A 141,999-nucleotide genomic window follows, 5' to 3' on the forward strand; every position below is an offset into this window, starting at 1 on the left:
GTCGGGTCGCTTAGCGGGTGAAAATAAAAAAAGGTGACAAGGAAGACAGCAGGATGGAGGTTTCCAGAGAGAACAATCGGAGTCTCAGAGGAGTAATGAGGCCCTTAGGAAAATTAAGGAGGCCTAGAAGAAATTTTCCAAGAGGCTGTCATTTGGTCAGGCAAGCTGCCAGGCAGATACCCAATCAACACTGGATTAATTCTTTGCTGGTTCTAGGAATCAGGGCATGCTTGCAGTTATAACTCACATTTTGTTAAATGTAAAATATACTATTTTCCAGAAGATTTAATTATTTCATTTTCCAAGAGGAAGTGCCAAACCTGACTTTTGGAAGTTCTTCCCTTTGAAGTACTGGTCGCTGTTTGTTTGTTTGTTTGTTTGTTTGTATTTTTCTGAAGCTGGAAATGGGGAAGCAGTCAGACAGAGTCCTGCATGCGCCCGACCGGGATCCACCCGGCACGCCCACCAGGGGGCGATGCTCTGCCCATCTGGGGCTTCGCTCTGCCGCAATCAGAGCCATTCTAGCGCCTGAGGCAGAGGCCACAGAGCCATCCTCAGTGCCCGGGCAAACTTTGCTCCAGTGGAGCCTTGGCTGCGGGAGGGGAAGAGAGAGACAGAGAGGAAGGAGAGGGGGAGGGGTGGAGAAGCAGATGGGCGCTTCTCCTGTGTGCCCTGGCCGGGAATTGAACCTGGGACTCCCGCACGTCAGGCTGACGCTCTACCACTGAGCCAACCAGCCTATTCCTGTTACCCAGCATCCCTGCTAACCACGTGGAACTCCTCCTTTCACCTCAGTCGTCTTCATTGGAACTGATGTCCATGTGGGCAAGGACCACACTGTGCTCCGGTCACTAAGAAAGCTGCACTGCTGGGCACAGAGCAGGGAGTGATGGAGGGATGGATGGATGGATGGCCGGCTGGACAGATGGATGGACAGATAGAGAGATCGAGAAAGAATCCATACAAAAGGAGCCTTTATTTGGGTGAGCCGAGGATGTCAGCGTACAGGCTCTGGATGGTGCGCACAGAGCGCTTCCAGCTGTCCTTCCAGCGCTGGGCCTCCTTTACCTGCACCATGTTGAAGTCCTGGATCTCCTTTAACTTCTCTTCAAATGATGCTAAATATTTCTAGGAGCAAGGAGGCAGCAGGAACCCATATGAGGAAGGGTTTCTAGACTCTGTGCCCTCATAGAACACTGTAAACTGCTGACCGGTAGCTTTTAACTCACCCCAGGCACTGGCAAGAGTTCCACAAGTCATTTCTCATGTGTTTGCCCAACAACCAATTGGGCAGGTCTGATTGTTGATCTTGTTTTATAGATGGGGAAACTGAGGCTCAGACTGAGCCTTGTCTGGGGTCACCCAGCTAGAAAGAAACTAAGCAGGGACTAGGACCCCCATCTACTAGACTATGGACTTTGCATGTCCTCCTAACTGCTGCCCCCACTGTGGTCTCCCCAGGCTTAGGGGTCTTAGAGGTCCTGGCTTCCTTGGGTGCGGAACTCTCTAGGCCTCAATCCCTTGCTGAACTCAGCAGGCAGCGCCGTTCCCTCTGCCTGGGACTTGGCAATGGTGGCTGGGTGAGGGGAGGCCCTGGGCACTGTAGGCTTTCCCAAAATCAGGGTCAGCCTATATCTGGGCAGAAAAAGGTTACTCTCTGGGCCCCAGGACCAAAGGTCCACATATCTTCAGAGCTTACAGGTCCCACCAGTGGCCTTTGGGTATAACCTCTCGTTCAGGCAGACCCATGGGTGTTTAACAGGCACTTGGATTCTAAGCCTACCCCTGCTACTCCGTAGTGGCATAGAGGGGGCACTTTCTTTAAGCCTCAGTGTCCTCATCAGTAACAATGTAGAAGTAATTCTACCTTCACTATGGGATTGTCGCAGGGATTCAATGAGATGCCTCATGCTGAGAACAGAAACTGTCAACTGTTCCACCCACTGCACCCAGGGCCTCCATGCCTCTAACTCTGTCCCTTTGCTCTGACTCAGTTACTCCTCTGGAAAGCCTTTAGTCACCCCTCCCCCCCAATCTGGGTGAGGAGTCCCTCTGCTGGGCTCCCACAGCAATGGGGCTCATGCCATCAGACCCACACTGTCACTGCAACTGGACAGGATTAGTGGCTCACATGCTTGTGTACGAGGACACAGACTGTCCTGAGTGTCGACACTGTGCTCTGGGGCACCCTGACCTGTATCATCTGCTCCATGGCTAAATGTCAGGCCACCTGTGATGGGAAGCTCCCTCCTGCCCTGCGCTCCCTTGGACACGCCTATCCCAGCCCCCTCTCCACTCACCAGGTAGACAGCATCTCGGGCTTCCACAGCAGCCAGGTGGCCCAGCGTTGTTTTGCTGGTGATGAACGATGACGTTTTCCGGAGGAGAATCTTGGTTTGGATGGTTAGTTCAGTGGGTTTGATTCCAGGCCATGTCCTACAAATAAACTTGCATGTAAATGCCCCATAGGCTTGGCTTTATCATTAACAGTGCACCCACTAACCCTGGTGGAAAAGATTAGCATTTACTTAAATGTCTTAAAAGAAAAACCCTCTGAGCATTTAATGTTAAACTTCTTCAGTTCCTTTTTGTATTTTCATACTGTTTTGATCCACATGAATATACAGTCGTGGGTTCTGCGTGTGGAAGAGGAATGCCTCTAGTTGCTACTCATTTCTGGGCCTCCGTTTCCCCATCAGTTGGCCAGCCTGGTGGCAGTCACCGGTTCCTGCTCCATGTTTTCTAGTATGCTGTTAAAGCCACTGCTAAGAACTTAGCTGGGAAAACCGCTGCCTTACTTCTTCCAGGGTCACTTTCTTGGGACACAGGGACAAGCATTTTGATAGCTGTCATCACACATTCATGGTGCCACTAGCGACCCGAGAATATGCCTCATACTGGGACCGCCCTCCTTTCCTCTGTGGGCCCCTTTGTGGGTCCTAACAGCCACTGAGTTCTCAGTATATGCCAGGGGCACTCCAGTTTCATTTAACTTTCTCTTTATAACACCATGTAAGGTGGGCTGCCATGCCGATTTCCTAGATGAGGAAACTGAGGCATAGAACATAATGCCTTTTCCAGGGTACCAGGTGTGTTATTCGGCTGTACTACCCCCAGCAAATACAGCCATTCATGGTATGCCTGCTGGTCTTGGCTCTTACCTGCTCCCCCGTTCAGTCAGAGGCTTCTCACTCTCTTCTTCCAGGGAGAGCCCGGCGAGTTTCCTCCGAATGAGGATTGATAATTTCTGTTTGGGGGGCTCCATCTCTGGCAGGCAAGAGACAGGTTACTGACTGTGACCTCACCACAGCCTGAGATCAAGGGGCCCACCCCCTGACCTGACATATAGAGAAATGAGGGCTTATTCTCTTCTCCCCACTTGGAGTCCCCGGTAGGAGGCAGGGCCCCCTCTCACAGAGAAGCTGAATGCACCAGATATGAGGCTCTACTCGTAACTTTCTTTGTAATTCATATTGAATCTTTTATTTTACTATAACAAATCTTTATTGTCTTTGTAATAAAAATGTTAACAAAATAATTTAATTACTTAACAGGTTAGTGATAAATGGATAACATTTAAGATATGATTTGAGTCTTTCTATAGCTATAAAAGTAAGATGCACATTATAAAAACTTTAAGCATCACCTAACCTGGAGAAATAAAAGATTTTAGAAGTCTCTCATAATCCCAGCCACCAGAGGTGATCATTGTCAACAGTCTGGAACCTGTCTCTCTGTCTTTCTCTGCCTCTCTCGTGCAGATTCGGTTCCAAATATATGAGTATGCATGTTTATATTGTGCGTGTGGTTTTTGAAAATGGTATCATAGATAAGTATTGAGTATCAACTTGTGCTTTCACATACAGTATTCCTTCCTACCTTTCCACGTTAGCATAGAGACTTACTAACCCCACTTTAAAGCTGAACAGTATTCATTGTACTGTTTCGGCCAGAATTTAGTATTATTTCCAACTCTTTGCAATTTTAGTGCTGTGATGACTATGCTTTAAAATATATCCTTGAAAAACTGCGCAAATATTTCTGCTGGATAAATCCCTAGGGTAACAACTGCGAGGTCAAAGGTGTGCACATTAAGAATTTTAACAGGTACTGACAGAAGGTTCTCCAAGAGAGTAGCGTCGAACAGTACACTTCGCCAAGGTCTCTGTGGCCTTTGGGCTGGCTGCCTCACATTCTCACCAGGGCTGGTGGCCACTCTATTTAAAAGCTTTGCAAGGTGGTTGGTGAAAAGTGAAATCTTCATATTGTTCATATTAGCATTTTCATCACCAGTAAACTCAAGCACCTTTCATATTTACTGGCCACATAAATGACTTCTCTTTTGAAATGCATGTGCTTGTCCTTTGTCTCTCTGTACAGATTTAACCTGGCAGGGTTCTTTGTACCACAGGGATAGTAGGCCGCTCTGTGACCTTTAGGCTATTAGGAATATTGTTCTGCTTTGTGGTTTGTCTTTCTATCTCTCAGCGTTTTCCCTTGTTTTTGTTCTGGCCACGGAGAAGCACCAGCCATCTACTTCATGGATTCTGGCTGTCAGCTCAAACTTAGGAAAGCTGTTCCTAGCCCAGGTTTATAAAAATATTAACTAGCAGAGTTTCATTTTCTACATGTAATCTTTGACCCATTTGAGTTTTTTCTTTTTCTTTTTTTTTTTTTTCTAAGAGAAAGAGAGAGACAGACAGACAGGGACACACAGGAAGGGAGAAAGATGAGAAGCATCAATTCAGTTACGGCACTTCAGTTGTTCATTGATTGCTTTCTCATATGTACCTTGACCGTGGGGCTCCAGCCGAGCAAATGACCCCTTGCTTAAGCCAGCGACCTTGGAGACATGTCTATGATCCCACGCTCAAGCTGGCAACCCTGTGCTCAAGCTGGTGAGCCTGTGCTCAAGCCTCAGGGTTTTGAACCTGGGTCCTCAGCATCCCAAGCCACTGCTCTATTCCCTGTGCCACCTCCTGATCAGGCAGATTTTACTTTTTTAATTAAAAAAATAGTCACTTAGTGGAGAATCTGTTTTCATTCTGGTGAAGTTGGGGGGAAGCAAACGTCCCACCCAGGCCCATCAGCCTATGCCTCACCAACTCCCTGGGGCGAGGACACAAAGGGGTCATGCCACTTACTTGCAACCTGGACATCATCTATGGTAACCACTTCATCCAACTGCAGCAGGAACTTCTCAGTGAAGGTGGCCAAGCTGGCTATGAAAAGCCGGGCATACTTCCTGGTAGTTTCCTGGAGGAAACACGAGGAGCCCAGGGCTGGAGGCAGAGGAACTTGCCTCTGAAAGCAGGCTGAGGCCCTGGCTGGTTGGTTCAGTAGACAGAGCATCGGCTCAGTGTGCGGACATACCGGGTTTGATCCCCGGTCACAGCACACAAGGAGCGACCATTTTCTTTTCTTCTCTCCTCCTCCCTCACCCCCTTCTCCCCCTTTTCCTCTCTTGTAGCCAGTGGCTTAACTGGTTTGAGTACCAACCCCAATGGGGGGGTTGCCAGGTGGATCCCGCTCAGGGTTCATGTAGGAGTCTGTTTCTCTGTCACCCCTCCTCTCACTTAAAAAATAAAAAGCAGGCTGAGGGAGGATGTGAGGAGTCAGCCGGTAACACAAGACCAAAGCCATGTGTCAGCTGTATCCAAGTTAATTGGCATTGGCCCTCAACCAGGAGGCCTCTTCCAAGAGGTTACTTGGTTTGAAGATAGGAAATGATTCAGAAATGACCAAGGAACAATTCACCAAAGAACAAATAGAACTAGACATGGATCTTGAAATAAAGTTCTCATTAGTAATTTTATAATTACTGTAGAAATTAAAAAATGCAAGTTAAAACAGCCATAATGACCATCTTCACCTAGAAACCCTGCCCACTCCCGTCCCCCAGTTTGGCCAGGGAGCTGGCAGAAAGCCGTGCTCAGTGCTGTGGTGGGCTGTCAGTGGGAATCTCTCTGGAGGGCAGAGAGCCGTCAGCCCTGGACTTGGGAGTCAGTGGCACCACTGACCTCCAGCTTCTCCCTGGTTGCCTTGATCATGACATCCAAACCTTCCTGTCTTTTCTTTTCCACTAGACATAGAGATTCCATTTCTTGTAAATGTGCAGGGTGTCCAAGATTTGGGTGGAGGCTCTGGGCATTTTTATCCTTTAATTAAAAAAAAAAATTCAAGAATCAGCAGTGATTTCAACCACACAGTTTTGAGGTCAGGGTCAAAAAGTCATTGGCCCATGTCAGGAGTTGGGAAACTTTTTAGCTGAGAGAGCCATGAATGCCACATATATTAAAATGTAATTCCGTGAGAGCCATATAACGACCCGGGTACATTATGCATTATCCAATAAAAATTTGGTGTTGTCCCAGAGGACAGCTGAGATTGGCTCCAGCCACCCGCAACCATGAACATGAGTGGTAGGAAATGAATGGACTGTAATACATGAGAATGTTTTATTTTTTTAACATTATTTTTTTTATTAAAGATTTGTCTGCGAGCCAGATGCAGTCATCAAAAGAGCCACATCTGGCTCGTGACTTCCCGACTCCTGGCCTATGTTCTCTGTGAATTATAGCAATGGCCAGCCTGATGTGTGCTCTGACCAGGTGTATGAATGGCCATGCATGGGCAGAGAAGGCAAGATAGGGCACAGCTAGAGCCCACTCTGAGGGTAGGGAGAGGGCAAGCTGGGTATCTGTCCAGCACAGTCAGGGCTTTGGTCCAATGAAACGAACTGTATCCACATTCCATGGCTGCAAGGACCAGGTAGACAGTCATTGTTGATCTCAGTGACAATGGCCACACAGAACCCAGCTGACCCACCCATTAAATTCAACAAGGAGTTTACTGAATGCCTTCTGTGAAGAAGCCGTAGCCTCCACTCTATTTCTCTGATGCCCAGTGTCCCTCAGCCCCCATCCACAATCCCAAGCCCAGTCCAGTGCCTTCCTGGGACTCAGTTCTTCCTATGCCCTCCGTCCATTTCTGAACCCCCAGAGCCCCTGGTCCTGGAGAGGAAGGGCTGGTCCTTGGACCCACCTTCCCTTTCTCCAATTGCCGCTGACGATCCCAGTACTGTTCCTGGATCTCTTTGAAGGAGGTGCAAAATCTGTTCCAGTTCTGCTCCTTGAAATTTGCCATCACCAGCCAACACACCTGGGGCAGGAGCGCCTCAAAACTCTTTATCTGGGCTCGTAATTCTGTAGACATTGGGGGTGGGGGACCAGGGGAGAGGACAGAGCAGAGCCAAATTGCTTGAGGTGATTTTTCCACCCAAAAGCCAAAGCCATTTCCCAAAGAGAAAGGCTTGGTGTTCAATGTGGTAGTAGCTATTTCATCAAAAGGGGTGCTGTGATCCAACTAGTATAGAAAATACTGGATTAATCAAGTTCAAAGGCATTCTATACTCTGCAGGACTTTTCAGCTCATCTAAAATACATTGTGTCTTTAACAGTTATCTAATCCATTATCTCTTCGAGTATTGCCCTGACTCAGTCTCCTTCCTCTCTCTTTGGACCTCTAAATAGCTCCATGTTAGACCTGTTCTTTCCTCCACATCTCTTCACCTTTCTTCCTGATTTTCATCTGTTTTTCATGTTGCACTTTGGATATTTTCTTTGGATTTACCTTCCAGTTCACTGATTTCATCTCCACCAGAAAATAATGTTTGTAAAGCCATTTATAATTTTTAAATTTCAATTATTTATTTTTCCAATTAGGACTGTCCCCTAGTCCTCTCCCTCTTCTATCCATGTCGCCTTTCACTCAACACAGTAGGCCTGTAACGGGCCACCAAGTCCTCTGACTTACCAGAGGAGTAATTATGACGTATAACTGCATAAAACACACATGGCTGTGAACAAGATGCAGAGAAACACGGAGAAATGGACAAAAGGCGGGGGGGGGGGGCAATGGTCATGTTTTCACAGCTCCTTCACCTCCCTGTGTTCATGTCCCTATTCTCCTATTCTCCAGGAGGCGGAGTCTGTGTCTATCAAGTTCATCTAGCTCTGCACAGACCAGGCACACAGTAGGCACTGTGGAAGGATTCTTCAAATGACTAGACAAAGTTACCATGTGACCGAGCAATTCTATGCTTCATTATAGACCTCAAAGAGATTAATACATATGTCCACACTAAAATATAAACATGAATGTTCAGGGCAGCATTATTCACAGTAGCCAAAAGGTAAAAACAATTAAGTGTCCATCACTGAATAAATAGATAAACAAAATGTGGTACATGCAGAAAATGGGACATGATTCAGCCATTAAAAGGAATGAAGTGTTGATACACGCTGCAACACGGATGAACCTTTAAAACATCATGCAAAATGAAAGGACCCAGTCACAAAACACCACATACTAAACGATTCATTCATATGGAAGTCCAGAACAGGAAGCTCCGTAGAGACAGAAGGCGGATGAGTTGTGTAGGGCTCCAGAAGTGAGGGAGGGACAGGGGGTGCTGAACCTGACAGTGGTGATGGTGGCACAACCCTGAGACTATACTAAACCCATTGAATTGTGCACTTTAAATAAATGAATTGTGTGTGTGTGAATATCTCAATAAAGCTGTCAAAAATATCTATACAATGAACAAAAACATTTTTAGTTATAAAAATCACCATGTTTCTCAAGGAAAGGGGACCATTGGTGGGCGGAAGCATTGTCATTTCCTCTAGTTAAATCTGATCAAGGTTTTTACCTAATTCTAAGATGTTGACTTTTCATAGATAGGCTCTCTGCTTCACCTGGTGACTTCTGGATCAGAGAGGTAATATCCAGACCAGAAGGCCGAAGTCTAGTGCAATCAGTGGCCCCATGCCCCCCACCCCTGGGACCTGCCCGTGGCCGCCACACCCACCGATGAGGCAGGAATTGTGGTAGTCATCCGTCTGGCTCTGGTACTCCAGGATCTTCTTGCTGATGTTCTCCGCGCACTGCTCGAAGGTATCATACATGCAGTCAGGCCTGGTGACTGAGCGCTTCTCTTTACGGTAAAACTCCTTCAAGAGAGGGTTGACAGTGTGTGGGCATGGACCCTCACATGGGACTCTAGTCCATGCTCCTGGCATCCCCCACCCTGCTCTCAACACCTCCGAGCCTTCTCTCCTGCTGTCCCCTATGCTGGTGACGTTCTTCTTGCTTGTCTGTCCTCTTCACCACTGCCCATGTCACAGGGCTGTGCAAGGCACAAGTGAGTGACCAGCAAAATTCTATTTATCCTTCAGGACCAAAATGGATCTCCTTTCCATGACCAGATTGAAAGCATACTAGGGAGCCCCAAGCTGGATACAGACTGTGGCCACTAATATGGATGATCTGAAGCTCCTATTCTAAGAACTCACAGCTCAGAGGGAGGCAGACAGGAAAATGCACAGACACCCCTATGCAGAGTGTGCTGCAATAGTGTACTGAGTAGCTTTTATTGGAGGACCACCCATGTGCTGGCTCATACGGCCCCTCCTGTCTCCCTGTGGTGCCGCCATGTCTGTCACTCTCCTGCTGGGCACAGGTCTCAGGGACAGAGACAGGCTTGTTCCTCTGGACATACCCAGTACCTGACATACAATTAGTGTCCAAAAAATGTTTGATGGCTGGATAAATGGGTAAATGAATGACTGAGGTTTAGCTGGGTAGCCATGGTCACGGGGGTTGGAACCCCTCTTCCTCAGTTTCACCCACGGGGCCATGATCAGCAGAATGCAGGAGGCAGAGACAGCCTGGGACTTCTGGCCAGCGGCCAGCAGAGGGGCAGGCAGAGGTCTGGGGCTGCGCTCTCACCTCCACGATGTTCATCAGATGCTCGTTGGTCTCCCAGAGGAGGGTCAGGATGATCCCTTTGAAGTCCCTGCAAGATACACCAGACAAGTCCCTGGGAGGCAGAGTCTAATCACACTAAATGCTGTGGAGAAAACCAAACGGACAGAACATTCTGAGGATTCTCTCCTTGACCAAACTTTATAGACAGGCCCGGCTCTCCTGAGCCTGCTTTTCAACTAGGCCTCATCGGTGGGCATTGTCGCTTGCCTGCCGGGTCTGTTTCAGCAAGCATTCTGCTAAGTCAGTTTAGAGACAATCCCCTACCCTTGATCGCTGATCACCCTGGCCAGCCTACAGCTAGAATCCTGTTAAGTAGGGTTAGCAAGAATCCCAGTACCCTTGAATTTTCCATCCACTGCCCCTCCTCACTCTGCACATTGGCTATAAGTCCCCACTGTCCTTGTTATATTCTGATTTGAGCGCCATCACTCCCCTATTGCGACACTCTTGACACCTAATGCAATAGTCTGGAACAGGGGTCGGGAACCTTTTTGACTGAGAGAGCCATGAACGCCACATATTTTAAAATGTAATTCCATGAGAGCCATACCAACGACCCGTGTACCTTATGCATTATCCAATAAAAATTTGGTGTTGTCCCGGAGGACAGCTGTGATTGGCTCCAGCCACCCGCAATCATGAACATGAGTGGTAGGAAATGAATGGATTGTAATACATGAGAATGTTTTATATTTTTACCGTTACTATTTTTTTTATTAAAGATTTGTCTGTGAGCCAGATGCAGCCATCAAAAGAACCACATCTGGCTTGCAAGCCATAGGTTCCCAACCCCTGGTCTGGAACAAAGTCTTCCTGACTGTTTTAACAAGAGTCAGAATAATTTTTTCTTTAACATCTCCCGCCTTCAGTGCTCAGGAAGGACCATCTCCACCCCACCCCCCCCCTTGATAAACTGGGGACTTCCACTAAAATCTATCTCTACCTTGATTAAATTAAGCTCAGGCGAAATATGAATGACCCTGTTTCCCTTTCACTTCTTTGCATTCCAGTGAGTATTTTCTCCACGTGTTTGTTCCAATTTTATCTCCTCCTTTGGGCATGTTCTCTTCAAATCTCCTCTTACCCCACTGTGTTCTCAAAGGTTCCTTAGAAATTTGAGGGAGGAGGGAGCCAATTTTTATTTTATTTTATTTTTTTTTTTCATTTTTCTGAAGCTGGAAACAGGGAGAGACAGTCAGACAGACTCCCGCATGCGCCTGACCGGGATCCACCCGGCATGCCCACCATGGGGCGACGCTCTGCCCACCAGGGGGCGATGCTCTGCCCATCCTGGGCGTCGCCATGTTGCGACCAGAGCCACTCTAGCGCCTGAGGCAGAGGCCACAGAGCCATCCCCAGCACCCGGGCCATCCTTGCTCCAATGGAGCCTTGGCTGCGGGAGGGGAAGAGAGAGACAGAGAGGAAAGCGCGGCGAAGGGGTGGAGAAGCAAATGGGCGCTTCTCCTGTGTGCCCTGGCCGGGAATCGAACCCGGGTCCTCCGCACGCTAGGCCGACGCTCTACCGCTGAGCCAACCGGCCAGGGCTGGGAGCCAATTTTTAAAGGTGGTCTTTTTTCTTTGTTGTCCTTATTTACTGTTGTTGTCTCTTGGCTGGCGGTTATCTAATTTTTCATTGCACTTTAACCCACAGAACTTAAAAAATTTATTTGGAAACTTTAATAAATTTCCATCATTTTCATTGTGATTTCCTCTAGTGTTTCTCAGTGTAACAATCCTGTCTTACTATAAGGAGGCCCGTGGGTGACACATGGGAACTCTCTCGCTCCTTTCCACAGCTCTAAGAGGAGGGTTCTTTTCTACCCACTGTGCAGAGGGGAAGACTGAGGCTTGTGGAGAAGTCCCAATGTGGAGATCAAAACATGATCAGTCTGATTCTATTTTCTGAGCAATTAACCATTGTGTTTTGCCAGGAAAGTCTTCCTTTCAGCGATTTAATAAATTCTCAATTTATTTTTTTTGTTTAGCCTATGATTTTTTTAAATCACTAAAGAGCCATGGTGCCTCCACATCATGCATATCATCCATACCATTCAGCCACATGAAAGAATGAATAATGGACACACGTGACAACTTTGATAATTGATACATGTGACAGCTTCGATGGATCTCAAGAGCATTATATTAATTGCAAAAAGCCACTCTGAAAAGGTCATATACTGGATGAGAACATTTATATGACATTCTCTAAGTGACAAAATTATAGGGATGGAAAACAGATTAGTTGTTACTCAGGGTTATTGCTGGCGACGGAGGGGGTTGGATGTGACTATAGAGATGGAGCAGGAGGAGATTTTGATAATGACAAAAGTGTTCTGGTTTTGGATTGTGGTGATGGTTACATAAATCTACATATGGGATAACATGACAGAACTATATGAAACTGAGAGACAGTTAAGGTTTAACGAAGTGAAATGTCTTTGGATGTGTAGGGCGAGGAAGTGTCTTGCTGCTGATTTGGACACAACTTCTGGGCCACCTGATGGAAAAGCCACCCTTCTTTGTATGTTCACAAAGCCCAAGTGATAAGAACAGTGGGGCTGAAAGACTTGATATGGAGCCCTGCGATGGTGGGGCGTCTGATTAAGGGGAAGGGGAACCACTGGTAGACTTATTATTATTATTATTATTATTATTAAGTGAGAAGCAGGGAGGCAGAGGGACAGACTCCTGCATGTGCCCTGACCAGGATCCACTCAGCAACCCCTGTCTGGAGCCTCTGCCCATCTGGAGCGACTGCTCTGTTGCTCAGCAACTGAGCTATTTTAGCACCTGAGGCGAGGCCCATCCTCAGTGCCTGGGGCCAACTTGCTCAAACTATTTGAGCCATGGCTGCAGAAGGGAAAGAGAGAAAGAGAGAGAGAGAGAGAGAGAGAGAGGAGGGGGAGGGGTGGAGAAGCAGATAGTCACTTCTCCTATGTGCCCTGACCAGGAATCAAATCTGGGACTTCCACACGCCGGGCTGATGCTCTACTGCTGAGCCAACCAGCCAGTGCTAGACTCTCTCTTAGTGCTTTCAATTCTTTGAAGTTGAAATTTTGCTAGTTTGCTTGAAATATAGCTATATTAAGTAGAATATATTTTGTTTTAATAACTGAAATGAAAGGAAAAGAGGAATGGGGGCAAGGAGATGAAAGCATTTAAAAATAAAACAAAACCCAAACTCCAAGGGGTCTGCTGCCTGCTATGCCAAAATGCCTACTTTGAAAAATGTGAAATTTTGGTGAAAATACATCTCATCAAATTCAAGTAAAATGAGCTGAGACAAACTGACCTTGGCCCTTCCCTGTCCCTTCACCAATCCCTGCAGCTCTGCCCCTTCCATTTTCTCCTCAACTGACTCGGGTTTAGCTGCCCCGAGGTGGAGAACACAGGTTAAAATGGAGTTAAAGGAAGAAGTGTTGTCACTTACTCAGCATGAGGAGGTGGCTTGTCCCAGGGCAACTGGTACTTTTTGTCCATTCTGTTGGGCTTGGGGAACCGTGTGACGCTGTGAGACAGAGGCAGGCCAGTGTTCTGGGGGCTGAGGACAGACACGGGCATATGTGAACCTTTGGGAGCCCCACCTGAGTTGTTAGAGGCACTAGACCTGCCTGTGGGTAACTTGATTCCCATGTTTGGAGCTAAATCCTTCAAGATGCCTCTCTACTCCTCAACAGTTCTGGAGACAACCTTACTGTGGGGATGAAGCCCTACCGCTAAAACCTACCCGAGGCCACTGAGAAGGGGGAAAGGGAGAGGTGCTTGGGCCTAAAAATTTGTATCCTTGCTACCCTGTGGTGAGCCCCTCCCCCCCCAAAACCAGGTTAAGCCACAAGTGGGCTTGCCAGATTTTGAATAAAATTACAATATGCTCAGTTAAACTTGAATTTTATATAAGCAATGAATAATTTTTTAGTGTAAGTAAGTCTCATGCAATATTTGGGACAGAGTGGGGGTCTGAGAAGAGTAGATCCTGGGTAGCCCACCCCTACCTCCCTGCTGAGTCAGCATTGCCGCTGGACAAGGCCTTCATGGATTGTTCTCCCTGGTTCCGGTGTCGCTTCAAGCCTTTGGGTGACAATGGCCCAGAACAAGAGCAGAGGACCACGGTGAGGCTGGGCCAGACAGCACCACTGGCTTTCCCATCACTGCCCTGAGACCCGCAGGTTTATCTGCCTCTACCTGTCTGTGATCGAACTTTGTCACATGCGGGGACTGAGCATTTTGAGTCCTGAGGTCTGAAACCAAAGGAAAGGATGTGAGCTTTTCCCAGTGACCATGAAGACGGCTCAAGCCAAGCACCAGCACAGCCCGTTAGCACACAACACTACATGACCCCATCCTATTATGAGCCCCATTTTAGAGGAGAAGACTGAGGCTTTAAGAGGAGAGGTCCCCTGCTTAAGCTCGCAGGCTTTCAGGGGTGGGCTCACAGGGGAACCTCAGAGCCCGTTCTGGACTCCACTGTGCACCCCACAGCCACTCACGCCAGAATCTTCTTGACCACCTCTACAGCTGGGTCTTCGATCAGGGGCTTCCCCATGCGGCTTGGCTGGGCAAAGGACTCGGGAGCGCCCCTGTCTACCTTAGCCTCCTCTTCAAGAGCTTCTGAAGATACCTGGATGTCACTCTTTACCTCCACGTTGGTCAAGAGGCTGTTCTGCAGGCCAGAGAGAAGCACCCAAGTGAGTGGGCCTCGCCCAGGTGCCAGGGAAGCAGGCAGGCCAGGTGCACATTCTAGCACTGCTCTGCTCGGGTGCCGGGGCTGGAAGCCAGCCGCCTGACCTCTCCGAGCCTGTTTCCCTTCTATAAAATGGCAATGGTGCATGCCATATTCATATTCATGCGTGCATGCCAACCTTCAGAAATGTCCCCCGAGTGCCTGCTCTCTTCAAGGCTCTGCCTGGGTCCTGGGACAGGGGCTGAAGAGGTCACTTGTGACCCTTGGCCTCATGGACCTTAAAGTCTAGTCAGAGAGATAGACATTTCATATGCACATCTACCAATAAATGTTTGGTCACAATGGGACCAGTATTGTAAAGGAAAAGTTCCAGTGTCTTTTGTGAGGGTCATGGACCTATAAGGCTGGCCTATAATGTACCCAGGCAATGTTTTTGATCAGTGGACAAACGAATGACTGAATATGTGGGTGAGTGAGGAGCCAACTCTCCCTCGAGTTGGACCTCAGAGACAGGGTCGGAGTGCTGGTTCGTGGTGAGTGCTTAGTGAGGCTGCTCCCTGTTTTATCCTGAGCTGTGGCTCCACAGCGGACTATACGAGGGAGGGGCCGCAGCTGGACTCCTGAGACCCACCTCAGCAGGAGCAGTGGAGGTGGAACAGTGCGCGTGTGGTGTTGGGGGCACGGCAGGGCGAGCCTCCCCACAGAAGGAAGGACTGGTTCAAACCGTGGCAGTGAGAGCAGGGCCTGAGGGGGACCAGCAGAACTCGAGGGGTGTCTGTTTATGCTGCCATTGGTACTATGACCCTCCCTCCTACCACCACCACTTGAAGTTGGTTGAGAGCCTCTGGTGTTCAAACCCCGGTGTGAAGGAATAAGTGTGGGGGGAGGGAGATACAGGCTCTTCTGCCGTGGTAGGGCACACAGTCGGAGGGAGGTGGCCCTAACATAGAGACCTCACTGGATAGTCTGTGGGCTCACGGGGAAAACTGAGGGGCCACTGGGGCCAGGACACCCTGACCAGTCCAGGGGAACGAGAAGGCCTAGGGCAAAGTGACATCTTGAGACCAGAGAAATGAAGAGGCCACGGAGGGGGACTGCAGAGGCTGCTGCATAGGTCTGCTGAAAGGGTCCGGGTTCTACCCAGAGGGCAGGAGAGTGACACATTCAGATGGGCCTTGTCTAGTGTTTGGTCTGGCTGGGGCTCAGGGACTGGACCAGGTAAGGGAGTGAGAAGATAAGGGCAGCCAGGTGGGCGAGAGTCGAGGAGGGGTGAGTGGGGAGAAGCTGGCGACTGCTCATGGCAGGGTGGGAGAGGTAGGCTGAGCGGTCAGGCTGCTGAGAGCCGCTGGGTGAAGTGAGCTGAGGGACTTGATGGGGAAGAGAAGCTGGGGCCAGGAGGTGAGGGGTCTCTAACAGACCAACGCAGGGAAGCGGCCCAGCTCAGACTTGAACCCAGATCTGACTCCATAGCCTGTGGCCTTTCCCAGGCACCCCAGTAGGCTGATGTCCAGCAGGAGCCTGGGAACCCCTCTTCCCTCAGGCTCTGGGGAGCCCTGCAGGTATCCAGGAGCCCAGACCCAGGAGCTCGCCCGCCCTTCCCCGCCACCCCATTGCGTTCCTCACAGTAAAAACCATGGACACTCCGTCCAGCCCGCAGTTGAGGTACTGAATCCTCTGGCTCAGTTTTTCTTTCCAGGTTTGGACAAGGCCAAGGAGGTCTTCTGTAGTCACTACCTAGTGAGAACATGGAAGAAGAAAGCCACAGGAGGGTGAGCTAATTCCATCAGCATCTCAGGAATGGGGGCTGGCTGGAGAGGTTGCCTCTTGGTTGATGAAGGCCCCTCACTGGCAGGGCCCTGGGGGCATGGAGACTCTCTTAGGCCACTGACCACACACAGAAGTTTATTTCTAGTTTATGATTCTAGCAGGATGCATCTTTACTGAGCGCTTACCTTTCTATCTCCCTTTGAGTTTCGACACATTTCTACTTTGCTTTGGAGCTGTTCCAGGGAAGAATTTAATCCCTCCGTTTGCAAATTGGATTTTGCTACCTAGAAAAACCAGAGGTTCCAAGATTTGTTTTTAGAATACTTATTTTGATTAGGAAAATGTTCAGCAAAACATATTATCTGAGAGATGAATTAAATACTGGAAAGATGAAATGGGGGTGTGCATAATCTTATCAGAAACTTAATATAATTTTTTTATGAGGGAGAAGAGGCAGAGAGACAGATTCCTGCTTGCCCCCCAACCAGGATCTACCTGGCAAGCTCACTAGAGGGTGATGCTCTGCCCATCTGGGGACATTGCTCCATTGCTCAGCAACTGAGCCATTCTTTTAGTGCTTGAGGTGGAGGCCACAAAGCCACCCTGGGCGTCTGAGGCCACCTCGACTGACTGACCGAGCAAATAGAGCCATGGCTACTGGAGGGGAAGAGAGAGAGAAAAAGAGAGAGAGAGAGAAGTAGGAGGGGGGATGGAGAAGCAGATGGTCGCTCTGTGTGCTCTGACTAGGAATCAAACCAGGGATTTCCAGATAACCAGGCCGATGCTCTACCACTGTGTCAACCGGCCAGGGTCTGAAACTTAATGCAAATTTAAAAGATTTTTTAAAACTGTCAAATAGATAAGGTTATAAATAAAACTGATGACTCACAGAACTGGTTGAGGGCATAGGTATGTTTCTAGGAATTTATCCATTTCTTATAGGTTATCCAACTTGTCATATAATTGGTCATAGTAGTCTCTTATGATACTTTGTATTTCTGTGGGATCAGTTGCAATGTTTTCTCTTGTATTTATGATTTTATTTGAGTTTTTTCTCTTTTTCTTAGCCTAGGTAAAGGTTTGTCAATTTTGTTTATCTTCAAAAAACCAGCTCTTAGCTTCATTGATCTTTTCTGCTTTTTTCTAGAACCTGTTTCATTTATTTCTGATCAGACCTTTACTCTGACTTTTATTTCCTTCATTCTGCTAACTTTGGGTGTAGTTTGTTCTTCTTTTCCTAGTTGCTTGAGGTGTACAGCGAGGCTGTTTATTTTAGGTCTTTGACTTGGATTCACATTTCCACTACACCATTTAAGAGCTCTGTGTTCTTTTTTTTTTTTTTTTTTTTTTTTTTTTTTTGTATTTTTCTGAAGTTGGAAACGGGGAGGCAGTCAGACAGACTCCCGCATGTGCCTGACCAGACCCACCTGGCACGCCCACCAGAGGGCAATGCTCTGCCCATCTGGGGCGTCGCTCTGTTGCAACCAGAGCCATTCTAGCATAGGCCACAGAGCCATCCTCAGTCGCCCGGGCCAACTCTGCTCCAGTGGAGCCTTGGCTGCGGGAGGGGAAGAGAGAGACAGAGAGGAAGGAGAGGGGGAGGGGTGGAGAAGCAGATGGGCGCTTCTCCTGTGTGCCCTGGCCAGGAATCGAACCTGGGACTCCTGCACGCCAGGGCGACGCTCTACCACTGAGCCAACCAGCCAGGGCCGAGCTCTGTGTTCTTGACGAAGTCACTTACTTCCTATCTGCATGTTTCTTTAGCTCTAAAAATGAGGATTAAAAAGAGTACTCGCCTTCCACAGTTCTTGTGAGCACTAACATGGCTAATCAAAATAAGTCAGTTAGCAGGACACATGGTGCAGAAGAACTCAGTGAATGTTAGAAGCTATGACAATTTCATCTGTCTTCCCACCGGGCAGAAACTACACCGGTATGCCCCGTTTCTAGGCTGGTGCTGACGTCCGTCCGGGGGTGTTGTAGCCACCCTGCAGGTGGAGAATCAGTTGGCCTTACCTCACACTTGATACGCACTTGCAGGAATGTCAGAAACCGCTGGATTTTCTCTATGAAAATCAGGTCCGTAGACAGGTTATGGAATTTACTTTCAAACTTGTTGATGAAATCATTGGCCTGTAAAGAAATAGAAACAATAAAGGAGGGGGGTTAACTGGAACTTTTCGGTTTCGGAAGCAGAGGGGGCCAAGCTCGATTAATGGTCGGAAAGGGGGCTTGACTGGCCCTGCTGATCTTACAACCAGATGTCCTGGGAGCCTGGCTGGAGGCCAAGGGTGGGGTCCAGGTACTGGACCTACCTGGTCCAGGTACTCGCTCTCCATTTTCTCCATGTTGATCATGATTGAGTTTTCAACAGACTCTATCCGGGAGGCTTCCCTCTCTAGTCGATTACTTAGAAAGTCAATTTCTTCACAAGAAAAGTTGCCTCCCTCCGAAAACAATCTGAAAATAATTGGGGTGAAATTAAAGCCACTGGTCAGACCTGAAACTTTCCATTCATTTCAAATACTGTGGTTGACAAGGCTTTAGATTAAAAGCACAAGATCAAGGTAAAATGAACGCAAGTAGTGCAGGGACAGAAGCAGAAAAACAACCCAAATGTCCATCAAAGGATGAATGGATAAACAAAATGTAGTATATATCCACAATGGAATCATATGCAGCCTTAAGGAATAATGAATGACACTCTGACACATGCCACCACATGGATGAACGCTGCAGTCATTCTGTTAAGTGAAATAAGCCAGACACACAAAAGGAAAAACTTTCTGTGACTCCACTTATACTGAGATACCTGAAGTAGTCAAATTCGTACAGGTAGAAAATAGTGTGGTGGTGGCCAGCGGCTGGGGGAGAGGAGAGTGGGAGTTAGTGTTCAACGGGTGCAGAGTTTCAGTTTGGGAAGATGAAACAGTTCTGGAGACGGATGGTGGGAATGGCAGCCCAGCACTGTGAATGCTCTCACTGCCCCTGAACTGTACTCTTAAAAATGGTTAAGATGGCCTGACCAGGCGGTGGCGCAGTGGATAGAGCATCAGACTGGGATGAGGAAGGACCCAGGTTCGAGACCCTGAGGTCACCAGCTTGAGCACGGGCTCATCTGGTTTGAGCAAAAAGCTCACCAGCTTGAGCCCAAGGTCGCTGGCTCAAGCAAGGGGTTACTCGGTCTGCTGAAGGCCCACGGTCAAGGCACATATGAGAAAACAATCAATGAACAACTAAGGTGTTGCAATGCACAACGAAAAACTAATGATTGATGCTTCTCATCTCTCTCTGTTCCTGTCTGTCTGTCCCTGTCTATCCCTCTCTCTGACTCTCTCTGTCTCTGTAAAAAAAAAAAATGGTTAAGATGGATCATTTCATGTTATGTATATTTTGTCACGAATAAAATTTCAGGGGGAAGAAGTTGATGAACAGCTAAGGAGCTGCAACAAAGAATTGATGCTTCTCATTTCTTTCCCTTCCTGTCTGTCTGCTTCTATCTGTTTCTCTCTGTCTCTGTCAGAAAAAAAAAATGGGCGAGGGGGACGCGACCAACTCTCAACAGAGAAAGCCTGGTGGCCCAGAGAGGCCCCGGGTGTGGGTCCCACCTGCAGTGTTTGATGAACTCGATGTTGGTGTAGCGAAGCTTGCCCAGGCTCTCTTCCAGGTACTGGCGGAAGCTGCGCAGGGACACCTGGATGACATCGACGTAGCTAAACAGCTCCTGGTGCAGTGTGCTGCTGAGACTGGCCAGCCTGGGGGACAGAGGAGGGGCAGAGTGGTGACCCGGGCGTGGAGGGCGACCTGGAAGGCTGCTTGAGCTCCACTGCTGTGCCCAGTGGGACCACCAGAACCACTGCTTGCCTTCTCTGTGCAGAAAAAGAGCCATTAGAGGAAAGTTCAACATGCCGGTGTGTGCAGGACACTGTGGAACTCCGTGTGCTGGAGCAGAGGGCGTTTTCTCCTTCCCCGGCCCCTGCCACCAAATAGGGAAAAGAATCCCCAGATCCTCCAAGGCCTCATCTTCCCTGCAGCACGCTCTCTCTGACTCTCAACAACGGAGCTCCTGCTTCCTGCTCTTCTGAAAGAGTGCCCTGCAGGCTTTCTCCCCACACCCGAGTCCACCTGACCAGCTGCCTCCGGGGTGCCTGAGCACTGTACAGACACCTGTGAGGTCTCCCTGAGCACACAAGAGCGTCTGTTGCAAAGCCCCGAATGACCTTCCTCCTGGAACCGCTTGCTCTGCCCTGAGCATGGCCCTGCCTTGAGCTAGGCCAGTGCTCCTTCCTGTCAGGGGAATTCTTCCACCTCCCACCTTCCTGCATCCCAGCCCCGGGACTCCTGCGGGAACACTATTCCCACCTGTGCTGGATGGAAGCGGTCTTTCCCATCACGGACATTTTGGGTCATGTCGTTCGCATCCCTGCACTCTGACTGCAAATGCCCTTGTCTCTCTCTCGCTGCTCACCCACCCTCACCTGTACCCCTGCCTACAGCCCCCAGGCCCTAGAGCAGTGGTTCTCAAAGTGTGTGCCAGGGTGCACTGGTGCGCCCTAGAAGATTTCCAGGTGTGCCCTATGGTATTCCAGAGAAATATGTGCCTGTTGGGGACCAAAAACCAAACAGGGTTTTTGGAGTTTAGATTTTGGGGGACAGAAGTGTGGGGAATTGGCTGTAAGCTGACAGTCTGCCCAACCCTCCACCTCATTGCCTGAATTAGGTTGCAAAAGGCTGTTAAGCTGTGGTGCTGGATTGTTTACACTACCCCCCATGTTCCCCGGAAAGACTGGAGGCAAGTTTCTTCTATCCTTTGTTTGGTGTAAAGTTAAGATGATATGTATGGTGGGGGTTTTCTGCACTCAACACAATTAAGAGTAAAAAGAGAGGAATTCTTCAATATATTGATGAGGAAATGAGAGTTTGCCTTTCAAATATATACCCAAACACTGAAGAAATTGCTAGGACATATCAGGCTCATGTTTCTCATAAACACAAGAATGAAAAAACACATTCACGCCAGGACCTGCCAAATTTACTAAATCTTACTAAGAATGTGTGTGTGTGTATATATATATATAGATAGATATATATACATATCTATCTATATATATATATCTTTTTTGTCTTTTTTATTTTTAACCCCTCTTTTTTACGAATTCTAAAAAGCATAACTCAAAAAATGTAACATAAAAATGTTTTTTAATGTCAGAATAGCCTGACCACACGGTGGCGCAGTGGATAGAGCGTCTGACTGGGATGCCGAGGACCCAGGTCCGAGACCCCGAGGTTGCCAGCTTGAGCGCGGGTTCATCTGGTTTGAGCAAAGCTCACCAGCTTGGACCCAAGGTCACTGGCTCGAGCAAGGGGTTACTCGGTCTGCTAAAGGCCCGCAATGAAGGCACATATGAGAAAGCAATCAATGAACAACTAAGGTGTCGCAATGCGCAATGAAAAACTAATGATTGATGCTTCTCATCTCTCTGTCCCTGTCTATCCCTCTCTCTGACTCTGTCTCTGTAAAAAAAAAAAAGAAAAGAAAAAAAGCATATTGGGGCTTGAAGGGGCCCAATAAATGGTAATGTCAGAATAAATTTAATTTTGTCATATTTGTTTCATTTAATTACCATAAAAGCACACTTAGATTTTATATATATATTTTAAATATTTGACTTATTATAACATATTTCTCAGAAATTTGTATATATTGTGCCTACAGTTATTTGTAGGATTTTAAATGCGCCCGACTTAAAAAAGTTTGAGAACCACTGCCCTAGAGAAATGTTTCATGCAGCTGGATGCTGACTCTTGTGTAGAGAGGTGAACTGAAAAGGGAAGGCTGCTTTGGGGCCCAGAAGACATGACTCCCTTATCCACCAGGGAGGGACCACACCTCTGCCAGCAGCCACCTGGCTGGGTTCGAGGCCCACAGGCCAGGGTGGGGACTCCAGGGTCCTTACTTCTGGCTCCTGGTAGCATTCAGGAAGACGTGTTCCATGTCATAAATCTTGCGGCGGAAGTTTTTCGTCCTTGTGTTTTGCTCCTCCTCGAACTGAGAGAACATCAGCCTCTCCTTCCTCAGTGCCTCTGTCACCGCAGCACAGTGGCTGTCCAGCCGCTCCTGATGAAGCAGGAGCTCAGCTGGAAAGCAGGAGAGAAGCTGAGGTCTGCCGGGTCCTGTGTCACCTCGGGGCATTCCTTTCCTGGACAGTGACGCTGCCCTTCCCAGGCCACTTGGGGCAAGGCCCTGCTGCCCTTGCCAGAGCTTAGCCTGGGAATGGGTGCGAACCTCAGGGAGGCCACTCTGAGACTGCCCCAGGGTGTCTAACTGGAGAGAAGGTGCTGCCTGGCTGTGGGCAGGAAGGGCCCTGCTGGCGGAGACACCTGCCTGCAGCTGAAGGGAACAAGGCCCAGGAGATGGAGAGTCCCAGGGGAGCAAGCCGGGAGCTGGTAGGATGGGTGAGGAGTTAGAGAGGGCAGAGAACTTGGCGAGAGGGTCTAGGGGTAAACACCCAGCCCATAGCTGGGCAGTTGGCGGTTGTTTCTTTAGATCAGTGGCTACTCATTCCCAAAGAGCCTAAATTGCAACGGACTTCTAAGGTGCAGTAAAAAGAACCAGGATTTGGCTTCAAGAGCTCCATCAGAGGCCTTTAGAGTGAGCAGAAAGCCCCCGATTGCCCTATCTGAGCCCCCTGCTGCCAGGAGTGCGGAAATTGCTGTGGTCCCCCCTCTGTCAAAAATGAGTGCTGTGACTCTGAGACGATGCTTCTCTGGCTTTGACTTCCACATTGTGCACTGGGCCAGGGAGCCAGGGAAGGGGGAGGAAACCACCCTTCAGAAAGCATCTTTATTTCTAGTTATAGTTAATGCACATTGTTCAGATGAAGACAATTCAGTTCCAAAGTCAAGCAGGTCTCCTAAGGCCACAAGCATAAGACTGTCTACTCCACCGCCATCTCACTGCCTGGGCAAGAGGTTGGGATCCCGCGGGGCAGTCTGGGAGTTCTAAAGGCCTATAATGGAGCTTGGAGTGTGACGCAAGTGAAAACCTGACAGGGCTCCTTGAAGGAGCCAACCAAGAGTGTGCCCCCCACAAACGGAGCCCACTGCCTAAGAAAGAAAAGGCACCTCCTTTTAGGTGTTTATATTATTAAGCTGAAATTAATGGCTACCACATTTGGAGGCGGTGGCTTGTACAAGGTGCTCATGATTCCTCACTGTATCACTACCACCAACATCCCCTTGTGGTGGGATATGGATCAGAGAAGTCAGGTAACCTGTCAGTCACACAGCTGCAGTGTGATTCCTGACAGCTCTGATTCCTGAGCTACAGACTTGCTAGAGCATCTGCCATGTCGGTGTGTATCTGACAGGTGTGGACAGATCTGGAAGCCACATAGCTACAACAGGACAATACTTTTTATTTCAGTATCTAATGCCCCCCCCCATTTTTAGGTGAGAGAAGGGGAGATAGTGAGACAGATTCCCATACATATCCTGACCAGGATCCACCCAGCAACCCCCATCTTGGGCTGATGCTGAGTACCAAGCTATTTTTAGCACCTGAGGTTGACTTGCTAAAACCAACTGAGGTATCCTCAGTACTAAGAGCTGACGTTTGAACCAATGGAGCCACTGGCTGTGGGAAGGGAAGAGGGAAAGAAGGGGGAATAGGAGGGGAAGAGAGGTAAGTAGTCACTTCTCCTGTGTGCCTTGACCAGGAATTGAAACCAGGATATCCATACATGGGGCTGACCCTCTATTCACTGAGCCACCAGCCAGTGCCCTAATGTCCTTTTTAAAAAAACAATTTAAAAAAAATTCATGAGTAGAGCGTCGGCCTGGCGTGCAGGAGTCCCGGGTTTGATTCCCGGCCAGAGCACACAGGAGAAGCGCCCATCTGCTTCTCCACCCCTCCCCCTCTCCTTCCTCTCTGTCGCTCTCTTCCCCTCCCGCAGCCAAGGCTCCATTGGAGCAAAAGTTGGCCCGGCGCTGAGGATGGCTCTGTGGCCTCTGCCTCAGGTGCTAGAATGGCTCTGGTTGCAACAGAGCAATGCCCCCTGGTGGGCATGCTGGGTGGATCCCAGTTGGGCACATGCGGGAGTCTGTCTGACTGCCTCCCCGTTTCCAGCTTCAGAAAAATACAAAAAAGAAAAAATCATGAACAAGTATTCTGAGTACTATTTTCTCTGCCAGCCTGGGAGGTACAAACCCTCATACTCATCTTCCATGGTGTGACAACAACAAGATAAATGTTGTGTGGTGCTGTAAACTGGGGCCATTAGTGAATGTGGAGCTGTGGTGGTACAGACAGGGGTCTGGGGCCCGGCAGCCTTCCCAGGCAGGGTCTGTACCTGCCCTGACGTTGTGGACATCCTTTTCAACGTGCTGGGCTCTTGGCTGGTGCAGGTGCAGACGCAGCTCCAGTTCTGAATCCAGCTTATCAATCTTAGTGGCCACGATGACCCGGGCATCGAGAACACGTTGGTCAAACCACTTCTCTAAGTGCTCAAAAAAGCCAGCTCGAAGTCTGAGGAAGAGACCATGTGGGTCATCCCTGCCAGCAGTCGTGACCAGGGAGAGATCTTTCCATATTGATAAAGTACTTCACACTTCCACTCCTTCTTGCTTATTTTATTTCCCCACTACATTGTATTTTTTGATCGGGGTGGACAATTATTCTTTAACCATACCCCTGTTGGAGGATGCTGGGTGGTTTTCAACCATTTGTTCTTACAAAGAAGGTGACAATAAATAACCTTGTACGTGTGTAGAGTGTACAAGCATTTCTATAAGATAAATCCTCTGAACTGGAATTGTCAAATCAAAGGCTAAGCTACATGTGTGATTCTTGAAGATACAACCAAAGTGCTTCCATTGTAAGGCGACTTGAACTCCCATTAGCAGTGAGGAATAGTTCCCACTTCTCCATAGCCTCGGTGCGTATTGTCAAACTTTTAAATTTGACAATTTTGTCATATAATGACTGAGACTGAGCGTATTTTCATTTGTTTAAGACTATTTAATTTCTTTTTATGCATGCTATGTATTAATATCTTTTGCCTAGTATGTAGCTGGTTGTTTTTTTTTTTCTTTTCTTATCAGTCTCTTTATACAGAAGCTCCTTATATATTGGGAACATGAGGTCCTTTGACTATGACATGAATTGCAAATATTTTTTCCAGCTTATCATTTCTTCTCTTTATACAGAAGCTCCTTATATATTGGGAACATGAGGTCCTTTGACTATGACATGAATTGCAAATATTTTTTCCAGCTTATCATTTCTTCCTTTTTAAAATGTATGTACTGTTAAGATAGCTACGTGTTGTTAAGATGTCAGTTCTCCCTGAATGTATCTATGGATTCAATGAGATAATAAAGAAAATTTCAGGAGATATCTTTTTATGGAAACTGATGAGCTGATTTTAAATTTATATAGAAATACCAATGGTTAAGGACAGCCAAGACTATCTTGGAGAAGAACAGATTTGGAGGACTTACACTTTGAGATATTAAGACCCAGCATAAAAAATATAGTAATCAACCAAGGTGAGGTGGTGATGCAAGGCTAGCCACACAGAGCAGCAGAAATAGTCACAGCAGAGCAGTGGGGAGAGGAGAGTTTTCCCAGATGGCGTGGGGCCAGCTGGTTCTCCATCGGGGGAAGAAGTTAATGTTGACTCCTACCTCACATCATAAACAAAAATCAGTTCCAGGCAGATTTTACAACCAAATGTGGAAGTTTAAAACAGTAATATTTGTAGCAGATAACATAGGACGATATTTTCATTACCTTGGGGCAAGCAAAGATTTCTTAGATAGGACACAAATTCCACTAACCCTAATGAAAAAACCCCTGCTTATTACAAATTAGAATTTCTCTTCATCAAAAGATACCTTTTAAAAGACAATCCACATGGGCAAAACATGGGCAAAAGATTTGAAGATAAAATAACCAAATGGCCAATAAGTATATGAAAAGGTGCACAACATCATTACTCATCAGAAAAATACAAAGGAAAACCACAATAAAGCACCACCAACAGACACCAGAATGGCTAAGATAAAAACCACTGACAGCATCAAGTATCAGGGAGGATGTGGAGCAGGGGGAACTCTCACATGCTGTGTCAACTGTTAAAACCACTTTTGAAAACTCTTAGTAGTATCTTTTGGTTGTATCTCCTCAAGATGAACACACATATAACTCTATGCCCCAATGTCCCAACAATCCCACTCTTACTATATATATCTAACAGAAATGTATATATATGCCTACCAAAGGATGTATACATCAAAAATGTTCAGAGCAGGCCCTGGCCGGTTGGCTCAGCGGTAGAGCATCGGCCTGGCGTGCGGGGGACCCGGGTTCGATTCCCGGCCAGGACACATGGGAGAGGTGCCCATTTGCTTCTCCACTCCCCCCCCCTTCCTCTCTGTCTCTCTCTTCCCCTCCCGCAGCCGAGGCTCCATTGGAGCAGGGATGGCCCGGGCGCTGGGGATGGCTCCTAGGCCTCTGCCCCAGGCGCTGGAGTGGCTCTGGTCTCGGCAGAGCGACCCCCCGGAGGGGCAGAGCATCGCCCCTGGTGGGAAGAGCGTTACCCCTGGTGGGCGTGCCAGGTGGATCCCAGTCGGGCGCATGCGGGAGTCTGTCTGACTGTCTCTCCCCGTTTCCAGCTTCGGAAAAATACACACACACACACACACACACACACACACACACAAATGTTCAGAGCAGCATGGCTGGCATATTCCCAAATGGGAAATAAATGTGTATCAGTAGTAGAATGAATAAATAAAATGGGTTATGATGGAATACTATACAGAAATAAAAAATAAGCTTCAGTCACATTAGAAAATAGATATGAATCTTAGAAACATAATGGAAAAGGCTGAAATAAAACAGTACATTCTGTATGATTCCATTTAAATAAAGTTCAAAAACAAGAAAAACTAATTCAGTAGTTAGAATATTTATTATCCTTGGGAAGAGAGGGCAGTGACTTGGGACAGGTGCATGAGGGGGACTTCTGGAGAACTGATAATGTTGCACTTCTTGTGGGTACTAGTTACCAGGTGTATTCCCTTTGGGTAATTCATTGAGCTATATGCTCATGATTTCCATATTTTTTGGTACATATGCTATCCTGCAACATGGCAAATCCAATCATTTAAACACAGAACTATTTTTCTGGTTAGTTGCAAGCCCAGATGGCATAGTGTTTAAAATTTAAATCATGGATCTAACTACTTTGTATCTCAGAGATCTTATTCAAGTTACTAAGTCTCTGAGCTTCAGTTCCTTCATCTGTAAAATGGGCTAATTACTGTAACCTTGTTATACTAATTGGAAGTATTAAATTCTCTCAATAAGTATTAGCTCTTGTGGTGGTCCTGGCTCTTCTTTATTCTATATATATACATATCCGTCTGGGGTGTGCAGAGGATAGACAAAGGCCTGTGATAGAAGAAGAAGAGGATGAGGTTCAAGTCAAAAAGACATAGGAAGATTCTGAGATAAAAAGAGTAAAAAGGCTTGATTTTACTCCTTCTATCCCCTGCCCATGTATAAACATGGGAGTTAGACTAACCAGGTGATCTTCAGCTGGTTAGTCCTAGCTACGACAGTGTGCAGTCAGGAGGGCAAAGGAAATGCTATCCTAAAACCAAATGCAAATATCCGCCTTTGGTACAAATTCAAACATGAAGGCCAAGAAGTTTGGGAGTTAGGGGAGGTAAATTCTCAGTGATAGAATTATGAATAATTTCTATAATCTTCATTGTACTTTTTTCAATTTTCTAATTTTCCCCAATACATGTGTCACACAATCAGAGCCAAAGACCATACCAATATACATGTACCTATGGTCTATATCTATAAAAATTTTTTAAAGTAAGAAACCCTGAAGATTACTGATAGGCCATGATATAGAAGCCATAAACATCTTGCAGAGAAAACATTATGTCTTAGGGACAAGGCCGAAGACAGCAAGGCACCCTGGAACAGGCAGACGGGTCATTCTTACAGAGGTATCTGTGACTGCAAATTAATTCCTGAACACTGGCTATTTTTTTTATCGTATTTCTCATCTATACCCTCAGTGATACATTACCTTCTTCCAGCTGAAATTGGTCTACTTTTTGATAAAATAGTTTACCTTGTTAATAAAACTCAGGACATAAGAGAATGAGAATAAAAGGGTTTCCTACTCACTGTTTCTTAATTTCTGAAACTAGTGTGGATGAAATTATTACTTGTTCTAGGAACTTGGCGTTGGAAGTGTCGTTGATGAGAATGGCAGAGAAGTTGGAAGGGGGCCTCTTGTGTTCCTCCTCTTCTTGTTCCAGGGGTAGGAAGACGAAATAAGTGTTCCCACTGGAAACTGTGAAGGACTCCATGTCTTCCTGGGATTCAGCCCCCAGACTCTCTTCCTGGGCATCGGACTAAGCAGAAAACAAGACTTTAGACGTGACATCATCAAACAGACTTGGGGATCCCAACCACAGCTTCCTTGACTGAGGCTGTAAATCTGTGAGCTGGATCTTATCTATAGTTGTTTTTCCCCACATAGTGCTTTAAAAATTGGGAAATTCCACATAGAGTCTGGATTTTGGATTTCTCTTAAGAATCAGACAGTGTAGCAATTCTGAGCCTACATCCTCACACAGCAGTGTAGGCTTGGAGCTGAGCTGCCATAAACAGTATGTTGGATGTCCTTCCAAAACTCGTATCCCTCATTGTGTTGGTATTTGGAGGTGAGTGTTTAGAAGGTGATTAGGTCATGAAGGCAGAGCACTCATGAATGGGATGACTATCCTTATAAAATAAACCCAGAGAGCTCCCTTGCGCCTTCCACCATGCAAGGACACAGTGAGAAGATGGCTGTCTATGAACCAGCAAGTGGGCCCTCACCAGACACCAAATCTGCTGGTGCCTTGCACTTAGATTTACCAGCATTTAGAACTGTGGGGAAAAAATGTCCTTTGCTCTAAGCTGCCCAGTCTATGCTGCTCTGTTACAGCCCAAATGGACCAAGACAATGCTCTCCAGCACTTGTCACCACTTTACACTTGGTCTCCAGCTCTCTTTTCTATTACATGCCGGTGGGCGTTTGAATTTGAGACCCCTGCTCAGAAAGAAGTATCATATGCCAAATATCCCACAGAAATACAGGAAAAGAGTCTTTTGCAATTTCATCACTATGAAATTCAAGTTACTGTTCTGTGAGTTTGAATGTGTTGGATAAGATTTAATAACATGAGAGTTACTTGTCTGCACTCTAAGCAGAGCTCTGTCTGCCAACTTGGAGGTGGATCCTTTGTTTCACACACCAGAGAATGGGAAGGGTGAAGGAACAGAGAGGCCAGGTTCACCTAGACAATAAAGAAGAGCCAGGAAAGAGTGAGGTCCAAGGAAGGAGGAAAGCCCTATGATTCAGAGTCGGTTGTAGGATGGGATGTGAGGAAAGGAAGGTGACTTTTATAAAGCATTGCTGCAAGATAAGAATTGGATCCCTGCTGACAAAAATAAAAGGTGTGCATACCTTTATAATTCTTCATATGAACCCTAAGGGAGACGCAAGCTTGTGCCACTGGGAACTCAAGCTTGTAGTAATGATACACAGTGACCATAACCCACTTTCCCTATGCCAAAGGGTAAATCCATGCTGACCTACCTCGACCACAAATAAATTCTCATGCTCTTCCTCTTCCTCCTCCCCCTTGTCTTCTTCCTCTTCCTTCTCTTCCCCTTCCTCCTCCTCTTCCTTCTTTTCCTGTTTCTCCTCTTCCTTCTCTTCCCCTTCCTCCTCCTCTTCCTTCTTTTCCTGTCTCTCCTCTTCCTTCTCTTCTTCCTCTTCTTTCTTCTCTCCCTTCTCCTTTTCTTGAACCATCACATTTTCCTGGTTCAGGGATGGGTTTAAGGAGCTGTCTCTTTCAACCTGCATTTCTTCTAATCCCTGAGGAGAGTCCTCTCTCAATTCATCCATCTCTTCGCTCTGTACAGATACATCCTGCTGGCTCACTGCCACCTCTTCAGTGACGAAGAACTTGGTGCCTGGATATTTTATTTCTTCCATCTCCTTTGCTGGCCCGGAGGAACTTGTGCCTCCACTTATGCTTTCCTCACTTTTGCTCATTTCCACTTTAGCGCTTTGCTTCCTCTTCCATTTTCTCATTTTCTCCTGGAAATGCTTTTCATGTGCTTCTGTTGAGGCCCAACCCCAAAGCACAGGGAAAGACAGGTTATCAATGTCGCCTGAATTGGGTGTCCCCAACCCAAAAAGATACAAGAGTAGAGTCAGAAAGAATTAGACTTGACTTGTGAAAGGTTTACCTGGTTCCCTGAGTCTGAGAAAGACCTCCCCATCCAAGTTCTATAAGGAAAAAACACAGGACATTGAATGGGCTGTCTGCTTCCTCCACGGTGCCACTTTAAAGGCATCTCTTTTCTTTTAAGTAAAAGGATCATTCTCCCTCACCGCCACATCTAATGCAGGCATTTCACTGGGGTCATCAGGGTGTTCCCAATCCTGGGAAACAGTTTTCCTTAATCCCAAACAGACTAGCAAACCCTTTCATCACACAGTGGGCATTAGTAGAATCAAATCTCAATCTGACGCATTTTTGGTAATGATCCAGGGCAAAGAGCCAGAAAGTATAAACTGAAGGATTTAAACAAAGGGGCAGGAATCTGCCGTGTCCAGTTCATTCTGGGTTCACCGACATACAGAATGAATGTGACATATAAGATCTGGGAGCCCTCTAATTAACACTACCAATTCCCTGGATGAAGTGACAGATACAACGTGTCATAGAGAACAGTGTGAGCTGTGCAGTTTGTAAGTCTGGATTCAAATCCCAGCTCCTTACAAGTTGGGTCACCTTGGGCAATCCCTTTAAGCCCTATGGGGCTCAGTGTCCTCCTTCACGACATGGAGACCATGACAATGCTCACTCTTTAAGCCAGGCAACCAGACTGATCTCAAAGGGCAGATGAGAGCTCAACCCTCCTATAGCTTGAGCTTCACCCCTTCCTAGGTGCCATGGGGAGTAATTATGAGCAATTGGAACAGTGATCCCTGCCTAGAGGAGGATTCTCTGAAGACTCAGGGGCTCCATACATATATAGTAAAGCCTCGGCCAGATTCAGTGTCAACCACAAATATTTTAGCTCTGACCATGCAGGACTCTAGCTGGGTCTGTGGGAAAGAGCCAAACTTTGGGAGAGTCAGACCAGAACATGGCAGGTATTCACGCATTTACCCAGGGACATTCTTTGTGTCTGAATTATGTGTAAGACACTGTGCTGAGGGCAATCCAAGTTGAATCAAGGTTAGTAAGGCACACCTGCCCTTCAGGAGACACTTCCAACAGGAGCTCTGAACTCCTGTATTTGACAGCAGCCAGTGTTCAAACACACTCAGAGAGAGAAGTGAGGGGGTGAGAAAGGTGATGCGGGGTCAGTCTGAGCAGGTGGGGTACTTGTCACTCATAGTAGTGGACTGGAAGTAAGGGCAGGTTTGGGGTGTGTGGAGGCTGGCAGATGCCAGCAGAGGAGCAGAATGAGGAGGGGAGGGGCGGGGCGGGGCATATACAGGAAGAGTGAGGAGTTAGCTGAAGCAGGGACAGTCAAGGTGGCAACCAGAGGAGGGGACTCTGCGGTCACCTAGGGGCTGTGGAGTCAGTGAGGGACTTGTGAGCAGAGTGGGTAGGTCAGAGCTGTATTTTAGGGGTTATATGGCAGTGGTGGGTTGGGTGAATGGAACTCAGTGAAGCATCTAAATTAGACTTTTTATTGTAAATCCATTCAAGCCCTTAGGCCTGAGTTCTGAGCCCTTCAACCTCTTTTAAACTGAGAAAGAGGTGGTCTCTTGTACACATACTTTTGGCTTTTTACTCCTTGATGTTCTGACATAGATTCTAACCCCATACAGGTTAGTGGAGGGGTTTAAAGTTGAAGCAAATCAGAACTAGAAGTCACCCTTTGTTTCTGGGCGAGTGGCTGGGTTTTTTGCAGTGGTGGGATTCAGTTGGTTCGCACTGGTTCAGCAGAACTGATGCCTAATTTTTTATTGAGTTCGGCGAACCGGTTGTTAAAATGGTACTTGTAATCAGGGTTCTCTCTAAGGTGGGCATCTGGGGAGCTGCCCAAGTGGAAATCACAAATTTACATTCCTTACTCATTTTTAATGTTCATCTGAGCAACAGCATATTCTAAGCGCCCGTAGTAATGTTCATTCTGTCTATAGGTGGAAAAAAATTTGATGGAACTAAGCTTGTAATATTTATTTATCCATTTCATAAAACCCATTATATGTTTGATGAAGTACTACATTTTAATTCCCTTGCATTTGTTATGTCAGTAAATAAACATATAACATAAAGAGAAAAAGTGTCAAACAACCAGGGAGTAACAAGCTGAATTGGAAATATCTTAAATAACAGTTTTATTGATTTAGTCAGGTATTATTTAATATTTATTCATTAATATTTTAAAACTCTTTCTTATAACATAATCTAGTTTTGTGTACCTCTTTTGTTGTTCTTATTTAAGTATTAAATGCATGAAATAATAAACTACCTTTCAGTATGTCATTTTTTTATACTTAAAACGGTCATTAGGGCAGAGAACCGGTTGTTAAATTATTTGAATCCCACCACTGGTTTTTGTATCCCTCTCCATACCTGCTCAAAGATTTCACGGACATGGAAGTGTCGGCTGAGGGAGGCGCTGTAGGAGTTGAGTTCTTTCAATATGATCGTTGAGTACTTCAACACTTCTTGTGTCAAGACGACATGAAAATATTCATATCTGTCAGGTAGGTAGGTGAGACCATTATGTAAGAAGGGCTCAGATGAGTGTGGGAGACCCCGGCCAAAAGTCAAGCCCCTGACCCCACAGATGTGGGCTGACATTGGCATTTACCTCTATACAGAACTGCTGTATAGATTTCTTTTTACAATAATAGTTCTTGGTTTGTTTTGCTATTTTTTTTTTTTTGATCCTACAAGGAATACCTACTCTTTGTAGAACATTTAGAAAAGATACATTGGCCCTGGCCGATTGGCTCAGCGGTAAAGTGTCAGCTCAGTGTGTAGAAGTCCTGGGTTCTATTCCCAGCCAGGGTACACAGGAGAAGTGACCATTTGCTTCTTCCCCCACCTTTCTCTTCCCCTCCCGCAGCCATTGCTCAAATGGTTCAAGCAAAGTTAGCCCCTGGTGCTGAGGATGGCCTCACTCAGGCACTAAAATAGCTCAGTTGCCAAGCAACAGGGCTGTGGCCTAGCAGGGCAGAGCATCACCTGGTAGGGAGCTTGCTGGGTGGATCCTGGTCATGCATGCAGAAATCTGTCTCTGCCTCCCTGCCTCTCACTTAATTAAAAAATAAAATAAAATAAATTGTTAAAATAAAAAAGAAAGAAAACATACACAGGAGTGCTCTCTGCTTATTGTAACATGGGTTCCCACTTGTCACTGTCCTAACCCTGTCCTTGAACTTCATCTACATTATCCCATCAAACCCTCTAATGCCCCAGGACCTAGACTTTTATCTGTTTCCCAGATAAGGAGACCAAGGCTCAGAAGGTCACTAATAGCAGTGGTCCCCAACCCCCGGGCCGCGGACCGGTACCGGTCCAGAGAAAGAATAAATAACTTACATTATTTCTGTTTTATTTATATTTAAGTCTGAACAATATTTTATTTTTAAAAAATGACCAGATTCCTCTGTTACATCCGTCTAAGACTCACTCTTGATGCTTGTCTCGGTCATGTGATTCATTTATCCATCCCACCCTAAAGGTTGGTCCGTGAAAATATTTTCTGACATTAAACCGGTCCGTGGCCCAAAAAAGGTTGGGGACCACTGACTTATAGTATTTGCTTCAAGATATATTTCTGGATCTAAGTGCTATGAATGGTCCTCACAGAATTAGTTGTACAAAGGCACAAAGATACAGGATGGTTCACAGAGAACTGTTTTCAATATTGAAAAACTGGGACCAATCTTAAAAAGCTATTGGGGGATGATTAAATCAGTATGAAGCCACTATATTAATGAAGTCTACGTGGTAATTTAAAAATGGATATAGATTTGTGTTTAGAGAACAATTTGCATAGTATGATCCAACCTTTAAAAAAATGCTTACTGTATATACGTATATATTCACACATATACATGCCCATAAAAAGCAGGAGTTGGGCAGGAATGGGGGGAAATTTTCTATATGTATTAGTTAACTTTTTTTTTTTTTTTTTTTAACAAAAAGCATGTATGTTTTAAATTTTTAAAGGTAGGGGAGGGAGGACCTACACTCTTGACCTTTAAACTACAGGGCCTTAAAACCTTCCTCTATAGACTTTTGAGCTCTAAGTTCTCCCTGGAAGTTAATGTGTTAACTAAGAGGAGACCTACAAAGGACCACGACATTCTCCAAAGCTGGAGGTATCATTTAATCTTGAGTTTGTTAGGCATACCCCTAAGCTCCAAAGCAGGTGGCCTCTGATCTTAAATATAAGTTACAGGTCAGCCCCTTCCATCTTCTGGGATCTGGTTTGCCTACCTGCATTTCATATTCTTTAGAAAATCTTTGGCCTTTTTCAGGTGAGACGTCAGTGTTTCCTCATTGCTTTGCTGCCTCAGTTGGTCCAACAGCTCATCAAAGCAGGCCTCTTGGGCCTGGCAGCCACCCGAAACAGGAGGAAGCAGACAGGAGTTACTGGAGCTCGCAGAGTGTAAGGTGGTACGCAGAGACCCTGCCACCGGAACTGAGGTCTAGGAGCCCAGGGCAGGCCCAGGACTCTCTTTTCTACAAAAAGGCCTTGGAGCTTCTTTCTCTGCCTGGCTTGTTTCTCTCTGTCCACTTCATACCCCTAGAGACTCAGCTCAGATGAGGCTCCCCAGGGACACATCTCTCACACCCATCCAGCCTAGCCCATCACACCATCCCAGGGCACCTGCTCCTCGCTCTCACCAGTCATACTTGAGATCAGATGCTGAGTAGATCCCTCCACTTCCTGCACCGTGTGAAGGCAGGTGTGGAGGGAGCCAGCTCGCTGCCAGATGTTGATGCTCTACACCAGGCATGGCCAACATACGACCCGCGGGCCGGATCCAGCCCGTGTAATGCATTTATGCGACCCATGATTAAATTTTTAATATTCTCCGCTACTTTAAAATCTCAGCTACTCAGAAGTGGAAGCTTTTTTGATTATTGGAAATTGAGATATTTAAGAAGATAGTGATACATGGAAAAGAATTCCGCATGTGACTAATCTAGGGTTAACTTCCAATAATTGGTCAAATGGATTCGTGATACTTCTTTATTTAAAAAAAAATCCCATTATAAAGATTTATAACTTTTGTACTCGTCTGTACTCAATATGAACTGTTTGACATTTAGCGGCAATGTGAAACCCACATTATTTTAGGTGGAGTTTGCCAGTGCGTACCCAAGGTCAAACAGTTCGTTATTTTTGTGGTCAAGTGTGCTGAATCAAGTGGCATTGTAGCATAGACAATAGCTGCAGCTGATAACTGAAAATGTATCCAGGCTGTTTGTAAAACGAAATAATTGTTTTATTTGCGATATAACTCTTTCAAGCTCATTCTATTAATTAAATATTGTTTTGATTGATTGTGATACAGTTTGAATATTTATATGGTATGTAATTATATTTTTATTAAAATAATATTGTATATTAATTTTTTACTCACATTTGTTCATAAACAAATTCCATAATAAAATTTTGTTTACTTAAATGAATCATTTTTGTATTTAACATTTTTTTTATTTATTTTTTTTACAGAGACAGAGAGAGAGAGTCAGAGAGAGGGACAGATAAGGATAGACAGACAGGAACGGAGAGAGATGAGAAGCATCAATCATCAGTTTTTCATTGCGACACCTTAGTTGTTCATTGATTGCTTTCTCATATGTGCCTTGACCGTGGGGCTTCAGCAGACCGAGTAACCCCTTGCTTGAGCCAGCGACCTTGGGTCCAAGCTGGTGAGCTTTGCTCAAACCAGATGAGCCTGCGCTCAAGCTGGTGACCTTGGGGTCTCGAACCTGGGTCCTCCGCATCCAGTCTGACGCGCTATCCACTGTGCCACTGCCTGGTCAGGCTGTATTTAACATTTTTTAATTTTAATACTTTGTCTGGCCCGTGAAAAAAAATTTTCTTTCTAATCTGGCCAGGGGCAAAAACTGTTGGCCACGCCTGCTCTACACCCTCCATCTGTCTGTCTCTCATGCACATTCCCTCACACACACGTTTGGATCCAGGGACCCACTGCACAGCCCAGACCTGAAGCAGGTGAATTTCTTCTACTCCCATCTGGTCCCATGACCAAAGTGTGCCCCAATTTTTCCATTGGCTCAAGTTTTATAGCTAGCTTGAGGTTTTACATTTGAGATGAATTATTGTTTATGGTGTGAGGTTTGAGCTGTTCTGTTTTGCCACCAGGCAGAGCCCTTGGGCAGCGGATGATCTGGGTGTGGCCCTCCTCCCACGGCATGGGAGGCTGCAAGGGCCAGAGATGCACCTGGTTCTCCAGGCTGTGCTGCTGCTGCTGCTGCTCCAGCCGCTGCTCCAGCTCCAGCTCCTGCGCGGACAGCACGCCCTGCTGCGCCTCCCACAGCTGCACGGCCTCCTTGAAGTAGGTGAAGAGGTCCAAGCTCTGCCACTCTGCCCGCTTCGCTAGGGCCTCAAAGGATTTCTGCAGTGACAGGACACAGAAACGGGGCACTGAGGGCCTACTGCCCCAGGGTGAGGCCCCATTCACAGGGCTCCCTCGCCAAACAGTGGAGGGCTCATGTTTCCCAAGGACTGGCCATTACTGCTCGGGCACCGTCCCTCAAGGTCATCTTCTGGGTTTCACCTTAGCTCATGGCCCTCTCCCTGGGACTGCAAATATAGTCCACCCACGTCATACCCTTTGTCTGGCTGACCCTGAAGTTCCCTGTCTAGACCTGTCCCATCTCCACTGAAGACACTGACAGGGAGAAGATGGAGTTTGGGGTCTAGAAGAAAGGAACAACCACTTAGAAACCAGCCTGGGCGTTTAGGTGGCTGCACCCATCTTGGCCCGGGGCATCTTCTTTGGAATCCCCTGAATCTCTGTATCTGAGCCAAACGCCACACTCACTGTTAAATCCTCACATTTCCCTCTTTAAAAAAAAAAAAATGTGTGTCTTATGCTCTCATCAGTGTGAGGGGTCAGCAACCTTGGCCCATGGGCTAAATGTGGCCCTCCATCTTTTTCTGTTTGGCCCCGGGAGCTAAGCACACAATTTATATTTTTAAATGGCTAGGAAAAAATAAAAAGAAGATATTTAATAATGTGAAAATTACATAAAATTCAAATTTCAGTGTCTACCAAGAAAATCTTATTGAAACACAGCCGCACCCATTTGCGTGACAACAGCGGAGTAAGAATTTGTTACAGAGACCTGACAGCCACTGAGCCGGGAATACTCACTGCTGGTCCTTCACAGAAAACGGTTGTGGAACCCACTCCAGATTCTAAGCACCTTGGGGCCGGGGCTTATCGCTCGCGTGGCCCTTCAGCCCCAGGCTGAGCAGGGGCTTGGGGAGCACACAGTGCCCGAGGCTGTTCCCCCGAACTCCTGCGTAGTGCAGTGTCAGCAGGTGGCTGGGGTACCTACCAGGGGCGAGAGCCTGGAGTGCCCGGTGTACAGGGACTGCTCTGAGGGGCTGCCCATGAGGAGGGAAATGGACTCCCTACTACCAGGAAAGTTGGAGGCCCCTGGAGTCCCGCTGTTCTCACAGCCCGGCACCCCGGGTGAACCCACCCGGCTCCCCAGCTGCACGGTTCCCAACTACGCACGTCCAAGGACTCCAGATCCTGCTCCACCTTGCCCTGGTGCACTCCCACCATCTGGAAGAGGGACGGGCTCACCAGGCTCTCCGCCTCCTCCTCGGTGAAGGCTTTCCAGTCCAGCAGCTGCTTCTGGAGGGGACAAGACCCAGCCTGGCTTAGGGCTGGTGGGCCTTCACCGCAGGGCCTGGTCCTGTCCCCCGTAGATCTACTTCCATCCACCACTGAGAGCCTCAGGAGAAACCCTCACAGCAGTGGAGATGGTCCGCCTATGTTCTACCCTCCGTGTCCAGGTGTTGGGTGCTGCCCGCTCCTTGTCTCACTGAATTCCCCGGAGGTGTTCTCACGAGCCCCATTTTGACAGATGAGGAAACCAAGGCTCAGAGAAGTGAAAGAACTTGCTGGAGGTGCACAGCTGGCCCATGGTGGGGCAAGAATCTGAACTCAGGACTGCCCTACTGCAGCCCCTACGGGCACAGCCCAATGCCCTGCACGGCCTCAGCATTGCTACAAGTCAGACGGGGCTCCCACTTCCTGTCACTGAGCTATGGCACCTGGAAAGTGGGCTCTCTATATTAATAAAGCTTTGGTTTATGCATAAAATCTAAACTAGACAAGCCTCCCCCAAATTAAATTTTGTCTGTAGTTGAATATTTCCAATGCTGCTGAATAGGATGAGCAGGTGTCCTCTGTCAGGCCTTATGTTCTCTGGGGTGTGTGACAACTTCTGCACTCGTCCCTGTATGTGCGGGACAACGAGTGGTGAGGATGAACACAGGCATCAGCTCTCAGGGCCCAGGGCCATGGGCTCCAGGGGAGGTCCTGGGCAGCAGCAGGGGAGGGGAGGGGAGTGCTGGGGGGCAGGGGACTCTCAGAGGACACAAGGTTACCCCCTCCTCTCCCTCCAGGCTTTACTTCTGAGGTTTGATGCCCCTGAAGTGCTAACTGAGAGGCACATGGCTATCCCTATGGCCACAGAACAAATGAGCACAGCCCTATGGGCTTGGCCAGCCCCTGAGCCTTTTGTACACTTGGTCTTCTCATCTCCAGATGAGGCTGGTGACATCCACTCTGCAAAACCTTGTCGGAGCTAATGACAACCTGTGCAAGTGGGTGGCACTGCCCACAGAAAGAGCATGGCCCCGTACAGCGCTCTGCTCAGAGTCCTGGGCGAAAGCTGCACAGACATGCGAGGGGGGGGGGTGAGCAGGGGCTTCCAGGGGGCACAGGGGGTGCTTGGTGCTCAGGGACTCCTGCTGCCACAGCCTGCAGGTTAGACCATCTTCAAAATGACTGGGCTTTTTGTTGTTTTCACCTAAACAGTTTTACTGAGGAGGCAGGGAGAGGGCGTTTTGACAAAATATTTCCTTGTACCTCAGAAGACCAGGCCTTGTCATTGAAGGGGTTTGTGGGAAACTCACTGGCTCACCCTCTAGCAGAGGGGGGCAGGGTGGAGAGAAAGTTGGGTGTGACGACAGCAATAGCCCTTTTTATAAAAAGTAAAGCACTGGGAATAACCCCCGTGATGCGACCTCAGTTGAATGAAGAGTGTCATGTGCTGTGATACAGGGGTCAAGGGTGAAGTCTGAGCTGATCGGAGTGTGTGAAACTTTGTGAGATCAGGGAAGGCTTCCTGGAGGCGGTCATTCACATTGTGCTACAACCTGAGGGAGAGGTGGGAATAATTGGGGAGGACAGGGTCCAAGTGGTGGGAAGAGCTTCAGAATTCCCATGGCCTGTGAGGTCCTGGGGCCTAGGAGGAAGGAAAGCAGGGGATCCAGGCAAGAGAGAAGCAGGGGCAGGCTGGAGAGGGGACACCCACCTTGCACGTCTGCACGTGGGCCAGGCACTCCTGCCAGGTATTCTCATACTCTAAGCGGAGCCGCATCATGCATTCCATGTGGTAGGTATCTCCATGGGCAGAAACAAAACATGTCAGAGCGTCGGCCTAGTGTGCGGAGGACCCGGGTTCGATTCCCGGCCAGGGCACACAGGAGAAGTGCCCATTTGCTTCTCCACCCCTCCGCCGCGCTTTCCTCTCTGTCTCCCCCCCCCCTCCCCCCGCAGCCAAGGCTCCATTGGAGCAAAAGATGGCCCGGGCGCTGGGGATGGCTCTGTGGCCTCTGCCTCAGGTGCTAGAGTGGCTCTGGTCGCAACATGGTGACGCCCAGGATGGGCAGATCATCGCCCCCTGGTGGGCAGAGCATCGCCCCATGGTGGGCGTGCCGGGTGGATCCCGGTTGGGCGCATGCGGGAGTCTGTCTGACTGTCTCTCCCTGTTTCCAGCTTCAGAAAAAAAAAACAAAAAAAACAAAAAAAACAAAAAACATGTCAGCTTCTCTTGCAAAAGGAGGAGGGCAAATTGAAAGAGTGGTTTGCCCTTCACTAAGGGAAATGTCTTCTCCTCAGCCATGTGCCTGAATCAGGACCACCGATCTCACCAAAATTATCCTCGCTCTCCTGGCTCTGCCAGGCAAGGTCCTGGCGGTCCCATTGGCGCCCTCAGGACTTGTGCTTCCCTTCACACCCCATAGGGTGTCCCCCAGGAGGGACGTGCCACCCATGTCCCGAGTTTATAATAAACTCTCAGGTAAATAATTGACCAACAGGCTGAAGCTGCTAAAATGCTACCACTTGAACAGAGTTCTGGAGAGATTGAGTGGAGTCCTGTAAAGCTCACTCACCAAGACGATTATTCAGGGCGTTTAAAGAAGAATACCATTCAGCCAGCTGAGCTTTGCTGTAATTGGGGGGCAGAAGGCCACTGGGGAAGGAAGATTGACAGGTAAGCCACGCTTGAATGAAACGCTCACTCATCAAAATTGGTAGCCTCTTAAAGGAACATGCTCCAGTGTACTCTCTACGTAAACACTGAAGAAACAAAGGGACTTGCTGGGGGGTTCCTGGTGCCAAGTACACACTTCATGAAAAGGTCTGTTCATATTAATGAATCTGTTCCTTAGAAAATAAAACTGAATTTCCTAATGGGAAGAAACAAAAAGCTTACATCACTTGACCAAGGAAGCTGCTTGTAGGAATCGACTCTGAGATAACACAAAAAGCATACAAAGTTATGCATTAAGACGGTCACTAAACATTACTGTTTATCAACCTAAAGTAATCACAAACAAGCTTCAAATGCAACAATAGGGAACTGTCTAAATAAGGGACAGTGAATCCTCTTGTGAAGTCATTAAAAAAAAGTGTGGCATATTGAAAAATAACCTGTTATTATTAGCTCCTCCCATTAGGAGGTGGAGTCTATTTCTCCATCCCTGGATCTGGGCTGGGCCACTGGGACATCAGCAGACAGGACATAGCACAGGCTGGGAAAGGCCTTTAATGTTCCCTGCCTTCACTTGTTGCAGAGAGCTCTTGTGCCACAGTCACCATGCCTATGAGCCCAGATTAGCCTCCTGGAGGCTGAGAGAGCATGCGGAGAGAGGTCTTAGCTGTCCCAGGCAAGACTCTGGACATGGGAGTGAGGCCATCCTAGACCACCTAGCCCCACCACACCAGCCCAGACCAGGGAACCACCTATCTGACCCACAGAGTCGTGAGAAACAAGAAATAGTTGTTGCTTTAAGCCACTAACTTTGTGTGGTATTTAATAATATGGAAAGACGCATATGGCTACAGGAACCGTATAATTTACTGTCCAAACCAGGACATTTTTGGCAGTGAAAGGGGGAATGTTATTAATGATTATGCCAGAACAGGACGTGTAACCCAGGATGAACTTGGGCACCCTGCTTATGGTGGGGTAGTGAAGAGCTAAAGGTAGGTGTACAAGAGTATATGCAGCATAATCTCAAGCCTAAACATTGCACTAAATGCAATGTGGTATCCTGGATTGGGTCCTGGGACAGAAAAAGGACATTAGTGGAAAAACTGGTAAGTCGAGTTTAGTTAAGAGCAATGCATCAGAATTAATTTCTTAGTTTTGACAAACGTTCTGTGGTAGCATAAGATGACAGCATTAGGGGAAACTGAGTGAGGGAGAAACAAAAATTCTGTGTGCCATCTTTGTGGCTTTTCTATAAATCTAACATTACTCCAAAATACAAAAGTAATTTTAAAATTAGTTTTAAATTACATGCACATATGCTTATTAGGTCCAAGAAAATCTGTGGGGATTCTCACTGCCCTGTGGATAACTCCATCTTGGGGCCCGGGGAATCTTGGCAACCCCCCCCCACACACACACACACTGCCCACGGGCCTGCAGAGGTCCTGTGCATGAGCGCGGGGGATGGGAGAGGTGCAGGCACAGTAGGGGCTTGGGTGCCTGGCCCTGAGTTTTACCCGGTTTAACAAACGGGCTCGGAGTCAGAAATAAGTGGAGTTATGGAAAACAGCAACAGCACTTTTCCTTGCATTGAGATTTTTGTCCACCTTGTTCATTTTACACCTGTGTGAAAACATGGCTGCACGTGGAACAGGAGGTACCAGCCTAGCAAGGAGACCGGGTGGGGCTCTAATTGCCATTTATAGCCTAGCACGGGGTATAATTTTGTTTCTTTGTTTCTTTTTGGCTGAGAGAGCCATAAACACCACATATTTTAAAATGTATTTCCGTGTGAGCCATACAACGACCTATGTACTTTACGCATTATCCAATAAAAATTTGGTGTTGTTCCGGAAGACAGCTGTGATTGGCTCCAGCCACCCGCAACCATGAATATGAGCAGTAGAAAATGAATGGAATGTAATACATGAGAATGTTTTATATTTTTAACGTTATTATTATTTTTTATTAAAGATTTGTCTGCAAGCTAGATGCAGCCATCAAAAGAGCCACATCTGGCTCACGAGCCATAGGTTCCCCACCCCTGGCCTAGCAGAACTTAGGCTCTGTGGTGAGGAGACAGGAACCTGAGTCCCAGTGTTACCGGGATGGGAAGGACCAAGGAAGATATTAGGAGTTTCCAGCTTCAGGACCACACAGGCTCCATCCTGCTGCGGAGAACGGATGCTACAGGCTCCCCGGGCAGTGGGCTTCCAGGGTCCAAAACATTCAGTGTACCTCCCACCAAACAGCTTATCATGACATTAGAGCTGGGTGGATCCGGGTCTGAGAGGGGTGTCCATAGCCTCTAACAGGTCCCCTGCCTGATAGCAGTCTTCTCACTGACCTCCCGGCCTCTAGCCTTAGACCCCTCCAACTCACCCTCCAAACTGCAAAGCTGACGGAGCTGCTCTGCTCCCCACTGCCCTCAGGACAAAGCCCAACCCCATAACCTGCCCCCTCTTTCCACTGTCCCTCCACCTCACTTCTTGCCATTGGCTCCTTCCCAGCTCTTTGGCAGTCACCCTCAACTTTCTGCAGTGAATGCATCATGTTCAGTGTTGCCACTGGGGCTGAAACACCTGGGAAGGTGAACTCAGGTGGCCATGCCAGGACCAGAGAACCCGGAGATGACGGCCTTGTCTGGAGGATGCCTCAGGAAAAATGCCAGTGCTGGGGACTGTGCCTGCCTCCCCCGCGGACCCCAGAGGCACCCCACCCCGGGGACCCATCCTGCTGTACCAGATGGTGTGCAGAAGCTTCAGCCGCTTTTTCTGCAGAGATTTCTGTTTCTTCAGCAGGTTCTCCAGCTCTCTCTTTACAGCTGGAGGGGTCTGGATCCGCTCACTGGCCATGAACTCACTGGGTGCCCAGATGCATTGGCACCACGGAGAGAAGAGGAAGGGCAAGGTAGATGAGAAAGAGAAGGGAGGAGACCCATGGTAAGAACATTCAGAACCCCAGCAGCCCTACACCACTCCTGGGGCGGGGAGGGGGGAGAGCTGAGGGACTGCCGTGAGGCTCGGATGCTACGATCATGGGACCAGCAGGCACAGATCCAGGTGAGGGTCCTGCTGCTGCCTGCCAGCTCTGTGACCTTAGACAAGTCACTGATTCTCAGTTTCCTCTTCTGGAATGGAGCTAATGATGATAAAGACCCACGAGGTATTGCAAGCGAAGCCCTGAGCACCGTGCCTGACACATGGGAAGTGGCCAGTGAATGTTAGCTCCTGACATCACTGTTGATGACTTCTGACATTTGTAACCAGCTCCCGGGCCCAGACCAGACACTTTTCATGTAGCGTCACATTGCCCCATCACTGAAACCCCACCACCAGTCCCCCAAGGTGCCTGCTTTGCCTAAGGAGAGAAAGGCTCTATAATATATATAGAGTCTATATGTTCAAGTGCTAGATCCAGTTCACAGGGGGAGTACAGGTGAAGCCAGGTCTCAGCACACGTTCCTTCACCCTCAGTGTCAGACGGGTGCTCTCCAGCGGGTGCAGAGGCACAGACAGGCCTCTACACCAGACCTGCATCACAGACAGACACACACTCTGGTGTCCTCAGACATCTTGGCCCAAGGTGTTCCTTTCTTAGCAAAAGAAAGCCTTGCTTGTCGGCCAAAAGGTCCAGGACGCTGTGTCAGTGTTAATAAGAATGTCACCTGGCAGAGGAGGCATGGAGATGGGCGCACTCTTCCCTTCCCCCCATGGGTGAAATTTGCCCCCAGAGGGCGGGAAGTATCTGAGCCAGGAACGCAGGGCTGTGTGTGAGAGTCAAGACTGGGAAGGGGGCAGATAGCCAGACTAACATTTTCAGATAGCTTGTACTACTCGCAGAAAATGTTTACGGAGAAAATAAGAAAAAAATCTACATATGCACCGTGGGTCTAATAACCCTGGGAGAAAAGACACCAAAATATCAGGTGTGCTTCTCTCTGTGCTGAGATCAGTGGTGATTAAAATTTTTTTCTTTACTCTTTAATCTAATTTAAATAAAATAAAAGAGCACATATTACTTTTACTACCAGAAAAACAACAGCATTTTAAAGTACTGATGAGAGGGGAGGGAGAATGCCAGCCCGTTGCCCACGCTGGCTGGCCGTGCGAGCCGGGGAGAGCAGTGTGGGTGGCCACTGACCTGAAACCCTGCACCAGGGCGTCCTTCCTGAGCACCTTCCAGGCGTCCAGCAGGCCCTCCCAGCGGCGGCGGCTCTCCAGCTCCTGCTTCAGCGTGGCCTCCATCAGATTGACAAACAGCTGCGTGATGGCCCTCCGGTTGCCCAGCAGGGCCTGGTTCATGACCTGTGGTCACAGGCAGACAGGTTCTAGATGGATCAGGGGGGCTCTAGAAGGTCAGAACAAGGCTCGATTGGACTCTGGCCTGTGGTGGTACAGTGAGTAGAGCGACAGCCTGGGGTTGCTGGTTCAAAACCATGGGCTTGTCTGGTCAAGGCACATACAACAAGCAAGCAATGAATAGCTAAAGTGAAGCAACTATGAGTTGATACTTCTCGCTCTCCTCCCCCTCTGCAAAATCCATAAATAAAATCTTTAAAAAAATAAATGGCTCAGTTGGACAGGGGTGATGGGAGGCTGGAGAGGGACCAGGTGAAGTGCAAGCTGAGGGCCTGGGGCCCCATGCAGCCATGGCCAGGCAGAGTAGTGGCAGTGTCTTATTGGGCACTCAAAGCTGCTGCCTGGGGCTCAGTAGCCACAGACAGAGACCAGGGTCTCTCCTGAGGACTTAACTATGAATTGTGACCATGTGAGCAACCCAGCTCCAAAACCACTGCAGATTGTTTGTTAAAAATGCCGACTTTGTTTCACTCGAGTTAAGCGCTCCAATGGGCTCTTACTGTTTAACTGGTTGGTTTTTTTGTTTTGTTTTGTTTTGTTTTGTTAATAAATTCATTCCCAAAGCAGAGTGCTCATGCCATCAGAGTCCAGCTGCGATGAGAAGTGGGACCCCATTACTGAAGGAGGCCAGAACTGGAACATTGTCTGGCAGTCTTCCCAGAGGTTCTCTCCTGGGTACCCAGGCATGGTGACTGGAGAATTCTTCCTTGTGTGCACTGTTCTTCCATTGAGCACCCTGTCCCCTTCCACACGAGCAGCCTCTCCCATTCCCCCAGGGACTGCAGCATCCAAAAAAAAAAAAAAATGCTTCCACACATTTCCTAAGACTCTAGGCACTTCCCTGGGGCAGGGTGAGAGCCTGCCAAGCACAGTGGGTGGAACTTCCTATAACACCCATCAATGGAACCTGAGGTTTGATGCCAATTGTACTTCCTTGTGTTGGTATCTCCTGAACTTCCAATTCTGCAGCCATGTATGAAGATATTTACAGCATAGGAAATTTGTGGAATTAATTGAGATAAATGCACAGAGAGCAAGTAGCATGTGCCAGTTATAGTGAATAAATTAACAAGGAAAATTCAGACAGTGAAACAAAACCCAAAACCGGGACCCTGCCAACTCTGACTCCTCTAATGGATCAAATGGATAAAAGTTAGAAACCTTTGCTCATCTCAAAATGAGACCTGTCATTACTGAGCCCTCTGTTACCATCCTCCCAACAAGTATGGGGGGCGGGGGTTAAGTATTATTATCCCCATTGTTATGGACAGGGAGTTCCGGGCACAGGGGCTGAGTCATTTCGGGAGCTTTCATGTCTGGGCAGTGAGGAGGGATGTCTGTGCCTGCCTCTTGTCTGTGCTCTACCCAGGACCTAGAGGCATAGCCCCGGGCTTGATGCCCCTCTGTGATGCTCACTATAATCTGGCTGCCCAACTTTCTGCACAGGACCAGAAACCCATGCAAGCAAAACGTGCCTCTGAGGGGCCACAACAGCATCCTTTCATGCAGCACAAGAGTCAGACTTAACTGACTTTGGTGACATCAAGAACAACCTACAATTTTTTTTTAACCCCAAAGAAAGCAGCTAGGATAGGCTGCAGTTGTAGACAGGGAAGCAGTGGGGACCGAGCCGGGAGCAGGCCTGGTCCAGCAACAGGCACTGACAGCCAGCAGCAGGAGACAAAAGAACCACTAGAATACTAGATAAACAGAGCAGGCTGGGCTCACTCCCGAGGGCACAATCCACCCGAGACTGTGACAGCTGTGAGATGAAGTCGCCACAGCGCAGCACCTATTGTATTGTATTGCACAAGGTCTCTGAGACATGGCCCCGTAGGCCCTTGGAAAATCGTCAGTGCTCAGAATGATGATGCTACGTTAGGTATACTGGGATTAAGATGGCAGGGAAGTATGAAATGTACTTGAGAAAGATTTCTATTGAAAATACTTAACTAAGACTCTGGATCTGAACCTAAGTGGCCAATCTGAGTTACTTAGAAATGCTGCCTACGAGAAGCCCATCATTTCTGAGACACTAGGCTCTGGGGTACCCTGGGGTCCTGGCTCCTTCTTCCATGGGCTGATTCTCTTGCACATGAAGACCACTCACCATGGCTTCTTTATTGAACAGCCTGTACACGTCGGGCTGCATGAGGTAGGACGTTTTCTCTATGATTTCCACATATTTCTTCAATACGCTTTTTATCTAGAAATGACAATATCCCACAGTTAGTGACTCTCTCTCTTCCTGGAGAACTAAGTGGAAGTCTCCAAGAGCCTGCTGGAGGGCCACTCACTTTATCTGCCCGGGAGAACTCGAGTGCGAACAGCGTCTCGTCTAGCTCCTTGAGCCCCCGCTTCTGGAGCAGGAACTTCTCGGCCACCTGGTCCCACAGCTCCAACAGGCTCTGTGCCAAGAAGTCTGGGTCAGGCTGGGGGAACAGAGGGTGAGGAGGGAAGGAGAAGGAGCAGCGTGGGGCGGGCCAACCCAGGGGGGACCCTTACTTGGATATTGTAGTCTTTGAAGTTGTCATCATTCTCCACCTTTGTGAAGAGACAGTTGATGTCTTCTTCAAACTCGGCCAGTTTTTTTAAAAGAAGTGCTCCTGACTCCATGATGAGAGGTTCCATTTCCTAAAACAGGCCATGAGGGCAATGGCTATAGTATCAACAGCCTCAGGGCGGGCGGAAGCTCCTGGCCCATGGTGAGGAAGAGTCAGCTGTGGTCCTGTCTCAAAAAGGATAACCATTACCTAGACCTAAGGAGTTAAGATCTACGCATTTTGGAAATGCTGAGGTCGCCGGTTCGAAACCCTGGGCTTGCCTGGTCAAGGCACATATGGGAGTTGATGCTTCCAGCTCCTCCCCCCTGTCTCTCTCTCTGTCTCTCTCTCTCCCTCTCTCCTCTCTAAAATGAATAAATAAAATAAAATAAAATAAAGAATTCAATTAAAAAAAAAAAAAAAAGATCTACGCATTAGTTCACAACTAGCAGCCATCATTTGGGGCACGTGCCGAGCCAGGGGCCCTGCTGTCTGCTGAGCTGGGGTGAAGCAGGCACTGACACCTGGCCAGGCCCATGGTTGGGGTTCAACAAATGTTCGCTGAAGAAGTAGCCAATAAAAAAATCCCAAGTTTACTTCGGATGACGAGACTAAGGCTCAGTTGTGTTGTGTGACCAAGGCCACAGAGCTCCTGGGTGAAACCAAGCTCATGTCCAGTTGGGATGTGTTAGGAAAGTGCGGCACCTTATTGCTACTGTGGGTACAGAGCCAGCTCCTAGAATCAAGGGGTACAGCCGAGGCAGAGAAGACTCAGGAAGAGAGTGGTGACTGCGAGCTGTGGATCAGGAGAATGGAAGGGCTAGGGAGGGTGTCATTTAGGGCAGTGGTTCCCAACCCCCGGGCCGCGGACCAGTACTGGTCCATGGGCCATTTGGTACCGGTCCACAGAGAAAGAATAAATAACTTACATTATTTCCATTTTATTTATATTTAAGTCTAAATGATGTTTTATTTTTAAAAAATGACCAGATTCCCTCTGTTACATCCGTCTAAGACTCACTCTTGACACTTGTCTCGGTCACATGATACATTTATCTGTCCCACCCTAAAGGTCGATCCTTGAAAATATTTTCTGACATTAAACCAGTCCGTGGCCCAAAAAAGGTTGGGGACCACTGATTTAGGGAACGTTCGGGACAAGTGTGGCCAGGCATGAGGTCTCTGGAGAGGAACAGGGAGCCAACCAAGGGTGGCGCCTAAGAGCCAGGCAGCACCAGGCAGGGTCCGGCCGTTTGGCCCCTCGTGAGTAGGACTGAGCCCGGAGATCTAAGGCTGGGCTTTGGCGTCAGACCTGGAGTCCAGTTTCCACTTGGCCCCCTACATGTCAGGTCAGACAAGACTTCCTGGGCTCGCCTGTAAAATGGGAGTAATGACAGAACCTGACAGAGCACTATGTTATAACAAGTACTTGCAACCAGCCACTCAAATATGGCTACTATGGTTCTGTCAACACTGTGGTGGGCCACTGAGAACATCAGAGCTGCGCAGGAAAGGGAGGGTGGGGGCAGTGACAAGCCCGTCTTCAGAATGTCCCAGGGACAGAAAGGGAGCAAAAGTAAGGATTCTCACCATTCCAATCCGAGCGATCTCCTCCTTAAAACTCCCCAGAGCACTCTCATAGCTCCTCCTCTTGTAGTCGCCTTGAAAAGTGACAGTGCTGACCCTCTCAGGAACTGGGGGAGAACGACAGAAGTGATGGGCTGCCCTCAGAGTTCCAAGGCAAGGACAGAGCGCCCAGGAAAAGGCAGCAAGTCAGACAGCGCCCTGGTTCAGGAGATGGATCCCAAACCAGGCCAGTCATGTCGGTTTACGGAGGAAGAGAAAAGACGATGGCGATCCCTAAGAGCCATGGGGAGCGAGTCTCACACAGGCAGCTACGTGCTGCCAAAATGGCCCCAAATGGTATGTACAGAACGGGACCACTTTTTTTTTTTTTAAGTTTTATAGAAGTAAATACAAACACAAATAAGAACAACTGACACTTACATAGATAGTACTTAACATGTACAAATAAATACTGTTCTAACGTTTTGGTCTTACGTTACAAGGGAGGAGGACACTCAGGCACGGAGGTTAATACAAAGGCAGTCAGTGGCTGAGCAGGGCCCTCTGCTCTAGGGTCTGCCATCTGACTCCACTCTGCTGTCCCCTGAACCTATGTAGGAAGCTGGACACCATGTGGCTTCATGGGGGGAAGGCACTCTTGGGCGAAGAAGGGGTGCTATCATAAAGAGGGAGTTCTTACTTTCTGTTTATCTCTTTCCTTTGTTTTTCTGTAGCAAACATACATTCTATTTTCTTCATAAAAAAAAAATACCTTCATATTGAGATAAAGTCAACTAAGACAATGTGGTATGAAGGAAAAAAAACTGTGGGTTGAGAAATTCTCTTGTAAAATCGCAGCACAGCAAGCAACATCCTTTACCAACTGGTTTCCATCAGTAAATACTGACAGGGCAGGTAGTCCTTGCCTCCTCTGCCAGCTCTCTGCATTGGGAGAAGGTCCCAGGGAAAAGGCCCAGGGGACAAGGTTTGGGGGAGAAGGCCTCAGGGAATAGGTCCCAGGACAAGACCCAGAGGACAAGGCTTGGGGGAGAAGGCCCCAGGGAATAGGTCCTGGGACAAGGCTTGGGGGAGAAGGCCCCAGGGAATAGGTCCTGGGACAAGGCCCAGGGGACAAGGCTTGGGGGAGAAGGCCCCAGGGAATAGGTCCTGGGACAAGGCCCATGGGACAAGGCTTGGGGGAGAAGGCCCCAGGGAATAGGTCCTGGGACAAGGCCCATGGGACAAGGCTTGGGGGAGAAGGCCCCAGGAAATAGGTCCTGGGACAAGGCTTGGGGGAGAAGGCCCCAGGGAATAGGTCCTGGGACAAGGCCCAGGGGACAAGGCTTGGGGGAGAAGGCCCCAGGGAATAGGTCCTGGGACAAGGCCCATGGGACAAGGCTTGGGGGAGAAGGCCCCAGGAAATAGGTCCTGGGACAAGGCTTGGGGGAGAAGGCCCCAGGGAATAGGTCCTGGGACAAGGCCCAGGGGACAAGGCTTAGGGGAGAAGGCCCCAGGGAATAGGTCCTGGGACAAGGCCCAGGGGACAAGGCTTGGGGGAGAAGGCCCCAGGGAATAGGTCCTGGGACAAGGCCCATGGGACAAGGCTTGGGGGAGAAGGCCCCAGGGAATAGGTCCTGGGACAAGGCCAGGGGACAAGGCTTGGGGGAGAAGGCCCCAGGAAATAGGTCCTGGGACAAGGCTTGGGGGAGAAGGCCTCAGGGAATAGGTCCTGGGACAAGGCCCAGGGGACAAGGCTTGGGGGAGAAGGCCCCAGGAAATAGGTCCTGGGACAAGGCTTGGGGGAGAAGGCCCCAGGGAATAGGTCCTGGGACAAGGCCCAGGGGACAAGGCTTGGGGGAGAAGGCCCCAGGGAATAGGTCCTGGGACAAGGCTTGGGGGAGAAGGCCCCAGGGAATAAGTCCTGGGACAAGGCCAGGGGACAAGGCTTGGGGGAGAAGGCCCCAGGAAATAGGTCCTGGGACAAGGCCCAGGGGACAAGGCTTGGGGGAGAAGGCCCCAGGAAATAGGTCCCAGGACAAGACCCAGAGGACAAGGCTTGGGGGAGAAGGCCCCAGGGAATAGGTCCTGGGACAAGGCCCATGGGACAAGGCTTGGGGGAGAAGGCCCCAGGGAATAGGTCCCGGGACAAGGTCCAGGGGACAAGGCTTGGGGGAGAAGGCCCCAGGGAATAGGTCCCGGGACAAGGTCCAGGGGACAAGGCTTGGGGGAGAAGGCCCCAGGGAATAGGTCCCGGGACAAGGTCCAGGGGACAAGGCTTGGGGGAGACGGTCTAAGAGACCTTTCTTGAGGGGAGAAGGCTGAGTGAGAGCTGCACACAGTGGGAGCTTCAGATGTTTCTCCACTAGAGCTCCTAGGAGACCCCCAAGGGCCACCTCAGGAGACCTGCCCTCACGGCCACCCAGAGGCTCACCAATGGTGTCCATGAGGCCCCTGACTTCTCGGGCAGCAATGGTGCTCTCACTCTCTTGAGTTTTTTTCTTCTCAGATATTTTCTTTTCCCTGGAGAAGAAACAGAGAAGAACAATAAGACCCCAACCCCCTTACACTCAGGACAGCTCTGGCACATAGGGGAATCTCTAGAAGGACCCTGGGCATTGACAATAGCCTGGGCCCTCTGCTTTCAGAGTGTCCTGAGGCTTTGCCAGCCTCCCACCAAACTGCCTGGGCATCTTCTGCCAGTGGATACCATGGATCCTAGGACAAGAGTTTGGGGGCTGCCCTCAGGGAGCTTGCTTCTGACCTGGCTGCAAACCACACATGGGTGGTGGGCAGGAACCATTTTTCCATGTGTGGAAACGGAAGACCTGCAGGAGCAGGACCTGCCCGGAAAGCCAGGCTGCTGCTAGGCATTCAGCACGCTCCTTATTTGCTCCTTCAGCAGCCCGTCCTTGTGAGGCAGCGGGGTAAGCCCACCACCCAGGATGGTGGAAAGGCCTTAGAGAAGTCACTGTATGAAGCAGAACTGAGATTCCCAGACCCACACATGTGACACCACAGTCCATGGTGCATGGAGTTTGGGAGTAGGAGGAGAGAGTTGGGGTGCCGGGAGAGACCATCCCAGCAGGGAGGACCAGGGTAGGTGAGCATGACCTTAGCTTTGGAATAAAAAGTGTGCAGCACTTACTGGGCATTTCTTACTAGTTCTTACTACAGACCTACCAGTGAGGGAGACTACAGGGCCTGGGCTACAGCTGATGGGGTCCAGGTTGACCCTCCAGAGGTGGGTTTCACAGTTTTGACAACCAAATGCCTCTGGATTAAGGTGGCTTCACAGAAGCCTGAGAGAGGCTTCTGACTGAGAGAGGCTGACGGCTCTGGCTTCTTGGCCACTGGCCCAGCAGACTTGAGGCTTGGTTTACACTGGTGATGATCTATCCCTCCCCTTCCACCCACCCAGAGGCCCCACCGTATGTGAATGAGCATACAAGTTGACTGGCGTTAGCTGGCTGAATTTCTGAGAGGACAGGCACCCCAGAGAGACACCAATGCCATTAGTGACCCCAGTCACTTTGTGGTTGTCAGGGTCTGGCATATCTGTTTCTGCCACAGGCTGCAGGGAGTTATCCTCCAGATCTGTGTCTAGGGCAGAGCTGGCTTTGTCTATCTGTCTCAGGAAGTCAGCACAGCACAACGCCAGAAATTTTCATGGGAAGTACCCTTCCAAAAACACTGTCCTATGGGTGCCGAGAGCTCCTGACTGATGCCAATAGAGCCTATTGGGTTATTAGGGTGACAGGTGGTCCCAGGCAAAACCCTGGGGGAAAAGAGGCCCTTGGGAGGTACAGGGAGATATTGGTAGACCCTGGACCTGGATAGCTGGGATTCTTATGGGAGCCAGAGTCATAGCCAGCCTATGAGACCAGCTTCCTGAGAGGTCAGGGAACATGGACAGGCCCCAGCTGTTTGTGCCTCTGGATCCCTGCGTCAGGCATCAATTCATGGGCTACAGAAGGCTGACCTCCAGTCTGGACTTAGGGATCCAGTAGGTTTGCCCATCTGTAGGTAGTTCAGGGTGTTGAGTCAGAAGCCTTAGGGACACTTTCCCTGGGAAAAGTTGAAGGTCAGATCACGTTGGAGATCTTTATCCAGCATTGGATCAATACCGGAGTTCTCCAAAGAGGGGTGAAGGGGAAAACAAGGGCTGATAGAGGAAGACAGACTTTCTGTACCAGAGTCCCAGACCTGAGAGGGTTATGATTTGCACAGAACTCAAAGAGCAGATGGGAAGCCCAGCTTCTGCTACATTCTCCCAAGTTGCCAGAGAGGAAGATGCAAGCCCAGCTTTGCTTCCCTTTCCTTTTCCCTGTTCAAGGTGTCTGAGCTCAAGGAGCTGAAATGGCATGCTCAGGAATCTCAAGTTCAGCTTTTGAACTTAGAGGTTCAGAAAGAACTGATCGCCCTGCTCCAACCCCATCTGCTCCCATCTTAGGAAACGGCACCTCTCCATCCATCCAAGAGCTCCGGCCGGAGACCAAGGACTCACAGAGCATCCCTTCTCCAGCTCCATCGCCTGGTCCATGGGTTCTGCCTCCGAAATATGCCTGGCATGCCCTACTCTCCCTCTCACAGCCCTGCCAAGAGTAATTGCATTGCTGCAGCCTCCCGCCTGCCTCTTCCTGCAGCTCCCCAGAGTCCACACACAGCACCCTGAAGGCCTTTAAACTGAAAATCAGCTGCTCACTTTAGTAATGTCCAAAATATTGACTGTGGCCTGGAAGCCGCTCCTAGCCACATCTTCCTCTTCCCAGGCCCACAGGACTTACTGCTTCAGCCTTCCGCAGTGGACCAGCCCATCCTACCCAGAGCCTTGCCCCATGCGTCCCTGCCCCTCATCCTCAGGGGTCCACTGAGACCCTTCCCCAGAGAGCTTTACAGATTCCTGTCCCACCATCCCATCCTCTGGGTCAGAGCCCTCCTACTGTTGGGGAGAGCAGCATATTTATTTACTATAGAGGACTCAAATTCAAGGAGGATCCCCATGCCCAGGACCTGGCTCAAGGCACTCAATCAGTTATCACTGAGGGGTGAGGGTAGTGGGAGGAAGGAAAGGAGAAGCAAAGAATCCTGCAAAGTAGGTGTTATCACCTCCCTGGGACTTCATTCCTACCTGGCACTCACCTTGCGTGAGCTCTTTTTGAGCTTTTGAAGGCCCTGATGCACCACCAGTAAGTGTGGGCCTGTGGCCTGAATGGCAGGACCTACCTGTAGAGAACAGGGTTTTCCGTGACCCAGTCATTGGGCAGGCTGTGCATCCACTTCCGCTGCCGAGGAGACATCATCTCCCCTTCGGGAATATCCACCTTTTTCATCAAGGGCTTGCTGCCATTCTTCAGAGTCCTGGAATGCTCTGCATCCCGCTTCCTGGAGGCCTCGAGGGAGTGGACCAGCTGCACCTGCATCCACAGAAGATCCAGCTGGGGGAAAGGGTCAGAGCACAGACTCCCCAGCACCCTCAGACTGACTGCAGTCAGAAGATCAAGTGGGAACCTGCCGGCAGGAAGGCACTTTGCAGGAAGGCCTTCAACCCCAGGGCACACCTCAAAGAGGAGGGTTCTCTACTCCCTGTAACAGCCATTCGGCCATTTCCAGGAAGATATCTTTTAAGAAATTTTAATGAAGACCAGGATGTTCATCCCAGCATTTTTTTTTTTTTTATAAACACAGGAATTGGGAAAATAGAACTATCCAATAATAGGGGATTAGTTGAAGGGACATCGTCCCTTCAATGGAATGTTAAGCATTTATTAAAAATGAGATTTGGGTTTTTTTGTGACATGGTGAAATGCTTATGATATGATATACCATAAGATACATCCATTAAAAGTACAAATTAAAAACTATAACCAAAATTATACAGTATGTTCTCAAAAAAAAATTTTTTTTTTCATTTTTCTGAAGCTGGAAACGGGGAGGCAGTCGGACAGACTCCCGCATGTGCCCGACCGGGATCCACCCGGCATGCCCACCAGGGGGCGATGTTCTGCCCCTCTGGGGCATCGCTCTGTTGCATCCAGAGCCATTCTAAAGCCTGAGGCAGAGGCCACAGAGCCATCCCCAGCGCCTGGGCCATCTTTGCTTCGGGAAAGAGAGAGACAGAGAGGAAGGAGAGGGGGAGGGGTGGAGAAGCAGATGGGCACCTCTCCTGTGTGCCCTGGCCGGGAATCAAATCTGGGACTCCTGCACGCCAAGCCGACGCTCTACCGCTGAGCCAACCGGCCAGGGCCTCAAAATTTTTTTTTTTTTTTTTTTTTTTCATTTTTCATTTTTCTGAAGCTGGAAACGGGGGAGAGACAGTCAGACAGACTCTCGCATGCGCCCGACCGGGATCCACCCGGCACGCCCACCAGGGGTGACGCTCTGCCCACCAGGGGGCGATGCTCTGCCCATCCTGGGTGTCGCCATGTTGCGACCAGAGCCACTCTAGCGCCTGAGGCAGAGGCCACAGAGCCATCCCCAGCGCCCGGGCCATCTTTGCTCCAATGGAGCCTTGGCTGCGGGAGGGGAAGAGAGAGACAGAGAGGAAAGCGCGGCGGAGGGGTGGAGAAGCAAATGGGCGCTTCTCCTGTGTGCCCTGGCCGGGAATCGAACCCGGGTCCTCCGCACGCTAGGCCGATCAAAATTTTTAATGCATAGAAAAATGACCAAATATTTTGGTGGTACAGGAGTCAGGAAAGCTCTCTGAAATGCATAGAAAAATAAGCCAAACATTCAAAGTGTTATACTGTTTCCAGGGAGTGGGATCAAGTGCGTAATTTGTTTGTTTGGTCTCTTTATCCTTTTTATAATTTCCAAGACTTCTATAGAGAGCATTATTTAGGGGTCAAAGTAGAAATGCAAATCTAATTTAAATAAGCAGTACAGAACTCCAGAGGAAGTGTTTATGAGTCTGTGTATTTCTTTTAAGATAGTATTTTATAACTTTGGATGATGGGCACATAACGCAACCAACAGTTCAAATGCTATAGAGATGTTTAACTGAAACCTATGTACTTTTTTTTTTTTTTTTTTTTACAGAGACAGAGAGATAGAGAGAGGGATAGACAGGGACAGATGGACAGAAAAGGAGAGAGATGAGAAGCATCAATCATTAGTTTTTCGTTGCGTATTGTGACACCTTAGTTGTTCATTGATTGCTTTCTCATATGTGCCTTGACCGCGGGCCTTCACAGACCAAGTAACCCCTTGAGCCAGGGACCTTGGGTCCAAGCTGGTGAGCTTTTTGCTCAAACCAGATGAGCCCGCGCTCAAGCTGGCGACCTCGGGGTCTCGAACCTGGGTCCTCAGCATCCCAGTCCAACGGTCTATCCACTGCGCCACCGCCTGGTCAGGCAAAAACCTATGTACTTTTATTGATAATGTCACCCCATTAAATTTAATTTCTAAGTAAATTTTAAAAATGAAAAAAGATATTGTTTTGTCTGTGCAGTTTTTTATAGATGACAAGGCAACTCTAACACCTATATGGTTGTCAAGGGGGTGTTTCTTTAATACATTACAGGAAGTACTACGTCAACTAGGCAGCTACTAAATTTCATGAAGTACGTGAATCCCCACGGACATGGGAAAGGTCTGTGAGATACTGTAACAGGGAAAAGCAGGTTTCAAAACACTCATATGGAATCAAACCCAGTTTTTAAAAAGAAAAATTAGAAATGCTCTTATGCATAGGAGAGGGAAGTTAGGGGAGCAGAGGAAAGTTTAGGGAGCAGGAAGAGGGAGAACAAAAGGACAGGCTTACCTCAGCCTGGAAGATCTGCTGATACACTTTCCCGTTGGGAACCTGAGTCATCTTCCCCATTGAGGACACGTTGGCCGCTGGCTGGACGTTCCTGTTGGGAAGTAGTTGTCCAAGAATCACTTCTGGGATCTGTTCTCATTAAGACCAGAGGTTGAGACAGACACTCCCACCATTCCAAGGATAAGTCCTCTCCAGAGGACATGACCCCACAGGTGAGGCAGGACTGAGGCCTCCAGATCCTCTGCTCTGGGAGAAAGCACGGGCCCTTCTTCATCCTCAGCATTTTTAAACAAAAAGGAGGGGGCAGAGAAGAAAAGGGATAAACCACAGGCAAGAACTGAACTCGCAGAGCAGCCTGTCTCTCCAAGTCGCACAGACCACAAATCCCATTTTGAGGTGAAGAATAATAAATGGTAAATGTTTTTTGTTTGTTTGTTTTTGTTTTTGCTTTGCTCTCCCAAGCTCTTTTGGGAAAAGTCAACGCACCTAAGGTGTCAGATGTAATTTCAATTCAACCTTGAATACCCTGCCCCCCACCCCCCCCACCCCCCCGCACACACACACACCTGTTGCAGAACGCGGTGGACACAGGGAGGGTTGAGGGAGGATGCAGCCTGTCTCTGGCCAGGCTAGTTTAGGCGCCTACTGTGTGCTGAGAAGATCCAGCAGGCTCCTCTCGTGCCCCATCCCACCACCCCTCCCCCAGGTCACCGAAGAGGGGGGACAGCCCCTGGATAACCCTTTGAGCTCGAGTGGAGGGAGGCCTATCGGCCAGGGCGCGGTCTCACCCCGACTTCAGAAAGCACCACTCAAGTCCGCTAAGGCCTGCCCAGCCTTTACTGTAGCGGGACGCACTTCGTCTCCAGGGCAACGCGGAGGGGCGGGAGTCCCACTGGCCCCGCCCTAACTTCCTTTACTTGGAAGAAAAGGGACGACCTCCGCTACGGGAGCGCCCCTCCTGGAGTAGTGAAACCGCTGGTCAAGCCCTCCCTCAAGGCTAATTTCTCCTCGGTACCTGGGGGACCTCCGGGAGGCAGGAGTGTCCAGAGCCGCACAATAAATGCTCTGAAAAATAGTCGGGGACAAATGTAGCTCTGAGCCCTTAACTATGGCCAAGAAAATCTGTCCTATCTTCTTTATCTTGGTTAAAACCAACCTCTGCTGGGAAGGACCACAGAGTAGTGCTTGGCTGTTATCTATTTATTTATTTATTTCATCATTCATTCTTTCATTCATTCATTCATTTATTGGCTGTACTTTAGAAGCGCAAAGTGTCTCTACAAGAGACCACCTCTTTCTCAGTTTAGAAGAGGTTGAAGGACTCAGAACTCAGGCCTTAGTGCTTGAATGGATTTACAATAAAAAGCCTAATTTAGATGCTTCTCTGAGTTGCATTCATCCAATCCACCACTGCCACATAACCTCTAAAATACAGCTCCTACCTACCCACTCTGCTCATAAGGCCCTCGTTAACTCCGCAGCTCCTACACAATCCACACAGCCCCTAGTGACCACAGAGGCCCCTCCCCTGGTTGCCACCTTGACTGTCCCTGCTTCAGCTAATTCCTCACTCTTCCAGTATATGCCCTGTCCCTCCCCTCCTCATTCTGCTCCTCTGCTGGCATCTGCCAGCCTCCACACACCCCAAACCTGCCCTTACTTCCAGTCTACTACCATGAGTGACAAGTACCCCACCTGCTCAGCCTGACCCACATCGCCTTCCTCACCCCCTCACTTCTCTCTCTGAGTGTGTTTGAACACTGGCTGCTGTCAAATACAGGAGTTCAGAGCTCCTGTTGGAAGTGTCTCCTAAAGGGCAGGTGTGCCTTACTAACCTTGATTCAACTTGGATTGCCCTCAGCAAGGGCATGTCCTCAGGAAGCCAGGTTTCTGCTACTCCTCCTGCTTTCACTGCACTCCATGGGAGGCCACTCTGCCTGCACCAGGGACGGCCACTGTAGGGGAGTCCCACTGGCCAAGTGGATAGATGGGCCGCCTGGCCTTGGGTCTAAAGGGCTGGACCAGGGACAGATAATGTGTGTATTCTTCAGCTCCCGCCTCTGCTCCCATAGCAGTCAGTGCTGCTCTATCGCAGGATTTCTCCTGGTGTCTAGTTGCCAGTGACATAGGCCCTAGATGGCTTTCAAGAGTAGGGGAGACTGATAGATTCTTAGTGGATCCTTTCTGAATGCAAGTCGGAAGCTTCATGTAAACGAGGTAACAAAGTATTACCACTCTGTGCTCTGCTCATCCCCTAACCTGTCAGTCTGAGATGGCACCTCTGGAGTCTCCTTCCCGAATGGATGAAGAAAGACTGCTGTACAGAATGTCCTGAGGTGGTGAAGCCTTTGGCATGGTCTCGGTCCCAGCCTGGGGGGTAGAGACCCCAGTAGGGCTCAACTAGGCTCCTGAGATACCCCATCCCTTTTCATTCATTGCTCAGCCTGGCTAGGGGCCTGGGCACACAGAAAGCCCAGAACACAGGACTCTGGTCATTGTGGGCTGGGACGGGGTGAAGGCAGCTGAGACAGGGTCTCTGGCTGGAGCGGGAGCAGCCTCTTCTCAGGGGCCTCTGAGAAAGTCACTGCTCCTCTTCAGGAAAGCTGAGGGCGATGGTCCTGTGCTGCAGGCCTCACAGGGTGGTGATGAGGTTCAAGGGAGGGAAGGAGTGTGTTGGAGCTTCGGGCCCCACTCTGCCCGGAGGTGTGAGGGGAGAACAACAATTACAGTAACATGACATTAAGTCCTCCGGAGACCCTGTGAAGTAGGTAGAATCCTCTTTCCAGCTGAGGAAATAGGCTTGGGGAGGCTAGACCATAGGACCAAGGCCACCCACTGGGATTGTTCTAGAATCAGAGCAGGCAGGAGGAGGGACTAGCACTGGTACCAAGTGACTTGGGTCAGTGTCCGGGATCTGAGATTAGGGGTTCTGTGGAAGATGGGGTGGCGTATGGCCTCGGTGACCCTGTCCTGGATCCCTGGAAGGCAGGAGTAGCCTTCCAAGTTCGCTCTCCTGGAGACAGTCTCCCAGAGAGCCCCGAAAAGGCAACAGCCCCAGCAGGTGTGTCTGTGTGTGAGGGTGGGTGGGGGGCTCTAGGGTCAGAAGCCTCCCAGCTGGAGGCCTCCAAACCAAGAGTGGAGGAGGGGGGCTCCTACTCCTGCAGTCCTGCCTCCTGCTGCCACGTGCCTGAAACCCTCCCTTAGAAGTAACCAGTAGGAGGGCCTGGAGAGCTGGGTGCGGGATTGATGTGGGGGGTGGGGGGGGCCTGGGACCACATATTCTGTGATTTGCCAAAAGCAGGCCCTAGTAGGTGATTGGGAGGAACCTGGCGTTCTTGGAGGGTGAGGGAAGGGGGAATTGAGGGGCTACTCCTAAGGGTTCTGGGCTATGCCGCATGGGAACCCTAGGGTGGGCCAGGAGACTGAGGGTGGAGTTTTCAGGGGAGGTTGTGGGGGCAGCATGTGAGAGTTGGGCTCCTCACCATTCTCACTCCAATGACACAGGGTGTCATCCCCTTCCTTGGCACGTTCCTCACTGACCTGGTCATGCTGGACACTGTGATGGACGATTATCAGGAGGCGTGCGAGACTGGGGGCAGGAGAGCAGGTCCCAGGGTCCTGAGACGTGGTAGAAGAGAGCGCCCACTCCACCGCTCCCTGTACAGAGCCCTGATCCTCAGCCCTTGGTAAGCCTCTCTGGAGAGCCTCTCAGCCACCCTGCGAGCTGGCGCGCCAGGCGCATCTTGAGGACAAGTGAACGGAGGCTCCCCATTAGGCAGCCATCCAGTTCCTCAGGCTGGAGAAAAAGCAGAGCTGCCTGAGAGCAAAGGTGCTGGAGGTCAGTTGAAGCTGGACTCGGCCTGTCCCTCAGGTGGTGCCCACAGAGGGGAGAGATGTCAGGTTGCTCCAAGTCAGGCAGCACATAAATGGCTGAGGAGTCCCTTACTGCCTAAGGCTTCAGTCTCCCAACTTGTCATCAGAGAGGGTTCAGTAGAAGGTCCCTTGAGCCTCAGCTCCCATGTATGTGCCCCCAACTCTGGAGCCGGAGTCTGGCCTAGGTCCCTGTCCTGTTCGCTGTGTGCACCCTGTCCCCTGGAGGGAGCTGGTGGTAGTGCAACATGAGAACAGGTGAGGATGGGGGACTAGTTCTGGGCAGGCTAGGGGGCTCTTGTGATGGATTTCGGCTATCTGCCTCCCAGGGGAATCAGATCAACCTCCAGAAAAGGAATAAGGTGAGCAGCTGCGGCACTCACTTCGGGAAAGGGAAGGGAAGTGGAAATCAGAGACCCCCTTGGGCAGGACACTCCTTGCTTCATCCATCCCCTGCATCTAACAAGCGTTGGGAGGTGTGAGAACAGAGAAGTGGGGGCTGGAGGAAGAGCTCTTTGCCCTCATTGCTGAAAACAGTCTGGACTTGGATGGAATGGGAGGGAAGGAGGGTTCTCAGCATGCAGAGGCCCAGGACGGGCCCCTGCCTCACTCCTCACACCTCATAAGGCCCCTGCAGCACCCCCACCCCACCCCTATCTGCAGACTGCAGTTCCTTCTGTCCCCCGAATACCGAGTAATGAGAGAGATCCCGCTGCTCCAGGGGCCTGCAGATCATTACAACCTTGAGCCTGAGCGGCAACATGGGGCCTGCTTCAGGACACGGAGCAGCTCAGCAAGAAAGAGAGGTAAGGCTGGCAGGGGTTGGGTGCGGCCGGTACAGACTCTCCCTGGGGGCCGGCTCCAGAGAGTGTGCTCCCTCATCAGCTCCTGGCCTTGTTGCATGGCACCCCGGGGGCAACCAGACTCCAGCTATGGGGCAGGTGCTAGGAGTGCACCTGAGGTGTGGCTCCTGGTAGTTCACAGGTACTGCTCTGTCCCGTAGCTAGAACCTATCCTGCCAGCTGGAGCCCCAGTCCTAATCGGCCAATAGAACATTCAAGGCCAAGAACTGGCCATCAATGAGCTCAGGGGGCGAGTGAGTGTCTAGGCTGGCGGTGGCTGAATCCTCGGGGTTCTGTAAAGGTTCGGGTCAAGCATAGGCTTGAAGAGTCAGGTCCCAGCTCCACTATTGACCAATTCTATGCCTGAAGGATTCACTTCCGCTTTCTGGGACTCAGTTTTCTCCTCTGTGAAATGGGTGATGCTAAAAGATTACTCCCAAGGCAGGGACAAAGAGGGTACTGCCTGACCAAGCAGTCAGCACAGTGCCTGGGCCAGAGTGCAGTGGGGCGGGTGGCGAGGGTGGGCCAGAGCCCTGGGGGAGGCCTTGAGGGTGACCCCTCTTCTGTCCAGCCACCAGGCCCCCGACACACAGCCCACCCCACACTCCTAAGGCTAGGGCTATTTCACACCCCAAGACCAGCTCAAGTGCGACCTCTTCTTCAGCAGGGGGGCAAAGCGGAGGCACTCGGGCTGCGCCGGACCCGCTCCTCCTGCTCTGAGCTCAAGGAGAACACTGAGAGCCTTTGTCTGGGACTTTTATGAAGACCAGAAGACAAAGAGACCCCATCCCACCTCCCTGACTGCTTTCTGGGGAAAGGGCAATATTTATTTGTCAACAATAGTAAATGCTAGATTTGAATATTATTTTATTAAAATCCATTTTCTTTTACAGCCAGAGTTGAGGTTTGGCTCTTTTCACTTCCTATGCTAATTTAAGTGAGAGGCAGACTCTCACTTTCCTCCTTGAACTAAAAAATCTTGCAGGGCCATCAGCTTGTTGTACGTGGGAAAGGGAGAAGGGAGATGGGCCGGCCCCTTCCCTGGCCGTGAAATGAGGATGTGTTCATTTCATTACCGTGTGAACCTGGGCCAGGCAGACACAGCCCCTCAGAACTCCTGGGATTGAACGGTTCAAAGTACTTTACAGGCAGAGCAACGATCACTGAAATGTGGGAGTCTTTAAAAACAGCACTTGCCTGGACTCTTTCTCGCCCCAGGACAGTGGCTTCCTTTCCCCAGCTTTGAAGGAAGAGGGAGCGTGTTCTGCTTCTCTTGTTGAGGTTTCATTTGGCCAAATATTAGAAATTTGCCGTGTTTTAGTGCACTCTCTGGCATTGCATCAGCACTAATTAGGGGGAAATGTAAAGAGATTAAACACTGCATGCGGACAGGCCAGGCCAGAGGAAGGTAATAGCCAAATGGACTAAGGGCAGGCGGGACTTTCTCCCCTCTAGGGACTCCACGATCCCCTTTTACCTAGATTTGAATCCTTCTGGGGTCCTTGTCGGTGATCTTTGTCCTTTTCCTACTTGTTTCATACGCAGGGGAAAGATCTGTGATGCCCCTTTAAAGGCCACAGTGGGGCCTTGTTCCATAAACATTTATGCTACCTGTGAACTAAGATGTCCAGCATCCCTGAACTTCTTAGAAATTCCCTAGAGGCCCCCTGGTCTCTCAGTCGGGGACATCATGGCCACTCTTCCCTGCTGGGGCCTGACGGATCACAAATGAGTTCTGCTTTGCCAGGATAAGGGTCTATATACTTGGCCATGGAAAGCCCCCCGACTCCAACTCTCCTTTGCCAGCCAAAGTGACTTCTGGGGCCGAGTTTACTAATAGGTCTAGAAGCAAATAGGGCGGGTGGGTTTAGGTCCTGAGGAGAACCAGCAGTAGTTTGTAAGGCAACTAACTCGTTCAGGGGAGACCACTACAGGCCCTTTTCCTCATGGAGCTGAGCACAGTGAGGGGGCAGACATTAATCAGATCGCCACAAAGTGTAACATTACAAATAGCAATAACTGACATTTATTGAACATTTAGGATATATCAGGCACTAGCTTAGGGTTGTTTGTATGTATTAATTTATTTTATCCTCACAATATTTGGGGTGTTGTAGGTGGTACCCCTTCTCTGTGCTAGGGAAAGGAAGCACGGAGAGGCAGAGTAGTTTAGCCCATGTTGAACAATTAAAAAGTGGCGGTGTGCAGATCCCAGCACCCCGAGTGCCAGTGTTCTCAGTTTCTAAGAGCGGAAGGACAACGCTTAGTTGTGGAGACTAAGAAGGAAGTCTGGCAAACGCCCTGCAGCAGGGCCATGTGCACAGTAGGTGCTCAGCAATGACTTCTGAAATGCAGCGGCTCTGTGAGGGGGACGGGGACTTCCCTCACCCTGTCGGTGGGGCCTCCAGGCACTTGTACTCTGAGTGGTCAGACTCTGTACAGATCCCAGGCCATCAGAGACCGTGTGCTTGGGTATGAAAGGTCTGGGTAAGTATTGAGCCCTCTGCACAGAGAGGAATGCCCAGGCTTCCCAGACTGGCACCCAGGCCTCCTCGGATGGTCTAACCAGCCCCCAACGATCTGCACTGCAGATACCGGAGGCCTCGCCCTCCTCAAACATGCGTGGACCTTTCCTACTCCCATGCCTTTCTTCTTATTGTCGCCCACCTAGAATGTCTGCATGCCTGTCTCTGCCTCCTTAGGCAGGTGGCTTTTCCAGAGGATACCTGTGCCAGAGAGAACTTGAACATCTTCTTTGTGACCAAGGCCCAGTGCCCATGGCAGGGAGAGCTCAGCGTGTGCCTGCTCCCATTGGAGGATCCATTGGAGGCTGGATCCTGGATCTTCTTTGCTCTCACTACCATAAGGCCTGGAAAGGAGGAGGTGATGAGGACCCTGTGGAACTAAGGCCATGCTTTCTTCCAGAGAAAAACTGTGTCAGACAGTTAAACTCTTCCGATACAGAAACTTGCCCACCTTCTTCAGTGACACAAAGTTCCGCCCTGTGGTCAAACTAAGTGCTCTCAACACAGAACTCCCTAAGGCTGCCTTCGAACCATGGAGTAAAATCATGCTTGGGCAAGGCTGTTCGGCAAAATTCTCTTTAGTTCTTGATCTTTCTACCAGGATAGCGAATTAGATCTGAGACTTCACTGTTCAGCCCAGAGGCTGTGCTGAGGGGCCAGTGCCATGCGCCATCTACGTGGACAGTGGCTGTGCACTGTGTATCCCATCGTGCTCAGGGGCAGCTGCTGGCCACCTAGGCCTTCTCTCAGGAGCAGTCATCCTGGAATGGCCTTGGAGGGTGTTGGGAGTCAGTGTCAGCTCTCCGAGCCTGTCAGCAGAATCTGAGGAAACTCCCGGGAGCCATGACCTGGTTTTGATTTTCGGAGCATGGCCAGTCTGGGGTTGTTGATCAGGGTCTGCAACAGGAGCCATCTTGTCCTGGACCTCGCTGAGACGCGGGGACCTAGGATAGAATCAGGGCAGGTAGATGGGATGGGGCAGGGGGTTAGGGAGCAGCCGTCTCTATCCTTTGCAGAAGCTGTAAGAAAAACTACGCGGGAGGTGTGAGGTGTGGGTAAAAGTGGGGGAAGGAGCTGGACCAGGTCTCCTAGAGCCATGAGATTGGGTGGAGGGATGTGTCTGTCCCTCAGAACTGGGCATCTGCAGTATTAGCGACAGTGACGGACACAGTCCAGATTGATGCTGACGAGACATGACTAACTGGGGGCTTCCCATCAGAAGGCAGAGCAGATGAATAGGGTGGGAGGGTTGGAATTTAGACGGCATAGAAGCAGTGGTAGTCAACCTGGTCCCTACCGCCCACTAGTGGGCGTCCCAGCTTTCATGATGGGCGGTAGCGGAGCATCCAAAGTATAAATAAAAAGATAAATGTAACTATAGTAAGTTGTTTTATAAAGATTTATTCTGCCAAATGTAGCAAAAATCCGACATAACGTACTTGGTAAGTAATTATTATTATATGCTTTAACTTGCTGTAACTCTGCTTTATAAATTTTATCAAGTAAAGTTACTTCCCTACTTTATAAATCACCATTACTATGGAACCAGTGGGCGGTTAGAAAATTTTACTACTAAAAGAGATACAAAAGTGGGCGGTAGGTATAAAAAGGTTGACTACCCCCCATAGAGCCTTGAGGGGGTGGGGCTTGTGGCCAGGAGAGCTCTGATTCGCCCAGCTGAGTGCCTGAAGGCCGGAATCTGTGTGGGGTCCCAAAGGAAGGGGGATGGAGGACTCAGACAGCAGAACTGGAGCTCATTTTGGGGAACAAAGCAGGGGCCAGTAAGAAAAACAAGGACACGCCCTGGCCAGTTGGCTCAGTGGTAGAGCGAGCCTAGTGTGCAGAAGTCCCGGGTTTGATTCCCGGCCAGGGCACACAGGAGAAGCGCCCATCTGCTTCTCCACCCCTCCCCCTCTCCTTTCTCTCTGTCTCTCTCTTCCCCTCCCGCAGCCGAGGCTCCATTGGAGCAAAGATGGCCCGGGCTCTGGGGATGGCTCCTTGGCCTCTGCCCCAGGCGCTAGAGTGGCTCTGGTTGCAACAGAGTGACGCCCCGGAGGGGCAGAGCATTGCCCTCTGGTGGGCAGAGCGACGCCCCCTGTGGGCGTGCCGGGTGGATCCCGGTCGGGCACATGCGGGAGTCTGTCTGACTGTCTCTCCCCGTTTCCAGCTTCAGAAAAATACAAAAAAAAAGAAAAGAAAAACAAGGACACAAGGCCTCGGGCTCCCACAGCCGGACTGGCTGGGGGCTCACTCTCCTGATCTGGGTAGATTTCCCAGGGCATAAAGCGTGGAAGGAGGGTGGCAGGGAAGGGGGAACTTGGGACATCTCAGGAATCCCAGAAAACGCTCAGGGTACTTGTTTCCTGGTGTCCCACTACAAGGAACATTCAAACAGGAGACTCACCTGCTGACTGATTTAGGTACTTGTATTTGATGGCCTGCTGCAGCTTCCTCTCCCTGTGGCCTGTGATCAGGATGTGACAAAAGCTGACGAGCATGGGGTTGGTATGATAATGGTCCACATAGAGCATGCCAATCCATGCGCTGAATCCTGGAATCCAGAAGGCAAGTCAGGCCACGCAGCACCTCCCCACGTGTGCCCTCTCTGACACAACTGCAGCATCCCTGTGCTCCTGAAAACGCCCGTGTGTTTGCTGAGAATCCAGACAACTAGGGCTAAAGAGCTGGAAGGGTCCCCAAAGAGCATATTCTACCCCATCCATTCTATGTGGAACTGGAAACTGGCCACTTACCCATGTCTGCTCCTTCGTAGCCATGCTGCATGATGGTCCTGTCGATGCGGGCAATCAGCCATGTGCCCAGGACGCAGCTGATGAGCAGCCTGGAGAGGCAGGCGCCCAGGCCCAGCAGCACGTTGTAGAAGAACAGAAAGTAGTTGAAGTTGTGGAACGCTTTCCTGCCAATGGAAGCAGCCAGAGGGGCGGCAGCCTTTCAGTATGAGACGGTGGCCAGGCAGGTGGGCTCAGGGGCCCCCAGACCATTGGTCCACTTCCACATTTCCTAGCTCCAAGCTGTGTGACCTTGTGCTCTAAATACGAGCTGGCGTGAGGACTGGCTCAGATATAACACAGAGGGCTCTGAGCGCAGTGCGGAATGGGTGTTAGTAGTGACTGTAAGGTTTGATGAGAACCTTGGGGTTTTGAGGTTTCCTGAACAATAAGATATCCTGGGGCCACAGCCACAAGACTACAGTTATAGCAGAGATTGAGGCTCTCCCACTGTCTGTTGTGACAGTGACCTGCCCCCAGCTGGAACTGCTCCAAGTCCTTCAGATGAAATTTCCCAAATGACCACTCGATCATATGGTTTCCTGCTGCCTATGGGATAAAGCCCAAACTTCGCATATTGAATTTCTGGGCTGTCTCTGAAAGGAGCCTTTTTGGCATTGGCACTTTGTGCCCCCTCCTTGCCCTCACCCTCTAAGGCCACTGCATGGCCACCATATTTGATTCTTTTTTTTATATATTTATTTTTTTTTATAAATTTTTATTAATGTTAATGGGATGACATCAATAAATCAGGGTACATATATTCAAAGAAAACATGTCCAGATTATCTTGTCATTCACTTATGTTGCATACCCGTCACCCAAAGTCAGATTGTCCTCCATCACCTTTTATCTAGTTTTCTTTGTGCCCCTCCCCCTCCCCCTCTCCTCCTTCCCTCCTGCGCCCCACCCCCACCCCCCGTAACTACCACACTCTTGTCCATGTCTCTTAGTCTCGTTTCATATTTGATTCTTACTGTTCTCCTAACAAGCCCTGCCCTTTCATGGCTTCCTGCCTCCACTGGCAGTGGGAGATGCCAGCCGTGCCCTCTCCTCAGCTCTACCTGTAAGAGTCCCGCCACCCTACAGGCCTGAGCTCAAACATTGCACCTACAGCAGTTACCACTTGCCTCTCCTCCATTACTCATGTTCCTCCTGTAACCCTTTCATACCCTCTGGAGTCTACTGTCCCTCTCTGTGTCTGTCGGCTCCAGAGGACCATAAGCTTCTCACAGGCAGGTCCTGTGGGGCTAGCTCTTAATGCTCAGTGCCCAAGTTGTTCCCTCCACCAGGGAATGGCTTTGACTAGTGAATCAGAAGGGACTGCCACGGGCCAGGCACTATTGTCCTAAGTTCCTTCATCCTCAGTGCCGCTGTCAGGTATGCACAATTACTTGTAAAATGCAGAGACTGACATTTATAGATGTTCAGTAAAGTCACACATGATCACAAAGCTCGTAAGGGATGGAGCCAGGATTTGGACCCAGGGAATTTAGTTCCCGAGCCCACTACTCAACCACTGCCCCTCACCCTCTAAGAGAGTGTCGAGTCCACCCTGGAACCTGCCAATGGTGAAGAGGAAGGAATGAGAGACTGCTGAGACCAAAGTCCTACAACCATCATTCCCTTCTTTGGCCTCACCTGTTGTTGAGCGCCAAGGGCTTCTGCTTGTCAGCTGCGCCTATCTTTGGCTGGAGGAAGAAGCTGGCGGCGATCCATACCTGCAGGATCATGAGACCCAGGACGATGGATATGGGGAGGCTGAAACACAGGGGGAGACCATCCTGAGGTGGCCTTGTCCACTCTCCTCCAGCCCTTCTCAAATGCCCAGTGATAAAGGGGAGTGAGATACTGATGACCCTCCAGACTAATGGTAGCAATGAGCTCCGTGCCTTATGCTCACAGAGCATTCTCATGCCTATTGTGCAGAGGGGAAAACCAAGGCTCCCAAAGGGGAGATAACTTTTCCAGACTAATGGTAGCAATGAGCTCCGTGCCTTATGCTCACAGAGCATTCTCATGCCTATTGTGCAGAGGGGAAAACCAAGGCTCCCAAAGGGGAGATAACTTTTCCAGACTAATGGTAGCAATGAGCTCCGTGCCTTATGCTCACAGAGCATTCTCATACCTATTGTGCAGAGGGGAAAACCAAGGCTCCCAAAGGGGAGATAACTTTTCCAGACTAATGGTAGCAATGAGCTCCGTGCCTTATGCTCACAGAGCATTCTCATGCCTATTGTGCAGAGGGGAAAACCAAGGCTCCCAAAGGGGAGATAACTTTTCCAGACTAATGGTAGCAGTGAGCTCCGTGCCTTATGCTCACAGAGCATTCTCATGCCTATTGTGCAGAGGGGAAAACCAAGGCTCCCAAAGGGGAGATAACTTTCTCAAAGCCACATGGTCAGGTCGTCTAACTCTAGACCAGAACTCCAGGATCCAGGGGCAGCAACTGAAATGACTGGTTTAACAGCATTTGAAGCAAAGAAAGGAGTGGGGTTTTTAGAAGAGCTTGTGAAGGCCATGCGAGAGTGGACAGGGCAGACTGACGGTGTCTCCAGGTGAATAGGGAAGTCAGCAGCTCAGAGCAGGGAGGTCTCCAGAGAGAACAGCTTGTGTTTGCCTCCCCTGAGCAGCAGTGTGCGGTAGTGGTTAAATGAGGCTTTGGTTTCAGTCTACCCAGCTCCCAGGCCTGCCTCTTGCCTGCCCTGGAACAAGTGGCTTCACATCTCTGTGCCTGCTTCCTTGTCTGAAAAAGAGGGAATACAAGTCCTAACCTCAAAGGGTTCGTAAGAGAAAAGGGCATAGTGAATTCCCAATGTCAGCATTCACTTTAGTCTTCCATGTGGGTAAACTGAGGCTCGGAGAAGCAATCTACCCAAGTCATACAGCTGATCTAAAACCTGAGCTCAGATTCCCTCTCTCCTTCCTCTGTCCTGTTCTCTCACTTCACCTCCCCAAACCTCAACCTTCCCAGCTATCCAATGGACATACGTGTATCTGCCACACACAGAATTGTGAGGACCCTGCTGAACAATGAGCGTGGAACTGTTTTGTAAATGGCAAGGTTCCCATTGTGATGAGTTGCTGTTTTGGCCCATGCTTCGGCTCAGAGCAAACAGTGTAGGTCCAGGCATCGGTGAGAGCTTAGCAGGAAAGGGGCATTTTAAACAGTAGCTGCGAGGGTTCACCTCGCAAGCCCCGGGCAATGACAGCAAGCCCTCCGAGCACTTACATCCCAATGCCCAGACCTCGGAGCATCTCCAAGCCCTGGCCGTGGACGATGGGCAGCACCAGGCTGTACATGATCACCATGCCACAGAGGCTCTGCATCACGTGGATAATGAAGTACCCTGTGGGCCAAGGGAGCCGGTGGTCACTCCAGTCCCTCTTGTCCTGTCACACATGTCCCTTTCTGTAGCCCCAACCTCTCCTCTTCCACCAAAGATCTGGGCACTTTTATTTATGCTGTTTCTTCTGCTTGGCATGCCCTCACTTCTCTTCCTTCTGACCTGCTCACCCTGCCAGGTGAGGTTCAAATGTCAACTCCACTAGAATGTATTCAAGCCGTGCCCTGGGTGTGGACAGTCACTTCCTCCTCTGGGTCACCACCGCCCCGGGTATATACACCCTGCGTGCTCAACACAGGTGGTAATGATGGTCTGTATAAGCATGGCTTCTTTCTTCTTCCTGAAGGTCACTCAGAGGCAGCTGGGGCTGCTTCTGCCTCATCTCTCTCCCCCCATCCACACCATGACTCTGCAGGTGCCCAGGTAATGTGTGTTGAATTAAATGGGTCAAGTGATGGCACTTACCCCACAAAATGTAGGCTATTTGCCAGCCAGAGTACCTTGCAATTGCCACCTGAGATTTAAAAAGAAAAAAGAGTCTTAGAGGAGACAAAACCTTGATTACCTCTGACATGTGTCCAGCATCCCTGTCTCATTGGAGATTCACCCACCAACCCACTGAGGCAGGTGACTGCCCTCATTTTATAGATGAGGAAGCCAACCAAGGGCCGCACGAGGAGAGGGACCATCCCGAATCACCCAGCAGGACAGCGTCCGAGAATGAGGACTCTGGACTGCCCGTCTGGGTACAGGAGAGCAAGTTTGGGAAAATCACTTCATCTCAGAGCAGAGAGGTCTCTGTAGGCTTACCACACACTGTGACGAGGAAGGGTTATGGAACTTCAGAGGGAGAAAGTGCTTGTTTCCTGCCCACAGCCTCTTCATGTGCTTCCTAGAGAGGAGGTAATGCTCATTCTCATGGGGAGTCGGTAATGCTCATACTCACAGGACCTCACTCACTCAGAGCTCGGCAGCTGTGAATGGAGAGGCTCGTGGAGCGAGAGGGCGGGCAGCGGAGCCCCTGGCGTTCCCCACAGCTCAGGGCGTGGTTCCAATCAGCCTTCAAAATCTTATGTAATGTATTTTATTAAAATAATATATAGTCACCTAGTCTTTGTTTGTTTTTAGAGGCGCTTTATTCAGGTGGCTGGCGATCTCTACCTAGTCTCACTGGTGACTAAATGTGATGTTTGAGGCTGTGTATGTGGCTTTTCTTTTCTTCATTTTGCTCTATTTTTAAAATTTTTTTCTACAGTGAATATAAATTATTTATGTAATAATACTTTAAAACAGATAAAAACAAAACCATTTTTAATGATACCCTCACCTGATTAACAACATAAAGGGAAATGACAAAGGGGCCGTGACCCCTCACAACCCAGCTCCCCCAGAGATCACTGTGTGCCCTTCCCACGGGCTAGTCTCAGCCTGCACCTCTGCATGAAGACTAGCTTGAACTTGACTCAGTTCACAGTCCAAATTCACACCTGGGTCCCGCTTTTTCCTTAACACTCTGTCCCCGGCATTTTCCAGGCTGTGTTGTAATTTCATGACCACTAAATTGGGAAGACTTGGTATGAAATAAAGAGTGTAAACATCTCATTAATAATTTACAGGTAGAAGTGATAGTATCTGGGTTATGTTAGGTTAAATAAAATATATCATTAAATAGTTTTCACCTCCCTTTTTTAAAATAGTTTCTATTAGAAACTAAAAATTGGGTCTGTGGCTTTCACTGTGTTTCTATACACAGGTATATTACCGTAGGAAATTTCTGGAAGGATGCTCAGAAAATGAATAACAGTGTCTAGCACAGGGGCAACAAAGTGGGGTCTGAATGGAAGACTTACTTTACACTAAGTGTGACTGTAACTTTTTTTTTTTTTAAAGAGCTTGTATGTAAGTTGGAATAATTCTAAGAAAAATTAAAACACTAGCGCCGTGCTAGTGCTTCCTAGTGTGTCGGTCGCTTTCTCATCCATTACTTCCTGTGGCCGTGGTTCTGTAAAGGGTGCAGGGTGAGGATTGTCACCCCGGGAAACAGGTGGGGGAGGGAGGTGCCAGCCTGGACAGGAATAAGGTGTCCCCGGCACAGGGACTGCTCTTCCCTGTACCCTCAGCTGCCCTCCGCCCACGTCCACGCAGCCTGCTCTGCACTGTGGCTCAAATGCCTCAGTGAACATCTCCCAGCCACTTGCAGTCTACTCAAGAGAGGAGCAGACATCTCCTTCATTGGACAGAGCCAGGGACAACATAGTATCCAGTCCCAGTCCACCCCAGGGTCCAGGGAGGAGAGAGTGAAGAGGGGGAGCAAGATGGGGCGGGGATGGAGATCTGCGGCCTCCTCGTGCCACGAGAGTCTCTCTCTTGGCTGCCATTGGCAAGAGACCCACCTGTGGGCAGCCAGATGGTGAGGATGCAAAGGCAGGATGTTCTGGGGGTGGGGGGGACTGGTGTTGGCCTTCCTGTGAGTCAGTGAGTATGAATTAGAGAGACTGAGAAAGAAAGACAGAGAGAGGCAGAGACAAAGGCAGAGACAGGGAGAGGTGGGAGTAGACACTAAAGTTTAACTGCTCTCTGCATGTAAATGCCCTCTAGTATTGAAGGCCACCCCTTCCCCTGCACGGACTGCTGTTCTTGAGACTGAAGCACCTGGTCCCCTTGACCCAATCCCCTCTGATGTCCGCTTGAGCCACACTCATCGGCTGATAACCCAGTGAGATGAGTCCCGGAGAGCAGGACAGATCTGACATCCAACAGAGATGCCAGAATGTACAAGAAATGTCAAGGTCTGGAGTCGGAAGATATGATCAGCAGCTAATTGCTTGGGTAAGATATTTTGTGGAGTTTCAGCTTTCTGGGCTATAAACATGAAAATGAAAGTACCCCCAAGGTTGTGGTGAAAGTCAAAAGATTCTAGCACAATGTCTAGGTTATAGAAGTAGAAGCTCAAGTCAAAAGTTTGTTGTTGCTGTTGTTTGTTTTACCAACAATAGATATAGTTGTCCCTGGACCTTGCATGCACTCCTAGGCCAGTTTGAGCGCTGCTGGCACTGTTTGGGGATTCTTAGAAAATTGTCAGCGGTTTTCCTGGCTGAAGACACACAAATAACTCCCTGAGCCCTCTTACCTGTAACAAGCCAAAATGTGGAAGAGATAGCTCACGCACGTGAGGGAGGCAGGCAGAATGGTGACCACCCAGACTCCTGAAATACAATAGGTGACAGGAGAGGCCAGCCAGAAACAGAGTTTTCAAAATGCAGAAACTCACATCAGAAAGGGCTGGGCAAAAGATATTATACTCCTTTAACACATTTCCTGTATAAGTACAGTTTTGCTTATATTTTTCTGTTTCATGCTAGCTATACACACCCTTGAAATACATACTTTATTTCCTGGCACTATCTTCTTCCTTGGTGTTGTTGTTTTCAATTCCATGAGTAATGAGAAGAGAAAATTATGGTGTATATACATGGTAGGGAATTTCCTTCCTTGTGAAACTTTGTTGAACTTCTAACTGCCACTTTTTAGGGCTGGTGACCCACCTCCAGCTAAACAGAAACTATATGCAAGGATGGTTTTACCTTTGGAGACTTGCATCAGCTCTTTCACCTGCAGGATGACTGGGGTCAGAGGCCCCGTCTGGTTCATGGAGGCGATATAGCTCTCTAACTCGCCTTCAAACATATCCAGCTGATCTCTCACATACATGAACACGCAGAACTCCATGACAATGAACTGGGAACACAGAGCAAATGTTTCAAGGTCTCACTCAAGTCCAGCTTTTGCCCAGTCTGTGAATAATATATGGGTCCCTCTTTGATTTTGAAGTCAAAACTCTGAATTCAACACTCATCTGAAATAGATTCTGAACACTGGCTACCCTGAGATGAAGGGGATTGTGGCTTTTTTGTGGACGGGAGATATCTCAAACTCTGTTCTTCACCCCACAGCATACAAGACGGGCCCCACAGGGCTCAAGAAACTCTTCAAACATTAATTAAATCAGAGTGAGACGAATGCCTAATGTTGAATAAGGAATGACTTTGGGGAAAATTCCAGTCATATCTCTCATTGCATCTTAGTGACAACCAAAGTGAAAAAGGTACTGTTTCCTATACACACGTCATGCTTGTTCATCCCTACCATCCTGTTGTCATGCTATCATTGCCATGCCGCCATGTCCCCTTTGTCATGCCATTACTTATAGAGTCCCTGCTGCCATTTTACTCCACCAACTGAATCTTGTTTACCTCTGAATGTTGAGATCAAATGCTATCTATCATCTTCAGGCAGCTTCTGAATCTAGAATAGTTCCTTAAACTTCCAGAGCAAGTTCACCTTACTTTTTTTTTCTCACCTTAGGTGGCAGGTACTTTATACCATATGATATCTCCTTCTCTTAAACCATGGGCTTCTCCCAGGCAAGACTCTGCTAAATCAGCTCTCTTCTCTTCCAGGTCTTAGCATAGTGCTTGGCATACAGTAGATAACCAGTAAAGACTTAAGAAGCACAGTAACTCAAAGTGAATCATTCATTGTTGCAGAGAACTCTTCTTGTCCATTAAAATCTATCCTCTTCTTTGGGAAGAAAACTGGACTACATTTCCCAGCCTCCCTTGAGTTAGATATGGTCACATGGCAATATTCTTGTCATTGAAAAGCTCCTGCATGTATTCTCCATGCACTTTCCCCTTCTGCTGACTGGATGTGGTTGGTGAGGGTTCTCAAGGATGGAAGAATCTGGGTTATTCCATAATGAAGAGGACTATTGCCTTCCAAATCTACTCAACATTGATATGTAGGCAAAACTAGATATAGTGTTAAGTCACTAAAATATAGGGGTTGATGAGGTACTTCAGCATAACCTAACTAATAGTCACTTCATATGTAATCATAGAATTAATTTACATAGGTATCACCCTTGCACACTAAAAATGAGACTACTTGGCCTTGCCATTTCTATCCCTTTATTTTGATCCTGCTTTTGACCCAAACAGTTTACCTTGGAAATCATTGACCACAGGAGATATTTTGACTCTGTGCTTAATAAAAATATATTGAATACTGAAGTCTGCATTATGACAACATTAAAGATTTTTTGTTGAGAAATAAAACTTAGTTAAATAAGAGCAAAATGAAAGAAGACGTTTTAATTTTTTATCTTTTTTTGAAATATAATAAGTTTATCTACTTTTATTTTCAATTCACTGAAATTATTTGTCAAGATGGACTATTTTAATTTAAATGACATGACTTTTATTTGGCTAAGTAACTAGTGTAACATAAAAAGACCTCAATAAAGCTATTTTCCTTAGCTCTGCTGAAATAAATGTTTCGTAGAGCTCACCAGTGAACCCATCTGGGCCTGGTGCTTTCTGTTTTAAAGATCATTACTCATTGATTCAACTTCTTTAATAGCTTTAGGCCAATTGAGGTTGTCAACTTACTCACCAAGGACTTAGTCCATTTCATCAAGGTTATCAAATTTGGGGCATAGAGTTGTTTATACTATTCCTTTATTATTCTTTTAACATCCATGAAATCTGTAATGATGCTCCCTCTTTCTGACATTAGCAATTTATGTCCTCTCTCCTTTTTTCTTAATCTGGCTAGAGGTTTGTTGACTTTATTGTTTCAAAGACCCAGCTTCTTTTTCATTCATGTTCTTCATTAAGTTCCTGTTTTCCATTTCATAGGTTTCTGCTATAATTTTTATTTTATCTATCCTTCTGCTTACTTTGTATTTAATTTGCTCCTCTTTTTTACTTTCCTAACATAGGAGCTTAGAAATTGATGTAAATTTTTCTTCATTTCTAGTGTATATACATTCAATACTACCAGTTTCCCTCTTAGCACTGCTTCTGCTGCCTCCCACAAATTTTGATGTGTGTTATCATTTTCACTTAGTTCATCTCATTTTTGTTTAGTTTATTTTTAATTTCTCTTGAGGATTTTTTCTTTGGTCCATAGTTACTTACAAGAGTGTCATTTAACTTCCATTATTTTGGGATTTTGCAGTTATCTTTCTGTTATTTATTTCTAGTTTAATTCCACTGTGTGAAAGCAGACATTGAATAATTTCTATTCTTTTAAATTTGTTAAGGTGTGTTTTATGTCCCAGGCTTTGGTCTTTCTTGATGAATTTTCCATGTTGTCTTGAGAAAAATGTGTATTCCACTGTTGTTAATTAAGTAGTCAATGAATGTCCAAAATTCCAATTGATTGATGGTATAAATTATGGTTCATATTTTCCTACCTTAGTGCTGATTCCCACAGGCTTTTTGCTCCATTCTGTTGCGATTCTTTATATTCACCTGGCTGTCTCTCCAACTTAGGGGCAATGATTTGCCCCATAATGTCACTTCTCTTATGGATCTAAGAAGAGTTGTCGATATTTTCAGTTTGTTTGGATTTTGATTTGTTGTTAGGATGGAATGACATTTCATAAACTCTTCACATGTGGATTCAGCAACCAGAAGTCTTCATAATTGATTTGATTATATGTAGTACAGTAGTAAAATTCACCACATGGGTAAAAATATCATTGGGTCAAAGAATTGTACTTATCTGACTTACAGAGATTAAATTATGAGCCAGCTTTTTAAGAACAATCCCTATCCTATCTGACCCCATTTATAAAATAGAAGAGAATTTGCTCAATCTACTTACAAGGTACAGGCAGATGAAAGCCAACACAGTGGTTCCAATCATTCTGCTTGGGAACTGAAAGCAGGGGTCCCACTCATATATCCTGGTTTGGAACCAAGACTTTTTTTTCTCTCTGTTAATAAGTAAACACCAAGAAAAGACAGGTTGTAGTTGGTAAACAAATGCCAGATTTTCTGAAAATAACCTCATCTCCTCCTCTTCATCTTAGATTTTAGTGAAGAGAAGGAACACTGGTCGATTCCACAGTTTTCATGTTCCCTTTATTCTTAAGAACAGAGACTCGGTTTTTTTTTTTTTTTTTTCTGAAGCTGGAAACGGGGAGAGACAGTCAGACAGACTCCCGCATGCGCCCGACCGGGATCCACCCGGCACGCCCACCAGGGGCGACGCTCTGCCCACCAGGGGGCGATGCTCTGCCCCTCTGGGGCGTCGCTCTGCCGCGACCAGAGCCACTCTAGCACCTGGGGCAGAGGCCAAGGACCCATCCCCAGCGCCCGGGGCCATCTTTGCTCCAATGGAGCCTTGGCTGCGGGAGGGGAAGAGAGAGACAGAGAGGAAGGAGGGGGCGGGGGTGGAGAAGCAAATGGGCGCTTCTCCTATGTGCCCTGGCCGGGAATCGAACCCGGGTCCCCCGCACGCCAGGCCGACGCTCTACCGCTGAGCCAACCGGCCAGGGCGAGACTCGGTTTTATTTGGTATAACAACTCACCCAACTGAAAGGCTATAGTTTCTGACCTCTCTTACAGCTAAGAGTGACCAAGACTAAGCACAGGGCAATTAGACGTGACCAGAGGGGTGGTGTGTGACTTTGGGGAGAGTGCTTAGATAGAACTGACACAGTTGGAAGGGGTCGCACTGCCCTTCCTTCTCTGGCATGCCACCTGAAATGCTGACATAGTGGTTGGTCCAGGTGGGAGCCCTGGAATCTCTCTGGGACCATGGACAGCCTTCATGATGGAAACCACTAAAATACTAAAGCAGAAAGACAGATGATCGGTAAACTGCCATGGTGAGCAGTCCAAGATCAGTATGGACTGCAGCTTCCAGAATTCTAAAACATGAGAAGTAAATCTCTCTCTTTCTTGTGGCCTGACCTGGGATGGCGCAGTGGATAAAGCGTCAACCTGGAACACTGAGGTTGTTGGTTTGAAACCCTGGGCTTTCCTGGACATATATGGAGTTGATGCTTCCTGTTCCTCTCCTCTCTCTCTCTCTCTCTCTCTCTCTCTCTCTCTCTATTTCTCTGCTCTCTAAAATGAATAAATAAAATTTTTTTTTTTTGTATTTTTCTGAAGCTGGAAACGGGGAGAGACAGTCAGACAGACTCCCGCATGCACCCGACCGGGATCCACCCGGCACGCCCACCAGGGGGCAACGCTCTGCCCACCAGGGGGCAATGCTCTGCCCCTCCGAGGCGTCGCTCTGCCGTGACCAGAGCCACTCTAGCACCTGGGGCAGAGGCCAAGGAGCCATCCCCAGCGCCCGGGCCATCCTTGCTCCAATGGAGCCTTGGCTGCGGGAGGGGAAGAGAGAGACAGAGAGGAAGGAGGGGGTGGGAGTGGAGAAGCAAATGGGCGCATCTCCCATGTGCCCTGGCTGGGAATCGAAGCCGGGTCCCCCGCATGCCAGGCCGACGCTCTACCGCTGAGCCAACCGGCCAGGGCCAATAAAATTTTTTTAAAAAGAAAAAAATCTTCCTTATTTGTGCCATTATTATTTTGTGTGTGTGTGGGGGGTTGCTTTTTGTTGTTGCTACATGTAGCCAAGTGTAGTTCTAACAAAAATACTAGCTTTGCTACTGTGTGACCTTGGATTAGACTTGTCTCTTCTCTGAGCATGTTCTCTTGTGCAGTGGCAATGGCAGGGGTCGGGTGACCATTATGATCACTGAAGATCATTAACTTTTGCCTGGCTCAGAGCTATGTTTTCTTTTATTGGTAATGGCATGAGTTTTTCCTCTGAGAATCTACTCCTTTCCTTCTTTCCCACCATCAGTCCCAGTGGTCAAGTGAGGCTGAACCACTTTCTGTTCCAGTGGTAAGCATGTGACCCAGGCTTAATCCTTTTATTTCAGTCCCCTAGTCACAGTAGCTGGTTCTGGAATGGCATTTGGTCCAACTTGATTCAATGGAACACATTCATTAAACTTTGGTTTGAATTGTAAGATAGAAAAATGTCTCTTTCCTGTGAGCTTAAACCAGGAGGGTACTAGCTTAGAGATTCTGGGGGCCACCATGGGGAAGAAGCCCATCTAACCAGAAGGCTAACCCAGACAAAAGCAGAGCCAAGAGGGGATGAGGGAACCAGATCTAGTGCTGATGCAATAAAGCCCTGGGGCCCATCGATGTTTGAAACTGCCTACCACTAGACTTCTAAATTATATAAGGCCATCAATTTTCTTTCTATGAGCTGAGTTTCTGTAATTAGCAAACAAGGGTCCTGACTAATAAAGAGCACTTCCAGTCATCTTGGGGTCTCACACTGCCAGGGAAAGCCTGGTGGTGAATGAAGGAACTGCGGCTTACTGCAGGGGTGGCTTCCTCAGGAGCTGCTTGACATGCTCTGCCTGGTGAATTTCCAGGAAAGGCTTTTCTTCCTGTGACAGAAAAGACAGACAGGTACAGAGGCGGATTAAGGTCGGTTGAGGCCCGGGGCACAGAAGAAAATATTGGGCCCCTTAAAAAAAGAGAGAGAGGAAAAATAAAAATACATGTTAACCATATTTTTAAATAAATAAAAAATATTATGTACTATCAATGTTAAAATTGCACACATGAAACCAAACTTGGTGTCATTAGAAAAAAGTGTGAAGTTGGGGTTTTGCGGGGCCCTTTAGAAGCTGGGGCCCAGGGCGCATGCCCAGTGTGCCTGCCGTTAAATCTGCCTTTGGACAGGTATATGCTTTTTTGTTGGTGCTACATGTAGCCAAGTGTAGTTCTAACAAAAATACTAGCTTTGCTACTGTGTGACCTTGGATTAGACTTGTCCCTTCTCTGAGCATGTTCTTCTGTGCAGTGGCAGTGGCAGGGGTTTCAAGAATTTGTTAGGATTTTGGTCTCACTGAGGGGCTATCGCCACAGAGGGCGGGGATTTGGGTAAAACTTGCTGTTTCGGATTCAACCATTCCCAGGTCTAGTCTCCTGTTGACCAAGCACTTGCTGTCACGAGATGCCAGAGGTCAGGCCTTCCTTGCCTCTTCTGCTTACTGACTGCACCAGCCATTGCTCTGTGAAGTCCTTTTTCTTTTTGAGATTGGTGATTTCCCATCATAGTTCAAAACACTGTTTCAGGAACAAAACTCCCCAAACCCCAGTGTTTTTACTTCTTACGAATAAGAGAAGCTTCTTTTGCTCATTACTTATTTTACAGTATATTAAAAAATAAACTTTGGCCCTGGCTGGTTGGCTCAGCGGTAGAGCGTCGGCCAGGCGTGTAGAAGTCCCAGGTTCAATTCCCAGCCAGGGCACACAGGAGAAGCGCCCATCTGCTTCTCTACCCTTCCCCCTCTCCTTTCTCTCTGTCTCTCTCTTCCCGTCCCACAGCCACGGCTCCATTGGAGCAAGGTTGTCCTGGGCGCTGAGGATAGCTCCATGGCCTCCACCTCAGGCGCTAGAATGGCTCCGGCTGCAATGGCGCAACAGCCTAGGTGGGTGGAGCACTGCCCCCTAGTGGGCATGCCAGGTGGATCCGGTTGGGCTCATGCAGCTGTCTCTCTACCTCCCTACTTCTCACTTCAGAAAAATACAAAAAATAAATAAATAAAAATCTTTAACAGTATGTTTTACAATGTTTCCTTCAAGTGTAATAAACTCGAATAGTCCCCTACTTTGCTCCACATACTGAGTGTGTAAATTTTACCTGCTAGGAGATGAAATCCCATATATTGCAGATATTGGGCAGGGTACAAAGGATCTGATTAGAATCCTGACTGGTGAGTGATGTGAACAAGAGGGAGAATAGGGGGTCCCAGCCCCCAGGCCATTTTGATACACCAGTTTGACAACCACCCACAGATGAGAGTCCCTTTGTGGGAGCTCAAGAGTACACCTGGGAAGTTCCCCAGTCAGGCAGACGCTCTGATAACAGATGCACCGAAGAGAACAGTTTCACTTTACTGACGTCACTCCTCCAAGGTGGCACAGCTCAGGGCTTTGAGAGACCCACCTTGGCCTGCATTTGCCCATAAGGGAAAGTGAGAGTAAAGGTGCAGAGTTTTTCTGTGCAATTAAAGTAAATTGTTATCAACTTAAAATAGACTGTCATAAGATGTTTTATGTAAGCCGCATAGTAATCACAAAGAAAAACTTGTTTTATATAAACAAAAGATCAAGAAAAAGGAGTCAAAGCATACAAATATATATATATATTTCACCACATCACAAAGGAAGCATGAAAGGAGGAATTACAAAAAGTCAGAAAATTGCCTGACCAGGATAGAGCACTGGACTGGGATGGCGAGGACCCAGGTTCGAGACCCCGAGGTCGCCAGCTTGAGCGCGGGCTCATCTTGCTTGAGCAAAATAAAAAATGATCACCAGCTTAGACCCAAGGTCACTGGCTCAAGCAAGGAGTTACTCGGTCTGCTGAAGGCCCGTGGTCAAGGCACATATGAGAAAGCAATCAATGAACAATTAGTGTTGCAATGAAAAACTGATGATTGATGCTTCTCATCTCTCTCCATTCCTGTCTGTCTGTCTCTATCTATCCCCCCCTCTCTGTCCCTGTAAAAATAAAAAATAAAAAATAATAAAATAAAAAAGTCAGAAAATTAATAAAATGGCAATTTTAAGTTTTTACATATCAATTTATTTAAATGTAAATGGATTAAATTCTCCAACCAAAAGACATAGAATGGGCCCTAGCTGGTTGGCTCAGCAGTAGAGCCTTGGTCTGGCATTTGGAAGTCCTGGGTTCAATTCCTGGTCAGGGTACACAGGAGAAGTGTCCATCTGCTTCTCTCCCCCACTTCTCTGTCTCTCTCTCTCTCCCTACAGCAGCCATGGCTCATTGAGCAAGTTGGCCCTGGGCACTGAGGATGACACCCTGGCTTCAACTCAGGTACTAAAATAGCTTGGTTCCTGAGCAATAGAACAACAACTCAATGGCCCTAGATGGGCAGCGCATTGATTGCCCTCTAGTGAGCTTGCAGGGTGGATCCCGGTCGGGTGCATGTGGGAGTCTGTCTCTCTGCCTCCCACCTCTCACTTAATAAAAAATAAAATAAAAGAAATAGAGTGGCTAAATGGATTTAAGAAACCCTCATACAAATATAGGCCACCTCTAGGGGACTCAATTAAGCTTTAAGAACACACAAGGGCTGAGAGGAAAGGGACTGGAAAAAGATATTTCATACAAATGGTAATGAAAATAGAGCAGGGCTAGCTATAATATATTTATATTAGACAAAATAGACTTTGTCAAAAACTGTCTCAAGAAACAAAAAAGAAATCATTATATAATGATAAAGTGATCAATTCCTCACAAGAATATAACAGTTATAAATATACTGCACCCAACATTAGAGTACTAAATAGATAAAGTAAGTATTAACAAAATTGAAGGGATAAATACACAGCAACACAATAATAGTAGGGAACCTCAATACCACAATTGCAAGAGTGGATACATAATACAGCCAGAAAATCAATAAGGATTTTAACAACACTATAGACTGACTTAAACAACACTATAGATCAAATAGGCCAAATAAACATATACAGAACATTCTATCCAACAGTAGCAGAATATGTATCCTTCTCAAGAGCAAAGGGAACAGCCTGACCAGGCGGTGGCATAGTGTATAGAGTGCCAACCTGGGACACTGAGTATCCAGGATCGAAAGCCCGAGGTTGCTGACTTGAGCACGGGATCATCAATATGACCCCAGGGTCACTGGCTTGAGCCCAAGGTTGCTGGCTTAAGCAAGGGGTCATTGGCTTGCCTTGGAGCCCCTGGTCAAGGCACATATGAGAAGAAATCAATTAACAATGATTAATAACTCAGCTGTGAGCTATGCCCTTGCAAGAAAAAGAAAATAAAGGGAACATTTTCCAGAATAGATCATGTTAGGCCACAAAACAAGTCTTAACAAATTTAAGTATCAAGTATTTTTTCGGACAACAATGGCATAAAGTTATCAATAAATATGAATAAAAAGAAGAAAACTGAAAAATTCACAAATATATGGAAGTTAAATAGTACACTCCTGAACAACCAATGGGTCTAAGAAAAAAAAATCAAAAGGGAAATAAAAAACTCTCTTAACACAAATGAAAATAGAAATACAACATACCAAAATTTACGGGATGCAGCAAAAGCAGTTCTTAAAAGTTTATAGTGGTAAATGTTTACGTTAACAAAAAGACAGATCTCAAATAAACAACCTAACTTTGTACTTTAAGGAATTAGAAAAAGAATAATAGTTAAGAAAGAGTCTCAACTACCAGGCTATCTGTGTTCCTGTTCTGATTCTGCTACTGACTAGGTGCATGACCTTGGGCAACAGAACTCACCTCCTGGGTCCAAGTTTCCTACTACAGAATGGGAGGAGTAATAATAGCACCTACCTCACAGGACTGTTGTGAAGACCAAACCCGTCAGGGCATTCACAGTGCTTATACCCGGTACTCACCGTCTGGAGCTCCCAGCCTAGGTGGACCCTCAGCGACTTGACAAACATGTATAGGAATCGCCCCAGCAGGAAGGACAGGCACAGCAGTGAGGGCCAGTACAACATGATCGTCTCGAACCTCCCTAAAAACTGCAACAGAAACAGAGCACTGTGCACTGGATCTAGATGGGGCAGGGCAGGGCAGGGCCCTGGGGAAGCTGTGGACAAAAAACTGCCTGCCACTCCCTCCAAGGCCCACTCTCTCAGTGCCTGAACCCCTCCTCCCCCACCACACATCATTGCAATAAGCAGTGGACCTGGAGTCCAACAGCCTTGGATTTGAATCCTAGCACCCCCATTTCTTCTTCTTCTTCTTCTTCTTCTCTTTTTTTTTTTTTTTTTTTTTTGAGTGAGTGAGAGGAGGGGAGGCAGAGACAGACTACTTCATGCACCCTGACTGGGATCCCCGACTGGGATCCACCCGGGAAGCCCACTAGGGGGCGATGCTCTGCCCATCTGGGGCATTGCTCCATTGCTCAGCACCTTAGGGGGAGGCTATGGAATCATCCTCAGCACCCTGGGCCAATTTGCTCTAATCAAGCCATGGCTGCAGGAGGGGAGAAGAGAGAGAGAGAGAGAGAAGCAAGAGAAGGAGGGGTGGAGAAGCAGATGGGCGCTTCTCCTGTGTGCCCTGACTGGGAATTGAACCCGGGACTTCCACACGCCAGGTCAACGCTCTACCACTGAGCAACCAGCCAGGGCTCCCCATTTCATTTTATACAAAGGGCTTTCATGGCTTTTTTCTGATCAGGTATTAAATGCTCCTTTTGGAAAATACACAAGAAAGAGAGCGAGAGAGGGAAAGAGGGAGAGAGAGACATTTTTCCTGGGGCATAAGGCTAAACAGGTGGACCAAACTGTATCAATTCTGAGAAGGACAGTGGCATGGAAAAGCTGGAAGGGGTTTTTCTAGACCCCTGGTCAGCAAACTGCGGCTCGCAAGCCACATGCGGCTCTTTGGCCCCTTGAGTGTGGCTCTTCCACAAAATACCATGTGCGGGCATTACCTCAATAAGGAATGTACCTACCTATATAGTTTAAGTTTAAAAAAATTTGGCTTTCAAAAGAAATTTCAATCATTGTATTGTTGATATTTGGCTTTGTTGATTAATGAGTTTACCGACCACTTATCTAGTCCAAGCCTCCGATTAATACACAGAGAAACTGAGGCTACATGAAGGAGTAGAAAGAAATGAGCTGTGAGATCAGCCAGACCTATTCTCAGTGCCCAGACCTGCTTAAGAGTGACTTCATATCCTTGGACCTCAGTTTCTTCATCTATAAATTAGTCTTTCTGACAAGCCCTGGCTGGTTGGCTCAGTGGTAGAGCATCGGCCTAGCATGTGGATGACCCGGGTTAGATTCCCGGCCAGGGCACACAAGAGAAGCACCACCTATTTGCTTCTCCACCCCTCCTTCAAGCAAAGTTGGCTTCAGGCAATGAGGATAGCTTCATGACCTCTGTGTCAGGTGCTAAAAAAATAGCTCTGTTTGTGAGGAATGGAGCAATGGCCCAAGATAGGCAGAGCATCACCCCCTAGTGGGCTTGCCTGGTGGACCTGGTCAGAGCGCATTTGGCACATGTGGAGTCTGTCTCTCTGCCTCCCCTCCTCTCACTAAAATAAAAAAATAAATCAATAAATAGGCTCTCAGAGCTTGCCCACCTTGAGGGGCTGCTAAGAGCATTAACTGAGAGAACATCTGCCTGTAACTGAACACCGTGATGAACTAAGATACTGTACAAGGGAAGCATCATGAGCGGCTCCAACTCCCTGGATTCACAGGAGGAAGCCAAGGCCCAGAGTGGCAGAGGCTCGTCCAAGGTCACACAGGAGGTTAGCCACAGTAATAGGAATGAATACCCTAAACATAACTCAGTGGAACTCACCCGCCCATGGGGACACTGTGCGATGTGAAGAATGGTGACAGCAAACCTGCAGGAGAGAAGCAGAGATTAGGGTAGCCCCAGCACAGCCCCTATAACCACATCCCGGATCCCACCAGCGTGCAGTTTCCTCCTTGGCAGGGCTGGTTCCCAGGCGTCTGGGTATATCCCACCGAGATCGGCACCCTGCTAGTGCTTATGTACATGCAATAAAATTGATTGATGCCCTCAATTCGAACACAATCCCAGAATCCATAAAGGCAGAGCAGGAAGACCCAGAGAGAGCTCCTTCCCTCCCCCAGCACTCAGGAGGAGCCGGAAGCCCAGAGATGGGATGGGATTTGTCGAGTCACACCCAGAGCCAGGACCAGCCCAGGTCTCCTGACTCTGGGGCTGGGGCTCTCTCAGCCTGGGCAGGGCCTTGTCTGGGAATACTGCCTTGAGGAGGAAGCCTCAAGGCCTTCCTCCTGCTGAACACATTCCTGGGCACGTGCAAGCTTGGGTCATACTCCCCTGGTACCCGAGCTGCTGTGTGATCCTGCCACCCTGTCCTCTCCTGGTCAAAAGGTCTGCCATAGGCTAAGATATCGCTCCACGCAGAACACTGAATACCCTCTCTTTTAATTTTTGAAAAGCAAGCCACTTACAAACTTTGGAGTTGCAGCCATCGGTGGGCCGGTTACCTGTCAGCCCCTGCATGGCTCTCTGGGCCTGAAATCCCTGCCCAAAAAACACTGCGGGGGAAACAGGGCCCATAAAAGACATGTAGGCAAGGAAACGGGCCTATCAGGACCAGAGAGTGGAACTGTCCACGGGATTTTCCAGTCAGCAAGTATTCCCAGGGTCCAGGTCAGGTCTGTGCTGGGCTGGTGCCAATGCTGAGGGCGCAAAGCCCAACAATGGCCGGGAGCTCCCAGCTGTGGGGACAACAACCCTCAAAGGAAGGCAAATATCTACCGCTGGGCCAGGTGGGGTGATCAACCTCACAGGAAGAGCAACATCCAGACAAAGCAGCCAGAACACAGGATCACCAGGGTTTGCCTTGTTCTCCAGTATAGTATATTCCTGGAATATACCGTGGGCTCATGTGGGGATGTCATGGCATGTTTGCTGGATGAATAAGCGGATGGATGAGGGAATGTGGCAGTTTTTTATGACTTGTAGGTGTGCCAGAGACAGGCTGAGGGTGGAGAGAGACAGGAGAGAGACCGATGGCCCTGAGTGCCACACTGAGGCACCGGCACTCTCTCCTGGGCTCCGGGGAAGCCACCATAGTACTGAGGAGCAGCGTCCACATGCGACTCCTGCTTCCTCCCGTGGGACACTCGGCAGTCTTTATTGAAGTGGATTTTTCTACATCTCTGACTAGTGGGACTGCTCAAATCATAAATGAACTCTTGTGAAGCAGAGAGGGTGCTGGCCTGACCTTCTGAAGCCTCAAGTGCGGTCTCAAGGAGGGGCTGGAGTGGGATGTGGACCAGTCACTCCGCCTGCCCTGGGCCTACGTTCTGAGCAGCTGCCCTCCCAAGGAGAGCTCTCTGGTCACCTCCAGCCCTTTGTCCAGAGTTCAGCAATGGCCAAAGGAATTGCGGGAGGGCAGGCAGGCAGAGTCCATCTTACCAGATCAGAGAGTAGCTGAAGCCCAGGATGGAGCTGACCAGCCGGAACTCCGAGGAGAGGCAGGCAAAGAAGGGGAAGTGGGACAGGCCGACTTCAATGCCTCCGATCAGAAGCACAAAGGCTGGGGGAGACAGGGCCAGAGAGCTGTGAGTGTCTCTGCTCACGGGCTCAGGGGAGTCCCAGGGAAGCGATGGGGTTTTGTACTGACTTGCGCTGATGGACCTCAGGACCCATGGAGATGAGTGGACAAGTCCCAGCTTAGCACAAAGAGGAATGCAGGGATGTCTTTCATTCATTCATACAACACACCCTTCCTGGTATTCCTTCTATGCCAGGCACTGGGCTAACTATTGAGATGAAGAAGACTTGCTCCCTACCCTGGATTAGCTCACAGTGTAATGGGTAGAAACAAAACACACAAATAAGTATCACAGAGAAAGCTGATTGGACAGAGAGGTTTGGAAGTTCTCGTATTAGGGATGATTGAACCCATGGATTACAGTTACCACTTCAGGGAGAGCATGAGCCATGGAGAATGGAGAGGCCCCAGACCAACGCCAAAGAAGACCTGTTCTTTTAGGAAGTATCTGAGGACCTACTGATATCAAGAAGGCAGCCTCAACTACGACTCAGAAGAGATTTCTAAGGTGGGTGGTGGTGAATTTACTTTCTGAATCTTTGCTCTATTATGTCTGAAGGATGTCTGAATTTAACTAGGAGAAATCCCTCGCTGCCAACAAGCTTTGAAACTTTTTGGGCTAGACACTGGTGCTGGACAAGTAACAGGTTGGGAAGAACACTGAGTTCACAAGTTTACCCTTCATCCCAGAGAACCCTGCCCTGTTGTCTCTGAGAGCAAGAATCTCCATGCTTAAATTCCCAGCAGTGATGAGGCAGCCCTAGTACCTTGGGCCCACTGTGGGACCTGCAGGGGCCGGTAGCCTTCTAAGAACAAGAACATGACCTTATTGGCTGTGGCCCCAAAGGCAATTCCATAGGACCATCGGTTACTAAAAGTGCCCACGAAGTCCAGAGGTCTGTGAACAAGAGAAACAGCACATGAAGCCAGAAAGTGGCTCTGAGACATCCCACATTTAATTTCCAAAGTACCAATCCTAACCTGAGAACAAATTATTGGCGAGTGAATTATTCATTTCAACTGATATATCCTTAGGTCCTCTGTGCCAATTCTAGGGCTAGGCATGGATTCAGGTTACAGAAGTGAGGAAGACAAAAGGTCTTCCCCTTGAGATGCTCCAAATTTAGGAGGACACAAGCAAGAACCCCAGTAGCCATGACAGCAAGCAAAATGGGATGAGTTTCATCTATGAGAGACACAGGTAGTATGACTTGAGAGACCAAAACAAGGAGTAGATCCAGACAGGCGTGGGGGAATCTGCTCTGCACCCAGCCAAGGTCTCAGAGTTCTCTCCAATATCCCTGGGAAGGTCGGGGTATCATTGGCTGTGCTGCTTCCATGTGATCATGGCCACAGCTGACTGGACTATGGGTAACCACCTGACTTTAGATGGACCAATCAAATGTCTGGTCTTATATTTTGGATTTGTGGCCCTGAGGAGGTGAGTCAATCAGCTATTAATATTCTGTTCTAGAAAGTCATGCCGACCTGACCTGTGGTGGCGCAGTGGATAAAGCGTCGACCTGGAAATGCTGAGGTCGCCGGTTCAAAACCCTGGGCTTGCCTGGTCAAGGCACATATGGGAGTTGATGCTTCCTGCTCCTCCCCCCTTCTCTCTCTGTCTCTCTCTCCTCTGTCTCCCTCTCTGTCTCTCTCTCTCCCTCTCTCCTCTCTAAAAATGAATAAATAAATAAATAATTAAAATACTTTAAAAAAAAAAGAGGGCATCATTGCCTCCATTTCTAAAAAATAAAATAAAATAATTAAAAAAAAAAGTCATGCCAACTTGGGGTCAGAATCAGTGCTGGAGGCAAGCTGAAGTTTTAGGGAAGCAGAGATTCTAAGGCCGGTGGCAGAGAGGAAAATGGTAAAATGGCACTAAGGACACCCCACTGGCACAACAAGGCAGAAAGAGAGAGAATCAGTGTCCCAGAGATGCTCATCTCAAGAGCACCAGCCCCCATCAGTCTGTCCTTGCAGTTACTTTATTTTTTAAATCCTATCTTTATCTTTTATGTAAACAAGCTTTACTGGATATCTGTTTCTTCTAATCGAAAGAGATCTGTATGCATCAGAGTAAGCAATTGCATTTGAAAGAAGAGAAAAGCCTATGTTTCCCACATCTCCCTTTGTGTTATTTCTTGTTTTGTAAATCCTAAACTCCTCCACAGTGGGAACCCAGCACGGGACCTTGAAAACATTAGGTGCCCACTGCACATTCATGGACACGCACTTTGTTGAGCTGAGTTGGAGTCTAGTCAATGTCACCTGTAGTACTGAGGAGCTCCGTGAGACCCCGTTTCCCTATCTTAGAAGCAGAGGTGGAAACCCCTGCTCCGCTACATCACGGAACCATTCTGGACAGCCGATGAAGGACTGCTTTATCAACTGTGGAGTGCCGCACACGTGAGGGCTGGTGAATGGTGAGCCAAAACTACTCAGAGTCAGAGGTTTTGATGGAAAAGCGGTCACGGAGTAAGAAAATTGTACCATTATCAATTTAATTCAAAGCTGTTTAACACGACCCATATAGAGCTTCTACTTCTTAAAAAGTCCTGCACCAGGCCCCACATGCCAGATCTAGGGAAGGGTCCGCAGGTCTTCCTCAGCCACCAGCCTCAGTCTTTCTCTCTGCCCCGGACAGAGTGGCTCAGACCCCGCATCCTGGGAGGGGCTGACTCCTCCAGTGGATGGTATCCAAAGCCAGCATGCCCCTCTGTGCTGGCTTACAGGGTCCCTGGACATTGCGGTTGGATTTCTCTCACCCTGAAGCCCAGGTCTCCTCTAGCCTCCCTCCTGACATCCTGGCCTCTTCTTCCTTCTCCAGAGGCCAAAGCTGAGGTCTCAACATGACATGCTTGAGCCTGCTTAGGTTATTGACACTCAGAGAATCAGAGCAAATATCAACCAGACTCTTGTCACTTACTAGTGTGTGGCCTTGGGTTAAAGCTCTTGTCACTTACTAGTGTGTGGCTTTGGGCAAGTCATTCAACCTGTCTGAGCCTAAGTTTGCTCATCCATTACATGAGCATAACCCCCTCCACCATGGTAGTCTGGCAGGAGCCAATGGGTCAGTGCCTGGTTCATAGGCAAAGTGCAATAAATGTTAGCTGCTTTATTATAATTATGAAAAATAGCAGTAGGTATTAATGATAATGATGAAAATATATGGACAATTAGATCTTAAGGGAAAATGTGGTAAGGGGCGCAGAGACTCAGAATCGTGGAGCTGAAAAGATCCTGAAAGCTCCTTGGTCCGGCGGGCTCCCCGGGTACGACCTCTGGTGCCATCCCAACAAGAAGGCTAGCTGCCGTCAGGGACGAGGATCTCTCCCCATCCTGCTTCCTGAGGAAGCCATAGTCCTGACTATGGGAAGGCCTTTCCCACAGTGATCTGACCCTCCTTGAGATGTTTTCATCACATCTGGGCAGCGCTGGGTTCTTAGGATGCAAGGGCTTGGGAGCCAATTCTGAGCTCTCAGAGCTTAGTTCAGGTCGGGGCAGAAGGGACAGCGCTCTCCACAGGGAGGTAGAGGTGGAGTGGGAGAGGTAACTGGGAGTCTTCCTGGCCTGAAAATCACTGGGTACCCCAAGCTATAGTGATCAGACCCGGTTCAACTCACATGATGATTCCAAAGTGGTTCCCCAGGAGGTAAGAAGTGTCATCTCTCTGTCTACAGTGCTCCCATCTTTGGAGAAAGGACAAGACCAAAATGATGAACAGCTACAGGAAGAAAAGATGAGAGGGTCAGTGGGGATATTCGTCCCAGCATTGCCTTGGTACCAGTGTTGAAAGAGCAGGTGCCGGTGTGGGTGAGCAGGGCGCTCAGAACGTGCACAAATGTCAGAGGCACCGAGCTGCCGGCCACACGCTGGAGATTCTAGAATGTTTTGTAATGAGCTTTCCTTTGGGTAGACCTGACACTATTGTTCACATCTAGTCTCTCCCACATACTAGCTAGGAGGGAGACCTAACTTCTCTGAATCTGTTTCCTCATCTGTAAAAAGGAGACAATAACAGTCAGGCTGCAAATCCTTCTTTGCTTTCTTTCCTGTGGACTCAATCATGTTCTCACGTACTTGAGGCCTTGCTCTTTCCCCCTTTACTAGAACTTCCTGAGAATTGTCTACACTTACTGACTCCATTTATTTTTACCTCCTAATGTGCTTTCAACCTGGTTCCCACTCCCATCACTCCATGGAAACAGCCCAAGTCACTAATTACCGTCTTTTTTTTTTTTTTTTTTTACAGAGACAGAGAGAGTCAGAGAGAGGGATAGACAGGGACAGACAGACAGGAACAGAGATGAGAAGCATCAATCATCAGGGGTTGTTGTTGTTGTTGTTGTTTTTTGTATTTTTCTGAAGCTGGAAACGGGAGGCAGTCAGACAGACTCCCACATGCGCTCGAGTGGGATCCACCCGGCACGCCCACCAGGGGGTGATGCTCTGCCCATCCGGGGCCTCGCTCTGTCGCAACCAGAGCCACTCTAGCGCCTGGGGCAGAGGCCAAGGAACCATCCCCAGCGCCCGGGCCATCTTTTTGCTCCAATGGAGCCTTGGCTGTGGGAGGGGAAGAGAGAGACAGAGAGGAAGGAGAGGGGGAGGGGTGGAGAAGCAGATGGGCACCTCTCCTGTGTGCCCTGGCCGGGAATCGAACCCGGGACCTCCGCACGCCAGGCCGACGCTCTACCACTGAGCCAACCGGCCAGGGCCAATCATCAGTTTTTGTTGTAACACCTTAGTTATTCATTGATTGCTTTCTCATATGTGCCTTGACCGTGGGCCTTCAGCAGACCGAGTAACCCCTTGCTCGAGCCAGGGACCTTGGGTCCAAGCTGGTGAGCTTCTGCTCAAACCAGTTGAGCCCGTGCTCAAGCTGGTGACCTTGGGGTCTCAAACCTGGGTCCTCCGCATCCCAGTCCAACGCTCTATCCACTGTGCCACCGCCTGGTCAGGCTATTAGGTTATTCTTTATCCAACCATGAGACTTGGAGTTCCTCCCAGTTCAGTCCCTGGACCACTCTTCTCATAACCTGATCCTCTCTTCTTCAGCAATCTCATCCATGTCCATGCTTTCAACAGCCACCAGAATGCAGAGACTCCCAGAACTTGTCCTTGAGCTGCATAACTATTCATCCAACTACACAGTTGGCATTTCTTCTTGAAGTGTTGAAAGCTTCCTGAATTCAGTGTGTCATAAATGAAACTCATGATGTTCCTCTCTTCCTATACCTTCATCCACCCCAAACATGGATCTATTTTAATTTTCCTTAACTGGGGAATGGAGGATACCACCATTCTCCCAGCTATGCAATTTAGAAACCCGAATATCCTCACCATCTCCCTCTCCTGAGCCTCTCTATCCAACCCATTACCGACTCCTATTATTTTTACTCTCAAATGTCTTGAGTTGAGCACCACCATCTAGGATGAGCTGAAACTGCCTCTCACTTGGATCCCTACAACCACCTCCTAACTGGTCTTCCTCTCTTGCCTGCCTCTACCTTGCTCCCAACATTACACAAAACATAAATCTGATCACACCACCCTCATTCTGGAAACACGCCAATTACTTCCCACTGTACTTAGAATAAAGACAAAATTCCACTGCACAGAGCCCCACTGTGCTCCCCCGGCCTGGCCCTGCCTGCCTCCCCGGCTGGCTCCACCATTTCACTTCAGCCATCCCAGCCCTCCCAGTTACTCACACTCTCCCATCTCCCCCCTCCCCACCCATACACACACAGTGCCTTTGCACGTGCTTTTCCCTCTGCCTGAAATGCTCTTTATTGTGTCTTCCAACAGAACTAGGCTCCATCATTGCTCCCCCAAAGCCAGTATCCTTGATACTACGGCCCTTATAAGCCTTCTCTTGCCTGTGTTTTTAGTGCATAATGTAGGAGAGCAAGTTGAGGGCATTTAGGTGATAACTCTCTGCTGACCTTTTCAGCTCTCCGCCCTTCCCCTCCTCAGCCCTCCCCTGCCCTTACTTACTGACGGGATGAGGGAATAATGGAGGAAGAGTTCCATGTCCACCGAGCTGGCACAGGTGCCATTTAGCTGCCTTGTCCTGGAAAACAGTCAAATAACACATTTGCATCATCAGTCACTGCTACAGACATTGACCCTTCAGTCTTGACCATCATTGCTGTCAGAAGTTTGGCTTGTAGCCCACTAAGTTCATCTGATCTTTGTCAATTTTGCTTTCTCAGAGCTAGTGCTGCTCATCTGTGATATATCTTCCCATAGAGCAGGGGTCCCCAAACTTTTTACACAGGGGGCCAGTTCACTGTCCCTCAAACTGTTGGAGGGCCGGACTATAAAAAAAACTATGAACAAATCCCTATGCACACTGCACATATCTTATTTTAAAGTATAAAAACAAAACGGGAACAAATACAATATTTAAAATAAAGAACTAGTAAATTTAAATCAACAAACTGACCAGTATTTCAATGGGAACTATTCTCCTTTCACTGACCACCAATGAAGGAAGTGCTCCTTCTGGAAGTGCGGCGGGGGCCGGATAAATGGCCTCAGGGGGCCGCATGCGGCCCACTGGCCTTAGTTTAGGGACCCCTGCCATAGAGGATTAATCTTTCCAATTTCTTTCCCAGCCTGATTATCTAACCCAGTGGTACTCAACTCCCGGGCCGAGGACCAGTACCGGTCTGTGGGTCATTTGGTACCAGTCCGCAGAGAAAGAATAAATACCATGAAACATTGTCAGAATAACAAATTTAAATACAGCCTGAATAATGAGGACATGCTTGTTCCTCCTTTAACTTAGCCCAATAAATATCGTAAGTTCGACAATTATATTTAAAAATACCACAGTTTTTATGCCGGTCGCATAATTTCATTTTGTGCATTTATCCGTCCCACCCTAAAGGCCAGTCTGTGAAAATATTTTCTGACATTAAACCAGTCTGTGGTCCAAAAAAGGTTGGGGACCACTGATCTAACCCACTGCCCTGTTAACTGGATCTAACTCCTTTTCTTGATGACACAGTTAGGGACAGATTCGGGTTCTGTGGGGCCCAAAGCTTGTATAATTTGGACATCCTTTTCAAATAAAGCTACTAAAATATCTTACTTTTTTCATGTTTTAAGGAAAACATATTGCCATGTAAACACTTCACTTAGGTGCCTCCCACCCCCCATAGCCTTGGAAGGGGCCTGTGCAATGGAGAAGCCCTGAGACTTAAGTTTCAGTAACAGCACAGGAAATCAGCCTTCACACACAGCTCTCCACAGCCAGAGGTCAAGAAGCCTCAGCTAGCTCCTGATCCGTGGCTGGGCGCTTGGGGCAGGACAGCCGCTATCTGGACTACAGAGTGTAGACTTTGTTCTCTCCAGGCTTCAGAGTCTGCAGGACAGGGACGCTGGGTCTCTTATCTAAAACACGTGACCGCAGCTCTGTGAGTTCTCTTTAAAGGGACCTCCTTCTTTCCGGGGCTCTTGCCACACTTGGTTCTTGCTGCTGTGACTCCAGCACACCACCTGTGTGTGCTCTTACCCTGCCAGGTCTTTGCTCACTTTGTTCCCTACCCCAGCAGCACCCATCCAGCCGTCTCCGGTGCTTTGATGGCCAGCTCCTACTTTTCCCTCAGGAGTCTCAGGGGACAGCACTCTGCTGGGGAGTCCATGAGCATGACACACTCCCCCACAACTCTTTAAAATTCTTGCACTCCCCAGTTATGTTTAACCGTGAGTCTGAAAAGTTTAGGAATGGGTGGGGGGAGGAGGGGGGAAGCTTAGTCTGTCAGAAATATGATAGAACTGAAGAACTCGGACTTTGGCTTTTTAGAAAGATCAACTGAGTCTCCCCATCCCATACAAAACATCAAAGGTTATTTTTCAAAAAGAAAGAAAACATGGCCATATTTGAAAGTAAGGAGGAAATCTATCAGAGACACAGAAACTACCAGAGGATCTGAACAATGGAGAGAGAGCGGGACCAGATCAAAGAGAAAAAAACATCAGCCCACATGGCTGCAGACTGTGAGACCACTCAAGGAGTGCTCCACACCCAGCATGCAAGAGGCTGAAGTGGGCAGGGCTGCCGACAGCCCACACAGGGACGAGCCGGGGCTCCTCAGGCACCCAGGAGTTCTCACACCCCTGCTGCCCAGCAGGCGTGGTGTCCGCATCTCCGGGGGCAGGATACATGGGGCACTCAGAGAGAGGCAGTGCCCAGATCACAGGTGACACCTGGAAGGCGCCAGGAGCTCTGGTTTCCAGAAGGCCAGCTCCTGAGATACCCAATGTAGGGGTACATGTCACCCCCGCCCCACAGCACTGAAAGAGGCCTTAGTACTGGCAGCAGCTGCCATCCCTCCCGAAGCCAACATCCCAGGGAAACTCCATCACAAAGATGAGCACACAACCAAGAACCACCACACAGCTGAGGAAAGATCACACCACAGAGGGAGCCCGAGGTTCAACAGAGAGAGAAACTTACTCCTGAGGAAGTAAAGGTAATACAGAATAGAGGAAATTCGCTATAAAAAATAAATAAATCTAGGAGGAAGTAGAGGGTACAAAAACCAATAGCAGGCAAAGAAATCAACAAAACACTGTTAATACTGAGCACAGGATTTGAAATTTATATATTTATAAAGTTACCAAATGAATTTACATTTATATAAATTAGGTAATAAATAAGAAGTACAAATGTCCAATAAGTTCTTAAATGTTCAAGTAGTAATAAAAGTAGAAATTAAGATGAATGCTGTCTTATCTATTAAATTGGGAATAACTGAAAATACTACACAGCATTACTAAAGTTGGTATTTCTTTACTGATCGCCAGAGTGTAAACTGGTTTAGTCACTCTGAGGATTAATTTTGTAATATATACACCAAGAACTTTTAAAACATAGCAATTCCATTTCCAGGAATTCTACTTCTAAATATAAGTTAAGGAAATCTGAGAGGTGTGTCTGAAGATAGGTACTAGAATGCTAAGATTCTCTCTCAATCTCTTCCTCATATGTGTGTATAACATTTTAAGTGTAATATATGCTATTGCAAAACATTCCAAATATTACCAAATGCATAAAGCAGTCAAGTCCTTTCTCTTCCCAGAATTATAATCTGTATAGTTTAAGCAAGAATGTTTATAACTGATATAGTTCAAAGCAAAAATGGGATCAGACTAAACTTGATAACTTCATTTAATCAATCAAAGGAAAGCAAATTCATTTTTTTTTTTTTGAGAGGACAGTCAGACAGACTCCCTCATGCGCCCGACGGGAATCCACCCGGCACGCCCACCAGGGGGCGACGCTCTGCCCCTCCGGGGTGTCGCTCTGCCGAAACCAGAGCCACTCCAGCGCCTGGGGCAGAGGCCAAGGAGCCATCCCCAGCACCCAGGCCATCTTTGCTCCAATGGAGCCTCGCTGCAGGAGGGGAAGAGAGAGACAGAGAGGAAGGAGAGGGGGAGGGGTGGAGAAGCAGATGGGCGCCTCTCCTGTGTGCCCTGGCTGGGAATCGAACCCAGGACTTCTGCCCGCCAGGCCGACGCTCTACCACTGAGCCAACCGGCCAGGGCCGAGCAAATTCATTTTAAAAAGGAAAGGAGGCCCTGGCCAGTTGGCTCAGCTGTACAGCGTCGGCCTGGCATGCAGGGGGCCCGGGTTCGATTCCCGGCCAGGGCACATAGGAGAAGCACCCATTTGCTTCTCCACCCACCCCCCCTCCTTCCTCTCTGTCTCTCTCTTCCCCTCCCGAAGCCAAGGCTTCATTGGAGCAAAGATGGCCCGGGCGCTGGGGATGGCTCCTCGGCCTCTGCCCCAGGCGCTAGAGTGGCTCTGGTCTCGGCAGAGCGATGCCCCAGAGGGTCAGAGCATCGCCCCCTGGTGGGCAGAGCATTGCCCCTGGTGGGCGTGCCAGGTGGATCCCGGTAAGGCACATGCGGGAGTCTGTCTGACTGTCTCTCCCCGTTTCCAGCTTCAGAAAAATACAAAAAAAAATTAAAAATAAAAAAAATTAAATTAAATTAAATTAAAAAGGAAAGGAAATTTCCCATGTCAGCATGTATAGACCCAGTGGACTTTTTTTGGATGGGTGACCCTGCCTACACAGATTCGCTGCCGAGAGTGTCGCCTGCTTGAAGGGGCCGAGCCAGAGTTAGCCTGGTAGCAGCTGGGAGCAGGTGAGCTCAAGAAAGGCGGATGGAGGCTGGGCCACTGGGCGTGCTTCCGCTTCCAGCAGCCACTGCGGCGAACAGGCGAGGCACGCACTGCAGTCAGCCCAAGTCAGAAAGCCCCAGAGACCGCTTCCTTGGTCTCTGAGACTCACACTGCTTGCTTCCTGGGAGGGAGGGGGACACGGCTGGTGGGGCAGGTCCGTGGGAGGGTGGGCAACGTGTGTTTACTACATATACTGTTGAGTGAAAAAAAATTATAAAACAATACGATCCCAAGTCGTGAACAGTGGTGAAACCAGAGGTCATTTGACTTTCTTTTTCCCAGAAAAACAGCCTCGTGTTCAGTGAACATTGGTCCTCTTTCCCTATCCCCTACCTGCTTTTGGATAGTTCTGGCCAAAGAAAAGGATTTCCCGTTTGTTGGGCTGAAAGGGGACTCTCGCTGGCTGTGTTTCTCCCTCCTCAGATTCCAGATCCTGTTTGCTCCTCTGCCCCCAGAGTGCCCGGGGTCAGCCATTCTCCGGGCTGAGCACCCCTCCCAGCCTCAATCAAGTGCATATCGTGGGCAGCCAGCCTGCATCCCTGCCCTCCTGCTAGGTGTAGGGATGTCAGGGGCCCTACCTGGGACCCCTGACTACACAATGGACTAAAGTCCTTCATTTGGTTAACCAGTAGCCAGAGCAGCTGCCCATGCTTGGCCCCATGACCAGTCTCCCACATTCATGCCGCTGGCGGGGGGCCCCAAAACATGGCACCCTTGCACAGAATGTCCCCACTGCCCTCAGAGCTGCTGCCTCCTCTTGGGCCCTCAAGAAAAGAGGCCCTGCCAGGAAAATCAGCTGAGTCCCGCCCAGCTCTGCTGCTACATGCCTGGCTCCTTAGGCTGAGGGGACCTGTGGATCTCAGTTCAGTCACTTAGGAACTGAGAAGGTTGAAGTGCTTGGGACTTAGCCCACTGTCACAGCAGCCAACCCACTGTATAGAAATGTCATTTTATGTGTCTGTGTCCACCCTGGATGGGGAGCTCCTAGGGGGCATTCACCTCCATGTGCCCAGCTCCTAGCCCGACACGTAATGATAGCTAACATTTCTCAAGAGCCTACTGCACACCAAGCTACCCTTAAGGGTTATACTTTTATTAACTAAGTTCATCCTCACAAAAGCCCTGTAAGGGGTACGATTATCACCCCACTTTACAGGAGCGGAAACTGAGGCACCAAAAGATCAGGAAACTTGTCCAAGCTGACCCAGCTAGCGATGGGAGGTAGCCAGGACTTAAACTCTGGCAATGTGGACGATCATATAAGTAATTCCCAATGGTCACATTCTATGACTCGTCGACGGTAATTTTCTGTTCCTATGGCATGGCAGTCTGAACTCTCTCGGAACAAAGACACAGGAATCGCAGGGACTTGTGAAGACTTAAGAGCAAATCTGTGTGCCATGAGGCAACGACAGGCTGTCTGCAGGAGGGGGGCAGGCGGGAGCATCAACAAAACAAGACTGCCAAGTGCCAGGCTAATTCAGTCTGGACGTGGGTGTTGTTTATATTCTTCTTCTCTTGTTTTGTATCAACTTGCAGTTTCATAATACAAAGTTCACTTTTTTTTTTTTTTTTTGTATTTTTTCTGAAGCTGGAAACGGGGAGGCAGTCAGACAGACTCCCGCATGCGCCCGACCGGGATCCACCCGGCATGCCCACCAGGGGGCGATGCTCTGCCCATCTGGGGCATCACTCTGCTGCAACCAGAGCCATTCTAGCGCCTGAGGCAGAGGCCACAGAGCCTTCCTCAGCGCCCGGGCCAACTTTGCTCCAATAGAGCCTTGGCTGCAGGAGGGGAAGAGAGAGACAGAGAGGAAGGAGAGGGGGAGGGGTGGAGAAGCAGATGGGCGCTTATCCTGTGTGCCCTGGCTGGGAATTGAACCTGGGACTCCCGCACACCAGGCCGACGCTCTACCACTGAGCCAACCGGCCAGGGCCAAAAAGTTCACATTTTTAAAAAATGAAATAAAATTAAGTCCACGGGCGACTATCATCAGACCTGCGTGGGCTGCCTGCCACCTTGCTGACATCTCTGTTCCTGCCCAGCTCCTCTAGCGCCCGCAGGCCCGCCTCCGACCGTCTTCCCAGCCATCTGCGTCAGAGCACCTCTCTTGCTCACTGCCTGTTGGTTTGTCTCTGTCACTGTCCGTGACCCTGAGAATCAAGGGTCTACAGTGAAAGATATTGCTTTCATTCCATTTTCTTCCAGAGACTTCTCTCTGTGTCCAAATCTGTTTTCTTCTTTGCCTTGACCTCTCCTATTCATTTTGACCTTATTGTGCAGCTAGGAAAGGTTAGCTCTGGGTCAGCCCCCTCCCTCAGAGGGGTGCATGGGGGTATCTCCGTGCTTGTGTGGGTCCTCAGATTTGCCTGGAGGGAAAAGCCTGGGACTTGGGGTCAGAGACCTTGAGACCTTATGTGAACCCTTCTCCTCCTGACACCTTGCTTACTTTGTCTGTAGAACAGATGTAACGCCATCACTTCCCTGGATCATTAGAGAACGAGCGGGAACGGTGTTTTGTTAACTGAAATGCTGAGGTCGCTGGTTCAAAACCCTAGGCTTGCCCAGACAAGGCACATACAAGAATCAACTATGAATTGATGCTTCCCGCTCCTCCACACCTCCTCTTTCTCTATCTCTCTCTCTCTTCTCTCTAAAATTCAAGAAATAAAACCTTAAAAAAAATCATTAGGCATGCTGGTTTTCGGGCCTGTCTCCACCTTCCCTACAATTGCCTCCATACACAGTATGTCTCAAGGTGGTAGCGAAGCCTCCGAGCAGCAGTGTGGCTCCAGTAGACCCAGGGGCTGCTTTCCCGGGTGTCATGGGCATCATCAGGAGACACAGGAGACACTGTACCAAGGAGCTGGACACCCGTCTGGGTGCCCTGGCTCTGCCCAGTGAACCAGCTGGTGAACTATCTCAGAGAGACAGAATCAGCTCGGCCAGGTCGGGAACAGGGCTCTCCACTGGGACTGAGCTGGGCGTCGTCCCCTGTGCCAAGCGACAGGCACTGTGGGAAAGAACCGTGCTTTACAGTTCACACAGCATCTCATTCCCAGGTCTCGCTGAATCCTCGGGAGAGCAAGGTTCAGAGAGGCTGTCACCGGCCCACAGTGGACTCAAACACGGGTACTAACTTAAGCTTTGAGGCTCAGAGGTGAGGTATTAATTGGCCTTTCATGTCTGGCCTGTCTTTTTTCCATTTTCTCTAGGGCCTCTCTGTTTCCTCCTCTGTGTCCAGATCTCTGGTGATTCGCCTTTGCCCTGACCTTGTCCATTCATCTGAGCTTACTAGTACAGCGATACATGGTCAGCCCCTGGTAGGTACCTCCTTTAGAGGGTGTGCGTGGGTGTTAGCATGCGTGTCTGAGAAGTTCGGAGAGAGCAACATGGAAAAAAAATGGTGACTGAAGAAGACAGGTGCCTGCTTTTTTACTCCTCGCCATGCGTAACTTTCTAATACAGCAACATTTGTTTTCATTTCTTTTCACTTAATAAAGTAACAATAATAGTAACTATCATCATTTGTTAAAGGTTTGCCACATGTTGGAGATTAAACTAAGGTCTTTATAGTTGTCATCTCACTTAATCCTTTTACTTCATGGATGAGGAAACTGAGGCTTAAAGTGAATGCCCAAAGCCGCTCAGCCAGAGAACAGCAGAGCTAGAATTTGATCCCTCATTCTATTTTCTATGAGGGAAACATACACACACACACACAGATTACATTGAGACATTGAAAAACGTTATGTGTCTGTGGTCCTCAGAGAAGACAGTGACCCCTCCTGTTCACTGGTCAGACGAATCTGAACATGCTCAGGCCTGAGCACTGCCCTGGGAGAACGTCCCTGAGCAGGTGGTCCAGGTGCAGGGAATGACCGTGGCGAGGAGGCCCTGGAGAAACGCATGGAGGCCGCGGCGGGTACGGGGCTGATTCAGAGGAAGGTCCGGGCCCAGACGCCACACCTGGCACCACAGGTGGGCCAAGTTCTTCGGGTCCAGCCAGACTCTTCTTCTGAGTTCAGACCATAAAGCCACTTGCCTGCTGCTTTGCCATCTCCTCCTAGATGTCCCAATGGCACTCCATTCCAACACGTGCCAACTGAACAGCCCCTCCAACCTGCTCCTTCTCTGGGGGTCCTCACCTCAGGAACACCGCCATCATCACCCTTTAGTCCAGCGGTTCTCAACCTGTGGGTCGGGACCCCGGCGGGGTCGCCTAAAGCCATCGGAAAATACATAATGCATATCAGGTATTTACATTCCGAATCATAACTGTAGCAAAATTACAGTTATGAAGTAGCCACCAAAATTATTTTTTGGTTTGGGGTCACCGCAACATGAGTATTGCGGGGTCATGGCATTAGAAAGGTTGAGAACCACTGCTTTAGTGGTTCTCAAAGACCCAGAGTCATCCTCAGCTTCCTCCTATTTAAGTAACACTCAAACCAAGCTCAGTAAGTTCAAGCTCTCCAAACACTACCGAAATCCGACAAATCTTGATCCCTACACCCACCAGCTTAGTCCAGGCCACCGTCCTCTTTGCCTGGGCTTTGCAGTGCCTCCTGCCGGGTCTCCTACCTCCGGCAGTGGCCCCCTCCAATCCATTCTCCACCCTGTGACCAACCTTCCTAAAAGTCCACCTCCCCCCACATCACTGCCCTGCACCCTCTCAGCCCAGGAGGCCAGCGGAGAGAGGGGAGGAAGAGACCCAGATCCTGAGACATTCCAGTTCATGCCCGCACCCACCCAGCTCTCTGTGCACCTGCCCTTCAAGCTGACCTCCGGTCGGTTTCCTGTCACATGCCCCTCTCCGTGCACTGTTCTCAGGCTCTCTGCCTGGGACTCCCGTGGTCTCCTTTGCCAAGCGACTCTCCTGATGCCTGTCCATGTTTTCCTGACTCCTCTTCTCCCTTTCGTCCTCCACAGCAGCCCCTGGCAAGCTGAGAGCAAAGGTGCTAATTGGCCTGTATTTGGAGTAGTCTTTTAGGTTCTTAGCTCTTAGACATTTAAATATTTGAGTGAGGAGTCTTCATTCCTGACCCCTGGGCAAGACTTTAGAGTTCTCAAATGAGTCCTTCCACATTCTTGTTCTCACATAATATACACAAAGCTGGGGGCCAGGCAGGACAGGGGTTGTTACTCCTGATCTTCAGATGAGGATGAGGAAACTGAGGATTCAAATCAGGGTCCTCTACCACCACGCTGGGGCTCCTCCCACTCCCTCGGTGGCTCCAGACTGAAGAATGGACATCTGTTCCCTCACCCAGGAGCCCCATTCCTGGTTCCTTCCTCCGTGCCAGACTGCCTACAAATAACTAAGCCATGCCTGTCTCCCAATCTTCCATGAGTCACCAAATCAATGAGGACGGCTGCCAAAGCATGTGGCTGTCCAGCCGACCTTGCCGTAACCCTCGTCCTAAAACTCACCTCTCAGCTGTGGCGGCCATGCCCGTGGAAGAGCGCCCGCAGCTCCGGCGAGCTGTCTGCCTCTCTCGGTTGTTCCTCGATCTCCTCCGGCTTCTTGGTTGTGACTGCTTCCAAGTCTGCTGTTCTGCCCAGTGCTGTTCACAGCACCCAAAACACTCACAGAGAACGCAAACATCCAGTCAAACATTTACCAGAGGAGTGGAAGCGGGCGGCAGCCGGGTTCCGTTTCAGGACTCTGCCAACTTTTCTTCTGCTCCTCTGCCCCTCCTCCTGCTGCGAGGGCGAGAGCTCCCTCCTGGCTCCTCTCTCTGGTTGTCTCCTTTAGGCGCCTGGTGTAAGCACTGCCCCTGAGCTATCAGAGCTCTGCCCAGCGACAGAGGCCTCCTTAGCCAGCAGTAAAAATCATCACCAGCAATAAAGTAGGACCGGGCCTCAAAGCAATAAAGTGAACTGGGACACTAGAACCTCTGGCTTTGAGATTCTTCTTGGAAACAAAGCTGCCCGTTCGCTGGGAGAAAGGGCTGGAGACAAATTGCAAACCCGACCTCGCTGGTGTGGTGGAGAAGGTGATAAAATGTCCCAGTTATCAGAATTGCCCAAGGATTCTAAATGCCCACCCTGATTCCACATGATCTTTTGGGACCCAATGGGAAGTAGGCCCCAGGTGTCCTTTTCTGTCAATTCACTGAGTCCATCAGCTCCTGGGCCAGTTGATGGCCCCGCTGCACGTTTATCACCCACAAATGTCTGTGGCTCCTCCTGTTCTCTTGCTCTATTCATTATGTCTCCCAGTGGTTCTGGTCCATCCATCTGTGTCAGAGGGTTCAGGAGGTAGGTGTACCTTGTTCACATCCTCTTTTCCCTCTGCCATTGCGGAGTTGGTGTTCAGACTAGTGAGCCACAACCTGGAAAGAGCCTGGGTCCCTGAATCAACACTGCAGGAGACTAGGGATAGCTGTTTGAAACTTTACATGAATAAGCAATAAACTTCTACGATGTTAGAACCCTTAGACACTTTGGAGTTGGCTAGAGCAGCTCGTCCTTACCTTAATCAATACACCGCATTTTTTCTTCACACTGCTTCCGCCCCAGATCCTGCTCTCTTCACCTCCTGTCTGAACGAGAGCTTTCTCCTGGCCCTGCAGCCTCCGGGCTCCGGGCTTGGTGCACACATGCATCTCCCTGAAGCACAACTCAGGCCTGTCACACCCTTGCCCAGCATCCTCCCACGCTCTGCACTCCCGACCCTAGCACTCCAATCCAAGCCCTCCGAGAAGTTGCTTCAACCTTCTCTTCCAGTCCAATCTTCACTGGCTTCCTGCACACTTCGACAGGTGTTTTAAAGTTGTTTCTTCATCCTTAAACAGAGCCTTCCATGCTGCTCTGAATCTTCAGAGAGCAAAAAACAGAGATCCACCCAAGTTGCCCTGAGTTAAAGGGGCTTCCTATAACTCTGGGAAGGGCTGGGACCTAACCTGGGAAGGTATGAGAAACTGAAGCCACTCTTGGGAATGGTTCCTCCCCTCTCGTGGCTAGTGGGTCTCGGTCTCTCTTTCTCTTGTCTCTCTCCCTCTTGGCATTTTTGCTTCAACCTATTCTCCCTATGGTTCAGTCCATTTGCTTCTTTATGATTTATACTTTCCCATGGCTTCAAGTCCCCACTGTCCCGACACGAGTTCATGGCATCCTTTCAGCTTCTACCCCCAAATTTACTGGCTCTTTTCCAGGGTTCCCCCCTGTTTTAACAGCCAAGAGCAAAGATCCGTCCAGTTTATCTTTCCCTCAGGTAGGACACAGGCCAGTGTGAGCCTCTGTCTTGGGCTCCATCATACATCCTCCATATTGGTTTTCTTGAGGCTGCATTAACAAGATGCCACACAGTGGGTGGCTTACACAACAGACACTCATTATTTCAGTTCTAAAAGCTGGAAGTCCAAAATCAAGGTGTTGGTGGGTTTGATTTCTACTAAGGCCTCTTTCCATGGCTACCTTGTCACCGTGTCCTCATATAGCCTTTCCTCTGTGCACACACACCCCTGGTGTCTCTCTCTGTATGTCCTACTCTCCTCTTCTTAGAAGCCAGGGGTCAGATTGGATTAGGGCCCACCCTCATGGCCTCATTTTAACTTAATTACCTCTTTAAAGGCCCGATCTCCAAATACAGTCACATTCTAAGGGGTTAGGTTTTCAGTATATGAATTTGGGGGTGGGGAAACGCCATCCATCCATAACACCCCTGTTCTAAGCAGCTCCGGTGGAGTGGGAGAGGGTCATGGAGGCAGTGAGCAGGCACCATGACTGACACATTCAGGCCGTTGGTGTTTGCCCACTTTGACCCCTTTCCTCCCACCTAGAACACGTTCTCCCACCTCTGCCCACCATCACTGTTTCTGTTCACTCGGTCCTGCCTCAAGTACACTAACTGGCATGAAGCACAACTTGATCACCACGGAGTAACCTTATTTCCTTCGCTTTGGTTTACATCTCTTTTATGGCATGTACGTAGGCCTTCTTTATTTGTTCATTTAACACATATTTATTGCAAAGTAGTCTGGGGCAACAGCTCAGAGAGTAGGTCTTGGGGCCACCTCCACAATTTACTAGCTGTGTCACTTTGGGTAAAGTACATGGTTAACCTCTTTGATCCTTGGTTTTTATCTGAGAGGAGTTACACCTACTGCGTGGACATGTGAGGGAGAAGTGACCTAAGGCACATAAAATGCTTAGGAGGGTGCCTGACACACAGTAAGCAGTCAGTGAACGTTAGTTATTATTGGGTGCCCGTTCCCTGCCAGGTTCTGACTGTTCTGTGACTATCCAGTCACATCCCAGTTCACTGTGTCAAGTCTCAGCTCCTCTGCTGATCACAGTGGTTCAGGAGCCACGACTACATCAGACTCAGCATGATGTCTGGGATACAGAGGAGGCCTCATAAATGCCTGTTCTCAAAATTGAAAATAATGAAATGAAAATGAAAAGGATAGAAATATAAAGACCGAGTGCAACGTTAACTCTCTTCCTGGATGCCTAGACACAAAGGAACGCTGTAGATGTGTTTCCTCTGGAACCAGGCCCTCTCCTTGCCTGGAAGAAGCCATTCTTGGTGCATCCACGCCACGTCGCTCAGAGAGAAGACTTGTAAAGCGCTTCTTCCGGGCACAGGAGATGCTTCTCTTCTGGGAGTGCCCATCTACCAGTGCCTCCTGGCTCCACTGCCCAGGCTGCAAATGGGTATTCTAAATTCTTGAATTATCACAGTGGTTTTCCTCACAATTCTACAATTCCTCTTTTCACACCATTAAAGAAGAGTCATTTTCAATTGTTACTGACCACCCTGGGGAGGCTGGGAAGGCAGCCACCTTAAAGCGGGAGAAACACTAAGACACTTATTATAAAATGCTTAAGGTCAGCAAAATGTCATCCATAGTAATAAGAACCTATTTCTAAGGGGCTACCATGCTCCAAACATGACCCCTTTTGAATCTGAAGTCAAACCCGTGTGATAGATTTCATTCTTCCCTCTCTCATACTTTCCCCACTTAGTGCTGAATCCCGATGTCAAACTTAACATGGATCTGGAGAATGTGTCAACGTTTGACTTCTCTCTACCATTGCAACCTACGCAAGCATTTTGGAATATTGCTTCTCCTATCCAATGTACATGAATTCCTTTTTAAAGCTTTGGGGCATTGGAATACTTTTGCTGAATTAATCCAGGTTATTGAAAAAAAAACTGAATGGAACAGAGCCCTGTAGCCCTCCACTCGAGACATCTTTCCAGGAGCCATGTCATGGTGCTGCAGTCAGCTGGCAAAGAGCGAGGGAAGATACTTGGCAAAGAGCGAGGGAAGATACTTGGCAAAGAGCGAGGGAAGATACTTGGCAAAGAGCGAGGGAAGATACGACTGATTACACCAGAACCCGGTTAGGAAGGCTTACTGTGTGTGAGCCTGTACCAGCAGGGTTCAGAGTTCCTGTGACATGACAGAAGGAAATTGAGCACTTCATCACAAAGGCCGTGCTTGTCTCCCAAGTGTCGGGAGCTTATCACAGGACAGCCTCTGTTTATGCTGTAGACATACGGCTTAATTATTAAACTCAGAAACAAAAGAACCTAGACATATGGGAGACCTAATGCAATTTCTCCATTAGGTAGTATCGATGGCTTTCTGGGATGGGTGGGACCCTTGACTAAGAACATTTTTTTCTCTCTTTGAAAAAGAATGAAACTAACCTATATTCCCATCCTATCCCTTTTCTGTCGCAAGCAGGGCTGGCTCTTCTTGCTGGCAGAATAAAGACAAACTCCTTAGCAGGGCATTCAGTGACCTTTGTGACATGATCCCATTCATCTTCCCAGACTGGACACAACTCTGGATAAGTGCACAGGAAAGCTGGACTGACCTCTCAGGTGCCATGCACCTCTCCTGCCCTCACTCATTTATTCACGTCACAGATATTTATGAGGTACCCATGTGCCAAGACTATGCTAGTCCCCAAGGATAGACACTCTAGGGACACATCTTGTACTGTCTTCCCAGGTTGGCCAAAATCCTGACTTAAGCATAGTGTCCGTCCTAGGGAGGGGTTGGTGCTTTTTGGTTTTTCACAGTTGGTATACAGAGAATGCGGAAGAGCTTACTGCACCAGAAGGCGGGCTGGACGAATGGCTGAGATGGGGCTGCACAGGGACAGACAGGAACAACAGATCAGATCCCCTAGAAGCCATGTCTAGAGCTCCAGGAAGGGGACTCATCTAAACCGAAGGCCAATAAAACTGATGCCCAGGTCATCCTTGGGCTAGGACACCCGGAAACCTACTTGAGCTGTGTCCTGAAGAGCTGTGTGATTTTGACCAAGACCCAGCCTATCTTCTGCTGCAGTCACCTCCTCTGTAAACTGAGGATGATGGAGGTGGTTTCTAAAGACTCCCTTTCCCTATCTGATCCAGCTCAGATGTCACCTCTGTGAAGCCTTCCCTGACTTCCTTCACCCACCCCATTACTGCAGGCAGACTCACACCTCTGAACACTCAGTGATTATCTGTACACATTTCAACTCTCTCCTCCAGACCAAGAGCACCTTATCCCAGCACTCTGGCGTATTTGAATTATTAGAAAATATTTATCGAACTGATGAATGAGGAATGTCATTTCTAGATCTGTAATCCCTGTATTGTCCACAAGGTGGCAATTTGCTTGGGTGGCCACAACTCAAACTTTGCATTTTGGTGGAAGCCCTGGGAAAAGATGTGGAAGGAAGGGAAGAATGGAGAACTAGGAAAGACTTTCTGCACTTATCTTCTGGCCCCCAGGTGGGCAAATGTTATCCTCTCCCCCTCTACATTTAACGTATCTGTCAGACAGTAATGCAGGCCTGCGCTGCCAGTGCCAAGCCTGGATGTTACCACATCCAGCAGGCCAGGTAAGCCGGGGATCTGGCCCTCTCTGACCTCTCCAGCCTCACCTCCCGCCTCCCGAGCTTCCACACCCCCACACAGCTCTGCAGCTAGCATGAGTTTTCTCCTCACTCTTGACTGTACCATGTTCCCTCTGGTCTTCATGCCTTTGGACACACTGTTCCCTCTCTCTGCTCTCCTTCCAGACACCTACTGTCTCCCCCAGACTCATTTTAGGAAGCACCTTTTCCAGAAAACCCTTGCCAGATGACAGAAGGGCCTCAACTCCCTGCTCCACTGAGGGAATCCATCTCCACTTTTTCCCATAATTCTGTGGACCCACAAGTGTTGCCCAGTGTTAACTGGCGTTGGGGGAACCAGAGTTCACTGGGCTTTGGGTTTTGGGGAGTTTTCAAAAGGAAATGGGAAATGGATGCCAATCACCTTTAAAATGTTGGACTGTTTCCTCCACTCAGATACCACAGGCTCAGGGTTGGAAAATGAATCTTCTGCTCATTTTCTCAGAGTCATGCTTACACAATGCTCTTTCTACTTCTCAAAGGGACTGTGGATCATGTGTCAATGTGCCTCTATGATTGTGTACCCCAACCAGCATGAAACACATGTTATTTCATAATGACACCCTTTATTAGGTCAATAATTGTATAAAAAGCAGGCAAATCATTCCTGTATACATTTATCTGCTAATCATGACCATATTTTGCACAACCCACGCCCCACGGTCAGACACCATGCGAATGGTGGCTCAGTGCGAAGGATATAAAAATCCTCTCACCCAATCCCTGATTCTTTGATTCCCTCCATACTCCTTACCAGGACTCATCCTTGAAATCCCCCACTGACAGGGAGCTCACTACCTCTGGAGTAGTTGGCCCTGCTCTGACCACCACATAAAGTGACCTTTGCTGGGGCTCCTTTTGGGGAAAAGGCATCCTCTGGAGTAGTCCATTCTCTCTTTGGACAACTATGACCACTTGAAAGTTTGAACTCACTAGGAAGGCTGTCCCTGAGAAGCAGCATGGGGTTGATTTCTTTTGTTTTCAGGTCCCGCTTTGTTCATTTAACACTTTAAGTGTTTTCTTCACATTATTAAACAATCTTGAATTTCTTCATATATGTACAATCACATATTTACAAATATGCCATCACACATGACATGCAATTTATAATTGATATTTCACTAAACAATATATTACAAACATCTTTTTGTTTTAGTTAACCTACATATCCTTCTTCATTTTCAAATCCCGCCTAATCCTCTATCGTTGAATCACTTACTTAATTATCGCCTATCAGTAGGCATACAGTTTCCAATCTTTTGCTATAGTAACCAACTTCAGAATAATATCTTCACACACAGTGATATATATTTTTTTGTATTTTTCTGAAGCTGGAAACGGGGAGAGACAGTCAGACAGACTCCCGCATGCGCCCGACCGGGATCCACCCGGCACGCCCACCAGGGGGCGACGCTCTGCCCACCAGGGGGCGATGCTCTGCCCCTCCGGGCGTTGCTCTGCTGTGACCAGAGTCACTCCAGCGCCTGGGGCAGAGGCCAAGGAGCCATCCCCAGCGCCCGGGCCATCTTTGCTCCAATGGAGCCTTGCTGCGGGAGGGGAAGAGAGAGACAGAGAGGAAGGAGAGGGGGAGGAGTGGAGAAGCAGATGGGCGCTTCTCTTGTGTGCCCTGGCCGGGAATCGAACCCGGGACTTCTGCACGCCAGGCCGACACTCTACCACTGAGCCAACCGGCCAGGGCTCACAGTGATACTTCTTTAGGAGAGATTCATTGAAGGGCACAGAGAGTTAAGAAGTGTAAGTACTTTAAAAGGCTATTCCAGGTCAAGACAGCAGCCTCTGGATGAAACCAATCATTAATAAGTACTGAGACCCATGTGGAGTGCTATACCGACGTTATTATACCTATTCCTCATCATCACCTTCCACCCCATGAGGCTTACCCATCCTTTTTTTGCTAGTAAGGGAGAAGCTGGAGCAGGCCAACCACATAAAACAACCTCTGCTGGGGTCTCTTTTGGAGATCAGGGCATCCCCTGAAAGACTGCAATCTGGGAATCACCTGGGCTTGAAAAGCAAAATGGACACCACCTGAGAATGCTGTTGCTGGTCTTCCTAGACTCCAAGAGGGTTCCTCCATCTCTAGGAATTCAGAAAAAGAAAGAAAACAACACTGGACAAATGAGGGCTGAGGGATGAAGGCAAGAAAAGCCATCCATGAAGCCTGGTCAGCAAGTCTTTCCCTCCATCTATTGTCTTCACTTGGCCACACATCAAATTCTAGCAATCAAGACCCCACTGGGTTTCTTGTCTGGGTCCTCTGCCAGGACTGGGCGGACAGAACCTGGCTTAGCTAAGTGGGCATGGGGACCGCATGAATCAATAAGTGGCCTCAAGAACCTGATCCAGCCTGACCAGGCGGTGGCGCAGTGGATAGAGTGTCTGACTGGGATGCCGAGGACCCAGGTTCGAGACCCCAAGATCACCAGCTTGAGCGTGGGCTCATCTGGTTTGAGCAAAAGCTCACCAGCTTGGACCCAAGGTCACTGGCTCGAGCAAGGGGTTACTCGGTCTGCTGAAGGCCTGCGGTCAAAGCACATATGAGAAAGCAATCAATGAATACCTAAGGTGTCGCAATGCGCAACAAAAAAGTAATGATTGATGCTTCTCATCTCTCCATTCCTGTCTGTCTGTCCCTGTCTATCCCTCTCTCTGACTCTCTCTCTGTCTCTGTAAAAAAAAAAAAAAAAAAAGACTATGAACAAAATAAAAAGACAAACCACACAATGGGAGAACATATTCAACATTATGTCCGATAAGGGGTTAATAACCAAAATGTATAAAGAACTTGTAAAACTCAACACCAGGAAGATAAACAATCCAATCAAAAAATGGGCAAAAAATGGGCCAAAGAGGTCATACAGATAGTCAATAGGCAGGTGAAAAAATGTTCAACATCACTAATCATTAGATAAATGCAAAAAAAACAAACAAAAAAAAAACCTGATCCACAGTGTCTTTCCAACATGCACCCCCTCACTAAGTCATAGATATGCTGACATTGCGTGCCAAGACATCCAACACAACATTATTTACAGTAGCCAAAGGATCAAAAACAACTGGTTGGTAATTGCAGTTTTTGTGTAAGTAAATGCTGTGCAGTTTAAAAGTTCAAAACCAACCCAAAATATATTAGATCACCTTATTTCATTATAATCCAAGTCACTCCTGGCCATGAGATGGGGAGAAAGGGAGGGAAAGCTAATTAAACAATGCTCCAACTGGTTGTACAATAGGCCCGATTTCAGAGATGATAAGAGGTGGGGAAATTGTGGGAAATACCATAGGTGGAAAAACTAAGTGCAGAATAATGTACAAGACATGCTAGTGTGTGTGTGTGTGTGTGTGTATGTGTGTGTGGTTTTTTTTTTACAGAGAGGGGCTAAAAAATCATACGTGCTTTCATAGGCATACAAACTATCCCAGAAAGATACGCCAAGAACCTGATAACGAGTGCCCTCTTGAGGCTGGACTGGGACATTGGAACACAAAGTGGAAGGGAAACCCTCTTTATTCCTTACATCCATTTCTAAACTCTGAATTTTAATATATATATATATTCCTTTTTTTAAATAAAACCCTGAAAACTACAAAATGCAAAATAAAATGGCCCTTCCCTTTGAGAGGATTTAGGGGCATAATATTTGGAGCCAGCCTTGGATCTGGAGATCGTATATACAATACTGGCTCCACCATAGCGACTTCGGGCAAGTTCCCGCCCGGAATGTGTCTCAGTATCCCCAGGAGCCCTTGGATGTCAGACTGCGGATCTTGGGACATCCCTCGAGCTCCGAACCAGAGCGGCCGGGCGCCCATTCTAACGCATCGGTCCCGGGCCGGGCAGCCGTCTGCGGGCGCCCCGCGGTGCAGTGCCGGCCAATCAGCGGCTGCGGGGCGGGCGGGCGGAGAGGCGGCGCTGCGCGCGCGGAGCAGAGAGCGAAACAGAGGCACCACTGTGGTCCCGGACGCGGACCATGCCACGCTCACCCGTGCTCTTCCCGTTGCTGCTTCTGCTGCTGCCGCCGCTGGCGCTAGGCCTCGGGCTCCTCAGCGCGGGTGGCCGGCGCCCAGAGTGCGGTCCGTGCCGGCTGGAGCGCTGTCCAGCACCCGCGCGCTGCCCCGCGCCCGGCATCCCGGCGCGCGACGAGTGCGGCTGCTGCGCGCGCTGCCTGGGTGCCGAGGGCGCGAGCTGCGGGGGTCGGGATGGCGCGCGCTGTGGCCCTGAGCTGGTGTGCGCGAGCCGCGCCGCGGGGGCGGCGCCCGAGGGCACCGGGCTGTGTGTGTGCGCGCAGCGCGGCACCGTCTGTGGCTCCGACGGCCGCTCTTACCCTAGCGTCTGCGCACTGCGCTTGCGCGCCCGGCACGCGTCCCACGCGCATCCAGGCCACCTGCGCAAGGCTCGCGACGGCCCGTGCGAATTTGGTGAGTCCGGCTTCCTCCCCACAGCGCTGGGGCGGGAGTGAGGGATTCTAACTCAATAAGGTGTGGGGCAAAGGATGCCCCTCCCTACCTCTTTGCACCATGATGGACAGACAGCTCTGCCTAAGCCTCAGTTTTTCTCTCAGGAGCAGTTTTTCTTATCTGGCAGGGTGCTTAAAGAGACTGGGGCAGGAATTCACATCCTGCACCCTTCCTTACCAACCTCGTGGAGAAACCAGCCAGTGAGCTGGTTGGAATTTGGGGAGCCTGCTGTCCCTTTTGGAACTTAAGTACTTGCTGATGCAGATATTCTCAGGCCTGGCATGTTTGCCTTCCTAAGACTGGGATTTTAGGAGTGGGAGGTATCCATTAGTCCAAGTCCCTGGAGTGGGTTGTTTGAAATGAGAGGGAGGGACGGTGGTGAAGATGCCAGAAGAGGAGGAGCTGCAAACCAGACTCGGGAGTTACCGGACCAAGCACCAGGGCTTGGACCTTAGGGGGTCCTAAGGGAGCTCCCATTTAGGACAGGTAAGACGTTAGGAGAAAAGATTATAGTGCCTTCAGGAGCAGACCCAGGTTTTATGGAACTAAGGCTTATACAATTTGGAGGGTCGCACTTTAAGTAAAGGAGTCAAAAATTAATCATTGCTTGGGACCTAGAACTTAATCTTCATTAATATTCAGTAAAGTTGTCTCTGGGTGTAATTGCAGTCCACCCTCTATGGCCAAGGCCCAGACCAAGCACCAGGCTGCAGCTCAGGCTCAGGCTCAGGTTCCAAAAGGTGCCCAGCCCCCCAGGAAGACTCCAGGTAGAGATCCCTGGCTGCTGATGTGAGGACAGAAGAACTGGTATGCCCCCTGGGCTGCTGTCTTCATGAAGCTGGTGTCCTCCTGTGCTATTTGGACAAATAATCCTGAGGCAGGATCTGTCAAAAATTAAAAAAAAACTAAAACATTAGTAAAGAGATGCCCAGAGAAGCCCCCTGTGGGCCCATTAGGTTTAGGAGAACTGTCTCTTTCTATGCTGCCTGGAGACCAAGTCCAGACCTAAATGCCTAAGTCAGTGTAATGGCTTCAGCTCCAACAAGGAAGCCTTGGGGGTGGGAGAAGGCCTTCGCAGGCACTGGGAAGTTGTTTTTTGTTGTTGTTATTGTTTTGTTGCGGTTTTTTGTGTGTGTGGTGACAGAGACAGAAAGAGTCAGAGAGAGGGACAGATGGGGCAGACAGACAGGAAGGGAGAGATGAGAAGCATCAATTCTTCGTTGCAGCTCCTTAGTTGTTCATTGACTGCTTTCTCATATATGCCTTGACGGGGGTTACAGCAGACTGAGCGATCCCTTTCTCAAGCCAGCAACCTTGCTCAAACCAGATGAGCCCGCGCTCAAGCTGGTGACCTCAGGGTCTCAAACCTGGGTCCTCCATGCCCCAGTCTGATGCTCTATCTACTGTGTCACCACCTAGTCAGGGGGCACTGGGAAATTTTTTATTATTATTTCCCCCCAAGCATTCTAGGTAGATGCATGTCCAGCAGACTGGTGTTGTTGGAAATGGGGCAGGAAGGCCCCTGTCTGGGAAACATGAGAACAATGCATAGCTCCTTGAGGCCGCTGAGCCTCCCCGGGGCACAAAAACGTCACTGTTAGCTATTCCTGGTTGGGGCTCCCATGGAGAAGAGAGCTGGCTGGCACTTCCCATGCTGCTGGTTTCCTCAGTGGCCTTGAGCGGGTCCCTTCCCCCTTCTGGGCTGTGTCTGCCCCTATGAGGCCATGGTTGAGGTCCCTTTGTTTCTGCCCCGTGGCACCTAAACAGTCCCTTTTCCTTCCTTCTTCTAGTCCTGTCACTCTGACGATCTGCTTTCCTCAGCAGTTACATTCACAGGCAGCTCTCTTTGTCTCCAGACAGGAAAGATTTTCACTCCCTGGGCAGGAGGTACACATGCTGGCCCTGTCCCCAGGATTTACCCCTGTGGATAGTCTCAGATGATTTTTCCCTGGAGTGGTTGGTGTTTTGTTCCCAAGAGAGAGATGCCTTGAAGATATTTTAAGATATTTAGACCAAATCTGCTATTATGGGGAGAAGACTGAGACTCGGGTGGAGGAGGCCAGGGGACTGGCCAGGGTGATCAGTAAAGCCTGACCAGCTCCCAGGTGCCCTACACCCTTTTTCTCTGCTCTTTTGGGACAGGACTTGATAGTGTTAAGTCAGGCAGGTGGTGGTTGCCATGGTTACCAGAGTGAGGCCAGATGGCAGATGGAAACCCTATACCCCTAATTCACTGAAAATTACCAAATGACAAGTAAATGTGACAGCCCCTCCACTCTGATCTATGCGCTCTGAGGCGCACTTCAGGCATGGGCCCCAGGCGTGAAGATGTTCGCAGAGCCAACTGGAGGCAACACAGAAGCTGCTTTTAATGATCCCATTAGTGATAGCACCGGGCCTCCCCGGAATTTACCTCTCCTTCCCACTAGTAATTGCCATCCGCTGCACACCAGGTGCTGTCTCCCTGTGGCTTTCTGTCCTGAGATGTTTGTGTGGCCACCGCCCTGTGTCCTGGTGAAGCATGAAAGTGTGGACAGGGGGATCTTTCCTTGCTAGTGACTAAGGCAAAAGCCCCTCACTCTGCAGCGCTGAAGCCAGCCTCTATTCAAAGGACACAGCAGGAACACTTCCTAACAATGCCCCTGGGGACCCTGCTTGAAGGGGAAGCAGAGGAGTCATAGCAGCAGCTGTTCTGCTTCAACACTGGCAAGAGAGCCACCCTCCTTAGCGTCTCACCACGCCCTGCAATATGCAAGCTCCTGACTTGAACAGGATGAGGCCCCTGTAAATATGTATTAAGTTCACCACCGTGGCCATGGGAGGGGGGGGGGGTTCTACACATGCCTCTCAGGAGCATTTGGAAACAGTGTTCAGGCAAAACGTTTACCTTTCCTCCTATGCTCCCGAAGGCCCCAAAATGCCTGATAAGAAGAGTAGTCCTCTGATCAACAACACAGATTTGTTGAAGACCCATTGTGTTTCCACATAGGAATAACTTTTTACATGTACATCCCATCTTCTTACTTGTTTTTTACAACTACCCTGGCGGGGGCTCACTCTCATTTAACAGAAGGGAAATCTGGGGCATGCAGGAGGGAATTCCCTGGAGCTACCTGGCTAGCTCCCAGTGGGGGTGGGGCAACAGCCTGGGTTTCTCTGGCCTTTTAGAGATGGGGCCATACATCTCTAGCACACTGGCAACCTGATTAGAGAGCTGCCATACACCGCTCCTCTCGGGTCCTGAGGCTTTCTCAGTCTGATCTATCTTCCAGTCCCCACACCCGAGGCCTGATGCTGGTTCCTCGGTTTAGCACTGGGTGGTGGCTCCTGAGAGGAGCAGGGAGAGCTTCACACAAGGGGAAGCACATGAGAGGAGTCTTGAAGGATGGGTAGAAAATTCCTGGGCCAAGGTGGTGGGGAGGTACAGCATGAACCGAGGCACAGAGGTCGGAGTGAACAGTGAATGTGAACAGTAGGCAGGCCTGCTGGGCAGCCACCCAGTGGGACGGTTGGGGAAGGAGGTGAGGCCCAGAGTAGTTTAGGACAGGGGCCTTGCAAGTGTTAAGTGGCAGGCTGAGGGGTGAAGCTTCATTCTGTACTAAATTAGTGGTTCTGTTTCTCCACTGTAAGGTGGCATGGCGTTATGCTGCTGGGGCTATCATTACTTTAACAGGATGTGTTGTTCCTTGTATGCACTCTGACCATTTGCTAACATTGGCAGGCAGTGGGACCCGGCAGGCAGTAGGTTCGTGTCTTGTTTTCAATGCCCAATTAGATAGAAGTGGTCCCGTGCCAGTGCCCACCAGGACAGTGAGCCCTTGCAGCCTCGGTGAGCTCTTGAGATCCTGAATCTTAGAAAATTTACCTCGCTTGAAATTCCAGCTTCACTTAGAAACCTGTCTCTGCGAGGCATGTGTTACCAGGTAACCAGGAGAGCAGCGAATGCCACTTTGTGAGAGGGACAAAGAAGGGGGACCTCATGCTCAAAAGCCTTTCATGCCGAGGGAGGGGTTTGAGGCACAGGCTGCAGGGAGCAGGATTAACTGTTCCTCACTCTGCATCGGAAGGTGACTGTTAGCATAAATTATCAGGGCTGTTCAGTGTGTTTGTTGATCATTAAACTCTTTGGTGGTGTGCTTTTTCCTACAGGCAGATGGGGTCCTGGGGGATGACTTTTGATATTCTTTCTTTCCCTGGTACCATGAATTTTAAAGAAATCTCAGAGGCATTTGGGAAGATCTTACACTCTGGCCATCAAAGACATAGCTGACAGGTGGGGAGGGGAACAGATCACCACACACTATAATAATAATATTGATCCCTTTCATTTGCACAGATGCACACGCTTAATAATGCAGTCACATTCATTCTCTCCCTTTGCCCTGGAGGATGAGGGCCTCATCCTCATTTGCAAATGAAGAAGAAATGGTCAGCAACTTGCCCAAGCTCCTGCGGTTGGTGACCGTACTCCTGGGTATTTGAGACTCACTCCCTTGGTACCATTTTGCCCACCACACTGCTGCCTTCATTGGGCACACCTGGGTAACTATTTTCTGTATCCTGATGGGTGGGTTTGTGCTATCCCAGCATGTCCAGGGCTGTTGCTGGCATGAACAGAAGGAAACAAGTATTGAGCAAGGAAAGGCTAGACAGACAAAGCTGGCGCATTCACAGACTGGGCCAGCCGGGCCCCATCCTCGCTCTTGAAAGCACATGACTCTTGCCAAAGGCAGGTAGAAAGGGAAGCCCTGGCTCTTCCAGGAGTGTGGCAGCTCTGGCAACCATAAGGCTTTGCCCTGGGCTTGTCTGACACGGGGCTGTGGGCCTGGCCTCTGGAGCCTCTGGGGAAGGGGGAGAGCCCACCCTGAGGGCCCACCCATAGGCCTACTCCCCCGGGGCCAATAGAGGCATCTTCGAGGAGACCACCCTCAGGGTAGCACAACCTGCTGAGTCCTCAGGTCCCTCCATGGAAGCCTTTACACTTTGTAAGGGATCGTGTGACTGTCCCTCACAACAGCATAGGGGGAGGGTTGGCACAGGAGGGGAGGGAGAATGGACTCCCATGTCTATTTGAAAGAAGAAGCTGAGGCCAAGTCATAGCACTGGGGTGTGGCAGACACAGGATTCGCACCTGGGTTCCTCCTGCCTGTGGTAGTCATGACATTGAGCATCCCAGTGCCACTTGGGGATAGTAGGACTAGGAATACCCTGCTAGTATTAAGGACATGTCACCCAGTTCATGGTATCTTCACAAGAGCTACTCCCTGGGGGTGATGCCTGGAGGGTTTCATTCCTGGGCAGAAAAGAGTCAGCATAGCAGTGTGTCCTTGGGCAGGCCTGCAGGCAAGGGGTCCCTTGGCTGGTGTCTGGGAACTTGGGTTTCTGAGGGTTCTCACCATGCCCGGAACTGATAATGGTGGCTCACTGTGCCCAAACGGAACAAAGGGTAGCTGCACACCTGCTTTCCCTCTGAAGCCTGGGATTTTGGTGTGCAGAAGGCAGGGGGAGCCAGAGTAACTGGCCTCCAAATAAAGCCAGCAGGCACTGAGTGTCTAGGGAGCTTCCCTGGTAGATGGCATTTTGCACATGTCACAATTCGTTGCTGGGGAATTAGGCACATCCTGTGTGACTCCACAGGGAGAGGCTCTTGGAAGCTCGCACCTGGCTTCCCCGGTGCCTCTTCCTCTGATCGTTTGCTTTGTCTCCTTTCACTGTAATAAATCATAGCTGTGAATAAAGCTGTGCTGAGTCCTGTGATCCTCCTAGCAAGTCATTGAACCTGGGGGGGTTGTCTTGGGAACCCCAAACACGATCCCTAAGGAATTCTTTCTTATAATGGAATGTCATCCATACAGATTAACAAATGTTTCACTGTCTGACCAGGTGGTGGCACAATGGATAGAGCATCAGACTGGGATGTAGAGGACCCAGGTTCAAAACCCCAAGGTCACTGGCTTGAGCACGGGCTCATCTGGCTTGAGCACAGGCTCACCGGCTTGAGTACAGGGCCACTGGATTATAGACATGACCCCATGGTCACTGGCTTGAGCCCAAAGGTCAGTGGCTTGAAGCCCAAGGTTGCTGGCTTGAGCCCAAGGTTGCTGGCTTGAGCAAGGGATCACTTGCTCTCCTGGAACCCCCCAATCAAGGCACATATCAGAAAGCAATCAATGAACAACTAAGGTGCCGCAACAAAGAATTGATGCTTTTCATCTCTCTCCTTTCCTGTCTATCTGTCCCTATCTCTCCCTCTCTCTGTCTCTCTCTGTTTGCGTCACTTAAAAAAAAACTTTTACTTTAAAAATCAGTGTGGAATTAATGGACTCAGGGTGCCTGGGTTTGAGTTCCTCCTCCTCCAGACACTTCACCTTCTTGAGCCTCGGTCTTCTCATTTGTAAAATGGGGATAAGTTCAAGGTGGGTGTAAGGATGACAAGAGTAGTGTATGTGGCAGTGCCGTGTAAGAAAAGGGCAAGATGGTGTGGACAAAGCTTGAGGCCAAACCCCTGGGCTCAGCCTTGCCACCATTTAAGGTTGGGTGACCCTGGCTAGCTTCCCGAGCTGGCAGCTGGTGAGATTGCTGGAAAGATCAGAACGGGTTAATAATCCCTGCAAGCAGAAGAGTGTCTAGCACACAGCAAGCCCTCAGGGTTAGCCGGTGGCATACTTACCATTATTACGATGATGATGATGATGGTGGTAGTGGTGGTAATGATAATGATAGATTGTAAAGAGCTATTATGGATAAAAATATTTTCAATTGAAAATCAGATATGTTTTCAAGTTGATGCTTCTGCTCTCCTCCCCTTCTCTCTAAAATCAATCTTTTTAAAAAATAAAATCAGATATGTTAACATTCAAAACAGATTGTTGTGACAAAGACACACATGAGGAAAATTTTCAAGATAGCAGAACTGTTCTCTGCCTCGGTTGCGGCAGTGTGTGCACGATTGCATGCATTTGTCAGAACTTAGAACCGTGTGCCAGAAAGACTGAACGTACTGTATGTAAATCTAACAATAAAAATTTGAATGTCACTTTATCATCAAAAGCAGGGGGCTATTTTGTAAAAGAAATGGAATTTTCTGCCGTGAAATCAGTGGCAAAGACAGTATTTCCAGAACAGTCTTTCTTAATTGTACATAGGTATTGAAAGAACGGGAGAGGGTACAGGGAGGAGAGAAAGATGAAATGTGATTTACTGGTTTATTCATTTAGGCCTGAAAGGGATTGATGAAATCTCATTTAAAATTTATGACTTTACATGAACGAAAGTAAAACATGTTGATTGAGTGTCCCTTTGGAATCCATTGAGGGCTTTGGAATAAGACATGGTTCCGATTGTTCCCACAGGGAGCCATTCAAGGACCGGTTTGGGCATTTGGGCTCTGGGGGAGGCGATGCTGGCAGCAGGACGTGAATAAATCAGACTCTTTGTCATCCGTGCAGATGGGGCTCCTGCCAGGGAGCAGGGGTGTTGTGGTTCTTTGTGGCAGCCAGGCAGGTGGCTGGGGATGCATCGGGCAGTATAAGAAGCTAAGGACCTTGTGGGGGGAACGTTGATTATACTCAGGGATGTGGGTAGGGGTTTGGTGCTTAGAGGGTAGTGAGGTGGGCAGAGCTGAAGGAGTGAGCTGATCAGGCTGAGGGGGGAAGAAAGCCTATGGGGGACAAGGACAGGGTCTGTATTCAACTCACTGGAGGCCCGTGTGGCACCCAGGGGGCTATGGGACTTCCGAGGGCAACCCTGGGAGAAACAGGTGGGAGTTGCAGGGAGGTGAGTTTTAGCTTTAGTTAGGACAAGCTTTTTTACCAGCAGAACTCCCCAAGGAGAGAAGGGCCTGGCTTTTTGGCCGGAAGGGTAGTGAGCTCTCTTGTTACTAGAAGCATGCAAGTGGAAGCTAGATGAGCTTATCACAGACGGCCAGGCAGCGAATCTTGGGGAGTTGTTTGCCTCTAATTTGAGACTCTGTGGTTCTAAGACAGTTTCCCAGAGGTTTTTTTGTTTTGTTTTGTTTTGTTTTTGAGAACCAGCTTGACAGAGTCTGCTTCCCAGTCTGAAGGAGCCAGCCTAGTCTCATTTCTGCATCCTTTCACTCCTGCCCCCTCCCCTTTTCCTCCAGCCTTCCGTCTCCCTCCCTTTGTTCTCCTCTTTCCCTCCAAGGCTGCCTTGCCGGATGTTCTTGAGTGACCAGGAAAGCCCCAGGAGTCCATACATTTTGCCCTTGGGTGGTGCAAGAATGAATGTTTGCTCTTTTTTTTTTATTTATTTTATTTTTTATTTATTTTAGAAAGGAGAGAGAGAGAGGAGAGAGAGAGAGAGAAGGGGGGAGGAGCAGGAAGCATCAACTCCCATATGTACCTTGACCAGGCAAGCCCAGGGTTTCGAACTGGCGACCTCAGCATTTCCAGGTTGACGCTTTATCCACTGCGCCACCACAGGTCAGGAATGTTTGCTCTTTTATTTGTCGTGTGTTTCTTGCTCCGTCATCTGTTTACCAGACCTGCTCCTGACCTCCACTTGCTTATGTGTTAACTTAAACCACCACTTGCACGTTCATTACATGATAAGATCAGTTCAACAGCCCTGTGAAGCAGGGGGTATTGCTGCATCTTACAAACAAAAACGAAAGCAGAAAGCATTCTCCTCACCAGGGACCACATTTCACCTTGCCCAGGACACCATGGGGCCAGATACAAGGGTGGGCCAAGCTTGCTTTCTTATGCAGGTGAGACCAGGTAAAAGCACGTGGACTGCAAAGCAGGCTATGATTCAGCAGGTCGAAGAGATGCAGACCCTGGCCCTAGACTAGAACACACACTTTCTCAGCCCTGCAGATGGGGAGCTGTCCACTTGTGGAGCTAGGGGTTCCATCCCATGCAGAGACAGGTACATTGAGGGGCCAGTGGAAGGCCTGAAGGCCAAGGCTAATGGCCTTGATTCTTTTAGCCCCAGTGTGAGCAGAGCAGATGCCAGGCACAGAGAGAAGGGCAGAGTGTGGAGTATCACAGCTAAGAATTTCTAACTCAGGCCCTGGCCGGTTGGCTCAGTGGTAGAGCGTCGGCCTGGCGTGCAGAAGTCCCGGGATCGATTCCTGGCCAGGGCACACAGGGGAAGCGCCCATCTGCTTCTCCACCCCTCCCCCTCTCCTTCCTCTCTGTCTCTCTCTTCCCCTCCCGCAGCCAAGGCTCCATTGGAGCAAAGATGGCCCGGGTGCTGGGGATGGCTCCTTGGCCTCTGCCCCAGGCGCTAGAGTGGCTCTGGTTGCAACAGAGCGACACCCCAGAGGGGCAGAGCATCGTCCCCTGGTGGGCAGAGCGTTGCCCCCTGGTGGGCGTGCTGGGTGGATCTCGGTCGGGCACATGCGGGAGTCTGTCTGACTGTCTCTCCCCGTTTCTACCTTCAGAAAAATACAAAAAAAAAAAAAAGAATTTCTAACTCAGATACCGGCATGCTCTCTAGTGCCATCCAGCAGACCCACACCCTCCCTCTCCTTTCTGCAATGTTCTGGCAGCCTAGATCCATAATGCCTGATTCTCAGTCTCTATGTGGCTTCCAGGCCAGTAGTTTTGCCACTAGGGATGGGGAGATGTGTGGGGTGGGGGAGGCCAAGTGTAGAGTCTGTGATATGCAAATGAGTGTGAGTCTATGATATGCAAATGAGCGTCTTGAATGAACTGCAGGGGGTCTCAGCTCCTGGGTAGATGCAGCTGTCCTACATGGCGTTATTCTTTGAAATGCCCTCCACGTGGAAGGAGAAAAGCCCATCTGTTAGAAGACTCTGCTGTTGGTGAAGCAACACAAGCCCCTCCAGGAGCCAACCGCCCTATTGTGAGCCAAAAGCAGATGGCAGCTGGGGCCCCGGGAGGGAGTGAAAGGAGACAGGAGCTCTGCCGCAGACATGCTGGTGACTTCAGGGAGTTGCCTTTGCTCTCTGAATCCCTGTTTCCCGTTGATGGGACAGTAGTGATCGGTGAGAAGGCACATAGGCATCCTTCCAGGTCTAATAAGGCAAACTCTCTTCCACGATTCCTTTGGTCTCCCCTGCTCTGCCCACATTAGACTGTCCCAGCAGGCTCTCCACAGGCAGGGAATTCTAGAAGTGGGTCCTTGGCACCTGGAGGGTGAAGGTTTGTTCCCTTATTCTTCTAGCTCCTGTGGTCATCATTCCACCCCGAAGTGCTCACAATGTCACTGGGGCACAGGTGTACCTGTCCTGTGAGGTGAAAGCTGTGCCTCCCCCAGTCATCACGTGGAGGAAGGTATTTATATCCAAGAACGGGTGTGTGTGGGGGGGGGAGGGCAGGGTAAATGTGGTTTTTTTTCTTTTAAGCATGTTTCTGTGTATATCCTTTATATGTGGATCAGAGGATTTTAAAAGGACACCTTATATAGCATTCCTCTGCCTCCAGGTTTGTGCCGCAAAACTTTTACCTGAAAGCTCTCTCCAGAGGACAGTTGCCATCCTTCCAGGGGCATTTGCTATCTTGGCCACTTAGCTCTCCAGAAAGTTCTGCTGTTTATCTAGCCTAGATCAGCTGGAACAAAGTTAGAGACTACTTTACTGGATTTGGGTTTTAGAAAAACCTGGCTGGTGGCAGATAACCCAATCCTATTCGAAAACTAGATCTTTCTGCAGATCCGTCTTTGAGAGGCCAGCATGAATGACGTCATAGGCTGTCCTCTATCTCAGCAGCCCTCAGGAGGGCCGTGAAGGTCTGGACTGCTTCTGCAAGGCAGTGGTGCTGTCCACATCTTTGCTGTCCATCAGGGTGTGCTGTCTGTACATATATTTAGGTTTCTAAAAGTGACTGACATTTTAATAAAGCTACTAAGATATTAGCCTTCAAGTCAGTGGGCAGATGGAGACAGTGAGGATGTCTATGAGGTGGTACCTATCCAGAAACACTTTTTCTAAACCACCCCTGGTTTTCCTGTCCTCTAGGTCACACAGTCTCCTGAGGGCACCCGGGTGTTGGAGGACCTGCCTGGGGACCATATCAATATAGCCGTCAAGGTGCGAGGGGGCCCTTCTGCCCATGGGGCTATAGCCTGGATTTTGGTGAGTAGCTCATTTGTTTAGGATTACTGGCTATTACTGACTGGCCCTTATAAAGCACCCTTTATATTTCTATGACATGTTGCACATTTCAACACTGTTCTTATCCATTTCTAATGGACCCTGTATGAACTGTGAAGAAAACAGGGCAGGTAGTATAACTGCTGCGAGCCCAAGTGATCTGCAGTGGTAGGCAGAATTATAGCCCCAGAAAGGTGTACATGTCCTAATCCCTGGAACCTGTGGATGTTTTCTGTTGTATGGCAAGAGGGGGTTGCAGATGGAATTAAGGTTGCTAATTATCTTTTATAAGTAAGTTACCCCAGATTATTTGAGTGGGCCCAATGAAATCACAAGAGTCCTTTAAATGTGGAGAGGGAAGCAGGAGAGAAAGAGAGCCAGAGAGATGACAGTGTGAGGAAGACCTGACCTATTATTTACATTGCTGGCTTTGAAGATGGATGAAAGGGGCCACAAGCCAAGGAATCCAGGCAGCCTCCAGACTGGAAAAGGCGAGAAATGGATTTTCCCCTAGGGCCTCGAGAAAGAAGGCTGCGCTGCTGACATCTTGATGTTAGCCCACCGAGACCAACTCAGACTTCTGACCTCAAGAAGTGTAGATAATAAGTTTGTGTTGTTTTAAGCCATTAAGTGTGTGGTAATTTGTTATAGCAGCCATGGGGAACTAATACACTTGCCCGGGACCACATGGCTGATGAGGAGGGAAGACAGCACTTCTGCGTCCTCTCATGGCTCTCCATGCCACTTGCAGCAGTTTTGCTAAGATGAGGGATTGCCATACGTTTGAAGGAGCAATGGAGTGACGAGACAGGGCTCTGGGATGGCCAGGTCGCTCTACCGCTCTGAGCTGCAGTGTCCACAATTGTAAAAAGAGGACTTCAGATTGGACAGTGTGTCCAAGAAGCAGGTGACTCAGTCTGTGACTTACCTGTGAGTCTCCTGTAACATGAGAATAATGATGCTCCTACTTCACCTGCGATCGGCGTGATTCAGGATGAGATGGTGCACATAAAGGTGATTAGCATCCTCCCCAGTCTACAGAGAGACTCACGGTTGACAGAGGTGGTTCTAACAGGAGAAAGCAAGCGAGGAGAGAGCTGGTGTGGACCTGCCCGGAGGGGCAGGAGAGCAGGCTGCCCTCCACCTGTCTCCCCCACTTCGCCGCCCCTCTACAAGGTTTGGTGACCCTTCTGCACCCAGCTCGGAAACTCAGAATGCATTTGGGTCCATGTTTTTAAAATCTGAGCCTCAGTGTCCACAGTTGTAAAAAGAGGGCTTTACACTGGACAGCACCCAAGCGCCCACACTTTATTATAAGGAAGTATGGAGGAGAAGGTTTTCTCTGGTGTTAATTTGTGAATGCTGCCTCCACTGGGAACCCTTGTGGGTCATTCTTTGGGCAGTAGGTTTTTGTTCCTTTAATTTGCAATGTTTTCCATATAATCTATACCTGTTACCTTCAATAAGAGGACCAGGTAGCTCACAGTAAAAGGCAGAAATGCACGAGAAACATTAAAATGGGAGCCATGATAGAAGGTACTGAGGAAGAAACTTCATTCTTCCTTGGCAGCCAAGGCAAGAAGACTCGTAAGAGAGAGCTCTATCGAGCTCACTTTGAAAAGGAGTAAGTGTTCAGCGGTATCATCAAGACTAAGTAAGGAGGAGATTTTGCTGTGCCATATGGAGCTGTATGAACTTGCTTGCTTTATTTCTAGATCAACCCTCTGAGAAAGGAAGACGAGGGAGTGTACCAGTGCCATTCGGCCAACGGGCTTGGGGAGGCCCAGTCCCACGGCACGGTGACAGTTAGCGATCTGAGTCTGTACAGAGCCCCTCACTTCCCAGCTCTAGATGACCGCATGTGACAGAGTAAGTACACATTCTAAATCGCTTTATTTATATGCCTGTGTCACAAGAGATTGAGATGGTTTGTGATAAACAAAAAAAGAAGAAAAACACATAAATCAAAGAAACCAGAATGAAGCAAGAGTAGGAACGTACTACAATTAACAGGTAGTACCCCTAGCATGTTCTACATACGCATCACGCTGGGCTTCCCACCTAGCATGCCAGTCAAGAGCTGTGAACATTACGGGCGTCCAGAAGCTGAAAAAGACCAGTTGTTTCTTTCTGTTTCGGAGGCTGAACGGATTGTTTCCTCCGATGCTCTTAGGGCACCGAGAGAGCAGTCATTGTCACTGTGACAGCACCCACGTGAAAACATGCCCGCAGGGAAGATAACGCGCACCTCATTTGTCTGTGTCCGGTTCCTCCTTGTCGGCAGCTCTGTCATCTCCAGGCTGTGCCCCCCTGTCCCCGACACTGTGCCTCTGAGCAGCACATCTGCAGAGAACCTCATCTCCCTGGGCCAGGTGGGCCTGAGTCCTCGGAGTCACCTGGGTGAGAGCTGGTCCCCTACCAACAGGTGGACTGTGAACTTAGGAAACAAATTCCTTATTAACCAGGTTTTGCTGCTTAACAACCCCCAAACCTTTCTGGTTCACTGCCACCAACATTTATCCATCTCTTGCTCACATTTCATGCCAAGGTGACGGGTTGGCTGCTGCTCTACTCCACGTGTCTTCTTATATGGGGACCCAGCAGAGGGGCAGCCCGGAGTGGGATGAGTCCTTGGGTCAGAGGAGAGAGCAAGAGGCCCTGCCCCGGACACGATCTCATTTCATGTTTCTGCTCCGATGCAACGTTTGTCACATCTGCTTAAGTTTTAGCCAAAACAAGGCACATGGCCACATCCACTACTGGGGTTGGGGGGGGGGATGTCTGCCCCCCTCATAGGAGGTCAAGGGCAGGGAGGCATGGCCCTCTTACAGGATCAGAGGAACAGTCATCAACAGGCACCGTCACCAAGGCCTAGTGACAAGTATTTCATAGAGCAGGAACAATTAGAAACAAGTTTGATAGTTTGTGAGAAGCAGAGATTTTGCTGTGGTTATAATGCATATTATTTTGTAATTTACACACTATTGTTATGAACTTTCTGTGTACAAGGCCTTCCATCAGGTCCATAGGGGATGCACAGAAAGCCGGAAAGTGAACCTCACTGAACTACAGGGAATGCAATAAATATTGAGGAGATATGGGGTGTGTGTGAGTTTGAGGCCAGAGAAGCTGTTTATACCTGGGGAAATGAAGGAAGATTTCACTGCGGTTTCCTGTGGGATTGAAGGATGGGTGGATGCAAGCAGTTAGGGCTCCTAGGAACAGGGACAAATGATAAGGTGTAAAATCGTCCGACAGAAATTCAGTTAGGACATGGCTCTTAAAGTCCTGATACTTTACTTTTTGTTTTGTTATTGTAAATGTACCTTTTGTCCTGTATACTAGTATATGTATATATGTTGTACATAAATATATATGTATGTGTGTATCTATATGTGTCATGTTTTAAGCATATAATTTTTAAGCATAAATGTCTGTATATTTGTTTAAAAAAAAACAAATGATAGCAGGATATGAATACAGTCTATTATGGATGAGTTTTCAAAAGGGAGCCACGGAGAACCATGGAATTGTAAGACCATTGCCACTGCACAGTTCTCGAGTTCCCTCTGCAACATGCACTGTGCACTATTGGCCGGCTCTTGCTTGCATACCTCCAGAGACATGGCGCTCACTACCACCAGACAACCGTCTCTGGATTTCCCAATAGTTGGAAGTTCTTCTCATATTAAGTTGGAATCCGCCTGAAATGTCCACCCATTGGCTGTGCATGTGCTTCGTGGGCCCCCGCAGGGCCCCTCTGCTCCCCAGCAGGACCCCCCCCACCAGGGAGAGATCTAAAGTTAAGGGTCATTCCCCACACCTTCCATTTAGCACATAGTTGACTGTGACAGAGCAGGCTTCTTTCCTCTAACTCTCTTCCTTCTTTTCTTCTAGGGTCTTAAAAACGTTGACCACAGTATGACGGAAAAGTCAAGTCATGGATAATTTTGCTTTGTGACAAGTTGGAAAAATGGTGTTTGTAGATGACCCCTTTTGTATGCTTTTAAAACCTAGATGCAAACTAGATTCATGTGCAGATGTAGTTTTTAGCAGGGCACATCCTGGGGAAACAGACTAGACGTAGTTTTTTATACTTTTGACAAGAATTGCTCTGGGAGAGTTTGTTGTTTTTTTTAACTAGCCCCTCCCAGGGAAGAGCATGTTGTAGTGTATTTGTAACTCTGAAGGGCTGGGCCAGGCATGTGTCAGCTGGGACTCTACCTCATTTGTCTACAACTGATTAGTGGAGCTCTGTGACGCAGACACTGTGGGTTGTAGGAGGAAGGAAGAGGGTCCCCCTGTCCTCTGCCTGACCTCTAACTTGCCATGTGACCTGTACAGGTCCCTTTCCTCTCTGGGCCTTGGTCTCTTTACCTGTGAATGTGGCATTTGAGCTGGACATTATCTGTGTCCCTTTGAGCCCTGCCATCCTAGAGTCAGAGGGCCCTATGAAAAAAGTGTGGTCTTAGCATTCTTTCTAAAATGGCATTTCCTCAATAACCGATGCTATTACTTCATCCTAGGCTGTGGACAGCTGGCTGTAACTCTTCTATTCCTACCCTTTTACCTTTTAAAAGAAATACTTTACCAGACTCAGGCCTTATGGCTTGGTGTCTGGGGACAAAAATGCCCTCTCATTAATAAGCCCAGCATTCTCTTACCAGGTGGGCAGCGGAGACCTGCTTCTGGACATCAGATTGTGAAAACTGCGTCAGATACTGTCTCTGGGCTGTGGAACGAGGGTGTGATAGAATACGTTTTACTTAGAGAAGTTTTGACCTCACCCAGAAATGAGGCTTCCTATCTTTCCTTTAATGAAGAAAGAAAGGAGAATATATAATATATAGGATGAAAAAAAAAACAAACAAAACATCCTATGCAATTAAAATTTTTTAAAATTGGGATCTCACATGTAGATAGTCCTTAGAGTTCATGAAGCCAGCTGTGGTCATTTCCCAACTCCAGGATAGCAGGCGGGGTGAGTAGCAATGTCCCTTCCGCTGTACAGATGAGGAAACCAGGCTCCGAGAGTAAAGCACGGCCCAAGGCCTGAAGGCCTCCACGAAGGGCCAGAACGCAGGCACCTGGCCCTTCTTGGTACTCTCCACGCTGTGGTGCTATTCTCAGCATAATCTCATAACTGTATAAAGGAAGATGCTTCCACTTCCACGGGTTTCAGGGGTGCTTATCCAGGGTCACCTCAACTTCTAAAGTACAACCGCAGGCTGCCCACAGTGGGCATGACATTTTGGGGTCCTTTTTGGAACTGCATTTTCTGCCTGTAAGGCTGGCCATTCCACACCTGAAATATTGGGGTGGCATCACCCTGACATAATACACAGCAGGAGACTAGCCTGGGAATCCCGAGACACGAGGTCCGTTTGGGACCTCACCCCTGGCTTGCTTGGTGACCCTGAGCAAGTCCCCTTCACTTTCTGCCCCTCAGGTTCCTCATTTGAATAAGAAGAGTAGTTTTCAACTTTAAAATACTGGAACCCCCTTCTTTGAATAAAGTTAGAATTGAAACTGATCTGCATGACCTGCATGGCACAGTGGGTAAAGGTTGACCTGGAACACTGAGATCACTGGTTCGAAACCTTGGGCTTGCCTGGCTGAGGCACAGATTGAAGCAACTACTATGAGTGGATGCTTCCCATTCCCCTCACCCCTACCCCCACCTTTCTCTGTCCTCTCTCTAAAATCAGTAAATAAAATCCTAAAAAAAAAAAAAAAGAAAGAATCAAAACTGATCGAACAGGAAGCTCTCCTTGTCTGTTGGAGGTTGGGGCTGCTGGAAGACCTGTTAAACATCCCCCCCCCAGCACCACCTACCTCTCTCCCACCCACTCCACTGCGATGATTTCCATATCCGAGGTCTGTAAATTCCCGTGATTCGAATGGGTGATGAAACACTCAGGGGAATAGGGATGCGGAGGCCCTGGAGAAGGTAGTAGCATAGCATGCATCTGCTAATAAGCACATTTAACAAAATCAGTTGAATCCCCTCAAATTTACCCGTTCAAAATTAGAGAGCTGGATGTAGACCCCGGGAGCAGGGTGGACAGAGCCTCGTAATGATGGAGCTGAGCATGAAGACTGCATCGGGCTGGGGTTAGCATCCTAATCATGTGTAAAGATAATAATAAATGCTACTGTCTGAAATTTTCGCCATAACCAAAAAGGGAGATGAACGTGATTATCCCAATCTAATGACCTTTCAGTGGTGAGAGCCCACGACCTCTGCAGAGGCTGAGGGAGCGTGAGCTGTCATCATTTTGGAAACGTGATCCTCCAGAGCCTGTGTTTTCTACCCTATTTTCATAGATGCGATGATGTCACATGACCCCTGCACCCTGAAAATAAATGTTTTTAAGGACAGTCTTTGTGGTCTCTGTCTTTGGAATGCTGCTGTGGGTGGTCCAGGTCCCACTGAGACGTCATCATCCTTATGCTTCTTGCCTGGATTTTGCTTGCCTGAACCCTCCTTACCTCTCACCTGGGCTGCAGTCACAGCCCCATCTGGTCACCTTGCTTGCAGTTATTAACCAGTCCTGATTGTCTGCTGCCAGCCTGATTCTTCTAGCTGCCCCTGAACTTGGGTCTCCCACTGTATAAACATTCTAGTATTTAATTCACTCACTGGACCTGCCCTCTGTCATCTTCCACATGCATGTGACTAGCATTCTCCAGAGGACAGAAGGGCACAGACACTGACGATGTGAATGGCCGTGGGCCCTGGGCCCTGCACTCGGTTAAGACTCAAGGAGGGATGAGCGGGACAAGGTCACTGTCCTGCTGGGAAGCACAAGATGTCTGCTTGGTGATCAGAGTAGAGGAAGATTGTGGAAGACTTCCTGGGAGAGAAGAGGAGGATCTGAGCTGGGGACTGGAGTGGGTCTGGGGGCTTCCTGGCTAGGGAAACAGCAGGTGGAAGGAGCAGGGGGAGAGAGGTGCAGCTTAGTTTGTGAATGGGAAGTAGTGACCAGTGGGGCTGCTGGGAGCTGTAGTGGCAAGTGGAGGGAGGGAAGGGCTTAGGCCACATCTCTAAATGCCACCAGGGGAGGTTGGACTTGATTCTGTAAGCAACAGACAGCCTGAATCTCAGTCATATTGTCAACTGTCTTATAACTGGGCTTGAGGAGGATAATTCAAAAAGCAGTGTCCAATCTTTAATGTACTCACTTTGTACCTTAAATAGAAAAGTCTGATTTTTAGTCAAAATGGACTTTATCATCAGGTTTCTGGTGCATTTAATCCTATGTTTAAAACAAACAAAAAAACAAAAACATTGCCCTCTTCTCCTCCTTAGGGATGGATGATGCAGGAAAAATTAATAAGAACAAGCAAATTAGTTGACAGTGAACAATTCTCTCTAATGAATTTCCTCATTCCCAGCCTCTGCCAGGGTCTCTTGAACATTAAATCAGAGAAATATTATTATGCAGTATTTTAATTAAGGGAAACCAAAGTGCCTTGGCACCTGCAGCTCAATAATGAATTCACGACTCGGAACCCATCACCCAGGGCAGAATTGGATACCTGTACTTCCCGCTGGGCTCTATGGGGCTGACGTCTCCTTCCTGGGGTGTGAACTTTCCCCGAGAAGGGACTGCCTCTGAGTTCAGCCTCCAAATGCAGAAGTCTCCCCCTGCCGGCATTAGGGAGCAGTTGGTGGTCGAGGGAAGAGTACAAATTGCTATTACTAGGAAGTGGGAGTAGCAGTGGGGGTGGGGGCAGAAATCTCAGCTCCATTCATAAACCCGCCCACCACCCACCTCTGCAGAGCACTTACTAGGTACCAGGCTTCCATAGGTGCTGAAGGGTCCACACTTGATAAAACACTGTTGAATAAATGAATAAACTCACCACCTTATTCCCAAATCTGCTCCTCCAGCTAGCTTCCTTTCCCCAGTGCTGAGACCACCACCCACTTGGTTACCCCAGCCAGCAACACGGGGTCCCCTCCTGGCTCCCCAAATCCACCCGTCCTCACACCTGGTTCAGGTTAGCATCACTGGCATGGGCAGCAGTGTCCTGAGTGGCCTCCAGCTTCAGGTTGTCCCCTCAACCTATCCTCACACTGAAACAGAGACAGCTGTACAAATCCAAATATGATCCTTTCACTCTCCTTTCAAAACTCGCGTGGTTTCCCATTGCGGGACAACGTGCGGACTTCCTCACAGCGGTACAGCCCCTTCACAAGCCAGCCCCCGCCTCTTCCCGGGCCTTTCCTCCCTGCTTCTCCCTTCTTCACATCATTTCTTCACACCCTCCACGCTTTTTCACAGACTTCATGCCCTTTCCTCTCCCAGGAACCCTTCCTGCGTCTCTCTGCCGAGATACCTCCTTCTCATGCAGTAAAGTCCCGTCTCCCTTCCCGCCGGCTTTTCCTTCACCCTGAGCTGGGTGCAGTAGTCAGGAGACTTGAGTGTGCACCCAGGCTCCACTTACTATCCAAACATCTCTGGACCATAATAATAATTTCTCAAGTGTGGAATCATATTAAAACGGGTGTGGAGAGCCTGACCTGTGGTGGCACAGTGGATAAAGCGTCGACCTGGAAATGCTGAGGTTGCTGGTTTGAAACCCTGGGCTTGCCTGGTCAAGGCACATATGGGAGTTGATGCTTCCTGCTCCTCCCCCTTCTCTCTCTCTCTCTGTCTCTGTCTCCTTTCTCTCTCTCTCTCCTTTCTAAAATGAATAAATAAAATAAAATAAAACAAGTGTGGAGAAAAGGGAACCCTGGTGTACTGTTCATGGTATTGTACATTGGTGCAGCCACTGTGGAAAGCAGTATGGAAGTTCCCTCCAAAAGTAAAAAATTGAACTAGCATATGATCCAGCAATCTCACTTTTGGGTATTTACCTAAGAAATCCAAAAAAATAATTTGAAAAGATATCTGCACCCCTATATTCATTGCAGCATTATTTATAATAGTCAAGATATGGAACCAATCAAGGTGTCCATTGGTAGATGAATGGATAAGAAAGATGTGATGCATACATACAATGTAATATTAGCCATTAAAAAAAGAATGAAATCTTGCTATTTGTGAGAGCACGGATAGACCTAGAGGGTATTATGCTAAGTGAAATAAGTCAGATAGAAAAAGACAAATATCATATGGTTTCCTTTACTTGTGGAATTGGAAAAAAATGAATAAAACAACCAAACTCATAGATACAGAGAACAAATTGATGGTTGCCAGATGGGAGGGGTGTTGGAGGGCTGGGTGGAAGGAATTAAGAAGTACGACTTGGCAGTTACAAATAGTCATGGGGGTGTAAAAGACAGCACAGGGAATATAGTCAATAATACTGTAATAACTGTATGGTTTCAGATGGGTACTAGACTTATTGGGGTGATCACTTCATATGTTATATAAATATGTAATCATTACGTTGTACACCTATGATTCTGTATGTCAACTGTAATTGAAAAACTAAAAATATCTTTAAAATAATTAAGAAAAAAAATAAGTGTCAGAGGGTAATCAGTAAATGAGATAAATGTTGTGATGCCTTATCAACATCGTGGGTGCTTAATACTGTTCTTCCTGTGATCTCATGGCCTCTGTCCTTCCATTTATCAGCACTTTTACCTGTTCTGTAGTTGTCTCTCTGCCAGACTGTGAGCTCCTGCAGGGCAGGGACCACCTCATTCACTTCTCTGTCCCTGCAACTTCCCTTGAGCCAGACTCCGTAGCCTTTTTTTTTTTTAAAACCAATGAATGATCTGAGTTAGTTAATTAACCATGTGGCCACCAGAGGTCAGCCTCACACCCAGAAAACAGCCAAACCAAATCTAAGTTCTTAAATTGAAATGTAGGAAAGAAAGGCTTTTGGCATAAGCAATTTTCAGCAGAACTTACTTTCTCTACAACAAAGAGAATTTTAGCAGAACTTACTTCTTCTCAAAGACTCCCTACCCCTGGCCTTGAGGCTGGTTTCCCAGGCTGTGGCCTTCGGCTTTTGCAGGTGTTCCCAGAATGTTTCTCCCTGAGTTAATCATATAGATAAGCATTGTAAGAGAGCTTGTTTCACTGCCTTGTTTTACTGCTAGGCTTCCTCTCCTCCCCATTCCCCAATCACTGTAATTTTGTCTTTAAAAGCTAGCCCCAAAATGTGTTTAAGGCCACATGATTTGAATGACTTAGGTCTCCTTGCGGACGCCAGCTTTAAAATAAAGGCTCCTTAATTTGACTACTTAATTGTGTGGCAAAACGTCTGTTTCTCGCTGTTCTGATACAACAAAATGGCCTGGCATCTGGGACACAATCAAGAGAAGCAGTGTCACTGTGATGGAGCAACAGTCTCGGCGGATGCAGCAAAGAAACCGAGTCCTGGCCTCTTCCAGAGTCGAGGTTGGATTAAATGTGCTTTTAATTTGACCCCTTTCTCGCCATAGTGTAGACACATGGGAAACTGAGTCCAGATGAACTTCCTGCTAAACCTCTCAACTTCCATGTCCTCATCTGAAAAAATGGGTTGGGGGGTAACCCCATTGCCTATTTTATAGGATTGTGTGAGGCTTTAGTGGCATGTTAAGGCCTCTGGCACAGATAGCATCTGACACAGATAGCATCTGGCAGAGTAGAGCTTGGTGTATGTGGGAGACTGCAAGATGGCAAAGCCCTCCCAGTTTAAGCTTAGCCAAAGGTTAAGTTCTTCCCCCAACACCTCCATATCGGCTATGAAGCTGAGTATTTGTATTCATCCCATCCCCCCCCCCCCACTTCACTTGCTTGCTTAAGTTGCTAGAAGCAAGTTACATACCCTTCTTCTCACCCTTTGTTTGTTCTGATGTTGGTTGATTTCAGTTATGCCTGGTGGAGGGTTTTCTGCACTTGGGAGAATTTTGGGTTGTTTTGGAAATGTGACTTTGTATTGGAGACTTCCTTATTTACAATATAGCTCTGCCCTATAAATAAAGTGGTTTGGGGGTGGAGACTCAGCTTTCTGCAAGCTATCTTGGCATTGCAAAGAGACCTCCCAATCCCATCCTTTTTCTGAGTTTGTTTCTTCATTTTGCACCGGTCTCACTCAGGACCTGGATAATTACTAGCCATGCTGGTCTGTGGCAGCATGTTGAATGGGTGGGTGCCCCCAAACTGCAACATCTATGACAAGTGAAATCCTGCAGGCAGTATCTGCATTAAATGATGCCCAGTCCAACCTCCCTGCATCTAGAGCAATGGGGATGAGTGCAGAGGAGCCACAGGGGCAGAGCTGACTAGGTATCTGACTCCTTAGTATCAGGATTTCAGGAATCAAACTAAGAGAAGATTATCCTTTTTCACTCCCACCCCATACTGGGACACTCTGTACTAAGTTTTCTTGGTTTAGAAATACTGAAGCAAATAAACAATTGACTTGTTAAAACACTGGGATGTTACTTGATAGCTATTAGAGACCCCCATCCACCCACCTACTCACTCCAGTTCCCCTGTTTCATAAGCAACTATCACTACTATGCAAAGTGCCAACAGCTTCTAAGAGAAGCAGATAAAAGGCCCACTTTGGCCCTGACCAGGCGGTGGCACAGTGGATAGAGCATCAGACTGGGATGCAGAGGACCCAGGTTCAAAACCCTGAGGTCGTTGGCTTGAGTGCAGGCTCATCTGGTTTCAGCACAGCTCACCAGCTTGAACCCAAGGTTGCTGGCTTGAGCAAGGGGTCACTCAATCTGCTGGAGCCTCCCACCCCCACCCCAGTCAAGGCACATATGAGAAAGCAGTCAATGAACAACTAAGGTGCTGCAACAAAGAACTGATGCTTCTCACCTCTCTCCCTTCCTATCTGTCTGTCTGTCTCTGTCTCTGTCACACACACAAAAGGTGCACTTTGGGGGACAGCCAGGGTCATCCCAGCCTTTGACAAAAGTCATAGAAAGGAGGCCCTGGAAGGAGAGATGAGGAAAGCAAACAGACTCAGAATCCCCAAAAAGCATTTTCAGGTCAACTTCAAGTTCAGATACCGAACACAATCATCTTCAAGCCGAGGTGAGACAACAGGCTGCTGAAGAGATGCCTGGGGTATGCATTAGCTAGGTTGAGTGGTTCTAATATAGGGCAATTCATTATTAACGTGATAAAAAGGTGGAAGGCAGGCAGGGAGGGGCTCAGCATTCTGTTTAGTGCTGTGGCATGCTGGCTGGAGTTGCTCCCATCCATTGGGGAATTAAGACGAACAGTACACATACGGAACTCTCGGGCTTGAACCTCTGGAAATTCCAGCCTGTCAGGATAACCCTGATACTGGTCTTGGCTCGAGGGGTGGTGTGTTTTGGTAGAGGTTGGGAGAACAATGCCAGTGGAAGTCTTAAAATGAGATCGGATATGGACTTGTTCCAGGCAGGAACCCGAGTTTTTCCCTGTGGGTCTTAGTTTCACTTTGTGATCCACCCAGCCAGGAGAAAACAAAAACAAAACTAGAACTATTGTGGAGGAGACTTTTTTCACCTGGGTTGGGATTGACCAGATGAAGACCTAGGTCCCTTCCATCTCTGAGACTATAAAATAGCAGCAAAAGAATATTGACACAAAATGGATTTGCAAACAGAATGTGTGAGCTTGTTTATTTCAATATTTAACTGAAATCAATTCACATATCAGAAAAGTCACCCTTTCAAAGTATGCAATTCAGAGGGTTTTAGTACATTCACAAAGGTGTGCAAGCATCACCACTACTCAATTCCAGCGGGATATTAAAACCTCTTCTCCATAGAACGCACATCCGTTTGCAGTTACTCCCCATTCTCTCCTCCCTACGCCTTGGCAACCACTAAACTACTTTCTCACTGTGGATTTGCTTATTCTGGACATTTCATATAAATGGAATCATACAGCATGTGGCCTTATATGTCTGTCTTCTTTTATTTAGCATGTTTTCAGGGCTTAACCATGTTGTAGCATGTCAGTACTTCATTCTTTTTTTTTTTTTTTAAGTGAGAGGTGGGGAGGTAGGGAGGCAGGGAGGCAGACTCCCACATGCACGCTAACCGGATCCACCTGGTAAGCCCACTAGTGGAAGATGCTCTGCCCATCTGAGGCTGCTGCTCCATTGCTTGGCAACCAAGCTATTTTAGTGCCTGAGTCGAGGCCCCAGAGCAATCCTCAGTACCTGGGACCAACCATTCAAGCTATGGCTGTGGGAGGGAAAGAGAGAAATGAAGGAGATGGAGAAGCAGATGGTCGCTTCTCCTGTGTGCACTGACCAGAATAAAAACTGGGATTTCCCCATGTTGGGCTGACACTCTACCACCGAGAAAACCAGCCAGGGCTGACATTCCTTTTTATGGCTGAAAAATACAAGGAATATTCCATGAAAACATTTTGTTCAGTAATTGATGAACATTTGGGTTGTTTGACTTATTTTAAAGGATGGTTAGGCCCTGGCCGGTTGGCTCAGTGGTAGAGCATCGGCCTGGCGTGCAGAAGTCCCAGGTTCGATTCCTGACCAGGGCACACAGGAGAGGCGCCCATCTGCCTCTCCACCCCTCTCCCTCTCCTTCCTCTCTGTCTCTCTCTTCCCCTCCCGCAGCCAGGCTCCATTGGAGCAAAGATGGCCTGGGCGCTGGGGATGGCTCCTTGGCCTCTGCCCCAGGCGCTAGAGTGGCTCTGGTCGTGGCAGAGCGATGCCCAGAGGGGCAGAGCATCGCCCCTGGTGGGCAGAGCGTCGCCCTCTGGTGGGCATGCTGGGTGGATCCCGGTCAGGCGCATGTGGGAGTCTGTCTGACTGTCTCTCTCCATTTCCAGCTTCAGAAAAATACAAAAAAAAAAAGAAAAAAAAAAAGGATGGTTATATAAATTTATTCTTTGCCCATTCCTTCCCTCAAATGAAAGAAAATTAGTAGCAAAATGAAACGAAATCAGGCAAAATAGCCAACAACAGGTACTCAGAAAAGGAAAAGCACCTTGATTTTTAGGTTAAATCATTGAAGAATGGAGCCAAGACTTGGCATCCATCAAAACTAATACCTTCCAACCCCGTATCTCAGGTAAGTCCACCCACTAAGCCAGCAGGTTAATCCATTAGAAATCCCTTGGTTCATCAGGAAAAGTCCAGATCAGTAGCTTTAAATCTATCTTCCAGAGATTCTTAAGGTTTCAATGAAGTAACTCAGGGCCTCCAAGGGGGTAGGGTTAGGATGCAGAAGGATAGGACTCTGAGCCCAGCCGCCAGCCCTGCACTAGAGCAGTTCTGATTTTAATTATTTCATTTATTGAGATTCTAAGAGTTCATTTGGAGTATATAATAGGGTGTCTGTGGCTAAAAAATTGTTTGGCAACCACTGGTAGATGGTTATGGTGTCTCTGGACTGAAGTTGGGTCTCCATGGTGGACGTTCTTAGGAGTTCTTCTGTGGAACCTTGATGGTGACTGTCTTCACCTCTGTGTAGGCCTTAAGCCCATCCTCCCCCAGCTCTCGCCCATTGCCAGATTCCTTAAAGCCTCCAAATGGCGTGTGACAGGTGACAATGTTATAGGTGTTTACCCACACGGTCCCAGCTTGGAGTGCCTGTGTGAAGTACATGGCCTTGTCCAGGTCCTGGGTGAACACGGCCGCAGCCAAGCCATACCTCGTGTTGTTGGCCCTCTCAATCACCTCCTCGATTTTCTTGAACTTGAATAGGGGCTGCACAGGCCCAAAGATCTCCTCCCTGGCAATCCTCATGTCATCTTGCACATCACCAAACACTGTGGGCTTGATGAAGAAACCACGCTCCCCAAAACGCTCCCCACCGCAGAGAAGTTTTGCCCCCTCCTTCTGACCAAGCCGGATGTAGCCCAGGATTCGTTCAAACTGCTCCTTGTCCACCTGGGGCCCCTGCTGGGTGTCCAGCTCAAAGGGGTTCCCAACTTTCCTTTGCTTAGCTTTCTCCACTGTTCTCTCGAGAAACTCATCATAGACGGATTCTTCAATGAAGGTCCGGGACCCCGCGCAGCAGCACTGGCCCATGTTGAAGAAGAGGGCTTCGTGGCACTGCTCCACAGCGTGGCCCATGTCAGCATCAGCCAGCACGATGCTGGGGCTCTTCCCGCCCAGCTCTAAGGTGACTCTCTTGAGGTTGGAATCTCCGGCTGCCTTCTGGATCAGGTGGCCCACCTCTGTGGAGCCAGTGAAAGCAACTTTGTCGATATCCATGTGCTGGGCAATGGCTGCTCCTGCTGTAGGGCCATAGCCTGTGATGATGTTCACCACGCCAGGGGGGAAGCCTGCCTCCTTGATGAGAGAAGCTAAGTACAAGGCAGAAAGGGGGGTCTGCTCTGCAACCTTCATGACCACAGTGTTGCCAGTGGCAAGTGCTGGGGCGAGCTTCCAGCCCTGCATGACCAAGGGGAAGTTCCACGGGATTATCTGGCCACAGACACCAACGGGCTCATGCCGGGTGAAGCAGAAATGCTCACCATCCATGGGGATGGTCTTGCCATGCCACTTGTCAGCCCAGCCAGCAAAGTACCGGTACACCTTGATGACCTCATCCAGGTCCAAGACATAAGATTCCTGGAAAGGCTTCCCATTGTCCAAGGTCTCCAATGAGGCCAAGTAGACACGATCACGCTCCACTAGGTCAGCCAGGCGGTTCAACAGCCGGCCCCGCTCAGAGGCATCCATCCGACGCCACGGAGACCCCAAGCGGAAGGCCTCACGAGCTGCCTTCACGGCCCGATCCACATCAGCCCGGTCCCCTTCGGCCACGTGGCCAATGACCTCTCCCGTGGTGGGGTTGACTGTTGGGAAGGTCTTCTTGCTGACTGCATCGTGCCACTCATTGTTGATGAAGAGCTGGTTGTAGCGGATGTCCGGGTTCTGGATGGGGCTCGGGAGGGCAGTTGCAGAGGAGTACGGGGCGGTCCGACCTCGGAAGCAAAGCAGCCGGGGCACCAGGAAGCGCAGCATACTGACTACTCTGGAGAGGGACAGGGGGAACCAACATGAACAGGTGAGAGGGGCCCAGGGGGTCCTCCAAAGGCCCACCAGCTCAGACATTCCAAGATTCTAGCATAAAGGGTATCATCTCAAAAAGCATGGGCTGTAAGGTATACATAGGCCCTCAAGAACTCTCTGGTCCAACTTGGTCATGTCCCATGTATCCTCCGCTCACTCCCTCACTTCTTCTGGGTCTTTGTTCACACGTCACCTCAGCAAGGCCTTCTGTGACACCCTTTATAAATTTGCAACTTTCCTCACCCCTAGCACTCTCTATCCCCAGTACCATGCTTTATTTTGCCCCAGATAACATACCAAATAGTATATATTTTCACACGTTTTTATGTTAATTGTCTGACTTTCCCCGATAAGACAACAGGTCAAAGAGGGCAGGACTTTTCCCCTGTTGTGTTCATTACCATAGCCCTGCTGGCTGGAATTCTGCCTGCTACATCAATGTCCACAAAGACTGTTTCATTGACCTAAGAATGGAGTAGAAACCAAAGGGACTCGGAGACAGAGCTGCTCTCTTGGAGAAGGGCTCTCTTCACTTCACCACTGTGCCTCAGCTGCCTCACGTGTAAAATGCCTCATGGGGCTGCTGAATGGGGCTGTGCATACACACGTCTGCCACACTGCACCCAGGACATCAGAGCTGGCAGCACCCTCAGAAACCAGGTTATCCCGGCTCCCAGGCACAATCCCAGCTTCCCAGGGGTGCGGCTAGTCCAGCAGCAGCTGGAAAGAAGGGCCTGTTTAATTCTGCCCACAACTGCAAACAGTGTAGACTTGACTGAAACAGCAGCTTTAAAATTTAAACAATAAATAAAACTTTTCAGTGAAATTTAAACAGGGTCTAAAGTTCCTAGATTTATTGAAGCAGTCACTCTCCAGACACAATAGCAGTCCCTCCACCTTGACCCTCTCACTGGAGTCCTGCCCCACCCAACAGCAAAAAGGAATGAACTTGCCTTACTGCCCAACCCCTACTCTCTACCCTCTGCCACAAGGCATGGAGAAGGGCAAGGAACTCATCCACTAAAACACCCCAACCAGGTCCTCAGCTGCCTACAAATCAGTGCTGCAGGAGAGTCCTGCCTCGGGGGAAGCTGAGCTGGCAGAACTGTCAGCGGTCCACTCAGGTTCCACTCTGCTCAGTGCTCTGCCCCCTGCCCATGCTGGGGAAGAAGCAGCCTTGGGTCCAGTAGGCTTGGGTCTGTGGAGGGAGGGGTCCTCTGCAATGGGTGTAAGGAGGAGCCATCAATCCGTGGGGTGGCGGTGAAAGGACTAAACAGGTGGGAGAAGTGGTCGCAGACCAAGGTTGAGAAATCTTTTATGCTAAGCCAACACTGTTCTTCTCTAGGGGCCTATATAGGGACTGCCCTGGCACCTCCATTTGTATATAGGAAGTCACTGCTCACTGATGCACCAGGCTTTACAGTTTGCAGGCCATTGTCTCAGCAGTTAACTCAGGGAAACTCCTAGCAGCCCGGGGGTGATCTGAGCATTCTGGAAGAAGGCTGGGGATCAGAGAGTGAACGTTCAAGGGCTTACTGATGACACACAGCAAGTAAAAATAGGAACCTCAGCCCGGGTTCCCATAGTCCTAGCTTTGTGTTTTCTCCTGACTATGGGCAATTTCTTCGGTTCTCTATATTAGTTCCCCCTGTGCCAAGAACCAGACCTTCTGAGTCATCAAGCTAGGAACAGGAGGTGCCTACCTCACCTATTCTGTATGGAGGGGGGCACGTGTCCTAGCCTATTGGCTACTTGCTACAGTCAAGGGTCCTCAGAAGCCCTCCACTGTAGTGGGCCGGTTGGGTGGGAGAAATTTAGGCTAGCTAATCAGAAGGGTTTGCGGGATAAGAGGGATGGAGGGGTGTGTGCGTTCTCTGTGA

General features: G+C 48.8%; 4 protein-coding genes across 5 annotated transcripts in view; 1 reads left to right on the forward strand and 3 right to left on the reverse strand.

The window, feature by feature from the left end:
• Positions 1–789: 789 nt before the first annotated feature.
• CCDC180 (coiled-coil domain containing 180) lies at positions 790–60,686 on the reverse strand. The gene is made up of 39 exons (XM_066254341.1): positions 60,679–60,686; positions 57,927–57,998; positions 57,139–57,229; positions 54,603–54,793; positions 51,811–51,899; positions 49,404–49,507; positions 47,776–47,904; positions 47,568–47,678; positions 47,381–47,476; positions 45,053–45,216; positions 43,652–43,771; positions 40,806–40,885; positions 39,944–40,032; positions 38,131–38,253; positions 36,826–36,999; positions 34,844–34,959; positions 32,966–33,092; positions 30,615–30,654; positions 29,956–30,485; positions 28,494–28,723; positions 24,631–24,806; positions 22,237–22,417; positions 19,888–20,034; positions 18,595–18,739; positions 18,296–18,412; positions 16,465–16,563; positions 16,136–16,246; positions 14,319–14,491; positions 14,014–14,069; positions 13,824–13,899; positions 13,262–13,372; positions 9,793–9,859; positions 8,873–9,014; positions 7,045–7,205; positions 6,021–6,158; positions 5,145–5,256; positions 3,162–3,267; positions 2,301–2,436; positions 790–1,128 (listed from the first exon to the last, which is right to left on the reverse strand). The coding sequence occupies exons 1-39, from the start codon at positions 60,684–60,686 to the stop codon at positions 976–978; spliced, it is 5,091 nt and encodes a 1,696-aa protein (XP_066110438.1). The 3' UTR covers positions 790–975.
• A 3,162-nt stretch (positions 60,687–63,848) lies between these two features.
• Positions 63,849–103,414, reverse strand: LOC136324194 (stimulated by retinoic acid gene 6 protein-like). The gene is given in 20 exon segments (XM_066256696.1): positions 63,849–65,319; positions 66,780–66,926; positions 67,129–67,292; positions 68,805–68,924; positions 70,396–70,513; positions 70,976–71,024; positions 71,321–71,402; positions 73,641–73,716; positions 74,095–74,248; positions 77,183–77,294; positions 79,708–79,778; positions 83,814–83,942; positions 85,741–85,786; positions 87,358–87,478; positions 88,264–88,394; positions 91,120–91,220; positions 93,494–93,569; positions 103,129–103,188; positions 103,190–103,240; positions 103,242–103,414. Coding segments are annotated over 20 exon segments (2,031 nt in total). The 5' UTR covers positions 103,316–103,414; the 3' UTR covers positions 63,849–65,170.
• Positions 103,415–112,573: 9,159 nt separating this feature from the next.
• IGFBPL1 (insulin like growth factor binding protein like 1) lies at positions 112,574–130,536 on the forward strand. 2 transcript variants are annotated; one of them, XM_066256697.1, is made up of 5 exons: positions 112,574–113,046; positions 123,238–123,347; positions 124,031–124,147; positions 125,881–126,034; positions 128,063–130,536. In XM_066256697.1, exons 1-4 carry the CDS (start codon positions 112,599–112,601, stop codon positions 126,028–126,030), a joined length of 825 nt encoding a protein of 274 aa, XP_066112794.1. In that variant the 5' UTR covers positions 112,574–112,598; the 3' UTR covers positions 126,031–126,034; positions 128,063–130,536. The 2 variants fall into 2 exon arrangements, with proteins under 2 accessions (XP_066112794.1, XP_066112795.1); XM_066256698.1 differs by lacking the exon at positions 128,063–130,536 and adding an exon at positions 126,339–126,466.
• Positions 130,537–136,714: 6,178 nt separating this feature from the next.
• ALDH1B1 (aldehyde dehydrogenase 1 family member B1) overlaps positions 136,715–141,999 on the reverse strand; it is a 5,645-nt gene continuing 360 nt past the window's right edge. Inside the window, exon 2 of the mRNA XM_066256699.1 lies at positions 136,715–140,081. Within this exon, the coding sequence (XP_066112796.1) occupies positions 138,518–140,071 (1,554 nt within the window). The 5' untranslated portion in view covers positions 140,072–140,081 and the 3' untranslated portion in view covers positions 136,715–138,517. The remainder of the gene's footprint in view (positions 140,082–141,999) is intronic.

This window comes from Saccopteryx bilineata, chromosome 2 (assembly GCF_036850765.1).
Source record: "Saccopteryx bilineata isolate mSacBil1 chromosome 2, mSacBil1_pri_phased_curated, whole genome shotgun sequence".
Classification (NCBI taxonomy): domain Eukaryota; kingdom Metazoa; phylum Chordata; class Mammalia; order Chiroptera; family Emballonuridae; genus Saccopteryx; species Saccopteryx bilineata.

Bases quoted from the DNA above. Each gene is read 5' to 3' on its own strand.
- CCDC180 (XM_066254341.1), bottom strand. The intron at 18,413-18,594 runs GTAGGTCCAGTA...ATTTCTTTACAG, and splicing joins AGAGCGAGTACCTGGACCAG to GCCAATGATTTCATCAACAA. The intron at 9,860-13,261 runs GTAAGTGACAAC...TGTATCTTGCAG, and splicing joins AAGCCACCTCCTCATGCTGA to GGACTTCAAAGGGATCATCC.
- IGFBPL1 (XM_066256697.1), top strand. From the start codon at position 112,599: ATGCCACGCTCACCCGTGCTCTTCCCGTTGCTGCTTCTGCTGCTGCCG. The intron at 113,047-123,237 runs GTGAGTCCGGCT...TTATTCTTCTAG, and splicing joins CGACGGCCCGTGCGAATTTG to CTCCTGTGGTCATCATTCCA. The intron at 124,148-125,880 runs GTGAGTAGCTCA...CTTTATTTCTAG, and splicing joins GGGCTATAGCCTGGATTTTG to ATCAACCCTCTGAGAAAGGA.